This window comes from Equus quagga, chromosome 2, assembly GCF_021613505.1.
Source record: "Equus quagga isolate Etosha38 chromosome 2, UCLA_HA_Equagga_1.0, whole genome shotgun sequence".
In the NCBI taxonomy this organism is placed as follows: domain Eukaryota; kingdom Metazoa; phylum Chordata; class Mammalia; order Perissodactyla; family Equidae; genus Equus; species Equus quagga.
In genome coordinates this window covers 104,599,117-104,742,065 of record NC_060268.1, presented here as the reverse complement: position 1 = coordinate 104,742,065, position 142,949 = coordinate 104,599,117, and the positions used below count along the sequence as shown (strand labels likewise).

General features: G+C 48.3%; 4 protein-coding genes and 1 long non-coding RNA gene across 6 annotated transcripts in view; 1 reads left to right on the top strand and 4 right to left on the bottom strand.

Annotated features, from left to right (window-relative positions):
• Window positions 1-2,444: 2,444 nt before the first annotated feature.
• Window positions 2,445-19,802, bottom strand: C2H10orf53 (chromosome 2 C10orf53 homolog). Its single transcript, XM_046651759.1, has 3 exons — window positions 19,706-19,802; window positions 3,748-3,867; window positions 2,445-2,791 (listed from the first exon to the last, which is right to left on the bottom strand). Exons 1-3 carry the CDS (start codon window positions 19,800-19,802, stop codon window positions 2,727-2,729), a joined length of 282 nt encoding a protein of 93 aa, XP_046507715.1. The 3' UTR covers window positions 2,445-2,726.
• A 9,436-nt stretch (window positions 19,803-29,238) lies between these two features.
• Window positions 29,239-75,933, bottom strand: CHAT (choline O-acetyltransferase). The gene is made up of 14 exons (XM_046654992.1): window positions 75,868-75,933; window positions 72,779-72,970; window positions 71,849-71,967; window positions 70,170-70,223; window positions 66,802-66,982; window positions 64,770-64,947; window positions 45,398-45,567; window positions 42,882-42,982; window positions 41,864-41,992; window positions 39,170-39,292; window positions 35,991-36,132; window positions 35,778-35,840; window positions 31,278-31,415; window positions 29,239-29,508 (listed from the first exon to the last, which is right to left on the bottom strand). The coding sequence occupies exons 1-14, from the start codon at window positions 75,931-75,933 to the stop codon at window positions 29,239-29,241; spliced, it is 1,926 nt and encodes a 641-aa protein (XP_046510948.1).
• An 8,170-nt stretch (window positions 75,934-84,103) lies between these two features.
• Window positions 84,104-85,953, bottom strand: SLC18A3 (solute carrier family 18 member A3). Its single transcript, XM_046651779.1, has one exon. The coding sequence runs from the start codon at window positions 85,688-85,690 to the stop codon at window positions 84,104-84,106; it is 1,587 nt and encodes a 528-aa protein (XP_046507735.1). The 5' UTR covers window positions 85,691-85,953.
• Window positions 85,954-137,767: 51,814 nt separating this feature from the next.
• On the bottom strand, window positions 137,768-142,222 carry LOC124235847 (uncharacterized). Its single transcript, XR_006887585.1, has 3 exons — window positions 142,101-142,222; window positions 139,093-139,192; window positions 137,768-138,351 (listed from the first exon to the last, which is right to left on the bottom strand). It is a non-coding gene; the product is annotated as an uncharacterized LOC124235847 (long non-coding RNA).
• A 179-nt stretch (window positions 142,223-142,401) lies between these two features.
• Window positions 142,402-142,949, top strand: part of ERCC6 (ERCC excision repair 6, chromatin remodeling factor) — a 71,937-nt gene continuing 71,389 nt past the window's right edge. Inside the window, exon 1 of one of the 2 annotated variants that reach the window (XM_046653365.1) lies at window positions 142,402-142,481. The gene's annotated coding sequence lies outside the window, so the exon portion shown is untranslated. The remainder of the gene's footprint in view (window positions 142,482-142,949) is intronic. The other variant, XM_046653364.1, reaches the window with a different exon arrangement.

The window sequence follows — 142,949 nt, the reverse complement described above, 5'->3', positions numbered from 1 at the left end:
CGAATTCTTGATTTTATTTTATTTTTTTTAAGATTGTATTTTTCCTTTTTCTCCCCAAAGCCCCCTGGTACACAGTTGTGTATTTTTGGATGTGGGTCCTTCTAGTTATGGCATGTGGGATGCCGCCTCAGTGTGGCTTGATGAGCAGTGCCATGTCCGCGCCCTGGATTCGAACTGGGGAAAATCTAGACTGCCGAAGCGGAGCGTGTGAACTTAACCACTTGGCCATGGGGCCAGCCCCTTGACTTTATTTTAAATGTTCATTTGAGAAGTAACCCCCACCGACACACACTCACACGCACACACACACACACACACACACTCATATGCAAAGAAAACATCAATTCTACCACTGAAAAATTTATCATATGGAAGAAACGATTGTCCTGTAGGCCTCTTCCTTCCACCCACCCCACCCACCTCTCCAAACCTACCACCCAGAGGTGCCCCTGTGACTTTTTCCAGTAATGCTGACGCATACATCATTTAACACTGATCTAAACTGAAACACAGCACCTCGGGCACAGGCATCTCCCGGAAGTTGCATGCACTTGGGCTTTTCTTGGAATCTGTGTGCAATCTTGTTTTACTTGTCCTTCCACTCTGGTCATGGAGGGAAGGAGAGCAGGTCCTGGTGGTGGTTGGTGAGGGAGGGCTGCTCTGACAGCACAAATACAGGCTCGGGGGGGTGTGTCAGAGGAGGGCAAGGTGGCTGCACAGAAGGCAGATGGGCAAGCTTGCAAATTTATTTCTCAGCAGAAAAAGTTTTGGTGGTGAAAGTAGGAATCACTGTTCAAGGAGGAAGAAATTGATTCAAGATAGGATGTTTAGACCGCGAGCAAATGTTTTAGTCACATGGGAATAAGGTCAATGTAAAATGTTAAGTTAAAAAGAAGATATGCAGGGGGCTGGCCCCGTGGCCGAGTGGTTAAGTTTGCACGCTCCGCTGCAGGCGGCCCAGTGTTTCGTTGGTTCGAATCCTGGGCGCAGACATGGCACTGCTCATCAAACCACGCTGAGACAGCATCCCACATGCCACAACTAGAAGGACCCACAACGAAGAATATACAACTATGTACCGGGGGGCTTTGGGGAGAAAAAGGAAAAAAATAAAATCTTAAAAAAAAAAAAAAAGATACGCAATGGCTACACACAATGTGATCCTAAATTGGTGAAATCAGTTTCTATATATATCTACCTCCATATGAGTGTTCGGACATAAATAGAAGAAACCCAAATTGAAACATACCAAATGTTATCAAATTTATACTTTATCCTTATCTGTATTTTTCCATTTTGCTATAATGAAAATGTATTTCTCGTGTAGTAAAATGTTTATATGAAAACAAAGACAGAATACGACATCTATGATAACTTAAAGTGGTCTTTGAGAAAAAGGGACTAAATCTAGGATTCCTAAAGACGTGTGAAAACCGGACACCAGGAGGAAGGATTTTTTTAGCTTCTTGTTCTCAGTAAGGACGACTAAATATTTCCGAAGAATCCTAAGTGATTCATAGTCGCTGAATGAAATCTGGTAAATGAAGCTTGGGCTGAAAATGGAAATTCCATCCCCCATTTCATCACACTCGAGAAGGAACTTGACAAGTGGTTTCATCGAGTCCCAGAGACCTTCGAAGTTCTGGGGTGCAGGGGGTTTGAGGCTGCCTGGAGCATTGGACAGGGTGGCCCCCAGGTGCAGTGCAGCGGCAGGGAGCAGGGTGGCCGCCTCCCTGAGGGGTGTGCGCTCGGACCTGGCTGGCGGCCTTGTGGAGGCTCTGAAAGCCCTTCTCTTTCAACACGGCGCCCGGAGTCTTTGGCGAAGGAATCCATCTTTCTTCTCAAAGGTATGATGCCTTCTTCCCATGACCTCACGTTTAACATCATCGGATCAATATCTGCATTTCTCCCCTCTCCTTTACTCTATAGCCAAGAATATATGCTACAGTTTGGTGCATAGGATGTGAAAGTAGAAAGAACATCGTTTGACATGGCTGAGTTTTACACCAACCGTAACTAAAACCCTTCCTTAACTCCGAGGGACTGTGTTTTCCTCCAGAGGGACAGGTGAGCCACTTGACCCTCCTGCCCTGGCCTCTTTCCAGCCCTCTTCAGAACAGTCTGTTGGAAGGCAGATTATTTTCTTGTTTTAAAGGAGAATGACTGAAGATTTGACTTTAGGTAATTATATGTTAGCATTTTAAATATTATTCCGTTCGGAGTAAGAAATAAATCCGTAGGAATAGCCAGATTCCCAAATACTGACATTAACTTTCGGTTCAGATTTTCAAAGGCCACTATTCTCCCTTCCCCAGCCCTCCCCTCTCCTGCTCATCTTTAATTTTACCTCTTTGCTTACTACGGAATGGAATCTCAGGTGCTTCTGGCAACTATGCGTTATTAGTAAGGGATGGCGCCTTGTTATTAGATTGCATTTTATTGTTTCCTTCAGCTCAACGTGTACCTGATATTGGAGGGCTCTCCCTATGGGTAGAGACTGAGAGATGCTGCAAATGATATGGTTTCATGATTTTTCTGGGCCCCGTGTCCTTGCAGCCAGGTGAGAAGTCCTATGCCGTGCAGGCTGAAGGACAGGCTGGTGTTGCCTCGTTTGGAGCGGCAGAGTCCAGCGTCGACGGCCCAGAATGGCCACTTTTGTTTGTATCACAGAACAGCCGGAGGCAGCTACTGTTCTGTTGGCTTCACACGCCTGTTCCGTGAGGACATCAGTAGGCATTTAGCACGGCTATCCTGGCCGCTGCGCACAGGGGGTCTAGGTCACCATCACCTCCTAGGGAAACAGATACAATTTTCCTTTGGTCAGCTTTACATACAATTTCTTTTTTTCTTAAAGATCGGCACCTGAGCTAACAACTGTTGCCAATCTTCTTTTTTTTTCTGCATTTTCTCCCCAAATCCCCCCAGTACATAGTTCTATATTTTAGTTGTGGGTCCTTCTAATTGTGGCATGTGGGACGCCGCCTCAGCACGGCCTCATGAGCGGTGCCATGTTGGCGCCCGGGATCCAAACCAGTGAAACCCTGGGCCGCCGAAGCGGAGCACGTGAACTTAACCACTCGGCCACGGGGCAGGCCCCAACAATTTCATGTTGTATAAGACATACATCCAGCTTCCACTAGAAGAGCATTTTCAAAGTACACAGACACGTAAATTTTTAACTAGCCGTTAGTAAAGTATTAGTGGATTGCCAAAGCTTTTGCTTCTGAACAGAGTGAGGTAGGCACAATGCCAGCCTTCCAGGCCAGAAGGTCTCCAGGGTAAAGAAATTCTTGCAACATTGCTGATAAAGCCAGGCACTGCTGGCATATCAACTCTAATTTCTTAGCAAGCCTCGATAGAATAATCAAATGGAACAAAAACCATTTTGAAGGCAAATAATAATGAAACACACATTACTACAATGCAAAAAAAAAAAAAAGGAAAAGAAAAAAACAAAACAACTTATTATCCCTAAATTTCCACCAATCCTTGGAAGTCTAGGGCTAAAACTTCATTTTTTCTGTTCCTCTTCTGTTTCCGGTGTTCTGGGAAGAGCCCTGAGCATCAAGCACCTTACTGTGTGGGGTTTAGGATGCTATCCTTCATGCACCACCAAGCACAGGGCTTCGAGTAAGAATTTAAGACTCAGAAAGAAACCCAATTTGAATGTCGGCCTGACACACTGATTACTTCAACTAGAAATTGGAGCGCCTCAGAGGAGGCAGGATGCTGGTTGGACGGGCTCACCGAACTCCAAGTCATTGATGTTGCAGTGGAATACAACTTCCTCATTCACCACGAGTTCCACCAAGTTCCGCTCTTCTATCTTCTCCAGGATGACGTGGTGTCCATCTTTGGCCAACACAACTGGAAAACATGGAGAAGGACATGAGTGACCCCATGTCACTGTTCCCATGATAGACTCCCAGTTCAGCAGACGTGCAGATGTCCTCGTGGATGACAGCAGCTGGTCTGCTGTCCAGTTGCCCATGGCTATAACTCAACCGCCCTGGGGGGCACCTACCTGGTGCTGGCCCCCACGTGCCCTCAGCTTTGCCAGGAAGCACAGACAGAGACCTGAGCAATTCAGGCTTTGGTTGTCATTTGCCCCCGCGCCATGTGATCTGTTAAAATATGAGCTTTCTTTAGAAAGAGTTTTTGAGCTTTTCTTATAGAGACAATATTCAACGTTGAAGGAGATTTGGGAAATGAGGTAACCTCTTAACCTTGCTGGTGGAAATATAAATTGGTCACCCTTCTGAATGGCAGTTTGACAACACCTGCCAAAACCCTCAAAAACTTTAAAATAAATCAGAATTAAAAAATGATTCTAATCTCTGGACAGGAAATTGTACTTGTAAGAAAGGTTTCTAAGGAAAAAAATCAGAAATACAGGCAGATTTTTGCAACAAGATGTTCCTTTCTGTAGTATTATAATAGCAAAATACTGTGAATAACTTACATGCCCAATAACAAGAGGATGGTCAAGTAAATGGTGGTAAGTCCATATGATGAGATTTTATTTGGACATTTCAAAAAATGTTTATGAATTTTTAATAGCAAGAAAAATATTTTTAATATAAGGAAAAAATCAGGGTATACATATAACATATATTAAAATATATATTCAACATTAATTAAAATATGTATACATAATAGGAAAAAAGAAGAAAATACCCAGTGGTTCTCTCTCTGTGTTGAGATTATGAGAAACTTTTTCCTTTTTATTCTTTTAGCATTTTCCAGATCTTCTATAACAATCAGAAAACAATGTTTTTGAAAAAAGCTAATGGACTAAGCTTTTATTCTCATCTCTGGAATCTGCATTTTGGTTATGCTTTTGAATTATGAATTACATTGAATTATGGCTCCTTCCCCAGAGATCGGCTACAGAAAAGTGGTTAGATTTCTTCTCTATTGTGGAAATGCGAGAGTAGATGGATTTAGGAGAAATGACAGGCATTGAACAGCCCGGGAGCTCGATTTTCTCCAACATGTTTGTCCCCAGTTTTCTCGCTATGTTCACCCCGTCACATTGGCGTTGGAGCTGGTGACGGAAGTCACCACCTTTGGCAGCCTTCACACGCCAGTGAGGATTTTGGTTAGGCTGGAAAGTGAAATCAGCTAGCGGGCATGTTTTTAAAAGTCTTAGCATTTCCATCGTCTTAGGTGGAGAAAAGCAGACAGTTATGTCAGTTAGTTGCACTTAATTACAGAGACAATTGCTCTTTCAAAATGTTGGCGTGTCCACGTCTTCCTCTTTCAATCAGTTCGAGAACATCCAGCCCCAACTGTGAACATTTTAATTGCGTGATTTTAATTTCACTTCTGGAAAGGAACTTCAGAAAGCAACTCAGCGTGGATCACCATTAACAAGAGAGCGCTCCTTGGGCACCCAGGGGCGGCCCTAATTGACCTCGCGTCAGCTAAAGCCTCTTTCTACAGAACACTCGCATCTTTTTCTTTGACATATTTATGCTGTTGTATCCTATTTAAGTGTCTTGTTCCTAAACATCTTTGGAGGAAGGCGCTCGGCTTGGACCAACGACTTGTTTAAAGGAAGCAGTCCACCCAGTTTGGAATGGCCAGCGGTTGGTCTGGGAACCATAAAGGCAGTCTATAGGCAGAGATTTCCAGGCGTCCTATACTCCCCCCAGCAGCGCCCCCTCAGGAGAGGACAGGTATAGCTGGAGAGGGCAAAGCCGCAAGTGGGTAGGTGGGAGGCAATTCGGCCCCTACGACCTTGGCTTTGCGTTATCTGAAGACGGTCCTGGGCAATGTACTTCAACTTGATAGGCAGAAATCAGGAACAAAACAGCTTCTCCACTCCTACCTTACGCCCCACCTCTGGGGGCATGGTGCTGCCTCCATCCTACTAACACCCAACACCAGCTCTCTAAGGCCCGGGGGTTCTGGAGCAAAGGAGGGCTCAGGTCCCATCTGGGGCCCATCACAGTGACCGCAGTGCAAGTGAGGAGGGGGCTTTGCTGGAGGAGCCCCAGGAACGCACGCACCCCTCAGCGTCCCACAGGTCTTTCCCTGCAGGGCTCATCTGACCCAGCCTTGTGCCCAAATAGCATCTGGGTTTGGGGTTTTTTTAGGAGAACAGCAGCACTGTTTCATGGCAAGGTGTGTCTAAGAAACAGGGTTTGATCCACTGAATAACCCACCCTGTGGAGGTGGGGTGTGCAGAATAATGGGGTTCTGCCTCATGTCTCAGCAAACGAAGCCCAGCAGGAAGAAATCCTCTTAAGAGAGCACGTCACTCTTCACTGTACCTTCTGTTCAGTCGCGAAGCCTGGGCTCTTGGGGCCTTTAAGGGCACATGCCTCTCTCATGGACCACAATCCGGCCCAAGTGCCTGGTGTTAATGGAGTTTGTCGAATCCACACGCTCCTAACGGCGCTGGGCACCTCCAATGGCTCTTGTGGATCCTGAATGACCTGATTCTCATTAAAGCGAAAAGCCCCTTCAGAGTTTCCATCGTCTGTTCACCCTCAGGACACCTGTCCCCTTCTCATCGGTGGAGGATGCGTTGAGCCCTGCTGTAGGGCAGCCAGCGCAGGCTTAAGGGATCAAACTCAGAGAAGCCCCAGAATTCCTGCAGCTCATCCAAATGCCACCTCTCTCCACGGAGGACCCATTTTTTTCCTATGAGCTGCTATGGGGTTGTCTATTCAAAGAAAGGTCAGATAAATAAACTCCTTGCAACAAAGTCTTTGCAAAGGCAGCGGCTCGACTCCAGCATAAATCAACCAGAAGCTGTAAGACCACCTGCAGCATGCCTGCCTCTTTGAAGTGGCACCTCATTCTTCAAGGGGGATCTGGGGAAGCGGAAGGGACACAGAGGACCATCCCTCTTCCCAGTGCTGGCGGGACTGTGCACCGTCTGTGAATGATTTAAAGGCTGCTGGGGAGGAAGTCAAGGCAAACAGACAGACAGGCATCTCCCCTCGTCCGCTGGGCACAGACGCAATGCCGACAACCACTAATGTGCGCAGCTAACCGAGAGCTAGTGACGGAGGAAGGCACCCCGAGCAGCTTCGCTCAATAAAGGCGGATTCTCCTTTTATGGACCATTTTCAATTCCTTCTAGTTCCTTTTAGCCAGTCATTTGGCAGACTTACGTACAGCAGGCGAGGAGAAACCACGGCCAGGGAAAACGACTTCGACCTTTCTGTTAAGCATTAGTTGGTTTAGCTTCGTCAGTATTGAGGCCAGAGGAGAGACATTTTTGCTGAGCTATTATAATTCGTGGGTAATAAAGAACACAACTTTTCAGACCGCTTAAGGCGTAGCAAGTTCAGGAAAGACCAGGCACAGTTCCAAAACCAGCAGGCCTTCGGGAAATAATAAAGGGCTATAATTTTTAAAGAAATACCCAGAATTCAGATGCAGATTTTACAGATGAAGGCCTGCTGTGCACCTCTCGTGCTTGCTGTGGCGGCCTCCTCTGGTCTAAAGCGGTGGGTGGAGTGTGGGACAGAGATGGGGAGATGATGCTCCCTGATTTGCTTCCCTGGCACTTGTGATCGGCCCTCCGCAAATGTTGGCTGCCGGAATTACAGGCATTATCATTCAGGGATATACAAAGCTGACAACAATCAGCCACCTGCTGACACCTTGCAACACTCAAGTCTCCTTCAACCATATGAGTTCTCCCCTTGATCTTCCCCAAATAGCCCCACCCCGATCTGTGCCCTTTGCTTCCTCATCTCTCCCCACTCCTTTTCCTCCTGCAGTCAGAATTTTCAGCCCAGCTTCTCCTAAACCTGTGCTTTCGGAGGTGAACAACCATCAGCACACTCAATGGCTCGCTCCGTTCTCCCCGGCCCTCCCAGCAGGTTGACGCTCTGCCCTATCTCCTTTCTCGCTCCTTTAAAGTACTTCTGCTGGCAAAAGAAATATATTTTAAACTCTAAAATTTTATCAGATTATAAATGGAATGCAGACCCACAATTTTTTAAAAAACTGTAAAAATTCCCGCAAAGTTAAAGGACAGAATTTTAAAAGTCACCCGTAATTCCTCCCCCCTCCCTCCCTTTGTCTTTTTCAACAGAAGTGGGATCATAGTGTACGTGGAATTCAGGAGCATGCTTTAGTCCCTGAACACTGTGTTGTGGCGATCCAGCCCTGTCAATATACAGAGATCTACTACATTGCATTTCACGCGATGCATGTACCGTAATTTATTCAGCCATTCCTTTTTCTGGTTGTTTCGAATGTTTCACTGTCACCAGAAACACTGCAGAAAACATTCATGGGCGTGCCTCCCTGAACATTTGTGAATATATTTCATATATATATATACATATGGGAGAACCGAAATAACTGGATTGTGCAATGTGTGGTTAAATTTTAAGACACTGCCAAGTTGCCCTCAAAAGTGGCTGTGCCAATTTACCCTCCTAATACAAGTCTTCAAGAATGCTCTTTTCTATATCCTTTACCAACCATAAATTCATCTTTTTCTAGAGATAACTCCTGCTTAACAGTTTGGTGCCCAAGAACCATTTTCTTCTTGAAATTCTCCTCTCACCTGCCTCCTGTGCCTCCAGCTTCTCTCTGACCTCTGTGCCCCTCGGAGGGGCCCCTGCCAATTCCTGCGGTCTGCCCAGTTCTGTCTTTTCTTGCTTCCTCCACAGTCTCACGTCCTGTGGTCCCAGCATTCAGCTCCATGTGGCTTCATTTTAACTAATATTTATGGATCTTTAAGGCATGCCAGGCACAACTCCAGACACTGGGACGCGGCAGAGAACAGAAGAGACAAGAACCCCTGCTCCTCCGAAGCATCCATCCCAGCAGGAGAGAAGGATAACTAGGTACAAGGGTGAAATACGTGTTATGTTAGATACCTATGAGCATTAAGAAGAAATAAGAGAGGAGGGAAGGGAGATAAAGAAGAGGGAGGCAGAGGGAAGTGTTGACATTTTTGATGGGGATGCTTAAGGAAGGCCTGTCTACGAAGGTCTGAGAAGGACCTGAAGGCTGAGAGAGAGTGAAGAACGAAGATATGCAGGAATCTGGGGAAGCGTTATTCCAGCTGGAGCATCTGCCAAGCCCCAAGGTGAACGTCAAGGTCAGTGAAGAGGCAGGTGGCTGGGGCAGAGTGAGTGATTAGAGATGGAGGAAGTGAGGTCAAAGAGGTCACTAGGAGCCTGGTAGGCCACTGTAAGCCTTTGGCTCTGCCTTGAGTGAGCTGGGAGCCGCTGGAAAGTTCTTGGAGGCACGGGTCATGCTCTGACTCAGGTTTAATGGCTTCATCTGGCTTTGGTGCTGAGAACAGACTGGAGGGGACAAGAGTGGTCACAGGGAGCTTAGTGAGGAGGCCGGGGCAGTGGTCAAGGCAGGAGATGATGCTGGCTTGGACAAAGAGGTGGAGAGTGGTTGTAGGGAGGGTAAGAAGTGGTTGAATTCCGTCAGGATGCTTTGGAGACACAGCCAACAGGATGTACTGCTAGACTAAATGAGGAGTTTGATGGAAGGAGAGGAGGGAAAGATGCCTGCAAGGCTTTTGGCCTGAGTAACTGAAAGAACGGAGCTGCTATGAACCGAGATGGAAAGAACGCAGGAGGGGTGGGTGTGGGAGTGAGTGTCAAGAGGCTGGTTTAGACATTTTGGACGTATTAGTCTGAGATGCCAACTAAACATCACAATGACAATGGAAGGTCCTGATTAGAGATATAAGATGGGACTCATCTGCATATAGATGTCATTTAAGGTCATAATTACTTCTGACTCAAATTTGCCTTTGTTGTTCTCCTCAACTCCAGGATGTAATTTCTAACCTTGATATTTCTCAATAAAATTCATTTTCTCCCACTTCTTCTCTAATCTCTTCCTTCAGAATTAGCCTCTTAAGGCACATCCTTGATCTCATCATTCCTTAGCTCAAGAAACTTCACTGGCTCCCTATTGCCAAGGGTAAAATGGGCCTGACTCTCTTGCAGCACACCATCCTCTAGCCAGACCCAACTGCTTGCTGCTCCCAACACGCCCCCAGCTACTTCCCCTCTGCCTCCTAGTGACCCTTTCCCCTAGAATAATAACTGATGCTTGCTAAGCACCTACTATGTGCAAGTATAGTGCGCATGACTCTACATGCATTTTTTCATTGGATTCTCACATCAGTATAGATAGGGATTTTCTCCCATTTTACTATTAAGTAAACTGAGGCTCAGAAAGGTAAAATAACTTGACCTTGACTTTGGCCACACAGCTACTAAATGATGGAGACCATTAAAACTAGATCGATTGGACTTCAGGGCCCTCGTGCTCAGTATCTGCTCATGCCGTCTCTCCACCAACAGTGCCAAGAACGTACGCAGGAGACAAGTGACCAAGGAGAGGTGACAGGATTTGTGTACAAACCAGGCAGTGAGTTTTTCCCCTCCAATACTTGTAAATTGTACATTATAACAAAATGCTCATTTATGTATCCTGCTTTAATATAATTCTTGGTATGTAAATGATCTAATTTCACTCTATACAATCACGCTGATTGTGGCAGCAGTAAGAAACTCAAATAAAAAGTATCTTCAAACATCAGCAAAACGGTGGAGTACTCTTCCGTAGAAAGGTTGAAAAAACAACCAGAAACTGTCAGAACTAACTTTGTCAGAACTTTGGAAAATAATCAAAGGTGGCAACAAGTGAATGCTGAGTCAAGGAAAAGACAACTTTAAAATGGTAAGAACGCTTTGTGGCATCTTTTTTTGCCCTTGTCCCACCTCCTCCCTGGCTTGGTGGCAGTCTTGAAGATAGCCGCCCTTGTTTCCAGTGTGGGACCCTGGTTCTTGTTTCCAGAGGGAGAACAGCAGACCTTATTTGCAAATCCTTGTGTTGGTCTGTTCTAACCTGTCTGGGGGCTACATACAGGATTGACACAAGGCGCTTGTCTTTCTTTCACCAAACTTGGAACTCACACGGGCTGGAAAAGCCGTGGGCAGTGCTTGAAAACACTATAAGACGAATGAAAAATCTGTAGCTGTCTGGGCAAAAGACTGTTGAGACATACGATGAGCCTCACAAAGCCTGGGAGGAAAAGTCGGGGAGAGAGTTTCTTTGGGAAATTAGAGCATTTAAAAGTGCCTGCATGTACTGGGGGATTTAGAAGGCCAAGTGCATGCCCAGAGCAGGATGCAAGCTCAGAGAAGACTCAGAAAGATCCCCAGCTTTCACCACTGGTTCATCTATAGACTCAGTGAAAGCAGGAACGAAGGGCCGAGGCAGAATTGTAAATAGCCTGGATGAGTGTTAAAGGAGTGTCTCAACATACAGCAAATACATAAAGAATGGGAGAGACTTTTTGTTTTATTTTTTTGTTTGTTTTAAAGCTCCTGCCCTTCAAGGAATCTCTGTTGAAACAGGCTGAACACAAGCTAAGCCTTCAACAATTAAGAATAGCAAACCCTGGGGAATGGGGAGAATCTGACTTCCAGAGTTACCGCATTCTAATAGTCAAATATGCAGTTTTCAACAAAAAAATTTTAAAGTATACAAAGAAACAGGAAAGTAACAGAAATTTAAAGGGGAAAAAATAAATTGATAAAAACTGTCTCTGAGGAAACCCAGACATTAAACTTACTTTTATTTTATTTTTTTTAGGAAGATTAGCCCTGAGCTAACTAATGCCAATCCTCCTCTTTTTGCTGAGGAAGACTGGCCCTGAGCTAACATCCATGCCCATCTTCCTCTACTTTATACATGGGATGCCTACTACAGCATGGCTTGCCAAGCGGTGCCATGTCCGCACCCAGGATCGGAACCAGTGAACCCCGGGCTGCCGAGAAGTGGAACATGCGAACTTAACCACTGCACCACCAGGCCGGCCCTGGACTTACTTTAAATCAACTATCTTAAATGTGCTCAAAGAGCAAAAAGAAATCATGGACAAAAACTAAAGGAAGCCAGGAAAATGATGGATGAACCAAATGAGAATAACCATAAAGAGAGAAATTCTGAAAAGGAACCAAATAGAAATTCTGGAGTTGAAAAATACAATAACAGAAATGGAAAATTCCCTAGAGAGGTTCATCAGTGGATTTGAGCATGCAGAGGAAGGACTTAGTTAACTTAAAGACAGGACAATTGAAATGGTTGAGTCTGAGGAACAGAAAGAACAAAGGATGAAGAAAAGTGAACAGAGCCTAAGGAACCTGTGGGACACCATTAAATGTACAAACAAACAGATAATGGGGATCCCAGAAGGAGAAAAAAGGAATGGTGGAAAGAATATTTGAAGGAATAATGGTTGAAAATCTTCCAAATTTGATGAAATATACATGAAAATACACATCCAAGAAGCTCAACTAACTCCAAGAAGGATTAACTCAAAGAGATCCACACTGAGACACATTATAGTCAAATTGTCAAGAGACAAAGACAAAGAATCAATCTTGAAAGGAGCAAAAAAGAAATGACTTGTCATGTACAGGCATTCTCAATAAGATTAACAGCTAAATGATTTCTCATCAGAAACCATAGAGACCAGAAAGCAGTGGGATGGTATATTTAGAATACTGAAGGAAGAAAACTTGTATTGGTCAGAGTTCCCCAGAGAAATAGAACCAGCAAGTTATATATATCGACAGAGACAGAAAGAAAGAGGTGGAGTGGAGAGAAAGAGGGATTTATTTTAAGGAATTGGCTCATATGCTTGTGAGGGCTGGTAAGTCTGAAGTCTGTAGGACTGGAAATTCAGGCAAGAGTTGATGTTGCAGACTTTTCTCTTAATTGATTGGAAGAGGCCCACCCACAATATGGAGGGTCATCTGCTTTACTCAAAGTCTGCTGATTGTAAATGTTAATCACACCTAAAAAATACCTTCACAGCAACATCTAGACTAGTGGTTGATCAAACAACTGGGCACCAAAACCCAGTTGAGAGTTGACACAAAAACTAACCATCACAACCGTCAACCAAGAATTTTATGTATATCAAAACTACCCTTCAAGAATGAAGGAAAAATTAAGACATTTCCAGATAAAGAAAAGCTGACAGAATTTGTCGCTAATAGACCTGCCCTACAGGAAATGCTAAAGGAAGTTCTTCACGCTAAAATGAGAGAAGACTAGAGAGTAACATGAAGCCATATAAAGAACTAAAGGACACGGATAAAGGTAGCTACAGAGGTAATCATAAAAGCAGTTTTGGTGTGCTTTTGGTTTGTAACTCTTCTTTTTTCCCTATATGATTTAAAAGGCAAAGGAACAATACAATATTATAAATCTATGTTAATGTGCACACAATGTATAAAGATGTAATCTATGGCAAGAATAATATAAAGGGAGCGGGGCAGAGGTGCATAGGATCAGATTGTTTGTATACGAGTGAAAACTAAGTTGATATTCCTTAAACTAGGTTGTTATAAGTTTAGAATGTTTACTGTAATCCCCAAGGTAACCATTAAGAAAATAATGTAAAATATACTGAGAAGAAAAGGAGAAGGGAATCAAAATGGTACATGACAAAAAAATCAACTAAATTTTTTAAAAGTCAGTAATGGAGGAATTGAAGAATAAAAATAAAATAAGACATACAGGCAATAAAATAAGACATACAGGCAACAAACAGCTAAATGGCGGAAGTAAGTCTTTCCTTATCAGTAATTACTTTAAGTGTGAAATGGATTAAACTCTCTGATTAAAAGGCAGATTTTGGCATAATGGATTAAAAAGCACAATCTATCTCTATGCTGTCTACTAGAGACTCACTCTAGATACAAAGACACAACGTGGTTGAAAGTGAAAAAATGGAAAAAAAATATTCCAAGCAAATAATAACCAAAAGAGAGCCAGCTTATCTATATGATTATCAGACAAACTAGATTTTAAGTCAAAAAGTTTACAAGAGCCAAAGAAGGACATTCTATATCAAAAAGAGTTTCAATTCATCAAGAAGAATAGCAATTACAAATATATACACACCTAACAAGAGCGCTCCAAAATTTATAAAGAAAAAATTGACACACTTGAAGGGAGAAATAGTGTTACAATAATTGCTGGAGACTATGACACATCACTTTCAGTAACGGATAGAACGGTCTAGACAGACTATCAATAAAGAAATAGACGACGTGAACAGCACTTTAAAACCAAATAGACCAAACATATGTAAACAGAACTTTCCAGCCAAAGGCAGAGTATATATTCTTCCCAAGTGTGCATGGAACATTCTCCAGAATAGACCATATTTTAGGCCACAAAAGAAGTCTAAATAAATTTTATTTAATTTCTTTTTTTTTTTTTTAAGGAAGATTAGCCCTAGGCTAATATCTGCTGCCAATCCTCCTCTTTTTGCTGAGGAAGACTGGCCCTGAGCTAACATCCATGCCCACCTTCCTCTATTTTGTATGTGGGACGCCTGCCACAGCATGGCTTGACAAGTGGTGTTAGGTCTGCACTCAGGATCTGAACTGGTGAACCCCAGGCTGCCGAAGCGGAGCACGCAAACTTATCCACTGTGCCACTGGGCCAGCCCCTAAATAAATTTTAAAAGAATGAAATATTATAAAGTATCTTTTTTGCTCACAATGGAATGATACTAGAAATCAGTAACAGAAGGAAATCTGGAAAAATCTATAAATATTTGGAAATTAAACAACCAAAGAAGAAATCACAAGGGAAATTAGAAAATATCTTGAGAGGAAGAAAAAGAAAAACAATATATTAAAACTAACAGGATGCAGTGAAAGCAGTGCTCAGAGAGAAATTTATAGCTGCAAATGCCTACATTAAAAAAAAACAATGATCTAACCGTATAGCTTAAGGAACTAGAAAAATGAGAGCCAACCAAACTCAAAGCTAGAAGAAAAAAATAATAAAAATTAGAGTGGAGCCAAAATAGAAAACAATATAGAAAATCAACAAAACTAAAAGTTAGCTCTTTGAAAAGATCAACAAAATTGACAAAACTTTAGCTATATTGACTAAGAACAAAAGAGAAGAGACTCAACTAACCAAAACAATAAATGAAAGAGGGGACATCACAACTGACTTTACCAAAATAAAAAGGAATATAAAAGAATACTATTAACAACTATACACCAACGAATTGGATAACCTAGATGAAATGGACAAATTCCTAGAAATACACAATCTATCGAAACAGACTCAAGAAAAAGTAGAAAATCTGAACAGACCTATAACTAGTAAGGAGATTGAATCAGTACTCAAAAACCTCCCAAGAAAGAAAAGCCCAGGACCAGACGGCTTCACTGGTGAATTTTACCGAATGCTTAAAGAGGAATTAACACTAATCCTTCTCAAATTGTTCCAAAAACTGAAGAGAAGGGCACACTTCCAAATTCATTCTACAAGGCCAGCATTATCCTGATCCCAAAGCCAGACAAAAACACTATAGGAAAAGAAAACTACTGGCCAATATCCCTTATGGATAGCAATGCAACACAAAACTAGCAAACTGAACTCAGTAGTTAGCATAGTAAAAGGATTATACATCTTGACTAAGCAGGATTTATCTCAGGAATGCAAAGTGGCCCAACAGATAAAAATCAATAAAAATAGTACACCTCATTAATGGAACGAAGGAAACAAAAACACATAATAATCATCTCAACTGACTCAGAAAAAGCATTTCACAAAATGCAACACTGTTTCATGATAAAAACTCTCAACAAACTGGGACTAGAAGGGAACTTTCTCAACATGATAAAGGCCATCTATGAAACATCCACAGATAATGTCCTACTCAATGGAGAAAGGCTGCAGTATTTTCCCTAAAATCAGGTACAACACAAGGATGCCTGCTTTTGCCACTTCTATCAACACAGTATTGGAAGTTCTAGCCAGAGAAATTAGGCAAGAAAAGGAAACAAAATGCATCCAAATTGGAAAGGAAAAAGTAAAACTAGCTCTATTCACAGATGGCATGAGCTTATATCTAGAAAAGCTTAGAGTCCACAAAAATGCTGTTTGAGCTGAGAAACGAAATCAGCAGAGTGGAAGGATACAAAATCAACACACGAAAATCAGTTGTATTTCTATACACTGGCAATAAACAATCTGCAAAGGAAATTAAGAAAACAATTCCAATTAGAATAGCATCTAAAAGAACAAAGCTCCTTTAACTAAGGAGGTGGAAGTCTTGTTCACTGAAAACTACAAAAATTACTAAAAGAAATTAAAGAACACCTAAATAAATGGAAAGACATCCCATGCACATGGATTGAAAGACTTTATATTGTTAAGATGACAATATTTTCCAAAGCATTGTACAGAGTCAATACAATCTCTATCAAAACTCCAATGGTGTTTTTTGCAGAATTGGAAAAACTCATCCTAAAACTCACAGGAATTTCAAGGGACCCAGAATAGCCCAAACAATCTTGAGAAAAAACAAAGTTGAAGGAGCTACACTTCCTGATTTCAAAACTTACTCAAAGCTATTGTAAGCAAAACAGTGTGGGACTGTTATAAGGATAAACATATAGACCAATGGAATAGAATTGAGAGTCTAGAAATAAATCACTGTATCTGTGGTCAACTGATTTTTGACAAGAAAGCCAGGACCATTCAATGGGTAAAGAACAGTCTCTAACAAAGAGTACTGGGAAAACCGGATATCTAGGTGAATATCTTTTGAAGGAAGCTGGACCTTTATCTTACACCATATATAAAAATTAACTCAAAATGAACCAAAGATCTAAATTTAGGAACTATAAAACTCTCAGAAGAAAACATAGGGGCAAATCTGCATGACCTTAGATTTGGCGATGCTTTCTTAAACACCAATGCACAGACAACCAAAGGAAAAACAGAAAAATTGAACTTGGTTAAAATAAAAAACTTTTGTGCGCCAGAGGACGCTATGAAGAAAGTGAAAAAATAACCTACAGGGGAGAAAATATTTGCAAATCATATATCTGACAAGAGTCTATCCAGACTATATAAAGAACTCTTCCAACTCAACAACAAAAATTATAATCCAATTAAATAATGGGCAAGAGACTTGAATAGACATTTCCTCAAAGAAGACACACAAATGGGCAATAAGCACATGAAAAATGCTCAACATCATTAGTCATTAGAGAAGTGCAAATAAAAATCACAATGAGGGGCAGACCCCGTGGCCCAGTGGTTGAGTTCGTGCGCTCCACTTTGGCGGCGCAGGGTTTCGCTGGTTCGGATCCTGGGTGCAGACATGGCGCTGCTCATCAGGCCACGCTGAGGTGGCGTCCCACATGCCACAACTAGAAGGACCCACAACTAAAATATACAACTATGTGCTGGGCGGACTTGGGGAGAAAAAGCAGAAAAAAAGAAAGATTTAAAAACCACAATGAGATTCCATTTCACACCTGCTAGGATGGCTATAACTTAAAAAAAAAAAGAAAGAAAAGAACAACTGTTGGCAAGAATGTGAAGAAACTGGAACCCTCATACACTGCTGGTAGGAATGTAAAACGGGGCAGCTGCTGAGGAAAACGGTTTGGTATCCCCTTAAAAAGTTTAACATAGAATTACCTCATGACCTAGCAATTCCACTCCTAGATATATGCCTCCCCAAAACTGAAGACAGACTCAGATACTTGTACACCCGTGTTGATAGCAGCATTATTCACAATAACCAAAAGATGGAAACAACCAAAGTGCCCATCAACAGATGAATGGATAGGCAAAATGCGGTGTATGCACACAGTAGAATATTATTTGGCCATAAAATGTAATGGAGCACTAGTACATGCTACAACATGGGTGAACCTTGAAAATATTATGCTAAGGGAAATAAGCCAGGCACAAAAGGACAAATACTGTATGATTTTACTTACATAAAATGTCTAGAATGGGCAAATTCAGAGAGAGAGAAAGTAGGTATAGCTTAGCAGAAGCTGGGGGGAGGGAGCAATGCAGAGTTGCTGCCCACTGGATATAGAGTTTCTGTTTGGGGTACTGAAAAAATTTGGAAATAGGAGTGGTGATGGTTGCACAACATTCTGAGTCTCATTCATGTCACTGAATTGTACACTTAAAAATGGCTAAAATGGCAAATTTTGTTATATATATTTTACCACCACAAAAAAATAGTACAAAAAAAAAAAAAAAAGAAAAAGAAATAGCTGAACTGATGGAAAATGCGAGATTGGGTTGGGGAGGAGGAGCTCGGAGCCCCTAGGACTGGAGCAAAGAAAAAAAGGTCTGCAGAAGTCAAAAGCCTAGAGACAGAGGAAATGACAAGGCTCCGAGAACTCTTGAAAGTAGCTTCCCCTCCACCAGCCTAAGATCCACCTTATTTTAAAGAAATGCTGTAGCTGCTTAGTCTCATCATTTAGTGAACAAAAACCAGAGGTGGGTTGTGAGGTGACGGGCTGGTGAGTGGGGCTCATCAAAAGGCGGAAGAAGCAAAAAGTCAGTTATTTAGGCAGTGTCCCCAGCCAAGACCACAAACCATTCAAGCATTGCCAAGTAACACAGAGCTGTTTACAACAGACATTTCTCCATCAACTGTTCTCTCAGAGAAAGCAGCTTTCTCTGCCGATGGAAATCCTCCCCTCTCCAAACCGGAATTCAAACGCCACCTCCTCCAGGAGGCCTTCCCTGATTGTTGAAGTTTAATAAATGCAAAATGGAGCATGTTTTGTGGTCCATCTTCAGTGTTCTCAGTTTTAGCGTAGAGCACTTCCAACCAACAGCACTTCGCTCAAGCCAGACATTGACTGGATCCCGAAGACATCCTCTTGACCCTTGCCTCCCATCTCCATCCTCTCCGGGAGTACCATTGCCTTTCCTTAAAGTGCCACCACCCCTTTATGGCTATCCTGGTCCCAGCTACTATCATCTCGCCCCTGGACCATCTCAAAGCTCACTGGCTTGTCTCCCTGCTTCCGCTCTTGGCCCCGTCTGTTATCTGTTCTTGCAGCAGCCAGTTTCATCCCCCTGCCTAGAACTTTTCTGTGGCCCTGCAGGATCTGGCCCTGTCTACCTCTCCAGCCACGTCTTCCATCAGTTTAACAAATATACCGTTTGCTCATGCTTCCTGCCTTTGCAAATATTAGTCCCTCTGCCTGGCATGCTCTTTCTTCTCTTTAACTGATTAGTTTCTCTTTACTCTTTAAAGCTCAACTCAAATGTAATTCCAGCAAATAAACCTTTCCAGATCTCTCCTCTCTCCCCTCCAATTATGACCAGTGGGAACTCCCACTCTGAATCCGTTCCTCTGTCCCAGGCTTGGCACAACTGTCGACTGTAGTCAGCAATGAGAAGGTCACTTCAAGGACGTGTATCTTTGTTCACCATGGTGTCTCCAGTACCTAGAAGAGTGTCCAATACATATTAGGTACTCAATAAAGGTTTGTTGCATGAATGAATGATCAAGGGATAGACTCTCCGCCATATGACCTTGGGAAAAAATCACTTAATATTCCCGATCCTCAGTTTCCCAATGTGGAAAGCAGGGTATGTAGTCCTTTCTATCAAAGTAATTTGTCTAAACTGCCTGGCACCCATTGGGCTCACAGTGCATGTTTGTTCCCACTCTTATGTTGAAGCGGTGAAAGCCAGAAGAAGCAAAATCATCCCTGGGTGGTGGGGGCTCAGGGAAGACTTTCCAGAGGAGGTGGCACTTGGTCTGGGGCTGAGGAAGCAAGGAAGTCCAGGCAGAGGGCACAGTCTGCACGGATGCTCAGAGGCTGGGGTGCACCTGGGTGCACGCAGCTGAGTGGTCCTCCTGGGCTCGGCTGCTCACCTTGCAGGCCCTCCAGCCGGAAGGTGCGGTGCTCCACGGACAGGCCGACTGCGCTGTAGGGCCCATAGCGCAGGATGACCTGCGCATTCTTGGGCATGGCCGGGCCGCCTGCCGGCGCTGCGGCGCAACACACACTGCTAGGCAACTGCCCGCCAGGTCCTTGAAAAGGGGCGTGGCCACGCGCGGGTGGGCGGGGCCAGGGCGGGTGGAGGCGGAGCTGGAGGATCCTGGCTCTCTGGTCCTTTGCCCGCTGGTGGGATGTCAAAAGGTGTGTTGGTGGCCTGGTGGTCGGAGGCAACTTGCTTTTAAGACCCTCATAGCCAGGTAAACATGGGATTTCAACCTGGTATGGCAAGTGTTAATGACAAATAACCACAGCCAATGTTTACAGCCAGTTACAGAAAGTACGTGTCAGGCCACGTGCTGAGTGCTTTCTGTGTATTATATCATTTAATCATTTTTCCATCTTTATGAAGTACGTTGTATTTTGTGTTTACAAAACTGAGGCGCAACCTTCCCAGGCTAGTCAGGGGTGTAGCAGGAATCGAAACTCTTGTAAGGTGTCTATGCATAGATTTCTTTTTATTTATCTTGCCTGGGATTTGAGATTCTTGAAAGTGTGATTTTAAATCCTTCATCTGTTTTTGGAAAAATTCAAGCCATTACCTCGTCATGTATTGCTTCTGTCCCGTTTTCTCACTTTTCAGGGACTCCAGTTAAACATATAATAGACCGTCTCTGTATTCTTTCTCTCTCTTCTCTTCTGTGTTTTTCTCTCTTTTCTTTCTTCCATGCTTCTTTCCGGGTTGTATGTATGTATGTGTATGTGTGTATTCCTTCCTTTACTCATTCATTTTTACCTGTCGTCTAGTTTACTGATTTTCTTTGCGGTCATGTCTTAGCTGCGATTGATACCATCAATCTGGTTGGTCATTTCAGTTATTTATTTTTCGATTCTAGAATTTTAGTTTGGTCCCTTTTCAAATCTGCTCTGCCACTTTTTACAGTTTTCGGTTTCTTGCCAAGTTTTTTAGGAGTCTTTATCTTCTTGATCATAGTAAAGATACTTATTTTATAGTCTGTGTTTGAGAATTCCACTGTCTGGAGACCTCATGTGTCTGTTTCTGTTGTTATTTCTGCTGGTTTCCATTCATTTAGTCGTGTCTCCTGGAACGCTTGCTTTATTTTAACTGTGTACTACCCATTATATGAGAAAAATTATTTGTAGGAAAATTCGAGGCCAGGGCTGTTGTTATCTTCCTCTAGAGAGGACATTTTTTGTTTTTGTTTCTTGCCGTGTCCTGGTAGCACCAGCAACCTGGGATCATCTTAATACAATTTCGAAGCTTGAGATTTTCTGAGCCATCCAGATGGCTTGAAACTGGCTGCAGTCCATGTGGAGGCTGGTTTATTTATATTTTATCCTCATTCCTGTGGTGCACTCCTTTAGCATCCTAGCGCAAAGAGGGTGTGGCTTACCAGGGTTCCCTCTTGGTGGTGCTGGACTCCAATTTTTGTATGTCTGACTCCTCAAAGACTCAAAAATTGCATCTCATCTTCCAGGTTGCCTATTCAAGATCACTAGATAGCCCCAGAGGAAAAGCATTTCCGGCACTATGCTATTTACCCTCATCCTCTCCCTGGTCTTGATCCAGTTAGCTCTTTTATGATGTCCAAGAAGATTTAAGGAAACATATATGCCAGATTTTTAAAGACGTCTTCTGTAGGAAGCTTAGTCTGAATTAACTAGTCTGTCATTATCAGCAGCAGAAGTTACCCTGTTGTGAGTTTCACGGGTGTTGCATTGAATCTAGACATCAGTTTGGGAAAAGCTGACGTCTTTCTGAGGCCTTCCTTCCTATTCGTGGTCTTGAAATGTTTCTCATTTATTTAGATCTTCTTCAATGTCTTTCAATACAGTTTATAATTATCTGCAGATAGGTCTTCGTGTCTTTTGTTAGATTTCTTGCTAGGTTCTGTTGTAAATCCTGTATTTTGTGTTGTGATTTTTATTGTTTGTTGCTGGTGTATGAAATGAAATTGACCTTTATGTAATGATCTTATTTAAGCTACCCTGACCTTTTAAAATGATTTCTATCAATTTATTTGTAAATTTTGGGGGGTTTTCTATATAGACAATCACATTGTCTACAAATAATGACGGTTTTATTTCCTTTATTAAGCCTTCCTAATTTTTTTCTCATCGTATTGCACAGGCTAGAACCTCTACTGCAATGACGAATAGAAATGGTAAGAGTGCATATCCTCTCTTTATCCTGATTTTAAAGGGAAGGGAACATTTCCAACATTTCCCTATTTAGGTTGATATATAGTAAGTTTTTTGTAGATGTTTTTTGTCATCTAAGTTCTTTTCTAATTCATTTTACCATGATTTTTATTTAAAAAATTATAAATGACAAATTTTTATGAATGTGTTTTAATAATCTATCCGAATGGTCTTATTATTTTTATTCTTTAAGCTGTTGATGAGTAAATGACATTTAGATATCTTCTAATATTAAACTACCTTGCATTCTTGGATAAAGCTGATTTGGTCATGAGTGTATTACCTTTTTTATATGCTATTAGAATTTGTTGGCTAACATTTCGTTTAGGATTTCTGGCTATGTATGCATGAGTGAAATGAGTCTTCAGTTTTTCTTTATTGTGTGTCCTAGTCTGCTTTGGATATTAAAGTTGTACAAGCTTCAGAGAATAAATAAGGGAGTATAGAAGAAGAAGGAATATCCCCTTATTTATTTTGTATACAAGTGAAACGATCGCTTCTTTGAACGTTTGGTAGAACACGTCTATAAAATTTTATGTTCCCCCCTTGCCTTGTTTTCCTGAGTGGGAAGATTTTAAAGTACTGTTTCAGTTTGTTTAAGATTTAGAAGACTCTACAGAAATTATGTTTCTTCCTGCATCAATTTTAGTAAATTATATTTTTCTAAGAATTTTTCTATTTTTATCTAAGTTTTCAAATTTATTGGCGTAAAGTAGTTGCTGTATTCTCCTGTTACCTTTTTAATGTCTACTTTATTGTAGATATGCCAACTTTTATTTGTAATATTATTTATTTCTGACTTTCTCTTTTTATTTTATTGGTTTTACCAGAGACTTGTCTATTTTGTTAGTCTTTCCAAAGAACCAACTTTTGCTTTGTTTGGCTTCTTTATTGTTTTTTATTTTCTTCTTCATTGATAGTTGTTTTTATCCATATTACTTTCTTTGAGTTTACTGTTGGGTTCTTTTTGTTACTTTTTAGAGTTACACTTAGTTCATCAGTATTCAGTCTTTCTTCTTTTCTGATATAAGTATTTTAAGCTATAAATTTTCCCCGAAGCATGACTTTTGCTGTATCTCAGAGGTTTTGATATAAGATATCTTTATTGTCATTCTGCTGTAAGGATTTTTACATTTCCATTATTATTTCTTCTTTGACTCATGAGTTTTAGATGACGTGTTTCTTCAATTCTGGAATATTCCTAGCCATTTTCTCTTTGAATAGCGCTTTCCCCTGCCCGTCCTGAATTCTCTTTAATCTCTCCTTCCTGAACTCTTACATGTATCTCCTTTGTATTTTTATTTCTTTACAATGTTAAACATATCTGTTTTATAGCTTCTCTCTGTCATCTATTCTCTCCAGCCTTTCTGATGTTAATTCTCCTGTCTACTTGCTGCTTTCCCTCCTGTGAGCCATTTCTTGTGCTGTTTGTAGTTTTTGACTGTGAGCTCATCTTGAATGGAGTCTTTTCCCTCTGTGGGAGCTTGGTGTGTCCAGGGTTGTGGAAAGTGGCTTTGTATTTGATTCTGCTTGAGGCCCTTTGGATTTCACTGATCCAGGCAATTATTTATTTTTTAAAACATTATTGGCTTGGAATTCCTGCTTTACAGATAAGTTGTATAAATTCAGATTCCACATCCACATACGGCACAAGTTTATAGTTTAATTTCTCATGGATGTCTTTTTCCACCATCTACAGCCATGAGTGTTGGCACAGTTCCTTGATGCTCCCCTGGGCTGATAGGAGGGGTTTTCTAGTCCTTTTCACAGGGTTGGGACACCCCTTTGAGGTCCCGGTTTTGTGCGAGGAGGTTAGCTGCATCTCCCACCTCACATGGCAGAGGTTACGTCCTCTCACCTTGCAGGGGTGGTAAACCCCACTGTCAGCCAGAGTCTGTGTCTGATCTGATAAACCTTTAGCTCCCACTCCCTGCTCTGTTTTGGACAACTTTCTTTTTTTCTGGAATGTGAGGATTTATTTCTTTTGAACTTGACTATATATTTAAAAGAATTTCCTCTTTTGTGTATGTTTTAATAGGGGTATCAGCTTGGCCTGGCATTTTGCTGCTCCTGAATATAAGAAATAGAGACCAAGGACAGAACCCTGGGGACTGGTGACATATGTGGGACAGAAATAGGAAGTGAAATCCCACAAGATGGAGGAAGCAGTAGGAAAAGAACAAGGAGAGAGTTGGTCCTTAGGAAACAAGGGAGAACAGAGCTTTTAGAAAGGTCTTCTTGTGTGATGTGAGGCCAGCTTTTCCCAGGGGTGGCATATCATTCATCCTACAGACTTAAGAGGCCTCTTTGAAAGGGAAACATAAAAGCAGGGAGATCAGCTGAATTTTCTTTCTTTCTTTCTTTTTTTTTTTGGTGAGGAAGATTGGCCCTGAGCTAACATTTCTTACCAATCTTCCTCTTTTTGCTCGAGGAAGATTGTGCCTGAGCTCATATCTGTGCTTGTTTCCCTCTATTTTGTATGTGGGACACCACCACAGCATGGCTTGATGAGTGGTGTGTAGGTCCATGCCTGGGATCTGAACCCAGGAACCCGAGGCCACTGAAGCAGAGTGCGTGAGCTCAACCACTATGCCACCAGACCAGCCCTGAGATTGGCTGAATTTTAAAGGGAACCCAAGGCACTCATTCTCCCCCCACCCCAAGCAGAACTTCTTGGGTGTAATTTGGAAACTTCTGGTCACTCTTGTGAACTTAGGAGGGACCCATCCCTGCATTTTTACCTGAATGTACCAGCACCCACCCCACAGGACCTTCAGAGACAGCAAGGAGCAGGCGGCATTATTGTGTAAGTAGGGGATTGGGGTGCCTGTCCATATTCTTCTCTGTTGTCTACATCTGGTTATTTTGGGGCCATGTGTGATATATGGGGTAAATAAGAGCAAACCCACATTACTTTGATCCTGTTCCTTCCTATCCTCTCCATTCCTCCTGGAAAAGTCTCAGCCATTATCTTTTTGCATAATGCCTTTTCCGCATCCCAGTCATACAAATTCGTACAATTTAAGGGTCCTTTTAGGGTCTGATTGGAAAGCATTTGGGCTTGCATTTGGAGGAATCTCAGTCCTGGTTCTGTGGATTACTGTGGCCACAGAGGGGGTCCTGCAGCTTGAATATATCTTTGTCCTGTGCAGGGTGAAGGAACCTGTGTACTCATGTACCTGTGAGCCTCCAATAAGAATGCTAGATTTTTACATCACTTCCTGGGTTTTTTTTTATTATTATTATTATTAATGTTATGATAGATTACAACCATGTGAGATTTCAGTTGTACATTATTGTTAGTCATGTTGTGGGTACACCACTTCCCCCTTTGTGCCCTCCTCCCACCCCCCCCTTTCCCTGGTAACCACCTATCAGTTCTCCTTGTCAATATATTAACTTCCACCTATGAGTGGAGTCATATAGAGTTCGTCTTTCTCTGATTGGCTTATTTCACTTAACATAATACCCTCGAGGTCCATCCACGTTGCTGCGAATGGGCCAATTTTGTCTTTTTTATGGCTGAGTAGTATTCCATTGTGTATATATACACCATATCTTCTTTATCCAATCATCAGTTTCTGGGCATGTAGGTTGGTTCCACGTCTTGGCTATTGTAAATAATGCTGCGATGAACATAGGGGTGCAAGGGACTCTTGGGATTTCTGATTTCAGGTTCTTAGGATAGATACCCAATAATGGGATGGCTGGGTCATAGGGTATTTCTATTTTTAACTTTTTGAGAAATCTCCATACTGTTTTCCATAGTGGCTGTACCAGTTTGCATTCCCACCAACAGTGTATGAGGGTTCCTTTTTCTCCACAACCTCTCCAACATTTGTCGCTCTTGGTTTTGGATGTTTTTGCCAATCTAACGGGGGTAAGGTGACTTCCTGGGTTTTTAAATAATGACCATCTTACGTCACCTCACCACAACCCTGGAAGTGCGTAGCGCTGATGTCAACATCCCCATTTTACAGATGAGGAAACTGAGAGCTAGCGAGGGGAAGTGACGTCCCCAAAGTCCACAGCAAGTTGGAGATAGAGCTAGGTTTATGGTCTAGGCATCCCATCTCCGAGCCTGGAGCTTCCCTTCCACTCCATTCTGCCTACACATGTTGTGCAGGCTTAGGCGGAGATGCCCATCTGTACACCCAGGTTTCCACCAACCTAACCACAAACACCCTGTGAAGGCTCTGTGCCCCTCACCCCACCCCATGGAGGCATGCCACACACTAGGGGAGACGAAGTTCCTTCCTCCTTTTCACCCCTGGCCCCTGTATCTTTCAGACATTTGTCGCTGCTGCTGACAGACCTCAAACAAAGCGAAGAAATTGTTGACCCACCTCACGGAATTTACAACAAAATGTTTATAGCATTTCTGGGTAGAAACAATGGCCAGCTCCATCTTTCTTGGCATGACTTTTTATTGATTACAGACTCACAGTCTTGAAATCATCTGAATATAGTGCTTTCAATATATGGTTCTTTGGTCATACATATATTTCTTTAAAGCACAAAACTATAACTTAAAATTGAAAGGCTATAAATATACATGTACATATTGCCATAAATCTAGAACTATCTTATAAAAATAGAACTCAAATATCAACTTTATATATTTTGGCAACTTAGCAGTATTGTAAGGTGGCCACATACATTTTTATTATGCATCACTGTCCCAAAATGACTGTCTCCAGGTTTCATTTTTCATCTCTCTGGGGACGCGTGGAACAGTCTCCTTTCCCGGGGTCCCCACAGAGATGCCTAGAGCCGTGGCTCAGTGTTGCCTTTGCATAAAGACTCAGTGCACCCACCTGTTCTTGGAGCGGGAAGACCAGCTTCCAGCCCCTTCCTCGGAGAGAGGAAGTGTTCCGTCCTGCCAAACGTCCACCATCCACATTCTCAATGCCCTCACAGTGCGTGCTTGATATCTGAGTATACAGGGTCAGTTCCTGTCCCTATGCTCAGAGGATGGCAGAGGGGAGTTTGGTTCTGTCAAATCAGTGTAAAATGTTTGAAACAAAAGTCACCTAAACAATGCCTGCTGGAGTAACCCCATCCCGACAGTGGGCACCCTGCCCACCTGCTCGTGTAAGGCCCTTGACACGCGTGAGCCACCATCCTCACAGCCTCGCAATGTCCGTGCATTCCTGCCCCCATTTGACAATGGAAGGAATTGAGTCTCTGGGCATTAAAGTCTCTTGGCCAAGGTCAGCAGGGCTGCCCAACCCCAAAACCAGAGCTCTCTGCCTGCCCGGAAATCCATGGAGGGAACCCAGCAGACAATTCGGATCTGCACTGTAGTCACTCAGGAGAAGAGATGAGTGGCATTGGGTCAACTTACAGCAGGTGGACAGCAGTTCCCCAGACATCCCTAGGACTCTCGGGCTGCCACTTCTCAAGGGGAGCAGGAAGATGGATGTCTGAGGGAAGAAGCATGGACCCACAGACCAATGACTTGCAAGGGCAGCATCAGAATCTCCCAGATCCTTCAGTAGAAATCCTCAGTCTAAAACCAGGGCTCAAGAGGTCACTGCCTGGGGCTGTTTATGTTTTCAAAGAGCTGAGCAAAGGTCGAAATGCCCTCCCCATGTCAGCCCCACCTGCTTCAATATGGGTCAAAGTGCGAGAGCCTGCACAGAAGGGACCCATGCAGGGTCCCCGGGCCAGAGTGGAGTGCTCAGAATGACCCAGAGCACAGCAGAATTGCGGGGGGTGGGGGGTGGTTGGGGTTGCAAGTGATGCTTTTTCAGGACCCTCCCCACCCGCCACAGGGAGCACAGCAGAACTCAGAACTCCAGTGATGGGAGCTGTGCTCTGCGTCTCCTCCAGGCAGAGGCAGGTGCCTCCGCTGTTTGCAGCTTAGATTTTTCTGGTTGCTTTCCCATTTCCTCACCATTTTAGATTCCCCATAAAAATATGCCCCAATGGGAAGTGCCTTTCACATCTTTTCAATGATCACAGCCTCTTGGGACAATCTCAACTCCGGCTCTGTGAACTGTCTGCCCCTCCGTCGGGGGCAGCTGTGGACGTGGCCATTCTCTCCCCCCAGCCCGGCTCTCCGCCGGCTGTCCCCTCAGCTGCCAAGGCCAGCAGAGAGCCCTGCTCTGGGCTCCTCCACGTGGATTTTAGTCAGAATCCCTGGCTAATGACATCCTCCACATAAAGGAACCCACCTGTCCAAGGACATCCTGCTTGGATCACTGAGATCATTTTCTGAAATTGATGTCACAATGGTTTCCTTGAAAGCCTCTCTTAAGAAGGAACAAAACAAAACAAATCAACAACAGCAGAAAAGCCCGAAGCAACCCTCTCTCTCTCTCTTCTTTAAAACGCAGATCACCTGTCGGGGTGTGTTTCGTGTGAAGGGGAGTGTGAAAGCAACCAGAAAAAACGCAAGTGGCAGGGTCCCTGGGGAAGTGGACTGGTCCTCCCTCCGTCCCTCTTGCTTGCCGGGGGCTGTGCTCTTTATTCCTCCTGGATTGTCCCTGATGCCCCCCGGGAAAGCAGAGAGCGGCCACAACTCCAGGGCACTGGCAGATGATTTTCTTTCCCTTTCAGAATAGCCAGACCAGATTTTCTGAACTCAATGGAAGGCTGCCCCTGGGAGGCAAAAAGAGAAACATGTTTGTGGGCCCAGGTCACTCTATTTTAAAGGAACTGGGGCTGCGTGTGTGTAGGGGACGGGGTGCTTATGGATCTGCGTGGCGCAGAGCAGGCTATCCTGAATGCCGTGATCAGACTGCTTTGAATCTAAAAACAAAGCCCCCTACTCCTCCCCAAAGAAAAGAGGAATGACCTGGAGCTAGCCTCTTTCTTCCTGATTCATTTAGGTACATTGCTCGTAACAAGGTGACTCATTCTCTCACTGGGCAGAAACATCACCGGGACACGCCAGGTCCTGCTGGGTAAAGCAAACACTGACATTAAGCTTCTGAGGCCACGGAGGGAGGTCAGCCTGGACTCCCCCACCTCACCCAGGCACCTCCGAGCCAGGCTGGTCCCATTTCCCAGTGCACAGGCCAGAGGGCACCTTGATAAATAATGATGATTCCCGTGCATAATGAGGGCCACTTTCCTCCCAAGACTCCAGCTTTGTGGGGTGCCTCAGTGCGGTATGTGTTTTGGGCCCTGAAGACAAGGGAGCTACAGAAAGCTGGGGTGACGGTAGGGAGCAGGGGTTCGGCAGGGTCAGGCAGCTATGGAATGCTGGATTTTGGGAGGTGAACCCTAGTGGCGGGAGTCAAGGGTGGTGCCCCTGGCTGGGCCTTGTTGCCTTCTCTTTTGTGGCCAGTGGCTTGCCCGCGGCAGACGGTGGCAGACTGCAGAGGGCTCTCATGTCCATGAGGCTCTGTTCCACAGCTTTCGCAAACTTAGCCGAAGAGGTCTCTTTGCAGCCGTGAAAGCTGGAGATGCAGAAAAGGATGCTGTCCGGCTGGGGGTTGTAGCAGGCCCCGTACCCGTTGGACACCACAGGACCGTAGCAGCAAAACATCTCCATGGTCGTGGGCACCTGGAGGAGAGGACAGGTCAGAAGCTGCTTGTTCTGAAATGCCACTGGAGAGCCTGCTGGAGTGCAGGGCGTTCCGGCAACCCCGGGGGCCTTGACGGGCTATTCGCTTCTCTGACTATTTTCCACCTGGGCATTTGACTGAATTAACCAAATCAACGATTGCTTCAGCATGGATGGGCACAGCCAGAGTCGTAAAAACAACCCTGTCTCACGGCACACCATCAGAAGAAGGGAGGCCATAAGCCACTCCCTGGTGTGACATCTGCTCGACTTGTGGCGTCTGAAGCTCCCAGGGTGGCCTGGGGCTGGGGCTCAGGCTGAGTCTCTCCTTCACCTGGGGGCTGTTGGAGGCACCGAGGCAATCAGGGTAATTTACTAAATGGCACCCGGGTGGCACCCAACAGTTAGATGTCTTCCCAGAGGGAGTAATTTATGAACTGGAGGAAGTCTGGCCCGTCTTTTCTGTCGATTTCCCCCACATCCTTAATTACTGTCAGTATCGCCTGGCTGGTCTGATCTTCTCTCCGCAGCCTGGCCATGCACAATTACCCAGCACTGGGCCTTTCAGAGATTGCCATCAACTGGAATTTTAGTTAGGTACCTAGTATGTTTTGAATCAGAGCGCTGAAATTTTGTAATCTGGATCCCAAACCAAGAAAATGTGTTTCTGAAGGCATTGAAGCCATAAATGTTCATTAAAAAAAAAACAAAAAAAAAAGCCAAACCACCACACCCTGAATTAATTTTATTAGCTGGGCTCAGGGGGAAAAGAGAACACATTCTTGGGCAGGTGCCTGTGTGGGTTTGTTTTAAACCACAGGCTTCCGGTGATGTGTACTCGGCCCGTCAGAAATGACACTGGCCGTTTTAATGGGGTAGAACAAACCATTAGTCTTGTTAATAGAGTCACCTCATTGTCAGATAAATTTGCCGTGCAACAGCCGAGGGCCATAAAGCCATTCCAAAGCGCTTTTTGCCCATGGATGGTTTCCTGAAGAATTTATGTTGTTGTGTTCTGCCCTCGTTTATTCACATCTGCAAGCTCACTGCCCTAATGACAAAATCAAATTACTGAGTGGGCTTTCATCCTCAAACACAACTTTCTCCGTCTCTTTTATTGCCCACGTCCAGTCTTTCACAGATGAGGTGGGGTTGTAGTAAATTGATGTTGGCGGGGAGGGGGTGGTATTTTCTCTCCCAAACTCCTGTCTTTCCCTAATGGATTTCATTCTGTCGTTGTGACAGTGGCCTTCCAACCGGGCGAGCCTGCAGCACTGGGTGGAGACACTGGACTGACAGCTCATCGCCTGCTGTGGGTCCTGTGGCCCTTTACAAGAATCCTGTGACCTGTTTGGAGGGCCCTGTCCATGCCAGGCACTGGGCTGAGCTTTCTAGAAACCTATATCGTCGCATCTAGTTGAGCCAGGACTTCACTCAGCCTCTCTCAGGCTTCAGGGCCTGTGGGCACCCCGGTGGAACACCACCTCTCAGGTGACAGATTGAAAGGTAGTGAGCATAGTGGTTAGGGGACAAGAATGGGTGCCTTCTTATCCTGTCCACCTCTGCTAAGGTGGTGTCCATGGGTACTCCCATTTACAAGATGGGGGAACCAGCCTCCTTGCATGTAGGGCATTTTGCTAAAGGTCGCGCAGCTCATAAGAAACAGAGCCAGGACTTGCCTGACTCCAACCTGTAGTCCCTGAGCTCATTAGAAAGTCCTCTGGTTACACTAAGTGGCCTCTCAGGTGACGGCCACACTAGGGCTGTACCTGGCTGGTGGAGAGGATGAACCGATTGCTCATCAGGTATGTTTCATCCGTGAACATCTCGGGCAGCTCCTCGCACAGGTCTCGGGCCAGCTCCCGCAGCCCCAGCAGGTGGTTGTCAATGGCCATCCCTGTGATGGCCTAGGTGGTCACGACAAAGAACAGGAAATGAGGTGTGGGCTCCCACGCGCCTCCTTCCCTCCTCTCTAGCCCTCAGTGCTAATGGCGACTCCAGTGGCCACGGATCACACTTACCCAGTGCTTGCTGCAGACAATGTGTGTGGGTGGCCACCCAGGACTGACCACTTTACTATGTGGCCCCTGCTCCCTGGGCCCTTGCACATTTCTACATGCCCAGGAGGGGTCCAGGGCAGGTTGGATTCTAACATGAGGATGCCTGAGTTAAAGGTCAGTGAGTCTGAGGGCAGGAGTCTGCGGAGGACAGGTGCTGGGCCCCGGGACCCTTGGGTCCCGTCCGAGCATGGGGAGGGGTGCCCTGGGCTGTCACGGGGCAGACCTTCACCACAACCAACACTTTGTCCTCCAGTGGGAGCCCAAGGAATAAGAGACAGAGAATATTAAGAACTGTTTCTGAAGCGAAATAGCGAAGGCTGCCATTTCATGGGCCCAGAATCACTCAAACTGGATTCATAATCTAAGAAATCGTTTAGAGAGAAACTGGACATCTTAGCAGAGGCTCAGCAGACGTTTTCAAGGAGAAAGCTTGTTGAATGCGGAAAGGTTTTTTCTTTTTAATACAAGACATTTGAACTCTTATTAAAGGATAAGATAACAGCAGTGGGGACTCCAGAGTTTCTGTGTGGGAGGAGCTCAGGGGTGGTGGTGGTGTGGCCGGAAGTGGGGCGGTGGGGCCAGGCACTCATTCTCCATCTTTCCCACTTGAGGCTGCGTGTGTAGTGTGCACACTGGTTTTGCTTGGATTGCCTGTTTATTTGGGGCGATTTTGGGGGCTGACGGAGACATGGGGGGGCCACCTCTAGCCTATAGTAATAATCTCTGGGTCAACATCAGGGTAATTACGAGAAACTCTTGGGGGGTGGGGTTCACAGTTACATAAGATGGCCACTGAGCTGTTAAAACCTCCCGTCACAATGAACTTTGTTCAGGTTTACAAGGCACGTTTTAGGATTTGACAGCCATTCTCTTTCAGCTGAGAATGAATGCATAAAAATGACTCAGAGGTCCCAGTCTCTCCAAATACACCTAATTATAGGCTGAAAAGACAAGTTATACAACCACAGCTCACTTTAGACGTGCCCCGTTAGGACAGAGGGCAAGAACTCTGAGCCTGTCTAGGAAGCAGGGTGCCCTTTAAACTTCTCCAGTTCCCTCTGTTTCATCGCTGATTCGTGTAGATCTGTAGCAGCAGCTTCTCCGTGCAGCAGCCAACCCACCCCTGTTCTCACCATCTCTGAACTCACTGTAGCGACTGGGGTGGATTCAGCAGACCGTTTGGATGACAGCCATGAGTAGTAACGAGTAAAATGACTCATCATTCAGCCTTTCATTCATTCAGGGAATCTTCATTGAGTGCCTACTGTGTGCCTGGTGCTGCTAAGGGCTGGAGCGACGACAGAGAACAAAGTCCTAGAGGTGGCCCCTATGGTGCCCTATGTGGGTGGGAGGCGGGTAGTAACCAGCCGTACAGATAAACTCGTGGTCGTAAACTGAGGTCAGCGCTATGCAGGAAAAGCATGTGGTGCTGTGACAGCATGTGACGGGGGATCTGGACCGCATTTGATCCTTTGCTGAAATTTCCTTTCTCCACTATCACTACCAAATAGACTTGCCAGATATCTGGAGTTTCCTTGCTTCTTGCCCCTGTCGCTTATCCCTCCCAGCCAACCAGGCACCACGTCTACCACAAAGCATTTTTATAGCTCTCCTCTCCCCATCCTCCATCTCTTTCATTTAGTTCTCATCAACTTAAAATAGTCAACACAACAGAACCCTATGGCAATGCTTTAGAGGATGTTTTCCTAAATTTTTCATAAAAATTTAAATGATCAAAGTCACATATTTGTATAGTTTAAAAACCCAAATAAGCCAAAGGTTTATGTCACTTTGCCAGCACCGATTCCCGCTCTGCAGAGGCAGCCCCATGGGAACCTTCTGGTTAATGGCTTTCTTAGTTCTAACTGCCATGCTCAGACAGCCAGCACTGCATTTCTCAGATTTACCAGGATCTTCTTATGACACAAGATGAAACTTTGGCTCTTTTTACACCCCCCCTCCCCGCTCCCTAAGAGCTACTTTTTTTTTCTTGTTTACTTTATTTTATTTTCCAAGAGCTACATTTTAACTCTTTGCTGTTTGATCAACATTGTGTTTCCATGATTATAATCATTCAAGTATTCACAGCTGAGCGAAGCTGACTTTCATAGTGGATTGTGATTAGATTTCCTTTCTCATTCAACTTTTGGTTTTCCCTAGAATTGACTATTTTTAAATGGTTAAATTAGGATTTTTCCACTTGCTTAGCATTCTATATCTCTATAAATAATTGATTTCTAAACCCTCAGCCAGAAGTGTAAACTTCCCTTAATACACTAAAATGTATCAGGTAATTTATCAGTTCATTCCTCCTCTCACTTCCTGCTCCTCTGTGGACCCGGGCCTCCCTAGGTCTGCTGAACAGCTGTCAACTTGGGATCTCCGTTTGCTATCATCCTCTTTCTCCACCTTTCTTGTCTTGGATCATCTTCTTCTTTTTTTTTTTTTTTTTTGAGGAAGATTAGCCCTGAGCTAACTACTGCCAGTCCTCTTCTTTTTGCTGAGGAAGCCTGGCCCTGAGCTAATATCCGTGCCCATCTTCCTCTCCTTTATATGTGGCACACCTACCACAGCATGGCGTGCCAAGCGGTGCCATGTCCACACTAGGGATCTGAACCGGCAAACCCCGGGCTACCGAGAAGTGGAACATGTGAACTTAACCCCTGTGCCACCAGGCAGGCCCCTCTTGTCTTGGATCTTGTGATTTTTGGAGGCTCTGACTTCCTCTTTTATTTTTTATTCCCCTATTTTAACAGTTTACATCCTCCAATGGATTTGTAAGAAAGAGCTCAGTACGAAAAAAGTTTGAGAACTTGTCTATCTGAAAATGTCTTTATTCTCATCCCAGCTTGCCCTAAATATTATATAGGCTCCTACTTACTGTTGCTGTCTCTTGGCAGACCACGCCCTGCTCCACCCAGTGTTTCTACCTGGTCACCAGAGGAAGCTTTGTGACAGAGAAATCCGACATCAGAAGTTCTCTTGCTCCTCTGTCCTTTGCACGCTGCACAGGCTGAACTGCTTGCGTTTCCTCCAGTGTGTCTTTCTCTTTTGAGACTCTTTGCCTTTGCACATGCTGTTCCCTTCGGAGGCCATCCTTCCCTTCTATGCCTACCTCACAAGCACCTCTTCACCCGTCAAGTCTGATATCAAGCACTACTTCTTCTGGGAAGTCTTCCTGGATTTCCCAAGCAGGGGAATGAGCTTGCTCCTCTGTGCTGTCTACTCCTTCCTGAGGGCTCTTTTCATATAGGATGGGATTTATCAACCAAAGACCTCTAATTCCAACCACACGGTAAACTCTCTAAGGACGGGGCTTATGGGCTGCATTTTTTATTTCCTAGCCCCCAGCGCCTTGCCTGGCATAAAGCAGGAAAATATCCATTGAATACATAAGAGTGAGCTTGATTTTACCCCAAAATAAGCACTTCTGATGAATTAGGGACCTAGCCACTGAATTAGAGAAAAGTTTACACTGGCTGGTGCTAAAACGCAGAGGTGTGTTAACACTTGCCTTCAAGTATATAGAGTGAAATTCTTTGAGCTCCTTTTCATAGGTTATATGATCCTTCAAAGACTATATTAGAATGATTTGCAATTAATATATGGATCACCAGCCCAAGTACTACCTCATTCTCTGTCATTTGTATGCAAATGATGGCTTTGCAGTGCTAGAAAATAAATGATTCCCTAAACAATGGAAATATTTCTCTTACAATTTTGATTTCACTATTAATTTTCAGCGAAGGCTTTTTATTCACAGGCAATACAAATAAATACACAGAAAAGAAGAAGGCAAAACCAGCCTTGGGTGGGAATAAATATTGCCTCACCTGCGATTGTGCAAGGTGTGCAAGTCACCACAGGTGGCCAGGCCGGGCGCCATCCCCTCACCTTTGACCACTCTTGTTGTATAAACTGTAAAGTGCTGTACATATTGGGTGCTATTATTATCAGTATTGTTTTTTCAAAGGCCATTCACTGTATTCTTGTAAAAGTTCATGTAAAAAGCAGGAGTAGTGTGTTACCTGGGTTCTAAAAATAAGAAAAAGGAGGCTCTGAGAGGCAGGGTGATGTTCCCAAGTCGCTGGGCAGGTGGTGGCCCAGGTCTCACCCACGGACTGTGCTGGGGCCCTGCTCTTGCAGACCGTGCTCTGGGCTCAGCCCACAGTCATGAGCTCAAGTGAGAGGTGCCAACAGGTCACTCACCATGACGGTGTACTCAGTCTGGGCTCGGATGGCATCCCTCAGGAGCAGCAGCTTCTCCGAATCCTGAGAACAGACCAGAGATGCAGCACACGGGGCTGCAAGGGGCTGCTCATTGACAAAGAAGCCAAGGGAGCCGGTTGTCAGGGAGCCAGCCAGACGGGCAGCTCACAGACGGGCAGCTCACAGCCGAGACCCAGATGGAGGAGGACTTACCAGCACGGCAGCCTTGCGGTCAGTGACGGCTTTCACGAAGCTCAGTGCCTCTGGAGTCGCCGATCGGATGTTGTCCACCCGTCCCTCCTGAAATCGACGGATGGACGCACTCTCGTAGGTGGGCACCAGTCTCCTGTGGAGCCTGCGTAGGATGGAGGATGGATGGCAAATGGTGATGCATTCTCAGGGAATCATAAACGCGGGAAGAAAAATAGCTTCAGCACGCTTTATTGTTGCAGTCCTGTCTTGACTTAGGACAGTATTTCATTTTAATGTTAATAGAATTCTAGGGGAGATTTCCCAGAGACGAATGTTGGGGCGTCTCTAATATGAAGAGATATGTACACTTTCCTACACTGGTGATGCTGCGTGGATAGAAAATAAAGAAGTGACTGGTAGCTTTTTAAAAAAAATCCCAACCCGGTGGAAAATCTAGAATTTTCTGTGAGACCCAATGAGCATTTGATGAATAGCACAGAATGGAAGAGTTGTGTAATTAATCATTCGCATCCCTGAGAGAATCCTGTTTTATTTAAAACAATTCAAGTATGACCTACGGATGGAAGCAGGAATGGGGCCCTCCACGGTCATGGGGGTAAACCACTGCACGGGCGCCCTGTCCAGAGGCAGCTGGACTTCCAACAGACCCGTGGGTCCCCTGGCTGTGCCTCTTCTCCCTGATATCTGTGACCAGAGCAGGACTGGCTGCTCCCTCCACCAGCCAGGGAAAGTCTCTTTCTTAACCATGTGAACTGAGTGAGCACCCCTACGTTTGCACATCTGGCTGGCACACACCTTTCTCACCAGTCAGTAAAGTCCTTGGTGTTGGGGGTGGGGCAGGGGAAAGACAGAACTCAGAGAACGGCAGTGACAGCCCAAAGACACACAGCAAGTCGTGGCCGCGAATCTTGGCCTTTTCAGGGCGTGCCTCTCCCACACTGGGGGAGCTCCGGGAGGAGGAAAGCCAAGTCTGACTCGGCACAGGGCTTGGAAGTGTATTGCTTGGGGAGTAAGTGGATAAACTTCCTGTACGCTTATTTCTCATTTTCCCAAGGCTCTGGCAGGGAGCTCATTCACCATATCTCGATGGCTCCTGGAGGCAAGCACCACGCTGAGCACAAAAGTAGACGCCATTACGGGCTGGTTACTGATGAACCCCAACATGAGCAGTTTCCAGGTTTCTGCTGAATCTAGGAGCAGATTTTTAAAAAATTCGTCATGGCTTAGACTCTGAAGAATGTTCTCCATGGGAAGCAGATCCGATTTTGGCTCCGATTTTGGCTATTTAATGAGCCCAGGAGCCTCTGGCCATGTCCAGGGACAGCAAAGATCTCTGGAGGGGAGAGGGGGTGCTCTGTGCAGGGTCCACTTGCCCCCCTTGGCTTTGGATCTGAAGCTCTGAAGTGCTCACTGAGCAGTGTCTCCACTTGTGGCTCCAGCAGGACCCTGACCTCCTGGCCCATTTCAGCCACATGCCATCTGAGTGTCAGAATGGCACTGACCGCCGTTTCAGACTCTAGGGTCTGCCACAGCTCAATGCCAGCGAGGTCTTGGTGACCCTGCGATGAGCACACACCCCATGTCGGGGGACATCAGCCTCCTGCAAGGAGTCCTGACGGGATGGACACTCAGAGTGGTTGCACTCCGTTCCATGGGCGTTACGGTCCCTAGGGGAACACTGGGATCTGGGATGCTGTGCCCTCACAGGTGCTGCCTGCTCGTTAGTAAGACCCCCTCACCCCAGCTTTATTGCAAAGCCCCCCCCCCCCCCGAGATGTTGTAAACCAAAAGCAGATGCTGGCGGGGTTGTGCTATTGACTGCCCATGCCAGTTTATGAGCTGTCGCTTCTGGAACTCTGGAACCAACAGGAGCCAGCCTGTCTTGAGGAAGATCTGCTTTGTATTTGCATTTTAGCCTCCTACAAAAGGCTAGTCGTACTCCCTACCCTGCCTTCAACCTTCATCCCCTACTCTTCACCCCTCCCCCAACACAGCCACCACTACAGAGATTTTTCTAAACCATAGACCTGACCGTGCCACCCCCGGCTAAAAGTCCTGTAGTGTCTTCTCATGTCAGTGACTCAGTCCCTCATGCCTACTCTGTGCCAGGCACGCGAGGCACCCAGAGTGTCATGCTTGGGGAAGACAGTCTAGAAAACAAAGTAAGTCAACAAATCAATGGACAAAGCAGTTCACATGAATGACCACTAGCACGAAAGAAAAAGAGAAGGCAATGTGGCATGATGGAGAACTGGGGGTCAAGGGGCCGGGGGCTGCTTTTGATAAGGGGGTCAAGAAAGGCCTCTGAGGGCTAACACCTAAGCAGTGGAGGAGCTGGCATGTGGAGTGGTGGGGACCAGCGGGTGGACAGAGGCACAGCCAGAGCAAAGGTCTGGAGGCTGAAAGAGCCTGGGGGGAGGGCTCCTGACGAGGCCAGTTCCCAGGGAGACTTTCTAAGCCTGGACTTTGTTCTAAGCGTGGTGGGGACTCCTGGGAGGGTTCGAAGTGGTAAGTGATAGAACGTGATTTGCATATTTCAAAGTTCACACTTCTCGAAGATGGGATTATAGTGGTAAGAGTGGAAGCAGAGACCCCTGGGGAGCAAATGCTGCAGTTGACCAAGCACGAGACGACGGGGACTTGGGAGGGGCCGATGGTGGTGGACACGGAAGACAGAGGATGGCTCTGAGAGACATTTGGAGAACTGACATGGGGCGTGGGGGATGAAAGACAGGGATGAATCAAGGATGAGTCCAAAATCTTTGACTTCACCCACTGGGAGGATGCCAGTTCCATTTTTTAATCAAGGCCTGGAAGACTGGGGAGGACAGGTCACAGCTATAGGGGACCAGATGGCCTGGAGGAGATCAGGAGGGAGAGCAGCCTCCTCAACTGGATGTCCCCATCGTCTGCCTGGACCTCGTCAGCCTGGCATTCCTGCTCTGTGTCCCTGGGCCATTGCCACATCCTTCCTTCTCTCTTCTGAGGTTGGATTCACACTTCAAAACCCAGTTCAGGCAGCATCTCCTTCCATGCAGCCTGCCCTGGTCATCCTCCCATCCTCTAGGCCCACAGGAAGCCATCCCTCCCTCCAGGATGTTTCTGGACTCTAGAATCTAGAGCAGCTCATCAGTCAGCCCACCTGGCACAGAGTCCTTCTGTCAGCAGACAGTGCTCACCTGTAGAAGGCCAGCTGGAGGGCCACCTGGATGAAGGCATCGGGGCTGCATTTCTGCTTCTTAATGAAGGTTTTCCCGTAGTTGTCAAACTTAGAAACAGTGAAGTCGAGATTCTTTACTATGCTGTGGAAGAAAAGGATAAGATGCTGTCATTGCCTGCAAAATAGAATGCATGCACCACAGAGTCCGACCAAGTCTCTCCAGCCTGGTCTATGTCCCAGTGCTCCAGAAGTCCACATCGTCCCTGCCCTCCGGGAACGTCTTGGGGTGTCAGAGACAAGCCTTGACGTATGGAAGTGGCAGAGGGCATGCCGGACCAGGGCTACTCTGAGCTGAAGGTAAGGCTTGGCCGGGCAGGGTGGTGGCCCTGCTCTGGGGGGTGCGGGTGCGGGGCTTGGCTGCAGGGAGGGACAAGGGGGCATGAGAGACATTTGCATGAATAGGAAGGTCCCTGCCCACAAACAAAGTCCTAGAAGCCACTGCCCACGGAAGCAGGCGCTAACGAGGCCATTTACTCGACCTGCTTGGGAAGGTGTGTCTGGCATCCCTATGGATTCTTGGGCATCCTGGCCATCCTGCCAGATGCGGCAAACCCCTCTGCCTAGGGAAAAGCCTGTTTCTCAGATGGCTGCAAGCCGTGTCTTCTCGCTGAGGCTCATCCTTGTCGTATTGCAGGGAGAAAGGCCTGGAGCCTGGCCGCTGGTCACCGTCATCACAGCAAAGGGGACTGAAAACCTCTTTTACCCAGAAACTCCTGCTGAGCCTCCCATGATATGCCCAGGGCTTGCTGCCTACGAATCATTGTCAGAGCAACAGGAGGATTCCCCGTCTACACTGAGATCCTTGCTTACTGCTCTCCCCCCAGCAATACCGCCCAGTTTTCTTCTTCATAATGAGTTTGGGGTCCAGGCTGACACCCGCTGGAGCCACATCTGGCAAGGTCCACACCATCTGTCCAGGAGCTGCGTGTGAGCGCAGACCCCTGAGTGGGCACTGTGGTCCCCCACCCACAGGACGCATACACTCCCTCCCTGCCCCTCCTTGAAGTTTTCCTCCAGCCTCATGTGAGCTCAGCTCTCAGTGGTGCTGTGTCAGGGTCTGGGGACCCAGGGGACTCACCGCTCAGTGCAGCCTGTTGACCCACTGTCCCCGGACAGGCTCAGCTCATGGTCACCACAGCCACCTGGAAAGCTCTTGCCCAGCTCTGCCTACTCAGACCCTACCTGCTTCCATGGGCAGCTCAAGACCACTGAGCCTCCTCGTGCTTCCCCAGCCAAGCCTCGTCTGCCTCTCCCCCTCTTTAAAGAGGACCTCAGGGTCACATGGGGCCTGTTGGCATCTCTGAAGCTGAGTGGGCACCTTCCTCCACCCGGGGCTCAGCAGCCCACCCACTCACTCTCCTAGCGGCCTGCTTATCAGCTCAAGATATCAGCCCCGTTATGATATGTAGCCCCGTAGATGAGTGCCCTTGGCCTCTCACACTCCCCCCACAGCAGTCACCCTCCACAGTAGCTCTCAGTGGACCCACCCCACCCTCCGAGCCTGGCCACCCTCTGTCCGCTCACCTGCGCTGTTCTCACAGTCTCCTCACTGGCTCCCAAGACCCCCTACACAAAATCCTCCGGGGGCTCCTCACCATGGGGGGACGGCTGCTGGGTCCCCTAACATGAGGACAGCAAAACTCTGCCCAGTGTGGCCCAACTTCCCTTCAGTGCCCTGATTCTGGCCATTCTCTCACTCGCTGGTCTCCAAACCAGCCTGGATCCTTCATGAACCTGTACGAGCTGGAACAAGCTATCTTTCTGCCTCTTCCCCAGCTGCCTGCACCACGAGCTCTTATCCATCCTTCAAGGCCTCTCTTTGTAAAGCCCTCTCTCAATGTCCTGGCAGAATTCAGCTCCTGTGTCCTCTGTGGGGTCAGGTCTGCATGCCTTGCTCTCATCTTGGCACTTACTGCATCACATCTGTTTTGGCCCAGGGGTCCACTTCCTCCACTAATGTGTAGAGGGAAGGCCCCATGGCACATCCATTTGTGTGTCCTCAGAGCCTTGCCATGGGCCTGGCACACACTAGAGCTTTGCATATGGTTAATGAATGAATGAATGAATGAATGAATGAACTCATGCTCACTTACTGAATGAGGGAGTGAACAACCAGGGTCCAGATCTAGTTGCCAGCCCATGGCTCTCACCACACTTTGCCACTGCACCAGTGCTGGTCCACCCAAGGGGCCCACACCTGTCCCTGGCCCTCCTACCTGGTCCCGTTAGGGCCTGAGCTGCCCCCTCCCCTTGGGGAAAGAGGCCTTCTTGTCACGTTGCACTGTAAATTCAACCAAATGGAAATAGCTTGGATTCAAATGACCTATTCAAACCAGCTGTTTATTACTCCCTGAAAGCAGGGGCTGGTTCCCCCCTTGACTCTGCTCAGTCAGGTGAAACCGTGAAAAAAAATAGCTGCACGTTTGCATTTTATGGAAATGATGGATACTTCGGCAAGGTTATTTCCTGAGAGTTATAACTCCCCTCTAGTTTGACTCCATTTCCATGAGGGGGTGGGGGCGGGCGAGGGGAGGCAGAGGAGCTGGAGTCTTCAGAAGCTTCCAGCTGCCTCATCAGTGGGCGCAGGGGGGTTGGGGTGGGCACGGGGGGACCCCGGAGCAGCACCCCAAAGGAGATTTGGGCTTATCCTTACCGTTGAAGTCTTTCTGCTGAGGAGGCTAAGAGGCCTTGAATTTCTGGGGAGCACTTCCACCTCAGCCTCCTGGGGGCAGGGAGCTCGCTGATGGAGTCAGCTCGGACCAGCTTCTTGCTGCTCTGCATCCTGCAGGCACAAAGAGGAGACCTCCTGTGGCCCTAAGAGCTGGAGGGCTGGGGGCAGTGTTTTTCTTTGCCCTCTGCAGTCATCTTAGCTGTTGCAGATTCAGTGGGTATGAGCTGCCCCCTGACCCACTGCACAGATGAAGAGACTGAGGCTCAGAGTGGCCACCCGTTAGTCAGTGGCAGAGCCAGGATTCCATCCAGTTCCACCTGACTCCAAAGCCCAATATTTCTTTTCACGTTTTCCCGTTTGACTATGTTACACCCCTAACACTTATATGACACCTGAAGAGAAATTAAGAAGCAAATTGTGTTGTTCTGTCTATGGGGGCTGGTTTGGGGTTTTCAGTGATTCTAAAGAGTTCCTAAATCATGGAAGAGATTTAGAACCTAGATTCAGAGAGAAGATTCTAGAAGGAGAGAATGAGCAAAATCGTGAATGGAGGAAGGAACCTGGTATGTCGAAGGGACAGAGAAGCACTCAGTCTGGCCAGCTTGGGAGCAAGGGAGAGAGACCCAGCCCCAGGGGATGGAAAGAGATGCAGCTCAGAGACCTCCCCTCTGTGCTGGTCAACGGTTGGCCCAGCCCTGACTCGGGGTGAGCAATAGGTATCGATCTGGGCTTCCCTGGACCAAAGCAGCCATTCCTTTCTAGCCGAGAATTCTTTGCCCACCTCTGCCCGCCTGCCCCAAACCTGTTGCCCCTTCTATCCATGGTCAACAAAGCGTCTGATGGTTTTGAAATCCATCTTTTGCTAACACGCTTTCCAGACTATTGCACCCCCCCCCCCCCCGGTGGCCACCCAAAGTTTCCTTGGCCTGGCTTGGTGGCCACTTGGGAGTCATCTTTGCCTCCGGTGGTTGCTCCGGAGGGACCCCGCCCCCAGACTCACATGTGCCTGAGCAGATGCTCTGTGCACTGCACCAGGACGATGCCGTCAAACGGGGAGTGCTCACACACCACGCCGCAGGTGCCGTCTCGGCCCACCACAAACTGCAATAAGCAAGAGAGAGGTGAGCCGGCCCCTCGGAGGGTCAGCATTTCAGACCAGCCTCCTGGCTCCAGGCCGGGTGCCCTGGCCTCTCAGGAGGACCTCTCCTCCGAGGACACCAAAGCACATCATCTCCTGAAAAGAATGTTGTCAGTGATTGCCACGGCCTGAGAATATGGGGGCCTCAAGATGGCTCTAGACTGTGGGACCACCTTCCCACAAATGCTCTTGGCAGTGAAGGTGGAGCCCAGAGGACCCCAGCTGAAGCAGCCCCATGATTCCGGAGTGCCCATGCCGATGTTGGGCACACCTGGCAGGTCATGGGTGAGCTCCTTCGGCTTGTTAGCCCTTCACAGTGCATCAGGCCGCCGTCCTGTACTGCTTTGTGTCATTAGGACTCTGACGGATGCAACCACTGATTTTATTCCCAGGATCTAGACCAGTCCACCCCAAAGTAGGTGTTCAATAAGTTTGTTGAATGAGTGAATAAAAGACGACAGTTCAATTTGGATGGTGTGCAGATTCCCGGGGAGAATTAGAATATCCCTTGATGGGAGTGAAGGAAAGATCCACTGAGGATGCCCCGTTAACTGCCACCTGGGCTTCAAGTCAGGGACCGGGATTCCGGTTCTGCCGTTGCCACTTGCCAGCTGGGAGAGCTCTGACAAGACGCTTCGACTCTCTGGCTTCAGTTGACTCTCATTTAAATTGGATCCAATGAGGCCCAGCTCACAGAATTGATACGAGCATTGGAGAGAAGGTATAGGAAAGATCTGCAGAAGCCATAAAGATGACTTACGATTTTTTTAATGACTTTACAAAGGCTGTGTTCAGCTGACTTGGGAAAGGGACATGCCCAGTATGTACAAGAGTACTGGGAGCTAGTAATGAGAAGACTGAGATGCGATTCTTCAGATGTCACCCAAATAAAGTGGGGCTGCCTTGTAGCCCATCCCTGCACAGAATCGCACCCAGCAGATGCAGGCGCACCACCCAGAAACAAACAAACAGCAAGCTCTCGAAACCTTTATGAAACCTTCTCCAGGCACCGTAACACAGGGCACACGCCTGAGCTGGCTCTCAGCGTGCCTTGCCTGCTTTCTCACATAATGTGTCTGTTGTCTGAATCTTTACTCTCACTCTTCAAACAAACTTCCGACAGGGTTTCTCTAAACCTCCACCCTGGCAGGCTCTTTTGTCTCACCCCTCCGTGTCCCCCGCCTTTCCATCCTGAGACTAGCTCTCAATCCTTTCAATTCAGGTCCATGGAGCCTGCTGGCTTCTCAGCTTATCTGATCACCCATCCTGCCTGCAAAAAGAGCCCAGAGGTGCATACAGTCACCCACCTGAGGGGGAGGGGAGGGCTGTGCCCATCCACGTGTTCATGCTTTTCTGTCCCTGCCACTAAAAGGAGGAGAGGGAAACAGTGGGTTTTAAAAACCGCTACCAAGGCTTCCTATGTTTCAGGTCCTGTACATCCATTACATCATTTCATTCCCACAGCTGCTCTGTGAAAGATTACAAGCCATTAGCACCAGTGGTGGAGGCTGAAACAGCCAGCGCAGCAGCAAGAGAACTCATCAGAAATAGCAGAATCAATATGCAAACCAATAAAAAGGATAACCTGCAGAACGTAGGGGCCAGAGAAGAGAAAAATGCGATGTTGCCTAGAAATGCTTATTAGTGTGAGTGATGCTAGCCCCAGGCACAGAGATTGTTGGCTGCTGTTTAATATGGACATTGTGAAACTGTAGCGGCTTTAAAAACAAACAAGATTAGATCCAGGACTGGCATGCTGGGGCAAAAAGGATGGAGGGACGGGGACGGACGGCTCAACTTTGACTTCATCCCCAACTGCATGAGTACTTTTCTGCAGCCGAAAATGAATGTCTTGTTTCTGGCCTGATGTCACGTGAATGAAAAATATGTGCATTGCTTTGCTTCGTTTTACGACTTTTCTTCTGTGGAGATGCTGGGCTGTCCCATTTCTCAGGGGTGGAAGGAGGTGTGTCGAAATGGCCAGGCCAGGGTGACGGAAGTTCAGAAAGGCTGACATGTCTGGGCATCAGACGTGATTCTTGCTGAACGTGTGGAGGACTTGTTCAGTGGGAGCCCCTGGCATGCCCCCACCTTTCTGTGTGTGGCGGGAGATGGGGAGTGAGCCCCAGGTCTGACCCGGAGGCCCCCCAGGCCTGGCACAGGCTGCAGGAAGGTTACGGAACCTGACTTGGGTTTGGCCACTTGCTCCTGAGAAGAGTTCTGGCCGGTCCAGGGGCTGACCCCAATGGCACATCTCTAGCCCCTCAGCTCTGTCAGCCCCAGATGCAGCATCCTGAGCAGCAGAGGCCAGTGAGTGAGCCTGCTGGACATGAGCACGTGCCAGCTCAGGTCACAGGCCATGCCGTGGGGACACTCACCTGCAGAGACTTGTCATACCAGCGGTTCGCCCCATTCTTGCTGCAGCCTCCGCCATGAAGGAGCTGGAGAGCCCTGTTGGTGTCGCTGAGCTCTGCGCCTCCCGGGGCATCCAGGCACACCAGGCAGACGCTGCGCTCAATCATGTCCAGCGAGTCCCGGTTGGTGGAGTCTGCAGGGCAGGCAAGCAAGGCTTAGCACCTGCCCTGCCCTGCACCTGGGATCCACTCCGCAGAGCCCCACACACCACATAGATGCCTACACGTAGGACATCCCCATCCTGAGCCCATCCTGACCCCTCCAGCCACCCCAGTGGCTGTGAAGTCAGCCAGACTGCCCTGAGCTTCTGTGCTAACCCCAGGGGCCAGCTCACCCTCAGGGTCCCTGCAAGAGGCCCGCCCTCCCGCTGCGGCCAGTTCTGCCCCCAGATGTGTGGTCACTGGTCCTGTCTGCCAGGATGAAGGGGGCTCGTACAGGGCCTTCTGCACGCACATGAGGGACATGAGACCCTCAGGCCAGCCTATGTGGGGGAGGAGCTCCTGTTCCCCATCCAACAGCACCCCCCCCTCTGGCACCCAAGAGCTACGTCTGGCACATAGGCATGTTTATTTGTCCTGAACTATAATTTTCAAACATCGTTTGCCAACATTTTAAAATTAGTCAGTTTCACATGAAAATCTGCAGTATGAGAATAAGAGGGTTGTGCCCCCCATCCCCCCGCCGCCCCAGCAGTTATTCTGATGCAGAGGGTAGATGGAAGGGTCAGGCTGCCCCGAACCTGTAGCCAGACGAGCCCACTGGGGCTGCTCCAGGCCCGTGGAATCCATGAGGACAAAGAGGCTAAAAGCTACAGAATTGTGCAGGAGATGTGTTACTAAGGGAGCTTGAGTTCTTCACAGGGAGCACTGGCCATGGGGTTCCTCCCCAAATAGAGGCGGGCTGGCCCTGTGGGCTGCCCCAGGCAGCTTCCTCCACCAGCACGGGGAGGCCCACGCAGCCAGCCCAGCGGGACCTCATCATGGCCGCCCTGGTGCAGCTGTGTTTCCCGTCTGCCAGTCAGGAGTTTACTGGGCGATTATGTTCTTTCTCTGCCATTCCATACATGGCGTGGGCATCACGACTCAATGGTGAAGGCTGTGCATTGCCCAGAGATCCAGACTTCTGGGCTGGATGCTGTAACAGGATGAAGGGCAGGGTTACCAACCCCGCCCCCAAGTTCCAGGGTATTCTCTGCATGGGAAGATGGGCTGTGTGGTGTTTGGAGGCAAAGGGGCATTGTGTGGCAGAGATCGCTAGTTGCGTGTCACAATAGTCGTTCCCCCTTTAGTCATAGAACACCTGGCTTTTAGCTTGGCACAGGGACAACTGGAACTAAAACCACCTTGCCCAGCCTCCCTTACAGCTACGGTCTAAATTCTGCCAACAAGATCTAGAAACATTATATGACAGTGTTTTCCTGGAAAACTCCTTAAAGATAATTAACATTTGCTCTTTGCCCTTCTGCCCACTTTCCTCCATCCTGCTGCCTGGAACACAGGTGTGATGGCCGGAGCTCTAGTTTCCATTTTAGACCATGAGGATGAGGGCTACACTCTTGCCATGAGATGGAGGAACCCCTAGCCACCAGGTATCAGCTCTGGCCGCCTCACCTCTGGTATACATGAAAGAGAGAGAAACTTCTATTTTCTTTAAGCCACTATTATTTTGGGTTTTCTGTCACATGTAGCCAAATCTAATCCTCGCCAGGACCGTCTGGGGGTGGCAGGTTCACGCCCTCACACTGCAGGAATTAGCTGGAGCTGAGAGGCTGCATCCTTGCTCTGCCACAGTCCTCTCTCATTTATTCAGCCCCTTGGCCCCTGCAATTATCTAAATTCCAGGTCCCTGTTCAGAGGGCTACTCTTGTCATCACATAGACACATTCGGGGCTGAGGATCCCTCTGAGATGACAGTTGAGCCCTCCCCCCCACCACTGTGCTCCCACTTGTCCCAGCATCAAGGCAGGCACTTGGGTGTCCTTGGTCCTGAGTGCTGGCCCTTCTCTTTCCTGTCCTCAGCTCTGTGCCCCTTGATTCTGAGCCTGGGACACAGCCCTCTGCTTGTGCAGCCACATGCACCCCTCAGCTCCTGTCCCTTCCCCTCCCCACTGGGATCCCAGTGACTGTTGAATCCAAACTCCTCCTTTCAGAGCCTGTAGTTCTAGAGGCTTCTGTTCTTCCCGAGCATCAAGCCAAGACTTGGGCCACCGTCTCTCACGTCTGTCTGGAATCTGCCTTCTGAAGTCCAGGGAATGTGTGGGAGCAGGCTCAGGATCGCCCGCAGCCTCTGTTCGCCAGCCGGGTCCTACCCGTGGGTTGGAACCAGGCACAGCAGCACCTTCCCCAGTCAGTGGGAGGCTGAGTCCACGCAGGGCCTGATGCTGCCATGGGGAACCACATCAGGAGCTCCCCCATCCTTCCTTCTGTCCAGCAAGGGACCTGGGTGGCCCTTGGTGATGTCCCATCCGCTCGCCCTGGCCTCTCTGGGCTGCACCCTTGCTTGGGCACATGGCTAGTTCCCTCTCCTGGTGCAGTCAGCCTGGAGTGGGGCGATCCCTAAGACCCTCCCACCCCAGGTCTCCTCGACACCTGCTGAGCTCACGGATGCTAAAACCACCTGTGCTGTACGTTGCTCTGTCAGGTGGCTTCTCCAGCTTCCCGAGAGGTGTCCACACGTCCTCACGTGAAAGGACTCACCCAGCGCCTTCCTCCCACTTCTTGCAAATCCTCGGGGAAGGAGGTGTCTCTCACAGCAGGCCTTCTACTCTGGGAAGGAGGGGGACCAGCGAGCCAGCCCATTCTGGGGTTATCCGTTCCCCTTCCTGTCTAGAATTAGGGTTAGGAGAGCAGTGTACTTTTAGGACCACTCTGGACTGTCCTGTGGGGCCGGGATGACTCATCGCCTTCGGAACGGCCTCTTGGGCTTTCCTGGCTGATCAACTTCAGGGCTTTGGGCCACGTTCTGAGGATTGAAAGGTGAATGAGACCCAGTCGCGGCCCTGGGGAAATTCCCCTTCCTTCTGCTCCTTAAGTGTGGTGCAGTCACCGCGCCACCCTCTTCAACCTGAAACGGCTCCTACTGCCCACGAGGTAGGATCCAAACTTCTAAACATGGCCCTCTGGGCTCCACGGCTCACCTCCGGGGTCACCTTCCCTGAGTCCCTGCCTGGAGCTCCCGCCAGCCTCCTGCTACTCCCTGGACACTTGTGCACATTCGTCTCCTCACCTTAGCACAGGCTGTCCCCTAGAACGGGGCCCTTCTCCTGCTCTTCTTATCAACGCCCTGCTCGTAAAATTATCCCAAGCTCCCTAATCCTCTAATGGTGCTGGCTCTGCCCCCGGCACGGGTGGGAGCAGCCCAGATGGAGCCTCTGCCCTCCAGCCTCCTCACACCCGGAGCATGCCAGCTCAGCCACCTGCTCAGTGCAGACGAGGAGCCGCTGCTCTGTCCACCAGGACGACCTAACATAGCACCCGAACCCAGGGGTGGACTGGCCCCTCCTACACACACTGCCTCCTACTGCAGAGGGCGTGACCCCACCAGTGTCCCCAGAGCCCATGCTTCAAGCAGTCACTGCCAGTCCAGCTCCCAGAGCCCTGATCTGGTCCCCTCCCCCATGCCCGTGAGCTCGCAGAGGGTGGGACCTGGGTCTCCAGCCCAAGTGGGCACAGGAAAGGGTCTACGGCTGGCAATGGACTTGAGTGTGCATGGACAGGCGAGGCTGAGCTCTGTGTGCACAGCTCAGAAAGGGAGCCCAGATGGCTAATAGGAAAGGTCTGCGACCCCTCAAGTGTCAGAGAACCACTACCTTCAGGGCATGGAGCTTCATGGGATGGGAGGGTGAAGGGTGGGGAGGAGATGGACACAGGGAAGGGATCTCTTACTCTCTGCAGGGCTCTCAGCCCTGGCGCTCTCTCCTCCGGTAGGAGTCCCTGCCAATTGCCATGGTGCCCCGCCCTCCACTGTGTGCTCTTCTGGGGGGTCCTTTGGGCTCCCAGGCTGGCCAGTGACTTCAAAGCACGGGGAGGCCTTGGCCAGGCCTGGGTCAGATTCAAATAGGCAGAGAGGAAGGGAGAAGCACGTCAGGAGGAAGATAACAGTGTGGGGAAAGGCTCTGAGAGCTGGGGAGTAGAAACCTAAGCTTGCGGGTGGAGTTTGTGGGTGAGCAGACCCCCCCAGGCTGCAGTTTGACCCCAGCTTCCGGGTGCAGGCATGCAGGATCTAGGCCAGGCTGGAAGAACACAGTGAAGGGATGCTTTTCGCTAACCTTTGTCGGGCTCCCACTCAGATTGTGCTAGGCATCCATCTCGGCACTCCTATTGATGAATATGAGATAGGCATTAATATCATCCCCATTCACGGGGGGAGCAGAGAAGCTAAATGTCTTGCCTGAGGTAATCCCATAAATGGAGGGAGCTGGACTTGATCCCAGGCAGCCGACCACAATGCCCAGACGGGGAGCAGATCAACAAGGGCCGTGAATGGCAGGCTCGGGAATGTGGCCTTCATCTAGCCACACCAGAGAGCCACTGAAGGACCATGGGTAGAGGTTGATATGGTCAGAGCAGAGTCTAGGATGTCTAGCAGCTTAAGGAGGATGTGGGCCTGGAGCCTGGCCAAGGGGCCATGGGCAGCCCCAATGCTGCACACCTTGGCCCTGTTGAGCTCACCTCGGTGAGCTGTGAGAGCCCAGGCTTGGTATCTGCCTACACCAAGCTTTCCTTAGAAACAGCCCCAAGGCCAGTGTGGAGCGAGAAAGCCGCAGCTCCCCAGGAAGCCCACAGCAGGCCTGTCCAGCCAGGAGGCTAGGGAGCAGGCCTGATGCAACCTCTGGGCAAGAAAGTAGAAGATTGACACTCTCCTTCCCAGCTGGGCAACTCGAGGCTGGCAGCAAAAAAGGACAGCTCCCCGGGCATCAGGCCCCAGCCACCTCCAGGCAGGAGAGAGGGACCCCTGAGGAGGGGCTGAGCCATCACCGCCGCATGCAGGTCATGCAAGGCCCCGCAGCTCTGCACCAACCAACAGGAACCAGGACCTGACTCATTAGACACAGTGAAATGGGAGCAGGACAGCAGAGCTGGGTGCCAGGTGGCCTTGCAAATGAACGCCCTGCGTATGAGTAGCTGATCGGTCAGATGCTGACAAGTTTATCGTGTAAGGCAGAAAATGAACTACACCCGAACTCATCCACCATGACTCCGGCCCAAATGTAATAGAAACTCGGGGCGGTGGGCTGCAGGCACGCGGCGGGAGCCGTTTGTCTTGTGACATCCTCATCGAGCACACGGAGGCTCATTTAATGGGGTAAATCCATCTTCCTCAAGGAGCCCCTGCTTAATAGTGAGAAGTCGGAGTTGAGTAATAGGAGGAGCTGGCCCTGCCACCCACGCCTGGGGAGTTGGCAGCTTCGATGATGCAGAAATTCCAGAGGCCACGAGGCCTTGGAGGCCCCAGGAGCTTCTGTTAGAGGTGGAAAGCTTACACACTGTGACTAAGATGAACAAAGACGAAATGAATGCAGCACTTCTGCCTTTGGAGGGCTGCAGAACTCTCCGGAGCTGCTCTCCCACACATTCACCAGTGCACGCGCATGCACACACACACACACACACACAGCCCTCTCTAGGACACTTGCCCTCTCTGATCTATTCCCTGGGAAGATGCCTAGTCAGATTTCTACTGTCCTGCCTCACATGGTCCAGGCAGATGGAGGCACCGGGCTCCTTCTCTGAGGCTGAGAGCTTCTAAACCTTTGTCAGTCCCATCTGAGCATCTTTCCTCCCCATAAGAAGGGTCATATTTTCTTTTGGGAGGAAAATCTGCCATCATGCACATATTCTCTATTCTATGGCATACAGGGTAATCTTTATGCGCCCAGTCCCCAGAGGCTATGAGAATTCCAACACGAGCATTTCTTGCCCAGTGAAATTTGGTCTTGCAAATCAGAACTGCTTTGACTTGAGTTACAAAAGCCTCTTTGAAGAGGCCAAGAGAGAGGGACTTCTGCTTCCGGGAAGATCAAGTGGACCTTTCCCTATTCCTCCCACTGAAAGCCCTGGGCACTACATTTTAAAAAAATGTAGGAAGACTCTGAAAGATGGAGAGAGGAGGGCAGAGCAGCTAGGGACCTCAGAACCCAGGGAACAACGTGATGGTGGGTCCCTTGGCTGTTACGGACTGAATTGTATCCTCTCCCCACCAAATTCTTCTGTCGAAGCCCTAATCCCCAGTGTGATTACATTTAGAGACAGGGCGTTTAAAGAGGTAATTAAGGTTAAAGGAGATCATACGGTGGGACCCTATGGGACCCTAAACCGAGAAGACGGTTGTCCTTATAAGAGGAGGAAAAGACACCAGGGAAGCATGTGCACAGAGAAGAGACCGTGTGAGGATATAGTGAGACGGCAGTCATCTCCAAGCCGGGCAGAAAGACCTCAGGAGAAACCAACCCTGCCGACACCTTGATCTTGGACTTCTAGCCTCCTGAGCCATGAGAAATAAATTGCTGTTGTTTGATCCACTCAGTCTGTGTATTTGTTATGGTAGCCCTAACACCGGCTTTTCTGTTTGACCTAAAATATCCCAACAACATGAAAACACAAACAAGTGGACCAAAAAAAGCCCAGCAAAAGCCTACTCTCTTTAAAAGGACCAGGTAAGGGGTAGACTAGCAAGACAGAAAACTTTTAGGTAACAACCCCCCACCGCATGCCAGACAAGGCTGAGTGTGGAGTCTGTAATGAAGCATCTCAACCTCTGGTGGTATCAGAGAAGGCATGGTCTCAGATGGAAGCTGGGACTTCCATCTCCATCCACCAACCACCATCCAAGCTGCTCCCCTTACAGTAGAGACCAGGGAGGAGCCTGAATTCCCAACCCCCACCACCAGGAACTAGGAGTCCCATCACTCCTGCGGTCATTACAGGCCACACAAATAACCCGGGCTTCTCCCCGCACCTGGCTGTAACAAGGCAGTGCCCGCCTGCTTCCTCTGCTGGAGCAACGTCAGAGGAAGCCCATTAAAACAGGAGCTTTAAATAAGATCCAGGGTCTCATATCTAATACATCCAGGTTTCAATAGACAATCACATGTCATGCCAAGAACCAGAGAAAGCTCAACTTGAGGAAAAAACACAATCAGTAGAATCTGAGATAACACAGATGCTCGAATTACATGACAAATATTTTTACATCAGTCATCACAAATATGCTTCCACAACCAACTAGGGACACATTTGAAACAAACGAAAAAAAGGGGAAAGTCTTGACTAAGAAATAAAAGATATAAAGAAAAGCAAATGAAAGTGTTAGAACTGAAAAATATAATAGCCAATATAAAAAGCTCAGTGGATGGGCTTGACAGCAGAATGTAGGGGGCAGAGAAAAGAATTAGTGAACTTGAAGATAAAACCATAGAAATTAGCCAGTCTAAACAGAGACAAAGCAGACTAAGAAAAAGAGAACAGAGCCTAAGGGATCCGTGGAACAAAAAATATAACAATCATGTCGCTGGAGTCCTAGAAGGAGAGGAAAAAGAGCAGGGCAGGGAAGAACTCAGAGAAATAATGGCTGAAAACTTCCCAAATTTGGCAAAAGACACAAACCTAAAGATTCAAGAAGCTCAGTTAATCCCAAGCAGGATAAAGTCAAAGAAATCCACACTAAGACGTATCATAGTCAAACTTCTGAAAACTGAAGACAAAGAAAAAAATCTTGAAAGCAGAGAGAGAGAGAAATGACACTTTACCTTTAGGGGAAAAAACAATGCAAATTATAGCATATTTCTCTCCAGAAACCATGAAGGCTGGTAGGAAGTGGCACAACCTTTTTCAAGCACTGAAAGAAATGAATTATCAACACAGAATTCTATGTCTAGCAAAAATATCCTTCAGGAATGAGGGAGAAAATAAAAACATTCTCAGATGAGGAAAAATTAAGAGAATTTGTCCCCAGCAGAGCTACCCTAAAAGGATGCCTAGAGGAATTTCTCTCACAAAGAAAGGAAATTGTATAAAAAAAGGAACATTGGAACATCAAAAGGAAGAAAGAACAACAGAAAGAGTAAAAATCTTAGTAAATAATTTTTCATTTTCTTTTTGAGTTTTTAAAATTATATTTCACAGTTGAAGCAAAAATTATAACACTGCCTAATATGGTTCTAAATTTATATTAGAGGAAATATTTAAGATGATTATATTATAAATGGAGGAGAGTAAAGGGATGTAAAAGGTGGTAAACTTTCTACATTTCACGAGAACTGGCAAAATTTCAACACCAATAGATTGTGATATATTATGTATATATAAGGTAATGCCTATAGAATCCACTAGAAAAAGCTATACAAATGGATACACTAAAAAACACTACAGATAAATCAAAACGGAATTCTAAAAAATGTTCAAGTAACCCACAGGAAGGCAGGAAAAAGAAAGCAAGAACTGAAAAACAGAGCAAACAAAACATAAAATGGCAGAGTTAAACCCAAGCATATTAATAATTACACTGATAGAAATTGACAGAGTAGATTAAAAATCATGTCCCAGCTATATGCTATCTACAAGAAACTCACATCAAATATAACGATATAGGTTGGTTGAAAGTCAAGGAAAAGAAAAAGATATATCAAGCAAACATTAATCAAAAGAAAACAAGAGTGGCTATATTAATATCGGGTTAAGTTAACTTCAGAGCAAAGAGAAGTATCAGAGACACTGAGGGATGTTACATCCGCCAAGAATATATAGCAATCCTAAATATGTATCAAATATACCACAAAATAAATGAAGCAAAAACTGACAGAACTGAAGGGAGAAATAGACAAATCCACAATCATATTTGGAGACTTCAACACCCCTTTCTCGATAATTGATACAACAACTAGACAGAAAGTCAGTAGGGATACAGAAGAACTCAACACCATCAATCAACAGGACTGACATTTATAGAGCATTCCACCCAAAACCGCAGAATACACACCCTTTTCCAGTGCCCTGAGAACACACATGCCAAGGGTGACCATCGTGTCCGAGGCCGTGAAACATCCTCAACAGATTGAAAAGAATTGAAATCATACAAAATGTGTTCTCTGACCACTGGAATCAAAGTAAAAATAAATAAGAGAAAAAGTTCCAAACAGTTGATAACTAAATGACACTCTTCCAAATAATCCAGGAGTCAAGAGGGAGTCTTAAGAGAAATTTTTTAAAAAGCATTGAAATTAATGAAAATGTACATATGCCCTATCAAAATTTGGGAGACACAGCTAAAGCACCATTGAGAGGGAAATGTATAGCACACATGCTGACATCAGAAAAGAGAAGTCTCAAATGAATGATATAAGTTCTCACTTCAAGGATCTAGAAAAAGAAGAGCAAAATAAACCCAAAGCAAGCAGAAGGAAGGAAATAACAAAGAACAGAAATCAATGAAATTAAAATAGAAGAAAAAAGAAAATCAATGAAAAGAAAGCTGGTCCCTTTAAAAGATCAATCAAATCTCTAGCAAGACTAACAAAGAAAAACAAAAGGGAGAAAAGACACAATATCAAGGATGAAATAGGGCAATCACTACCGAGCCTGCAGACATCAAAAGGACAATGAGGAAATACTATGAACAACTCTACAGACAAGAATTTGACAACTTAGATGAAATGGACCAATCCTTTGAAAAGTATAAACTATCACAATGAACCAAATACGAAATAGATAATTTGGATAGTCCTGTTAACTGTTAGAGAAATTGAATTTGTAAGTTTAAAACTCCAGAAAAAAGAAATCTCCAGGCCCAGATGGTTTCACTGGGAAATTCTACCAAACATTTAAGGAAGAAATAACACCAATGTACACAATTTCTTCCAGATCATATAAAAGGAGGAGACACTTCTCAATTCATTTTATGAACCCAGTGTTACCCTGACACTGTAACAAGCTAAAGACAGTACAAAAAACAAAACAAAACAAAAACACAAAAACCAACCATTTATAGACCAATAACTCTCATGAATGTACATACAAAAAAATAGAACAATAGTGGCCAGCCCACTGGTGTAGTGGTTAAGTTTACACACTCTGCTTCAGCAGCCCAGGGTTCACGGGTTTGGATCCTGGGTTTGGACCTATATACCACTCATTAAGCCATGCTGTGGTGGCGTCCACAAAATAGGCATACAAAATAGAGGAAGACTGGCACAGATGCTAGTTCAGCGACAATCTTTCTCAAGCAAAGAGAGTAAGATTGGCAACAGATGTTAGCTCAGGGCCAATCTTCCTCACCAAAAAAAAAAAAAATACATATATATGTGTGTGTGTATATATATATATACACAGAGAGAGAGAACAATATATAAGCAAATAGAACTAAGCAACTTATAAAAATTATACACCATGACTAAGTGGGGCTTCCTTTATGGATGCAAGGCTGGTTCGATGTTTGAAAATTAATCAATGTAATCCACCTTATTAACAGGGTAAAGGTGCACATATGTATGGTGACAGACAAAAATTAGACTTCTGGTGGTGAGCACAATGAAGTCTGTTCAGAAATTGATAAACAATAATGTACACCCGAAATTACACAATGTCATAAACCATTATGATTGCAATAAAATTACTGGAAATAAAAAAGAAAAACCACCTCATGAGAGCAATTGATGCAGTAAAAATATCTGACAAGATTCACCATCTATTCATGATAAAAATCTCAAAAAACTGGGAATAGAAGGGAACTTCCTCAACTTCATAAAGAAAATCTACAAAAAAGGTTATAGCTAACATCATACTTAAAGGTGAAAGACTGCATGCTGTCTGCCCAAGATTAGGAACAAGAAAGGATACCCACTCTTACCACTGCTCTTTAATGTAGTACTGGAAGTCCTGGCCAGTGCAATAAGGCAAGAAAGGGAATAAAAGGGATACAGATCAGAAAGAAAAAGCAACTGTCCCTGTTTTCACACAACATGATTGCTTATGTAGAAAATTCTAAGGAATCTACAAAAACAACGATAAAACCAAAACCTCCTAGAACTCATAAATGAGTTCAACAGTTCATAGGATAAGAGATAAACATACAAAAATCAATTGTGTTTCTGTATACCCGAAATGTATGCAAACACCAAAATTAAAAATGCAATACCATTACAATCATGCAAAACAAATTAAATACTTCAGTGTAAATCTAATAAAGCTGTAAGGATTTGCGTGCTGAAACTACAAAACACTAATGAAAGGAAGCAAAGATCTAAGCAAATGGGGAGATATACCATGTTCGCGCATCAGAAGACAACACAGTGAAGGTGTCAGCTCTCCACAGACTGATGCACAAGTTTAACACGGCTCCCGTCAAAATCCCAGCATGACTTTTTGTAAATATGGACAAGATCGTTCTAAAATCTGTGTGGAAAGGCAAAGGAACTAGACTAGCTAAAAGAATTTAGAAAAAAGAATAAAGTTGGCGAAATCAGTATATCCAATTTCAAGACTTATTATACAGCTACATAACCAAGAATGTGTAGTACTGGCAGAGAGACGAGCATATAGATCAACGGAAGAGAATAGAAAACCTCACAATAGACCCACATTAATATGCCCAACTGATTTTGACAAAGAAGCAAAAGTAATTCAATGGAGGAAGGATGGCCTTCTCCACGATTGTTGCTGGAGCAATGGGACATCCATAGGCCAAAAACCAAACCAACTCGAATATAAATCTCACATCTCATAAAACTTAATTCAAAATAGATCAACTTAAATATATAATGTAATACGTATTATAAAATTTTTAGAAAAAACATAGGAGAAAATATTTGGGATCTAGGGCTAGGCAAAGAATTCTTAGACTTGACACCCAATGCACGATCTATAAAAGGAAACATTTATAAATTGGACTTGATCAAAACTAACCACAGTTACTCAGTGAAACAGCCTGCTAAGAAGAGGAAAAGATAAGCTACAGATTAGGAGAAAATATAAAACCATATATCTAATAAGGGCTAGAAAAGAATATATAAACAACTTTCAGAACTCACAGGAAAAAAAAAAAGAAAAAGAAAAAACCCAAATCCAAACAATCCAATTAGAAAATGAGCAAAAGACACGAAATGATATTTCACTAAAGAGGATATATGAATTAGCACATAAAAAGATATTCATCATCATTTGTCATTGGAGAAACGTAAATTAAAACTGCAATAAATAACTACACACCTGTCAGAGTGGCTAAATGAAAAATCATGACAACACCAAATGCTGGCGAGGATGCAGAGAAACTGGGTCACTTATGCATTGCTGGTGAGAATGGAAAACGGTGCAGCTGCTCTGGAAAACATTTTAGCAGCTCCTTAAAAAATAAACATGTGGCTATCATATGACCTAGAAATTTCATTCCTGGGCATTTTTCCTGAAATGAAAACTTATGATCACACAAAAGCCTATACATATATGTTCATAGCGGCTTTATTTGTAATAGCCAGAAAGTAGAAACAACTCAGTGTCCTTCAGTGGGTGAATGGTTACATTACACATTATGATACATCCACACCACAGACTACATAAATAAAAAAGAATGAACTGTTGACACAGGCAACAGCTTGGATGACTCTCCAGAGAATCATCCTGAGTGAAAAAAAGCCAATCTCAGAAGGTTACATACCATATGATTCCATTTATATAACATTCTTGAAACAGTAACACAGAAATGAAGAATGGATTAGTGGTTGCCACGGGTTGAGGAAGGGTGGGGCTGGGAGGGAAGTGGGCGTGGCTATAAAGGGCGACGCCTGGAATCCTTGTGGGGACGAGAATGTCTGTATCTTGACTGCATCAATGTTAATATCTGGATTGTGATATTGCACTATGGTTTTGCAAGATGTGGGCATTGGGAAAAAAGGGTACAAGTGACATTCTTTCTTACAAGTGCGTGTGCATCTGCAATTATCCCAAAGTACGTTTAACTTAATTAAAAAAAAAAAAAAGAACCCAAGAGCCAAGAATTGCTCTTTCCTCTGGGTTCTAACCACTCTTCCCACAAAGTCAGATTTAAAGAGCTATCGTATTTTCAGAATTAGGGGAGAGGTGGCGAGTGGAGGAGGGCAGGAGACACACAAAAACGCCTTCCAGCTACCTCGTACCCATATATCATTGCGCTGCCCGTGAGATGGAACCTGAGCACCAGAAAGACCACGACCAGGGAGGAATGAAAGAGGAGACATGTCTGGGGTGTGCACACAGAGTGTGGGGTATGTGGGAGCCTGGGGAAGGAAAAGAGCATCCGGGTGCAAACAAAAGGCTAGGGTTCTACACGAGGACTACAGGCCACTCAGCCTGAGGTCACAGGCCACTGTCACTGAACCACATGGACAGTGCCCTGTCAACAGGGGCCCATTTTCACTTCACCAAATTTTTCCAGAGAGGTTGTGGGCCTTGGGCTAAACATCCTCAGAGTGTTTCCCCAAATCTCATAAGAGTTATCATTTAGAGAACACCCTCTATGCGCCAGGCACCAGACGACACGCTTTGCAGCCCCTCTGCAGCCCACCAGTCATATCCACAGGATGGGGCTCCATCTCCATATTCTAGCCCACGCAGCCAGGCTCCAGGGGACAGCAAGGAGGGGCAGGTCAAGCCCAGCCCTCTTGCCCTGGACCACGTGCCTTTCCCTGTCTGGATGCTCTGGTCCATAAAAGCCTTCTTGCCTCCACTGTGGGACGGAGGCGGGGAGGCATTGGCCCCAGTGCCCCCACCCCCACACCCCAAGAAAACAGCCTTCAGCCTGAGAGCCTAGGAGGTATTTCTGGGCCAATTAAATCAGAGAGGCTGTTATTGCTAATGTGTAATTGGTTTTAAAATCAGCAGACTTGCCTATCCCTGGATGACAATATTTAAATAGCAAAATGCCCCATCCCGAGTGGTTCTTGTAAACCATGACCAAAGCCTTGTGCAGATGCAGGCACCTTCTGTCAGCTCCCTCCTTGAAAGCAGTGGCTCAGCTCTAATTGGTTGCTGGGGATAAATATTTACGGGACTGTGTAAACGGAGGCATCTGCCTCTAAAGTCTGTTTGCAGGATCTCCACGGCAGTACCCAGGAAAGCCAGCAGGCTGGGAGGGGGCAGCTCTCTGAGCTGGCCATCCTTTTCTTCAAATTGACAAGCGCTGTAGTCTTCCAGACTCAGGGCTGAATGTCTAATTAAATTTCCAGGCCAGGATAACGGTGTTGGCTCCTCCTGGGTTCAGGAAGGCCACAGCTCCGTGGCCTGGTGGAGAGGGAGGTCCTGAGAGCATGCACGTGCCCCTCCCGAGGCCCCGAATCCCATCCCTGCTTCCTGGGCCCTCGGGAGACAGATGCCTCCGGGTCAGTCCCAGCTCCAACACTGGCCACCTGAAGGGTGGGGACTACGTCAACCTGTGGCAGACACAGCCTCCTCTGTTCTGTAGGGATGACATCCCCACCTCACGTTACAGACACACACACCCACGCGCACACACTGTAACGACAACTTAAAGCAACAAGGGACAGAAAGTGCCCAGGACAGGGCCCAGCATCAAGGGGACCTCCATGTACAGTAGCTGCTAATATCTGAATAAGTGGGTCCCCATCTGAGCTGCGCATGAGGGTGCTTTAAAAGTACACATTCCTTGGCGTCACTCCTGTCCCACTGGAAAATCGATGGGAGTCAGGAATCCGGGTTTTTTTAAGGAGCTCTCCAGATGATCCTCATGTCGCCGGTCAGCCCCAGTCGCACTGACCTTAACCCTCCTGGGCTTAGCCTCAAGTCCCACTGGCCACAGGAAGCCCTCCTGGGCTATGACAGGCAGAGGGGTGAGGCCCCCAAATTCCCTCAGGGCTCCTGTTGGAGACATTCCTTTGGTTTTATCCCGTCCACACTCGTCCTAACAATTCTGCTTATTCAGGTCTCCCCAGCAAGACTGCAGGCCTCTGGGGGGCAGTGATGGTCCTGCCGGGTCTCGTAGCCCTTGTTTCCCCAGGAGGGCACTCGGCATTGGCTGCGGATGATCAGGATGCTGATAGAGACGGCAATACCCACACTCATCCTGTACCGTGTCCTCACTGAGCTCTGTGTCAGAAGTGCGTGTGAGGGGCTATGGGGTGTGGGGACACAGGGCACAGAGGAAGGACATGGGCTTTTCGGCAGACAGTTGGCTCCACTGCTCATGGAGTGTGCCACACGGACAGTTACTGGACCTCCATGAGCTCCACTCTCTCAGTGTCACAGCAGAGGGCCAGGCTGGGGAGCCTGGGAGCTCACAGAGGAAGCCGTCCTGGTTGGGGGGCAGGGTGGAGGCTCAGGGACCGTCTCTCAATGGAGAGAGGGTTGACGAAGTCAATCACCCCACTGGGCCTCAGTGGACCCTATGAGAATTCAGGGGTGGATTTTGTCTGAGCTCAGGGACCTCAGTCCAGGCCTCCGCCAGGACAAGAGAAGCTCAGCCTGGCCGAGGTCTATCACCGGACAGCACCTGACTGGGCCCAGTGCCCATGGGCATTGTTTCTTTGCCCAGGTCCCAGGAGGGGAGAACTTGGGACTTCAGCTGAGATGCCCTGAAAAGCTCAACCCATCCCACAATGTTAATTGTGACACTGTTGTGGTCCAGAAAGACCCCCCCCCCCCCACCCAACAACAAGCCCCCACAACCACAGCCAGGCAGCCACGCCTGGAAGCAGGAGAAAGTAGTTTCCCAGAAGTTAAGGATTTGGGAGCACTGTTTGCAATGATGGCCACCCTTCCTGGGTCTCTGGCTGGCACTCCCATGCCCTGTTGCTCTGGTATCCCCTGTGCGGACTCAGCCCTCATCCCCTCGCCTTTCCTCTTTCCTGAATCCTTCATGATGCCTGACAAGTGGCAGCCAGTCCCCCTGCATCCTTGACTTCTTCTGAAAGTGTTCCATTCACCTTATGCCTCAACTGGAAGGTGGCATCCCCAGAGGGGAGTGCTTCCCTGTGCCCTCTCACAGGAGACTGTTCTTTTCCGACACACTCACATACCCCAGGGCCAGGTAGGGTAGGTGGCTTCCTTCTCACTGTTCTCGCTCCTACATGATTCCTCTTTCCTCTTTCCTTTTGGAGCCACAGCTGGTAGACCTTTACCCCCCATCCGCATCATCCTCCTTGTTGCTGTGCTCCACCGACCTCCTCACAACTCCATGGGCCCAGGTTTCTGTTTTCCCTGAACCAGCGAAAGTCCTCTTATTCTCTGGGTCCCGTCTCCTTTTGCCTCTGAAAGAATCCCACCCCCCTATTTGCCTCCTCTGTCCTCACTGATAATTCCTGGATTATGACCATGCACTCGTCTACATACAGCCATGCATTTGCCTCTCCTGCTAAAAAGACTTCTGTCGACCCCCATTCTCTTCCAGCAACTCCTCCATTTTTCTGCTCCTTTTAATGCCAAAATGTCTGAAAAGAGTCATCCACACTTACTGATTCTACTCATTGACCGTCTCCTCAACAATCTCTGCCTGCTGTTGGGTCACCTCCATCAGCACACGACCATTCTTTCTTCCTACCACTCCAGTCTGACCTTTGTGAAAGTCACCTACGACTTAGGGTGGCCATGCCCACAGTTTCATCTTTGTCTTGCTCTTCCTTGAGCTCTCGGAAGCATTCTGCATGGTTGGCCTCTCCCTCCATCCCTCTTGGATCTCTGTGACTCATCTTGTGTTCTCTCGACTTCACGGGCTGCTCTTTCTCAATCCCCTTTGCGTCTTTCTCTACCTGACCTCAGAGGCCCCGTTCTTCTGTTTTGAGATGATCTCACCCAGGTCCATGACTTTAGATGCCACTTATGTGCTGATGGCACTCAAATTTATATCTCTGTACTGACTTCTCCCTTCAGCTCCAGACACATAGATCTAACTTGATGTCTCCACTTACATGACTCAAGGCATCTCACATCTAAGGTACTTGGGAGGGACTTCTCCATCCTGTACCCACTTCCCCAACCTAGCTCCCATCTCAATGAATGGTACCACCATCTACTCAGTTGCTCAAATAAAAAGCCTGGGAATCTTTCTTGCTTCTCATTTCCTTCCTATCACTTCAACTTTGAAATATATCTAGACCCCACCCCTGTCTTTCCATCTCCACTCTCCACTCTAGCCCAGGTTACCATAATCTTTCAATTCTACTCTGAAATAGTTTTCTAAGGAGTTTCCTGTTCCAGGAAGGAGGGCTCTGTGAAGGCTTGGTTTCCTGCTGTGCAGACGACACAGTCAGTGCTAACTGGATTAATAGGATTTCCAAAGGGAAGGCGCGTGTGCCCTCTCCTTTCTGTCGCGCTTCCCTTGGAAACAGCGCTTCCATTCAGAAAGCCAGATCAAGTGCCATTAACAAATTAATTCCGATTAGTGAAGCCTAAGCACTCAGACCTCAAGGCAATCCCGGCCAGTCCTGCGGGGACACGGCTTGGGCCTGGCCTGCTAATAAAGTGGAAACCGTACTGGAAGCAGAGGCGGTGATTTTGATGCCTGCCTCTGTCCCTGGAGGGGAGAAGAGTGGGATTTGATTACACCGTGGTCTCCTGAGGGAGTGAACTCACTTTCAAACGCTGAGTTATTACTTCCCCAACTTGGCGATTGGCTTTGTGAGAACAGGTCAGCTCTCACACCTCCCCGTGGCCTGTGCAGCCCCCGATTTAGGACAGAGCATTCTGCAGGTGCCCAATAATTGATTGAAAGGATCATTAACTGGTAAGTGGGAAATAAATCTGGGGCTCTGTATCATCAGTCACCCTTCATTCTCTCATTTAACAAATGTAATTGGGCACCTACTGTGTTTGGCACAGCAGATTCAGAAATAAACCCAGCAGACAAAGCCGGGGTTCTCCCGGACCTTATGGACTGGGGGAGCCAGCAACCAGCATGAATCAAGCAAAGGAAAAGCTGACTTCAGAGAGTGAGAAATGCGATCAAGATGAGAAAACCGGTCAAGGTGACAGAGTGTATGTGTGTGTGTGTGTGTGTGTGTGTGTGTGGCGGGAGGGCTGGGTGCTCAAGGAGGGCCTGGGGCTAGCGGAGTTCTGGCTGATGCAAGGAGCCAGCCAGCTCTGGGGGAAGAACTTTCTAGGGAGAGGGACCAGAAAATGCAGGTGCCTGTTGCCAGAGAGCCGGGCCCCACCCCCCTCCCATTCTCCCGGTACGTCCAGCACGGCCATCTTCGCTGGCCAGGCAGCTCTCCTCTCCTCGCAGTACCGGGTGGGGCAGACACACCCCTGCTGGGCAGTCGGCTTTGCCTGCAGTCAGTCTGCCCACCTGGATGCTGTCCCTCCCTCCCACCCCTCTCACTCATGTCCCAGGGCTTTGCTCAATCCCCACCTCTTGCAACAAAGCCTTTCAAAAGCCTCCCATTAAGAGGGCTCCCTCCCCAGTCTGAAACCCTGGAGTGCTTATTTGGCACCTGCTGGCTGTATCTCCTCACATGGGGATACACTGCATTACCGGGTGTTTGAATCTCCTCCCCACGCCCTCTCTCCGCTTGTTCCTATTGAGCGGGCTACTCAGGGCAGGGGCTTCATCCTCTCCATGTCTCACACTGCCCAGGCTCAGCCCAGGGCCTCGGTTTACAGACACGTAGGGTGTCTAATGGCCGCCCAGCCAGATGGAAGCCCGAGGGCAGATGGAGGCAGGCTCACGAGAGACTCGCCTCTCATCCCAGCATCTCTAACATAGCCAAGAAAGGAAGGCACTCCATCTGGTTCCTGGGACCAGGGCTAGCTTTGGATTCGAAAAGTAATTTCCAGAAGGATGATTTAAAAAATTGAAGACTCTTCCCGGCTTTCTTATGGAAATGCTTAGAAACTTTCATAAAAGCAGTAGCCAGCCAGAAGAATAAGGTCAGCTTGAAGAGGAAAAGTTCTAGGACCAAGAAACTGCACAGAAGAGGCGGACAACCACCCTCCCACAGGTGAGCTCCACCCCGAATCCCCATCTGACAGCTCTCCCCAAGACTCAGACCCCTACAATGAGTGCCGTCTGCACCCCGCAGTAAAACACAATTGCTTCACTGTGGCCAGCCTTCCTCCAGCTCGAAACCTTTCCTCCCTCCATGTTCCCAGACATCCCAGGATTCCAGTGCTGGTCAGCCTCACCCAGACAACTAGAATATTGTCAGAGGAAACACAAGGGTGCGAAAAGTGCCTTCAGCGTCCAGGCACCTGGGCTGACAGCAGGACTTCCCGTCGCCATTGGTCCCAAGTTGGGGGGAGGCCTGAGCTCCCCATGCCATGGCAAATGGGGATGAAGCATGGTGCCTGGCCCTGGAGGAAGGAGAGCCAGCGGGCATGAGGATGAGATGAGCGTGGAGACGTGCTGGGCACTGCTGCTAACCTTTCACGAGGACCGTCCTGGCCTCAGCCCACTCGCTCCTCCCGTCTGACGTCAGCAGGCCGATTGGAGGCAAGCGTTCATCCTCGTTGGAAGCCATTTTGACTATTTTTCTCAACTGAGTGAACAGATCCCCCTCACTGAGACGGCGGAAATTAATGACAACATCCAAGACAAAGAACTGTGGGGGAAACAGGTCAAACGTCACTCATGGTGGGCGGCCTGAGGCGTCAGGCCTCCACCGAGCCCTCATGCGTGAGCACGGATGGGAGATGCTCGGGCCCAAGCTTCCCAAGTATGTGATGGTTCCGAACAGTCACAATTTGGGGACCAACCCAGTGCTATTGAGTGTGCTGGACTCCAAGCTGCTCCAACTCAAAGAAGGCCATTAACTAAACTTAGCTAAAAGAAAATTTGTTCCTGTGGTCCCTAGTTCTCATGAAACCATTGTATTTGTGGGGAATTGAGTATAAATTGGTACAACTCCGTTGGAGAGCAGTATCTATCAAAACTAAAAATGTGCATACCCTACGATTCAGCCATTACTCTTAAAAATACACACTTTAGCCCAAGGCTTAGAGCAACATATACCCACATGCCCCAGAAGAGTTGCAAAGTAACATGCGTGTCAGCCTTGTTTGCAACAGCAAAATGGGAGACAGAGCCTGAACGTTCTCCAGTAGGGGAACTGCTAAGTGACATGTAATGTTCGGTGTATGTCTACCCAGCAGTTAAAGGAATGGACTAGCTCTCAATACAGCCACGGGGATAGATCTCAAACACACTGGTGAGTGGAGAAAAAAAGAACTCAGCAAATAACATGCAGGGGAGGATTAAAATGGAAAAACAATGCACAAAATGCTCTATGCATATGTGCATGCATACGCATGTGTCCCTGCGTGTGCCTTGTATGTAGGGCCTGTGAGCTGTCATTCAGCAGCTTTGACGCTAGAACCTCGGGCTTCATAAAGGGTCTTATTCCTAGACCTTTCTCAGCAGATTGACCTCAGTACCTGGTCCCACGCCCTGAGCAGCATACATGTGGCCTGGTCCAGAGAAGGAGCCCTGAGAGCATTTCTGGAAGGGATGGATGCTGTGGCATGTGGGGGCTGGGAAATGCTCAGTTTGACTCTTGAATGAAGTGGGAGGAGGGTTCTCATTTTGTGGCCAGCCGGGGTGTCAAGTGGGCTTCAAACCTGGGAACAACCACCCTCGGCTGGCAGGCTTTCCCTAAGCTCCCAACTTTGACTGGAAGTGTGAGCTGAGCCCAAGAAGAAAACACGACAGAACAAATACCAGGGGAGAACCTGGGATGGGCGTCAAACTTGGGTTTTAGCAAAAGTCAAAACAAAACAGCTTTTGTCAGATGAAATATTTGTGTGAAGCCTCAATATATAGAATATAAAGTCTTCTGGGCATTGGCAAAGGGTCAGGAGCCCTCATGTTCAGCCTGTCCCGTGGGCCCCCAGGGGCTCTTGTTGGCTCCCTGGAACCCAGTCTGAAGACCTGAGCTACAGCAGAGGGAGTGTGCACTTGTGGCATTGGCCAGTCCTAGGCATCCTTCCCACCCTGGGACAAGCCTCTTAACTTGTCTAAGTCTCATTCCTCATCTGCCAAATGCAGAGTCCAAGGCGCCCTCTGTAGGGTTACCAGAGGATCAGATACGATGAACATGTGTTAGTGTCAAGGCCACGGCCTGAATGTGGAGGTCCATAAAGCTTTCTGTCTGGGTGACTGCATGTGGAGCGGCTAAGGTCTCATTAACGACCTTCAGTCCGTCCAGGAACTTCTTTCATCCTAACCTGGCTGGTCAGGGCTAAAATGAGAGCCCAGCAAAAGCATTTTGAATTGATAACTCTCATTCTTAAAAGGCAACCAGTGGAGAGAAATGGGACTGACTGGGAGTCAGGAGACCCCATTCTGAGGCCAGTCTGCCCCCGTGCACCATGTTTCTCCTGGAGAGGCTAGGCACTGGATGAGCACGCATGCGCCCCTCCCCCAGCCCAAGAGGCTGCTGCAGCAAGGGGCCCCTTACCTGGTTGCAGCAGGCCACGATGACATGCTCGGGCTCGGGCATGACACTGCTCTTCTGGGCCACCAGTGTGTCCTGGGTGTGGCCGGGGAGCCGGTAGGAGGAGAAGAGCCCGTAGTATTGCTTCATACAGAGGGGCTGTCCTGACAGCTGGCCCTTGGCGCAGTCGGTGGGGATGGAGTGGCTGGAGGGGGACAGCGGGGTGGCGGAGGCAGGCCATAAGAGGATGGAGGGAGCAGGGAGTCAGGACTGGTCCTACTGAAACTTGCTTTGGGAAAGCAGGGCACAAAATCCAAAACTGTATTACGCAGGCAGTCAAAGAGCTCTGTACCCCACTTTTTAGAGTAGTGGTGCGCCCCCTTTCCACGGCCCATGGAGACCCTCAGGGTGTCCTCCAGCCATCAGTCTCCCTCCCCCCGCCTCCTGCACTGCGTGTGCAGAGCTTGCCATTGCAGCCCTCAGTGCCTTTGCTTGTGCTCATCTCTGCTTGGTGTGTGCCTTCACCCCTGCACTCAACTCAGTTGTTTAGAAAACTCCTTCCACTCTTTCAAGAGCCTACTCCTTCATCACCTCTTCTAGAAGCCTCCTCTGAGTTCAAGGCAGAAAGTTCTCTTTCTCTGGTGGTCTCAGCATGCCTTGTGTCCTCCCTCTCCCCCTCCTTCCACTCCTCCTCCTCCTCCTGTTTCTCTTCCTCCTCCTCCTCCATATTCTTCCTCCTCTTCTTCCCCTTTCTCCCTCTCTCTCTCTTTCCCTCCCTCCTTCCTCCCTCTCTTCCATCCACCCTTTCAGCCAGCATATACTATTGAGCGCTCCTCTGTGCCAGGCACCCTTATGGGACCTGAGGATACACCGGCAAATGGGACAGGAGTTTCCTGATCGAATGGGGCACAGGTCCTGGGATGTGTGGGTGGCACACAGACAACAAGCAGCAAACTGGTAAACGGGAGGGTTTCAGGTAGGGAGCAGGGCAATGACACCATGACTGGCAGAGGAGGAGGAGTGGCCAGGGACAAGGTCACTGAGGACCAGACACGTGAGCTGAGTCCTGAGGGTAAGAGGCATCCATGAGAAGAGCTGGCTGGGGCAGGCAGGGTGGGCCGGGTGGGGTGTCCACGGCCCTGCTGTTCAAAGTGTGGGTGTCGGACGGAGCTGTGCTGACCGGCCCATGACAAGGTGAGCGTGGGAATCCAAGGGAGCTTTGAGAAACTTCTGTGGCAGTTTGATGAGGAAATTTATGTCTGTTGAATTTAGTCATAAAACAAGTGGTCTCATATTTTGTACCTTTATGCCAATTTTCTACTAATTCATTTTTGTAGTGTTTTACAAACATTTTACCAAATTAAAAGATACATTGGTCCTTCACCCCAGATGGTGTGAGGAGCAGCTGCTCAAGGCAGAAAGGACCCGGGGGGCTGCAGCTGAGTAAAGAGAAGGCGCGTGGGAGGGTGGGCCCTGCTGGCAGTGGTAAGACAGTGTCATTGGATTCTTGGTGCAGTGAAAGCCCGTGGAAGGTGACAGCATCAGGGGCATGATTTGACTTGTTTTGCATTTGTGGTGACCCCAGTTATGTGTGGAGAATGGGTCCCAAGGGGTCACAGGAGGAACAACGAGGGAGCTTCGAGCTGACGGGCAGGTGATATGGGCCAAGGGAAGGGACGTGGCAGGGGGGAGAAGGGAGGCACAGGGGCGGGTTCTGGAGGGAAAGCGACACCCCTGAGCAGGGATTAGATGAGGTGCCAAGGGAGAAAGAAGAACCATGGGCCACTTCTAGGATTTACCAACCAGGGGTGTGTTGGCATTTACTGAACTGGTAAACAAGGTGAGGGGCAAGCCAGGGGGTGGGGGGGGGCATCCAAAGGTCCCCTGGGCATGACCCAGTTTGCAATGACTGGGAGACACCCAGGGGGGACGTCTGGGGGCTGGATAACCGAGTGTGGGGCTTAGAGGAAGGGACAAAGCTATGTTTTGTCTGTTTCTGCGTCTGACTTGCTGAAGAGTCTGAGAATCTTTTAAAGACAAGGATGGGGCCTGATTTCTCTTCATCTTCTGAGCATCAATACATTGCAAAGTGAGCAAATGAACGAACGAGTGAATTAAGGGTCCAAAACAGGCACTCGGGCAAATGTTCCAGCCTTACAAGGTTTATGATCTTAAGATGTGGGAACCCTCGCATGGATGTGTATGGTATGAGTGTCCGAGTGAGTGTGCACACACACATGCACATATGTGCACACACATGAGAGTCTGCAGTCTAGACCGTCAGCGATGGAAGGGTACAAGGTCACCAGCCCCACTGGACGAGGCCCAGGCCCTTCCTCCTCTACTGTCCCGCCTGGGGTATTTGTAAAGCATGAGGCTCTTTGAAACCAGAGACTGGGCTGAGACTGGGACTATAGCTCAGAGTGATTACTCTCACCCAAGGTCAACGCATCCTGTGTGCTGGGTGTCTGCATTCAGACTCAACTCTGCTCACCCCAGGGCCTGAGCCCAGAGCCACTCTCCAGAGGGAACAGCCCCACCCTGGAGGGGCTGCAGGTCTGAGGCGGGCTCTGCTCCAAGGCTGGGTAAGACACAGTGGAATCAAGTTGAAAAGAGAGTAAAGTTCACCCCTGTGCCTTCCTTGCTCTGCCACCTTCTGGCTGTGCGACCACAGATAAGCCACTTAACCTCTCTGAGCCTCAGCTTCCTCTTCTGTGCAACAAACACTGCTTTGGGCCTCTCTCTCATTCCAGCGTCTGATGCCCTGATATCTTCTGACTCTGGGGACCCTTAGTCCTCCAGATCCTCTCACTCTCCTGCTGCTCCTGGGCCAGCAGAGGGACTTTCCTCCTAAAACCAGTGATTACCCACGGTCCTTACGCAGCTCCCTCCGTCTGTCGGGACACCCTCTGTCCACTGAGACAGCTTACCGAGTGCTGGAGCACAGTGGGGTTGAGGAAACAGGCTCAGAGTGGGGGGACCATGCCCTTCTGGCAGCAGGCAGCAAGGCCGAACTCAGCCTCACCTCATTCCAACAACTCTTCCTTCCCCACTTGCTGCCATGTTCTCCAGATTCATCTCACGATTTCACAGTGCGTGTGCACATATGAGGTAAGGGGGAGGGGGGCATTTTAAAGACAGCAAGGGAGGACAGCACTGACCCCAGAAAGAGGAACCAGCGATGGTTGGGCCAGCTGGGGTAAAGCTCCCTCTGATGCTGGGGGAGGGGAGCGATGTCACTTGCTCTGTGACAGAAGCTGGGAACACAGAACTGGAAAAAGATGAGGTCCCTGCCCTCAGGAGTCTCCTTGTGTAGTATAGGAAGGAGACAGATGAATCAGCAGGCTGTGCCAGAAGCAGGCACTACCCTGCTCAGGCTGGGCCCAGCCTACCTGTCCAGCAGGGCCTTGTAGTCGAGCACACCGGAGATGAGGTTGGCTGCAAACCTGTGGAGACAGAGAGGCTTTAGCCACTCCTCAGGGGCCCAGGGGCCCAGGGGTTCTCCCTCCCTCCTTCCCCCCTCCCAACCCCAAATTCAGTGACCACTCACCAGATGCCAGGCTCCAGGGGTCACCCTAATGAAATGGGATTCCTGCTTCCCCCAACCCCCACCCATGCTGTCAGTCCTTCCTGAGCCTTGAGTTAAAAACGGCCCTGTGGGGGCCAGTCCGGTGGTGTAGCGGTTAAGTGCGCACATTCCGCTTCAGCAGCCTGGGGTTATCCGGTTCGGATCCCGGGTGCGGACATGGCACCACTTGGCAAGCCATGCTGTGGTAGGCATCCCACGTATAAAGGAGAGGAAGATGGGCATGGATGTTAGCTCAGGGCCAGGCTTCCTCAGCAAAAAAGAGGAGGATTGGCAGCAGATGTTAGCTCAGGGCTAATCTTCCTCAAAAAAAAAAAAAAAAAAAGGTCCTGTGGAGAGAACTGGGGGGAGGAGAGGAAACTGGAAGGTGAATGAGGAGGAGGAGGGAGAGGAAGCCAGGAGAGGCCACAGAGCCAGCAGGGGTGGAATCCTTCCTAGGAAAGCCTGTGCTGGGACAGGACTGGGCTGGAACCCTGGGATTCTGGGAAACCCAGTCTCCTGGGAAAAGTCAATAATTTGGTCCCCTTAGAGCTAATGAAAAGGAAAGCAGGTCCTCCAGGTGGGGGAAAAGGCACCAGAGAACTGTGCCTCCGGTGGTGTCATCTCAGCTGTCCGTGGATGATGAGCTCTGGCTTAATTGCATCAGGAGGAAAATGCCTCCTCGGATGCAATTTTGAGAACTGTTTTCAGAAGTCATTCATCCATCTGCACACTTCCTTCTGCCCTAGGGAGACCCAGGCTGCAGGGGAAGGCGGAAGGCTGCCCTGGGCCAGCGGGTCAGTTGGCTGGTCTCGGGGAGGAAGGAGGGGCTGGGGCTGCAGAACAGAGCTGAGCCCTGCTCATAGGCCAAAGCGGGCTCTGCCTCTCATTTCTCCTCCCTCTGAACCGTCCTCACGCTGTGCCACATTAGGTCTGAGACCCAGGTTTGGCTCAGGGAGACCCTCCCTCTCCGCCCCTCCCCTGCGTAAACGGCCCCTCCACCGTCATCCGTGGGCCCAGAGCCGTTCCAGCGGCTCAGTGAGCTCTAAAATGGCAGCAGATGGCAGAGGCTCGGCCGCAGTGGCTGATTTCCACCCCCTCAGAGCCTCTGCTTAGAGCTGGCGGCTGGAGGGCCGCAGAGGCAAAGCGTCCATCCCAGCAAGTCCCAGCCTCCAGTCCTAGCGAGATGGGAGGGTGAGCACTTCCTCCCAGGCCTCAGCCAGGTCAAGACTGCCGTGGGGATGCCTGGGGGCCTGTGACCTCCATTAGTGCCCACCTCACCCTGAATAAACACATTTGAGGAAGACTTGTGTCTGTTACTCCCCTGCAGCATCTCCTAACCTCCCTCCTGACGCTGTGGCCGGGATGGTTGCTGTCTCAGGGCCATTTGGCCTCAGAAAGCTCAGCTAAGGCAGGAGCTTCAGCTTTTCCTTCCCTGTGCTGGGGCCAGGACCCCTCCCCCAGGCAGACTCCCAAGCCGGGAGCCCGGGAGCACGGCGGCCTCACCTTAGCTGGTCATTGGTGTCCTGGAAGTGCTGCCGGGCAAAGATCACCGCTGGGCTGGAGTTGACAGGCAGGGCCAGGCGGTTACCGAGGTACATGTCGTTCAGCCAGTACTCAGACACCTGCCGGGAGGTGGGAAAGGACAGCATCATCCACAACACCACTCACACTCCTCCAACAGGGGCACCTTGTCTCTGGAGCCCACAGTCTCATCCTGGCAGCCCCGAAGGACAATCAGGACCCTTCACTGGCTCGTGCACCACTGTCATTCATTCATTCCACAAACTATCACTGAGCCCCAGTTACGTGCTAGGGCCGTGCACTCTGCAGCCCACTGTGCCTGTCCTCCACCTTTGCCCCAGGCTTTCTCCTTTGTTCCATCCCAGCTTCCCATCCAGGTTGTTCGGGGCTTTGCCCATGTCCCCTGCCTGTCCCCAGGAGTGCCCCGTTCTGCCTTTCACCGCTCTCTGCTTCCCTCACCTCACCTCTATCCTCCACTGCCCCCACCCCTGTCTCCTGTCTGTCCCCCATCCTTGTCCTTGTCTGTCCCCATTCCTGTCTCCTGTCTGTCCTTCCTCCTTGTCCTTGTCTGTCCCCCATTCCTGTATCCTGTCTGTCCCCCATGCTTGTCTGTCCTCCATCCCTGTCCCCCGCCTGTCTCCCCCTCTGTACCCTGTCTCTCTCCATCACCCCATCTCTATCACCATCTGTCCTCTCTCTGTCCTCGTCCCTATCTCCCATCCCACCTCTTGTCTGTCCCTCACTCTTGCCCCTGCTGTCCTTTGGTTTCTCCCACATCCCTGCCCCCATCTACTCTATCTTTGTCACCTATGTGCCCCTCATCCAAATCCTTCTGTCTCCATGTCAGTTTGTGCCCCCGCCCCGTGGGTCCCCCTGTCTGCCCCCAGTCTGCCCCCTCCCAGCAACTCTTACCCAATTGGCTGTCTTCTCCTGCCGTTCCAGGAGCTTCTGCTGCAGGGTCTCACCAAGGCCACCAGGGGCCCCGAACTGCTGCACGATGGCCTGGCTCCTCCTGAACTGCTCCTCAGGCACCAGGTGCTGCACGCACCGCAGGTAGGTGGCCAGGGTCTGCTGCAGTGGGGGCACTGGCAGTTTGGGCAGCTCCTGAGAGAGAAGGTCCACAGACACTTGTTGTGCCTGTCCTTATGTGTGGCCCATGCCTGTCCGCAATCTGACGGCAGTGTCTGTCTCTGTCTGCCTCTATCCTTGTTCCCTATCCTGGGACTCACCTGTTTCCGGGGACCAGCTGAGCAGAACTGTGACACTTCTGTTTGCTTTCTCCCATGCCCCTGCTCTGCCTCCAGAAGGGGACAAAGTGCAGAGGAAAAGACCTTGATGTTGGTGCCAGGCAGACCTGGGTTCCCGCCCTGACCCTGCTGCTGACCAGCTGTGTGATCTTAAGCAAACCACCCCTAACCCTGTGCCTCAATTTCCCCCTTGTAAAATGGGGTAATAACTTGTAACTCTCATAGGATCAAAGAGATCATGGATGTGAACATGCATATAAACCATAAAGAATGGGGCTAACGTGAAATAGTCTTGTTATTGACATTGGCTGCTGGTCACTCTTAATTTAGGAATTGTTTCCAGCTGGGTGTCCAGAACCCAATTGATCTCTGGACCCAAAGGCTATGACTCGGATGGAAAGATTCAGACAGGTGAAAGATGGAGGGAGGCATAGTTCCTTGCGTGCCCTAATGACCAGAATTCTGCAAAGTGTGTCCTGGGAAGGTGACACACGCCCTGGGCTCCTCAGTAAGTCCCTCCCAGGTATAAAACCCAGGAAGGGGCATTTGGTCCACATGGGTATGGGGTGGAAGGGGGAGTGGAGTGGAAGTTCTTCCTCTCCTAATCTCTCCGAGCCTCACCTTCCTCATCCATCGGACGTAAATAACAATTCTTTCTTGAGAAGGGCACAGAGAGAATTAAGCAAGAGAAACAACTGGCCCCAAATGGGCACATCATAAAGTGTCATGACGTTACTCTCCTTATCCCTCTAGAGGGATTCTTAAGAGGAAACCCATAAGCTCTGGGGTCTCCCCAAGTGTGGCGAGAGCCTGAGTAGAAGGCCCCTCCACTGTCCTCTCTGCCTGGGCCCTCTGCTGCCCACTTTACCAGCTCTTTACCCAGGGATCTCACGTGTATGTGAAACAATGTTATGGCTTAGCCTGGCAGGGATTGTTGTCCAATTTACAGATGGGGAAACTGAGGCCCAGAGAGTGGAGGGACTAGTCCAAGGTCACCCAGCAATTTGGTGGCAGAGCTGGGACCTGAAATCAGTCTTAACCCAACATCCACTCTGCTCCTTCCTCCTTGGTCAGTCTCTCCCGCTCCCTGTTGCATCCTCTCCCTTTCCTTCTCACTCATTTAGCTGGTCACAATTGGAAATCCAGACTGTTCATATTATTGCTTCACTTGTACAAAGCTGGCAGAGAGTGGGCTGCCTTCTTTCAGGGGGTCCTCCTCTGTGCGGTGGGGCGGGCAGGGAATTTCTACCCCAGGTGGGCTGCAGAGTGAGCCGGCCTTTTGAAAGCTTGCCTCTGCTCTACGTCTGCTGCTGCACAGGCTGGAGCCCCCACGGTAGCCCTGGGCAGCCATGGACCGTGTGAGTGTAAGCTGATGAATGAACGGGAGTCCTCTGCCTGCCAGAGCCTGTCTCTAGAGTTCGCTGCCCTAGGGGGAGGAACAAGGATATCAGTGCCAACTATGGGCTGCCTCTGCCCCTGGGGAACACTCAGGGATGGATCTGGGCAACATGCCAGGCTGCTCAGCCCACTCCCAGAGAGCCAGGTCCAGGCTCCCAACCCAGCCGCTCTGGTTCTCTCTTCTTTCTCTTGGGGTCTGGGGGTCTGTGTGATGGGTAATGGAGAAAGCACCTACAGAAAGCCCAGGCTAAGCTGGTGGTCTGGCCAAGAGTGCCAGCAGGTCTGGCTGGAACCCCTGCTAGAAATGAGCCACCCTTCTCTGGGGCTCTGGCAGTGCCCTGGGACTCAGCCTGGGTCACAGGAATCAGTGACGAGTTAAAAAGAATGAGGCAAGAATCTCTGACAAGATGTCTCCAGGCTCCTCCCAGACTCTCATAGGCTTCTGGCCCATACCCCAGGCCAGAGGCAGGGACTTGTACTAGTGAGGTCTTTGGACCTTGGGCTCTCAGGTCAATACACGTTTCCTGGACAGGTGAGACATTCTTGTGAGGCAGGCCCTGGGCCAGACTCAGGGATGATGGAGAGACAAGGCTGCTCTGAGGGCAGCTACAGTCCAAAGGGAGGGATGTGCCATGGAGCAGAGGCAACGACAGAGGTTTGTCAGCTACAGAGGGTGGGACAATGTGGTGAGCAACTTCATGAGGAGAAGCCAGGAGGTTCTGATTAGGGTTTCAAGCGAAGGCCTGGGCGGGGAGGAGGGTAAGAAAGTGTCAAGAAGACAAGTGCGGCAGAGGAGCCAACATGCGCAACAACCTGGAGATCAGATGTGTTGCTCTGTCACTCCAGAAGGTGAGTCTGGGTGTGGAGGGAGGACACCTGCTCAAGGAGAGGTGGCATTGTCTCAAGCCAGTGGAGAAGATGGTGCCTAAGCCTTCCCGGCTGAACTAGGGACAGCAGCTGGGGCTGGGATGTGACAAGGCTTAGAGCAGGGAATTCGGCCACACCTTAAGGCAACTCCAGTGGGCTCAAGGCCATTGAAAGTGGAACTTGTAGGGGGAAGCGTTGGGAGAAAAGAGAGAACCTGGCCCAGGTCAAGCGCTCTCCCTGGCCTTGAGGGTTAGGAAGTGTGGCTGTCTGCACTCCTTCTGCACCCCTGAAGCCACTCCCAGCCCCTCCAGACCCTCCCGTGCTCCTCAGCAGGCTCAGGATAGGGCTGCAGCCTGGGCCTCATGACCAGGAGAGTGTAGGGCTGGGGCCAGGTAAATGCTGGGGGACAGTGCCCTAGGACTGTTCTGGAAGCAGGGCATGTATGTGGGGAGAGCAGGGATGAGAGAGAAAGCTCTAAAAGTCACTCACAGGCTCTTCCTCACTGCTGGGAGTTTTGGCTGCCATCTTCTGGGGCGCTTTTTCCAGGATGGGCATCTTGGGGACTCCTGGCTGGAGAAGCGGAGGTGCAGACCTGGGGACCAAGAAGCAGGGAGGCATCAACACAACAGCCACATGGACCCACCATGGACCCTTCACCTCTCCAGTATGACCCCACCCTGTAAGGGGGCCAGGGCTAGACAGCAGTGTATGCAGGCCTCATTATAGGCCTGGCCCCAATCTCCTGACCTCCAGACCAGCCCCTCTGGCCACGGTGTCCTTTCTGAGCCCCCAAATAGGAGAGGATGGGGCCAGAAGTGAGCCTCCAGCTGGTATCTGCTGTCACGAAGGCCCAACTGACCTGCCCAGGGCAGCATGAGAGGGAGCAGGGCTGGGCTTGCCCACTCCAGACCCATGAGGGATGGTTGGCAGAGCACTGGCTTTGTTATTGCCCAAGATCCAATAGATACGTGCTTTGCAGATTAAAATCTCTCTTTCCCAAGAACCCAGGAGGGCCATCCAGCCCTCCTCCAGCATTGTGGGTCACTCTGTGGGAGCCCCTACTCTGCTCTCTCCCCATGGGGATTGCAGGGGAATTTGCGGGGCTCAACCACTGGGAATCTGCCTGTGATGGAGAAGGGGAGAGGGGCATGCAACAACCAGTGCACAGATCTTGGCTGACTGAGTTCATACCTGCAGTGCCCATGTAATAATCCCAATCAGCAGCTTTGCTCACCTGCAGAACTGAGCCGGGGGCGCACTCTGACCAGGGAACTAGGCAGGGTACAGACCTGCCTGATTCAGATCCTCAAGCGAGGAGTTTTGCTGACCCTAGAGCCCAGTTCACCCACGCCCAGGCAAGGAGCTGAATCCCAGCCCCAACCACGGTGGGGAGTATCTTCTGGCCCCATCTGACCAGAAGGGCTGGTGACAACTCCTGGAAGCAGTGTGGTCCAGTGGCTTTTGTGCCAAGAAGTGGGTGGGCAGAGGTGATTCCCCGAGAGCAAAGCCAGTACTGGGCATGGAGCCTTCCCATGCTACACACAGGCAGGGGGATTAATTCCTAGCGAAATCTGAGGGTAGCTCCCCACCTCTCCTAACTGGAGAACCTGTTTAGAAAATTGAGAGTAGCCTGCAGTGGCCCTCCTCCTCCCACCCAGGCAAGGGACTTGTGACATAGCCCCACCTGCTGTGGAGAGTGTCTTTCAGCCTCATCGGACCAGAAGGGCTGGTGACAACTGGAAGCTGTACAGCCCAGCAGGAATCAAGCTGAGAGGTGGGCTGGCAGAGCTGAAAGTGTGCAGAGCAAAGCCAGTACTCTGTTCGGTCAGGGAACTTGAAGTGCAAAACAATGAGCCGTATGGGCCCTGGGTCCCACCCTGTTGCAGGGAAGATCATTCATTGTCCCATCTGCTGCTGTGTGTAGTACCCAGTCTCAATCATCTAGTGAGTGTGACCAGAGAATCCAAGCAAATACAGAACCCACCCTACAGCCTCACCTGGGTAGGGCACCAAGTCAGCAGTCCTATCTAACTGTTCTCAGTTGGTGGCACACACCCCCAACACCATCCTCAGAGCTCAAACCATTGCCTTGCCTCCAGAATAGACCATAATAGCAGGCCCCACCTGCCCAAGGATGTTACTAGCAGACACATTCAGAAACCCAAACTGAGCTGACTGGTGAAGAACTGTTTCTGTCAAAGCAAACCTGTCAAGTCTGGGAGAGGAGTCCAATTACTCAAATGTGCAGATACCAGTGTAAAGAATCAAGCATCACAAAAAATCTGGTACATATGATGTCACCAAAGGAAACTAATAAAGCTCCAATAACTGACCTGAAAGAAATGGAGATCTATGAACAGTCAGACAAAGAATTTGGAATAATCCTCTTAGTGAAGTTTAGTGAACTACAAGAAAACACAAATAGACAACTAAACCAAATTAGGAAAACAATGCAAGAGCAAAACAAGAAGTTCAGCAAAGAAATAGCAGCCATCCAAAAAAAAAAAAAAAACCCAAACAGAAATCCTAGAGTTAAAAAATACAATAACTGGGGGCTGGCCCGGGGCTGAGAGGTTAAATTTCTGCATGCTCCACTTAAGTGGCTTGGGTTTGCAGATTCTGATCCTGGGTGTGGACCTACTCCACTCAACAGCCATGCTGTGGATGTATCCCACATACGAAAAATAGAGGAAGATGGGCACAGATGTTAGCTCAGGGCAAATCTTCCTCAAGCGAATAAAGAGGAAGACTGGCAATGGATGTTAGCTCAGCGTGAATCTTCCTCAGCAAACAACAACAACAATAACAACTGAACTGAAGAATTCAACAAGAGTTTCAAAAGTAGACAGGGCCATGCGGAAGAAAGAATCAGCAACCTAGAGAATAGGACATTGGAAATTACCAAGTCAGAGGAGCAAAAAGAAAAACAATGAAAAAGACTGAAGAAAGGATTCCTCGGGAACTATGGGACACAATGAAAAGAAACAATATTTGCATTGTGGGAATTCCAGAAGGAGAAGAGAAAGAGCAAAGGACAGCAAATATGTTTAAAGTAATAATGGCTGAAAACTTCCCAAACCTCGGGAGAGTAATGGACATCCAGATCCATGAGACCCAAAAGTTACCAAATAGGTTAAATCCAAACAGAGCTACACTGAGACGCAATATAATTAAATCGTCAAAAGTCAAAGACGAAGAAAGAATTGTAAGAGCATCAAGAGAATAGAGGGAAGTTACATGCAAGGGAAAACCCATGAGATTATTGGCGAATTTCTCAACAGAAACTTCACTACAGGAGAGAATGAAAAGACATATTCAAAATATTGAAAGAAAATAACTGTCAACCAAGAATTCTACATCCAGTGAGGATGTCCTTCAGAAAGGAAGGAGGGATAAAGACTTTCCTGAACAAACAAAAGCTGAGGGAGTTCATCACCACCAGACTTGCCTTACAAGAAATGCTAAAGGGAGTTGTTTGAGTGGAAGTAAAAGAACACTAATTAACATCATAAAAACATAAAAAGACATAAAATTGACTTCCTATTAGGGAAGATAAAGATAGCTCTCTTCCCTCCAGTTGTTTAAATCAATATTCAACATTCACATAACTGTATTTCTATGTCACCATCACTTATTTTTACCAAATTTTCCATCAAAATTATAGAACATTTTATGCAAATCCAAATATAACACACACACACACCCCCCACACACACACCTTTCCTTGGAGATTTCCCTCTGGAGTCACTTCATCTTTCTGCTCCAGTCTAGACTGGGTGTTCTCCAGTTCTGAAAAGTTGTCATTCTGGCTCTTTCTTATTCTATTCTCCTGGGTGGAGTTCCTCTGTTCTATGTCTGGTAGCCAGAATTTTACTCCTTGCTGCTTATATGCCCTTATTTGGTACAAGCTGCACAGCTTTCTATAGGTTCCAGAGGAAGAGGGTATGGGATTTTGTGTGTCTGAAAAGGCCTTTATTTTATTCCCCACTTCATAATTCTGACTGGGTCAACATTTCTAAGTGAGGTACAACTCAATAGATTGCTACTGAAAAGCACGATGCTTTTTTGCCTCTCAAATCTTGTATATAAATCATTTTCTTTCCCATTGAAGAAAGGAAGAATGAAGTCCTTTACTATTTTCTCTTTATTCATCATTCTCTGAAATTTTGCAATAATGTGACCCGGAGTAGGTTTATTTTCATTTACTGTTCTTAACACCAGGTAAGAATTCTTAAATTTTTTTCTTCACTTCTGGAAAACTTTCTTCTCTTAATATTATTTAAGAAATACATCCCTCTTTCCCTTTGTTCTCTCTTCAGGAACTCCGGACAGATTGAACCGTCTGGATTGTTATTCCTATTTTCTTATCCATTCTCATCTGTTTCCCATTTCTTTTTCTTTTCAGTTTTCTGGAAGATTCTTCTCAATTTTACTTCCAATACTTTTATTTACTTTTTATTTCTGCTGTTGTTTTGGATCTTTCAACAGTATTTGCCAAAGTACAAACGTGCACAAATCATTAATGACAGCTCAAAGAATCATCACAAAGTGAAGACAGCATGTTATCAGCACCCAAGTCAAGAAACAAAATGTCCCTCATGTCATTTTATGCCCCCCTTTCTATCACTATCCCTTCCCTAATTCCCAAAGGTAATCACCATCCTGACGTCTGAAAGTACAGATTAACTTTTTTTTAAAAAAAAATTCATATTAGATTTCTGGTGCTCTCACTACATACACACCCACACCCACAAAAGTAACTATGTAAGGAGATGCTTATACTAATTAGCTTCACTGTAGTAGCATCTTACTATATATATGTATATAAAAACATCATGTTAAATATCTTAAATATATACTGGTATTTAAAAAAGAGGAATAAAAATATTTTTATACCAAAAAAACCCACCTCTGTTTCCCACTAGACTGTGAGCTTCTCCAGGGCAAGACCATACTTGCTGTGTTCAGCGCTTCATCTCTGGGACCTAGCCTGGTGCCTGGCATGGAGGAGGACTCCAGAGCTGAGTACAAGGAACGAATGCAGGAATGCAGGAAGGAACACAAGGTCCTTGAGGTTCTGGGCTCCAGGAGGCACTCTGCACTCATTGGGAGCCTGGCCTATGGTCAAGGCAGGGAGGACCCTGCTGGACAGGCTGTAACTTAGGCAGTCTCTAGTCTGCAGGCTCCCAGCATAAGTGGCGTGGGAATGCTGAGGGAGGTGATACAGGGAACCTGGGCAGCCCAGGCCCCTAAGGACCCCCTGACTCAGCCTGGAGAGAGATGTATTAATTTTGAAGGAGTAGCAAAGGTGAGGCAGGCCAAGAGAGGCAAAGACCAGTTTTGAAGGCCAGTGGGGCCCAGTCTCTAACCTCAGAGATCCCCCTTAGTGTAAGCCTGCAGAGGCACACACACCTGCTTTCCACTCTCCCATCCTCTCTTCTCTCCCAAGAGCCTAAAGCTGATGCTCAGCCCATTCCACCACCCCCTCCCACCCCCACGCCTAAACTGGCACAGCCCAAGTCGGGGCTGGGCGCGAGGAGTAGTTGATCCAGTGACAGAACATTCAAAAAGATAGATGGACCCGGCTCAGGGGTGGAGGAGCCTGGGGCTGCCTGGCAGCGCTGGGCGGAGAATGTAGAGTCCTCGCACGCACCGCGCCGGAGCACTCCGGACTAGGCGGTCCCCAGATCCGCCAGCGGCGTGGAGCATAGGGACTGCCCCTACCCACTGCACAGCGGAAGCGGCAGCGTCCAGGTGAGGGGAGGGTCCACCCCAGTGCGGGAGGGTTTGTGGGGCCTACGAGAGCAAGGTCAGGTTGGTAAAGGCCCTGACAGCCGATGCCTCCTCTTGCTCTGGCCCTCCCCCTGACAGCATCACAGTGGGAAGACACTAGCGAAGCCTCGGAGACCGCACGTCTCGGAGAGGCGCAACAGATCGAACCAGAATCGTTTCGTGGGGGCCAAAGGGGAGGACCTGGTCATGGCCGGCTAGATGCTCTTCCTCCTCGGGCTTTGGGCCAGCGCCTAGAGGCTGTATGTGTGCATGTGTCTTTCCGTCCGTCTGCTTGGTGCCCTCCAATCCATGCTCCCGCCTGCCTCCCTTCCGAAGGCTGCCCGGAGGGGTCTCTGCTCTGCCCTGGAGGCCCAACCCCAGCCCAGCGCCGGCACCACAGGCTGTCTGCGCGCCCCAGGGACTCCCTGCGACCCAGCTCACACTTGTCGCCCCCGCCTGCTCCCCACTTCCCGCCTCTGCGCGCTGGCACTTCAAGGGGGTCGGGGTGAGACCTGTGGACCCTCCGACTGGGCACAGAAAGTGCAGACCCTGGCACATAGTAGATGAGGGTCCGGGAGAAGTGTGGATGCGCACGCGGAGCCCTGCTGATCAAGCCTCTCCAAGTCCTTTCCCCCTAACTTCTCATCGTCCAGCTCCCGGTCCCCCCGCCCCCACTCTGGGTGGGGAAGCACCAGAGCCAAGGAATCCTGCAGTCTCCTGGTGGTCCCCCGACGGCCGCTGCCGTTCAGGACTCGGAGGACTCCGCGAGTCCAGGGGCGTCTCGGCCCCGGCGCGGTCCCTGGACGGAGCCTCGCTCTGCAGCCCTCGGCTCCCCACGCTGCGCTCCGGCAGCCCAGCCCTTCTCACCTGCTCTCCTCTGCTCCGCCGCCTCCGCCGCCGCGGCACCGCACCCAGCAGGACTGCGGGCCCGAGTGTGAGCGGGAAGGGATCGCCCGACGCGTCAGCAGTGCGGGGGTGGGGGCTGCCGCCTCTGTCGGTGGTGGAGCCTCCGACGTCGCCTGTCCCCGCGGACTCGCGACTGGCTGAGGGCGAGCCGGCCTCGGCTGTTCTCTCCTTCCTCCTGTTCCTCCTCCCTCCCGTCTCTCCTTTTTCCTCCCTCTCCCAGCCCCACCCTTGTGTCTCTCCCTGTCCGTCCTCTGTCTCTCCGCCCCCCACCACCACCTCCCGGCCCCCCGCCCCTGCTCGGACGGCTTCCCGGATGAGCTCGTGCGAGGGAGGCAGAATCCAGGCCTGAGAAGGGGGTGCAGGACGTTGCCCCGCCTGTGCCCACTGTCCCCAGCCCAGCCTTCCCCGGTCCCCGCACTCCCCCAGCCCCATTATCCTAGCTCCGGCTAGCAGCGCAGAACCCAGGGGAGGGCTGCGTCTGGGGAAATCTGTGCCCTCCCCACCGTCTAGGCCAGGCTCCAACCCTACTACAACTTCTTTCACAATAATAATGATGATGATGATAATAATAATAAACCTGTTTGTTGATCACTGCAGGTTCTCCCTCCTTTTCTATCCCCACCCCATCCCTGCTGGCACTATGCTGGGAGGGGCATACGGACCTGGGGATGCTTAGAGACACGCAGTCACAGGCAGACACTCGACTCTCCCTCCAGACAAAGCATCCCCCCCTCCACCCCACACAGGAAAACACAAAGACAGACCCACAAAGACAGACCCTGCCCAGACAACACACACACAGTAGACAAGCAGACCGAGAGCAGACGTGCACACACTGGCAGTGCAGACCCCCACAGGCGTTGTCTAATACACAGGCGTACCCCAATACCGCGAGCTCTCCTCGCTGAGTCCGAGGACTCTGCGGCCATCATCTAGCCGAGGGCTTCAGGACAGAGAGTGGAGCACAAACGAGGGCCTGGGGCTCCTGGGACCCACACTCAAGGTGGGGAGACTTCTCTGACAGCCCTGAGCGGCTGCTTTCACTCAGAGATCCAGTCGGGACTCAGACCCGCACGGCCTGGGACACAGCAGACACACCCACAACTGTTCCCCTACTCCTCGTAGGCTAGAACCTGGTTCTCTAAAACGAACACACACACGTCACACACGCCCGTTTCCAGAGATGGGGCCCTGAAAGATGGGGCCGGTTTTCCTTCCGCTGCCCGAAACAGCTCAGCCTCTACTCCTTTTTGGAGCCTGGACGGGACAGGATGCCCGGCTCGAAGGGAAGCCCAGGCCGGCGCCTCCAGGCTCTGTGGCGATTCAGGGCGTGTCCTGAAGGGGCGGGGCCCAGCGCGCCCGGCGGGAGCGGGTCCTCAGGCTCCCCCGGGCGGCGCCCTGGGGCGCTGCGCTGGGCCTCGGAGGGCGGGGCTGTTGCAGGCCGAGGGGGGCGTGTGTGCACCAGGGTGTCCGTGGGTGAGAGTCCCTGTCGGACTTGCTTCTCTCGTAGCTCCTTCTCCAAGTAGCAAAAGAGCCACAGGCTTCCCGGGTGCCCACCGAGCTGAGACCTGGACTGAGGCTAGATCCGGCTCACCCTCCCCTCGGGCTGGCCCTGTGCCAAGCTGCCCACCCCCAATAGTAAAGAGACTCGGTCTCAGATAGACATGGTTTATTGATTCAAGCCGGAGGCACCGCGGTGCGGCCGGCCAAGTTGGCACTGGGAGGTACGAAGGAAAGATAGACAGACAGACGCATGGCTTTACACAGGGGAGCCCCGAGGTGGCGGCCCACGGTCCCCTTCATCTCTGTCAGGAGCGCATCGCTTCGCGTGCCTCTGTGCTCCACGCCCCCTTGGACCAAAAGGAGAGGGACACAGAAAGGGTCATGGAGAGGGGATCCCCGCAGGGGAAGTCAAGACAGGGGAGGGGCTGGGGTATTCGCTGGAGGGGGCGGGCCCTGAGCCTGAGCTGGCCAGTGAGCTCACAGAGCAGCCACCTTGACCGAGGGGTGGGGAGTGGGTGGGTGGCCCGGAGGAGGAGCGGGGCTGCTAGCTGCGGGTGTAATAGTCGTAGTCGTCCTCACACTCCTCAAAGGGGCCACGCGGGCTGCAAGGCGCGCCGTCTGGGTCGGACACAGGGCGCTCACGCAGGCGCACGGCATCGTACAGACCCTGCGGTGGCTCATCCAGCAGCACATCGCGCTCGGAGCGGGAGCGCGTCAGGAGGCCCACGTTGCGCAGCAGCAGCAGGACGGGCGCGTAGAGCAGGTTGGCCAGGCCCATACCAAGGCTCAGCTGCGCAAAGCCAAGGGAGTGTACAATGTGGCCCGCCACTATGGGCCCGAGCGCATAGGCCACGGAATACGAGATGTCGGCGATGGCATAGACGCTGCCGTAGACCGAGACGTGGCGCACGTCCACCAGGAAGGCGAGCGTGGGCAGCAGCGCCGTGTCCACCAGCGCAATGCCGAAGCAGAGGCCGCAGAGCGAGATCGCTAGCGGTGCAAAGGACCGGCAGGCGGGCACTACGCACGAGCTGGCGCCGATCACTGCCAGCCCCAGTGCGCCGTAAAGCCACTGCAGGTGTGGGTAGCGCGCCGCCAGTCTCACGGTGAGGTAGACGCCTAGCACGTGTGGCACGAAGGCCGGCAGCCAGGCCATGCCCACCTCCCACTCGGACGCTGCCATCGTGCGCTTCATCCACGTGGCGATGGTGGGCTCCAGGAAGGCGAGGGGGATGTTGCAGGTGGTGAGCGCGCCAGCCACCACGGCGATGTAGGGGTCCAGCATGAGGCGGTGGATGGGCGTGCCCACAGGGAGGTTGGCTCGCGCTCGCGCCGCGGCCGAGAAGGGCTTGGCCACCGCCAGCAGCAACACAGCGTCGAACAGCGAAACGGCGGCGAGCACCAGAAAGGGCCCTTGCTTGCCTGCGAACTGGTGGAGGAGGCCCCCGAAGGGTGGCGCCACCAGGCTTCCGAAGCTGATGAAGGCCAGCGCCACGCCCAGCGCGCGACTGCGCTCGGGCTCTTCGGGATACTTGTCCGCGATCATGGCAATGCCGGACGTGTCCGCGAAGGCCGAGCCCAGGCCCTGCAGGCTGCGGGCGGCGAAAAGCGTGGCGTAGTCCTCTGCGAAGGCAAACATCACGGTGGAGGCGAACATGACGCCCAGGCCGATGAGCAGCGGCACGTCGTAGCCCATGCGGTCGATGAAGGGCCCGCTCAGGGGGTTCACAAGCAGTTGCAGGATGGCCTTGGAGGCAAAGAGCACCCCGATCTTCACGTCCTCGCTCTCAGTGGGGACGTGGGGCTGCGGGGCAGACCGGGTCGGCCGCGCGGCCGTCGGGGACTCTGAGGTGTTGACCATGTCGGCACTAGTATTGGCCGGAGTGGGCGGCGGCAGGATGGGCACCCGCACTTCGGTGGTCGGGTTGGGGCTCCCGTGCATGTGGGCGACATAGTAGGGCACGATGGGCACGATGACCATGTACAGCATGTTGTCCAGGAAAAGCGCGACACACACGATGACCAGCACCAGGCGCCGCTGCCGCCGGGGCTCTTGCAGCGCCGCGCCTACCGCCTCCGACAGCTTGGTGGCTGCCGTCCGGGCCTGGCCCGCCGGCGCCGCCGCTTCCATGGCGCCTGCCCGGCCGCTCTTCCGAGGACGCCTCCGCCGGGGCCGGGCGCCGGCGCCTGCAGTGCAAAGAAGAGAGCACAGAACTTCGGGGTCGCGGTCGGCGCCGCGCGACGGCCCCCGCGCCTCAGGTGGCTGCAGGGCTCATGGCCCTGCGCCGGGGGAAAGGGAAGGACCGCCGCTGCTCGGAGCCGAGGCCCGCACCCGCCGCCGCCGGGCTCAGGGGCGGTCAGGGCAGGCGGGCTCGCCGAGGGGCCGGGGCCGGATGAGCGCACCGCGCCTCCCGCGCGCCCGCAGCCGCCCCCGCAGCGCTGAGAGGCCGCCCGCGCGGGCCGAGGGGCATGCTGCTGCCGCCCGCCCGCCGGCTCGCTGGCCCCGCCGCCGCTCTCCCCTCCCCTCGCGTCGGCTCTTGCCTCCTCCTCCGCCGCCTACTCTTTTTTTCCTTTACACTCGGGGCTGTGACGCTGCGAGTCTCGGCCCCCGAGTGGTGCCCAGGCCACTTGCGTCGCTCATGCTAATACGACGTCGGCGGGGCGGGGGCCGGGGGCGGGGCGCGGCCGGGAGGGGGTCCCCTCCCCAGATGCGCCAAAGCTGGAAGCCCCAGGAAGGGGTCTTGGTGCGGAAAGAGTCCTGGCCAAGCCCCTGAAAATGGGTGTACCGCGCGAGGAGCGGGTTCTCCGCCTCCCCAGTTCTAGGACCCGCGGGGTCCGCGCCCGCTCCTCTCCCCTCGGAAGGGGGCGCGCAGCGGCCGCTTCTCCTCCGGCCCCGTGGGAGAGGGGGGCGCCGGGGGCTCCAGATCTCCGTCTCAGCCTGGATTTCGGCGCATAGCAGGCAGGGAGCCCCCGAGGTGAGCCGCGGCTGGATCCATCCGTTCTCGAAGCTGGAAAGTGGGGTGGTGACTGGAGGGGCGCCGGGTATGGATCCCCCAACCCTTTCCCTGGCCACGCCCCCTGGCCCCTTCCACCCCGGGGAAGGGAGGGGGAGGCGCAGAAACTGGTGGACCCGGTTCCGACAGACCGGCCCTTCTGGAGAATGTCATAGCAGAGAATTCCAGACTATGAGCATCTGGGGATGAGGGGAGAAGTCGCCTCGCCCCCACCCAAGGCCCCAAATATCAGCCCTGCCACTCCCATCCTCCCGCACTGCCTCGCCACCCTTTCCCAGCCAGTACTCCCCCTTTCCGTTTTAACTGTCCGGGTCCCCCAGCTCCGCCTCTTCTTCCATCCCTCCTCATACCCGCGCCCGCCGCTCTCCCTCCCCCCACCCCCCAACTCTAACTCCTCCCAGGCCCTCTGCGCCCTAGACCGAGCCCTCCCTCCGCTCCTGCGAGGCCCCGCCCCCTTCCCTCCCCCACCTCCCAATCTCCAGAGCGGCTTTCAAGTCCCGGGTGGATCTGGGAGTGATGTGGCTGGGGTCTTCTCTTGGAAGTATAAGAACCCGCGTGGGCGCCGCGCCCCTCCCGAGTCAGGACGCGGCAGCTTTACTCCCATCAGAGGCTCGAGGGAGGCTCACCTTCCTGGAGGGCGGGCCCCGCTCTCAGCAGACAAGCTGAGCCGCCCTAATGCCTCCCCTAAAGAGCGTTGGCCCTAGATGGCACACTGAGTCCGTGTTCCAGGCCGCGGGCTGGCCGGAGAGAGGCTGAGGCAGCGGAGGTTGGGAGACTTGTGTTGTTGAGATGACAGTTTGTCTCTCTTCCAGAGTCAGAGAGGATTCTTCCCATCTTTCTAGCCTCAAAGGCAAGCCAGCATTAGATCCAGCTGCTTCCCCTACCTGCTGCCCATCCCAAGGAGGCACCGTGATGCCGGGCGAGGAACTTGGGCTTTAGAGACAAACCACTGAGATGGCTCCTGGCTCTGACGCTCACTAGTTAGAGTGCCTCCTGGAAATTACTTGGCATGTCTATCCCTCAGTTTCTTTATCTGTAAAATGGGATGATAGTACCTACTGCTGAGAGCGCCTGGCATATAGTAAGAGCAATGTAAGTGCTTGCTGTAGTTATTATCATCTGTAAAATGGGCTACTGTCTTCATTTCCCAGTTGTGGGTCTTGCGAAGAACAGATAAAAAGTACAAGGCACCCTGGCTTCCTGACTAGTCCCTCTGGTTAGGTGGGTATTGTGATTCCAGGCTCTGTGCTGGTTGGTGGAGGGCCTGGAGGGCATCAGAAAGTTGGCTTCTGTCCCTGAAATGGCCGTGGGGAGAAGTGATAGAGACCAGGGCATCAGGGTGAGAGACAGCGGTCTTGCCACCTATTGCCCAGTCTCTCCCCCACCCAGGCACCCAGGGGTGGAAGAGAAACTCTTCCACTAAAAGAGCTGCCTATGCTGCTCTGCAGTGGCCGACTGCCCTGTGCCTGAGGGAGGAGAAGAGCCCCAGGATGGGGACAGGCCGGGCTCTGTGGCTCTTGGGCAAGTCATAGCCTCTTTCTGGGCTCCAGTCTTGGTCTCTGTTAAGTAAGGGATTAGGGGAGAGAGCTCCCTTGCTGCAGCTCTGAGGGGAAATGGGTCCTGCAGAGGGCTCTGGGGTGAGAGAATGATTTTAAATTTTATTTGAAGGGCTTTAGTCAGTACACACACTCTCCATCTCCTCGAAGTCTCTTTGCAGCTGGCTTCACACATTTATGTCACCTGCGTGTCTCTCCAGTCATTTGAGTTTGAGACCTCTGGCCTCTTCTGACTCTCCCATTATAAGGCTTTTAAAGGGACAGTCTTCCAGCTTGCTGAACGTTTTTATTTATGCATATATTGTTTTCCCTGACCAAGATAAGTGGGGGTTTAAAGCAGAAGCTTTGTGTCTGGGGGCTGAAGAACAGTGGGATCTTAGAGAAGAGGAACTCTCCCAGGGCCTTTATGGTGCAGACCCGGTCTCCCAACCCTCTGGCCACAGGATTCATGGCTGTTCCTGAGCATGAAGGCAAGGTATCTCTGGGCTCCTCCCTAACTCTCCAGTCCTCCGTTCATTCCCCCATGGCAGGAAACAGACTCACTTATTAAGCACTTCACTGTGCCAGGGGTGTTGTGTGTGCTGTTTTATTTAACCCTCACTCAGTCCTGTTGCAGTGTAGGTGCTATTGCCCCTGTCTTACTGACGAGGAAGAGGGGCGTGGAGAAGCTGGGTCACTTGCCCAAGATCCCAGCAGTAGAGCCTGGATTTAAATGCAGGCTGTGAGACCCGTCTTGTGGTCCTCACACTCCCTCCCTGTCCCTTGTGCCTCGTTGTGCTTCTGCTGCTCCATCTGCAAGGTGGCCACACCCTGGCAGTGTTGGGGAGAGAGGCAGCTGAAGATCCACGGCAGGAGGAAGGTCCTGGGCTGGCTCCCTACGGAGGCCCTAGGGACGCTGAACTTGCTCACCCTCCAACTTCCAGCTCAGAAGGCAACACTCCTCCTTTCCCGTCCATCAGCAGACCCAAGGACTAGGGTGCAGGAATTATAGGGAGGTGAGGACCCTTTTCCTCGGCACAAGGCAAGGACCCGAGCCTTGGTGGGAGGTGGAAACAACCTCCGTTCTTGCTCTGGAGCGCGGGGAGCTGTCCAGGGTGCTGTTCCCGGTTCTGCCACTTGCCAACCAGCCTCCCACAAGGGCACCGCCCCTCCATCTTCCTGCACCAGTGGCTTCCTCTTTACCAGAACTCTTGGTAAAGTCCTTTCCGGAGACTCCTCTATCTGGGTGCAAATTACAGGCAAAAGGAAACTTCCCATCCAATCCTATCAGAGAAAATGGAAGCATTTTTTTTTCTCTCCTTTCTCAACCAGATGTATGAACTGTTGCTACAGAGTACATATCTCGTACTAAATGTAAGTTGAATAAATAAAGGAAGAAATTTATTTATTAGACACATCGACAGGTTTATAATGTGCCAGGCACCATTCTAAGCATTTAACAAACATTAACTCATTTAATCCTCTTACCGACCTTCATATTACCCTTTTACAGGCAAGGACACTGAGATACAGTAATTTATCCACAGTCAGAGAACTCACAAGTGGTGGAGATAGAATTAAAATGCAGGTTTTCTAGCTCCGGCATCCAGCTCTCAGCCACCATGCCATCCTGTTCCGGGATGAATGAAGATTATGAGACCACTTATTTGAAAGTATCTAACTCAATGCCTAACACTTAGGAGGAGCTTAATTATTATTGTTCTGTGTGGATAGAGACAGAATGGTGATTTCTGGCTGGCAATCTTTCTTCTCAATTTATCCATTGAATAGACTTGTGGCCTCAGTCTGCTAGAACAAGGTGCTTTCCCTGCTGGACTAGTGCCATAGTGGAGCTTACTGGAGCTCACTGAATCTTGGTATACGGCAACTTGGGGAGGGGGTGGAAAGATAGCCATTGTGCACTTGTGCTTGTGTCTAGTGTTTGTGTGTGTTCTTGAGGGAGTTGTGAGGGGCGCTGCTCTGGAGGAAGTCATCAGCCCATCTTGGCCTCTTATCTGAGAAAGTCATGCGCCCAGTCAATTCCAGGGCCTTGCCATTTGTTGCCTCATGGAGGCAGCTGGTCCCAAAGATGTGAAACGGCCTTATTTCTGTGGAGAAGCAGGTTGATGGTGGTGGTGGTGGCGTGTGGGCGGGGCACTTGCTCTTGATTTATTATTTCTTTGTCTCCCTGGAAGCACTTAAGTGCAGGCTTCGTTCCAATGTAGCTCCTGAGCCTCCTTGGATTCCAATACTGGGGGAGGAGGTGCAGCTTACCCTGTCCTCACTGCCCCCTCCCTTGTGTGCTTCCTCAGGAGGGCCTCAGGGCCTCAGCATCACTTAATTAATTTAGGCTTCCCCAGCCACATATTCTCAGATTCAAAGGAACAGAGCGGCCCCTGTCAGCCTTTCCCGGAAGCCTGTGAGTCTGGTGGCTGCAAGCCAGGAGGACTACGTGCCTGCCTGCCCGCCCTTGGCCAGCCTGTCCTCAGAGGCCAGACCTGCCTTGTGCACAACATAATGCAACTCCAGTGGGAACAGAAGGGGGCTGCAGCTCCTGTACTGTGGGGAGGCCTCAGAGCCTCTCTCTGCAGCTCCTAGAGAAGGGACTACCCCCACCTGCTTTCCTTCTGACTCCCTACTCTCCCTGTGAATCATTGGGTGGAAGCAGGGCCTCAAAATCCCCTTGGTTTCTGCTCCATCCACTCCCTTCCCATCCCAGTCCAATGAGTGTTTCGGGTTCATCTCCCTCCTCCTTTGAGACCACCCCTGCCTCCAGTTCAGACCCCAGATCTTCCCCCAGCACTGGGGCAGTCACAATTTGTCCCTTGCCTCCTTGCCTCCTGGCCAAGACACTCCTGCATGGGTACCAAACTTCTTTTCTCTGTGAAGTTTCAGGCAAGTTCCCAGGCAAGACCTCGCAGGGCCCCGTGCTGCCTGGAACTAGAGTCCAGTTTCTTCTCCCAGCCTTGTAGCTCTCCACAATGTGTCCCTGCCTTTCCTGTCCTCCTCATCTTCCCTAATGTGCCCCAGGAGCTCCCACCTCTGCATCTTTGAACCTGACGTTCTCTCGGTCCATGCCCAGCCTTGCCTCTCCTTGGTTGCCATAAATGCTTCTTTGATTCCTGAAATATTGTGAACAACCTTCCTTTCACCCTGCCATGAATCCCATTGCATTTTCTACTCCTCTTCAGGAATTTATCCCATGGAATTGGTCCTGTTCCCCACCGCCCCCCACCAGCCTGAGAGCTCCTTGAAGGTAAGATCAGCATCTGTGTGTCTAATAACATGTTCTTTCTTGTTATGCATTCTGCAGAGCACCGGCCATAACACTTTGCATAGGAACTGATGTGTCAGTGGTTTTTAAATCTATCTCTACACTTATTAAGATGAAAATTACTCATGTAAGTAATACATAAATAGAAGTTGCTCATAAAGATGCTCAAGGAACGAGAGCATTATAAATGTTCCTTCCTGGCCCCCAGTCTTGGTCCCCTCTGCTACCTCTCAAATACTGCCACTGCTGCTGTTTTTATGTGTATTTTCCAAGCCCTTTCTAAACCCTTTCTGCGGTATCTATGAATCTATATAAAATGTAACATAAACAGCCCCTATGTTTAAATAAGTATATTTTAACATAAATGTATCATATTTATGTAACATAAATGTATCGAACACTTAACATAATTGTTGTTATATATGTATCATTCTGCAGCTCTCTCCTTTTCTACTCAACAATATATCCGCTCTAGTCTGTACAGAGATAGCTCTATTTTCTTAGCTGCTGCATAGCATTTTTTGTTATGAAAACACTTCAGTGTTTGCAGCCATTTCCATATGATGGACATTTGAGTTATTTCCAATTTTTAGGTGTGACAATGTTGCAATGAATCTCCTTGTGCTTGTGTGGAAGTGCTCCCCCGGGAGCAACAACTTGGTCAACCCCAGCGATCTGTGTGCATTTTAAATTACCAGAGGGGAAGGGGGTAGGCAGGAGGTGAAAGGGGTAAAGGGGGCACAGGCGTATGGTGACAAGTGGCAACTAGACTTTTGGTGGTGAACACAATGTAGGCTATACAGAAGTTGAAATATAGTGATGTACACCTGAAATTTATATGATGTTAAAAACCAATGTTACTTCAATAAAAAAAAATAAAGAGAAAAAAAAGAAATTTCCAAATTGCCCCCTAAAGTGGCTGCATAAGTGCATATGCCCACAAAGCAACGTACAAGAGGACACAATTCCCAGCACCCCCGCCAACACTTGCTCTTGTCTCTCTTTGTCAGTCTGGCGGGAGAAAAATGTTATTCATTTTTGTCTTAATTATATAATTGTTTTAATTGGCTGAGTACCTTTTCACATGTTTAAAGGCCATTTGTATTCTCTTTTTTTGTAAATTGCCTGTTACTTTCTTCCCCCATTTTTTCTATTGGAGTGTCTTTTTCTTCCTGAGTTGTTGCAATAGAATATCATCATTAAATAGAATAATCTCGTTAAATAAGATATCTTTGCCCTGGACATGCCCATTGTGGCTGAAAACTGTTGTTACTTCTTCACTACCAGAATTTGTGATTTATACTGATTGGGCAGGATAAATTAGAGTGGATGTGAAGTCATCACAGCAATTAAAACCCTTTAGAGCCTCTTCATCATCAGTGGGAGAGAGTCCAAATTCTTTAGCTCGATATAATCCATATACCTATATAATCCATCTATCTCTATGGTCTTGATATGATGCCCAGATTTGATTCCTGTTTCCAGCACCTTCTACCTGTCTAACCTCGAGTGAATTTACTTCAATGCTCTGGGTCTAGGTTCCATCATTTTAAAAATGTACAGAGCTGTCCCTCCTCTGCAAGTTTCTAACTCTCTGATCTTGTCAAGGTTACTTAACCTCTCCAAATCTTACTTATGCAACTATAAAGTGGGTGCATTGACAATGCCTCACAGGGTTTGGTATTGATGGAATGAGATTCCTTGTGAAGTAAGTTGATGCTGTTGTTAATTATACCCCCTCCTGTCTACCTAGATGACTTCTACTCACCTTTTATGATCAATCTGAGCCTCTTTGTCCCACCTCCCAAATAAAACTGATCTCTCCTTCCTGTGTGCCCAGACCATGCTTCTGTCACTGTACTTGCCACATGTATTATGAGGACACATTCACATGTCTGTTTGCTCTACCAGGATGTGTGTCCTTGCAGGAAGGGTCTGAAGTGGCCAGATTGCGCTCAGCCCCTGGTACCCAACACCCCCAATAGATGACTCTGCAATGGAAAAATAAGCTTATTTGTCACTCTTGAAAAGAATTGAGCTTCCTCATTGTGCCAGGATTCTGTTGAGCCTAGGAATGGCCAGAGGGACACTTAGCGGAAAGCTGGAGTGTTTCTGCAAAATACCCCAGATACACCCTGGGGAGAGCCAGGAAACAGATCTGCTCTAAGTCTCCCTGATGCTGCAGCCTCATTGAAGAGCTCCCCTGATTGACTAGTGGGGTAGGCAAAAAGATATTTAAGGGAAACTGCATTCTACAGTCCTGGTTGGCTCTGTTGGGAAAATGAAGATAGATGAAGGCTGCCAGCCATCTCTCCTGGTTTTGGAGGCTTGTCTTGATGTGAAAAGTGAGCACTGATCAGTCGGAGTCACTTCCATTTTCAGACTTGAAAAGTGTAGGTTTAGGGCAGGAAGTCTTGGAGGCCAGCGCAGAGAGAGGGCAGAGAACCTCCCTAGAAGGACGCCCCATTGGGCTGCTGCGTGCTTCTTAAATCAGTGTATCCCCAGCACCCAGCACACTCTCTGTGCATAGGAAGGCTCAGTGGAAATCCAAGGGAGGGGCTTATTTTGGAGCGAATTGTTCTGAATGGGTACGTAGTGACAGGCTTCACTGAGAACCGGGGAAACCCTCTTTGTTTGGGTGATGTGACCACAGGTTCAAGACCCTCTGTCTTGAAGCCTCCGAAAACAGATTCCCTCTCAGAGGGGCCCCAGGTGCCGATGGTGGAGATGCAGGTAAGAGGCCCCATCTGGTGAGAGGGCCAGCCCAGCAGAGCCTGCATACTGGCCTCGCTACCCTGAGCCTCCAAGTCATTGTGGGCGGTCTAACTTGTAAACATGGGCCCAGAGAGGGCAATGGCAATGCAGAGTCGGCCCAGTTTCCCTGACTTGTGTCTGAGTGGCTGGAAGTTGGTCCTTTTCCAGGCTGCCTGCCAGCACCTTCTCCAGACGTGTCCATGACGTAAGAGAGAGAGGTCATCAAGAAGTCCTAGTGTGACCCCTGGCCAGTGGAAGGCTTTTATTGTTATTAGCTTTCAATCTCATAACACCCCTGTGAGCTGTCCTCATCTGAGCCCCATTTTATAAATTGGCAGTGCAGGGGGTTGAGTAATGTGCCAAGGTCACATAGCTGCCTGACTCATGCCCATGGGTTTATCCTTTTGGCCATGTGGCCTCTATGCTTTGGGGGCCTGTAGAATTATTTTGTGGCCTTCAAAGCCCCACTCTTTCCCCCAAAATTGTGTGCAGGGTCACGGCCTCCATCCTTTTCCAGGTGTTGGGGACCATCCAGCCCCACGTACAGAATCTGTATCTGTCTCCTTCTCCAGACATCCTGATCTCTGTCCCTGTTATCTCATGCTAGGACCATTACAGTAGCCTCTTGGCAGATCCCCTTGCCTTCTGTGTTGCCACCAGCTCCTGGCCCCTCAAACTTCTCTCACAATCTTTTTAAAACATAAATCTTCCCCATAGTAGGCACTCAGTAGATAGTTGTTAAATTGGTCATCCTCCTGATTTAAATTTCCATTGCCAAGGGTCAAGGTCGGAAGCTAACCATGACTTTCAAGGCCCTTGTTGTGTGACCCCAGCTCCTCCTCATGCTGCTCTTTCTAGTTATATCTGCCACACGTGCATACCTGCCTTCCCAGGATGTGTGGGTCCTGCCACGTCCAGTCCCACTGTTATCCTTTTCTCTGTCCCAACAGAATGGGTTACTCACCACAGAGAGCATCCTGGCCCATGTGCACATCCCTCCACCCTAGCACCACCGGGGTGAGTCCCACATGGCTTCTCCCCACCTTGGCCTGTGTGTAATCCATCTAATATCTCCCAAGCCCACAATGGGGTCTCACAGGTAGAAAACCATCTGGGAATGGTTTGTGCCACACACATACACACAGATGTGTGTACCGGCCCCTCTGAAGTGAGGCACACTCTCGTTTCCACTGTATTTATGTAAAAGCTGGTCACAACCCACTAACTTGGTTTTACAGCCAACAAATGGTTGGTGACCTGCAGCTCAAGAAGCTTGGCACTGGCTCTCTCATTCCCCATGACAACCTCGTCGTGGTGATCTTTATCTCTCCCATTTATATCTGATGAAACTGAGATACGCAGAGATGAAGTGGCTCACTCCGGGTTGCACAGCTAGGAAGCAACGAAGCCAGGGTTTGAACCCAGGTAGGTGGCCCCAGAGCCCATGCTCTGAACCCACAAATGTGGCTCTGATGGTTGATGGGGGCTCGAGGGGCTGGGTGACTCGGTAGGACAGGAGGCCATAGTGAGCGCCCTGCAGCTCCCAGCTCCCTACACACCTGTGGGAAGTGGCCAGCAGAGAAGGAAGAGCTGGAGCATTCACCCTCCCCTCCAGGGACGAGCTGCAGCTGTGGGTGACTTTGCCCAGAACACTGCTCTTTCCCCTTAAGGGGAGAGGGGCAGCTAGCTTGTACCGAAGTGAGGGACATCAGGGTCCTTTCCTCATCTGGGGCCTGTGCTCAGGGACGAGGTGAGGAGCGGGCAGAGCAGGGGTGTCGGGGAGGGCTGGCGGGTGCATGGATGGGGCAGGGGAGCGGAGAGCAAAGTGCAAGGCAGGGACACCCCTAATCCTGCCCGTGACTGTGCACCGGTAACAGCCAGTGCTTCTCAAACGTCGGCTGTGACCCTCTCAGATCTGTCACCTCCTTGCCCCCAGCACCTGGCACCATGCCTGGCACATGTGGAATGAACAAATAAAAAGTGGCTCTTTTTGGAGGCATTTGCCTGGAGGAAAGTGACTGTAGTTCTCACTCTTTCTTGTTGAGGTAGGAAGATGTTAAGATCTGTCTGGAGAACTTTGGGGGACAGCCCTGTGGACTCATGGCAGGAGGAGGCGCTGAGATGAGGTCCCCCTGAGAGAGAAAGTCTGGGCCGGCAAGTTGGGGATTCTGAGCCCCAAACTCCTGGTGATGTCGTGGGAGGTCCTAGAGAAAAAGCCTACATCTGGATGGAAAGACCTGGCCCCTTGGGGCACAGGCTGGTGGCCCAGGACACCCCTGACTGACCCTAACTCCTGCCACTGGCCACAGAAGTCAAGTTCTACAGTAAGGCCCGACGCAGGGGTGTCTGGACGTGTGAAGCAGGTGTGGCCTCCCTCTCTCCACAGGTGTGTGGGGACTGGGCAGCTGGGGGTGGCGGCTGCGGGGAAGACCAGCAGGGCACTCCCACCTCATTGAAAATGTGATCAGCTTTGAGTACCAAGAAGACCAACCAAAGCATTGTTTGCCTGGGTAATTAAGATGCTATTAATTAAATTTCACTTAAAGCTAGTTTCAAACTAATTCTTGATGACACACGCGCACACCCTTCAGAAGGAATGCGCCTGTCTCCTCTGGGCTGTGAGGCCCCAGCAGGCTGCTTCACCCTCAGCAGGCTCCAGGCCTGGCCAGGCTGGCACAGAGGGGGCCGTCTGGGGGTTTGTAAATGAATGAGTGACAGGTGGACAGGTGCCATTCCCTCGCTTGAACTTCTTGGCTGCCATCAGGTAGCAGACTGCATGACCTGGAATGTTCCTCTTGTCTGACCCCAGATATCAAGCAAATTCCAGCCTCCCTTGTTCAGTGTTTAGTCTGCACAGTTGATGGGCTCAGAAAGCCTCTGTCCTTCCCCAAGTGACGGGAAGGAAGGAGGACAGCGGGGCCAGGCCCTGCCCTTCTCAGCCCTTCTCAGCCCTCCCTTGTGACAGGTGGGACCCACCGAGCACTCCTGGGGGCTTAGAAGGGCCCAGGCTGAACCCCACATGGAGGAGCACCAGATAAGACCCTCTACCTGGGGTGGGAGTGACAGACTGGCCCAAGCTGTCCTCCCGTCCCCATCTGATAGGCCCTAGTTCCAATCCCAGTAGGAGGGATGGTGAGAGGCACTGGGCCCAGAATCAGTCCTGGGTGTTTTCGAGAGAGAAAATAAGAGGACTCTTTCCTGGGAAGAGGTGGAGCCTGGCTGGGCTGTCCCAGGCCAGAGGGGTGGCAGGTGGGGTGGGAGGATAGGTGCACCCTCACGGATGCCGTGGCGGGAGGAGAAGAGGGAGGTGCTCCGGGTGGGAGGCCAGGCCAGGCCAGGTATGGGGTGGGGTGCTGGAGGGCAGAGCCCTGGGACTGGAGGGGCAGTGTGCCAGGGCCCGGGGAGCCAATTGCCTTTCCATGGCTAATTGAAGGGGACAATATACAGATTCCCATGTTTGGGATTTTCCTTGAGAATACAGTCCCAGATGTGGAATGACTGGTCTGAACGGTAGGACCATTTTTACATCTCTTAACACAAAGCCAATAGGCTTTCTAAAAGCATGATCTGATTCCATTTCCACTAACTATAAGGGTGCTTCTTTCCTCCCTGACAGCATAGCCAGTGCTATCATCTTAAAAAACTAACAAGCTAATAGGGGAACCATGCCACCTTGGCTAATTACTGCCCTCTGGGGATTAGACGTCAGTGTTGTGCCCTCCCGGTGGCCTCCAGGCACTCTGGTCTAGACTCCACCCCCACACCTCTCAGCAGGGCCTGGGCATGCCTACTCCACCCACCTCAGGCCCTTTGCACATGCTCTCCCCTCTGCCTGGGAAGTAATCCATCTGCATGTCTCGTTCCCACATCTCCCTCCCATCTGCACTTGTCAGTGAAGCCCTCCCAGACCACCTTGCTTAAAACTGCAGCCCAGCACTTCTTATCCCTCCTGGCTGCTTTGTTTTTTCCAGTGTGCATGGTCCCATATGTGTAGTTCATAGATTAGATTTATTGTCTGTCTCCCCTGCCTGGAATGGATGCCCCATGAAGGCACGTGAAAATGGGGACAAGGTGGGGGTGCAGAGTTGAATGTCAGCTGGAAGGTGGGGAGGAGCCAGCCACCCTGGGGCCCAGCACTGGCTGCTGGGCTGGAATGAAGGGAGGGACTGAGGACGCTGCCCAGAGGATGGGAAGCATGGGGATGGGGCTGCCTCCTGGTGTCTGAGCACATGCTGCTCTTGGTGGAGGGTTGGAAGGGGAGGGAGAATGTCGCCCACCACTGCCCCCGACAGTGTGTTAACGCAGGGGAGGCCTCTGGGCTGTTCTCTGTCTCAGCTACAGTTTGGGTGACAATGCATGACTTGCAGCAAAGGTGAACACATGGTCCCTCTGATGGGGGGTCCTGAGGGGTCCCAGGGAGGGGGCCCTGGAGGTGGCAGGGGCTGGCAATCCCAGGCCCTCGAGGGGCTGTTGAATTAACCCAGAGGGAGGGTGGGAAAGAGATGGCGTCCCTGGGGAAAGCCAGAACTCAGGAAAGCCGGGAGATGGAGAGGGTGTTTGAGGGCAGGGGGTCATGTGGAGGGTCATCTGCAGAACCGGGTGGGGAACGGAAGGTGAGCTGAGCTGATGATGGCGATGTTGAGAAGGGAAACAGGAGGGGAGAGGGTTAATGGCATCGCCCACTGCTGGGCCTGTGAATGTGCAACCCAGTGACCTGAGCCATGACGTCAGCCTGGGGAGACTGACCTCTGACCCCCACTGGCCTTCCAGACCTCGCTTCAGCTTGCCCAGGGTCTCAATAAAGCCATCACTCCCCAGAGTCTTAATAAAGCCCTCAGTGAGATTGTCCCCACAGCCCCTCTGCCTGGGGGATCTGTGCCCTTCTTTGCTGGGGCCTGTGGTTCTCACCCCCTGATTCCTGAGCTCTTCCAACCCAGCTCAAGATGAGGGGCTGGAGGGCCAAGTCAGCAGAGAGCCAGCCACAGCCCCTTAGAGACTAGCTGGTCAGGGCCTGGCCCCAGCGGAACTGAAAGCTGCGGGGTGTGGCTCTGTCTTGGTGAAAATCAGGGACCACACCTCGTGGGTGGAGACCACCACCCACAGCCGGCCCCAGGCTCTCTGGAAGGGAGCTGATCATCCCAGCTTCACTCACTTAGCAAGGCTGGGTCCTCCAGCAGCCACGCGAGAGGTGAAAGGGGCACAGAGAGCCTCTAAATGGCTCATTGAGGAGGCCCGGAAATCAAAGGCAGCTACCAGGAGCTGCCGAGCCTCCAGGCCTCGCAGGGTCTGAGTCACCCAGGCATCAGGTTCCATGGACCTGGACAAGTGGGTCCTACCGCTGAAGGATGGGAGACATGGGTGACCCACTGAATCCCGTGTGGGTCCTCCCTTCTAGTTGGGTCTTCAGCATCAGAAGTGGAGTGAGAGATCTAGGGGTGGGAAGGAGAAAGCTGCCAAGCAGAGTTGGTTTGGCTTTGCTCCTGAATTTGGAAGGCCAGGCCGAGGGCTCGAAGCGAGATGAAGGACGGGACCAGGGGTTGTCCTGGTGGAGGGGAGGACCACATCTGCGAACAAGTCTGTCCTGAGAAGAGGGGCTCACCCTGTGAGGACAGCTGCCAAATTGGCAATGCCCAGAGGAGGCATCGGGGTTGGGGAAAGGGCAGAGGGCCCAGGAGCCCTGAGGAAGGAGGCGAGAGCTGGGGAATGGCACGTGGGGAGGGAAGAAGGGCACTAAGAGCATGCAGCTGCAAGCCCAATGGCTGGCGTTACTGAGCACTTGCCACGTGCTCCACATGGGGCACCTTTCCACAGCACCACGTGTAATCCCCACCCCCAGCCTTTGAGCTAGCCTCCAAAGACCCACAAATCCTTGTCTGAAACCCTGGGGCCTCATGGTTTTTCGAATTGAAAATCTTGTGTATTTCAGGAAAATAAGATAACGGGTATCCTGTATCTTTTATCATTTCCCAGCAGGCTCTGGGGGAGCACCCCATAATCAAATACGTCAATATTTTCTGCAGAGACATGTACAAATATTCAGCGTCCACAGAGACCATAAAAAGACTCCTGTCGGTTCAGGCAGATTTTGCCAGCAGAGGAGTTAGTTCAAGACAGGTTTTGCAGCCAATGAGTTGTAAAAAGTCTTTTGGCTTTTAGTGCTTTTTAGATGTTGAAGTTGCAAGTTAGGGATCGTGGGTCTGTATTTGTCCCAAACTGAGGATCTGAGAGGTTAAGTGATGAGCAAAGACGGCACAGCTCGGAAGAGGCAGAGCTGGGGCTGTGGGGCAGGCCTTCTGGTTCCAACCACAGGCTCTACTGTGCAGCGCTGGAGGGGCACCTACGGTTGTTACGACACCTCATCCGTAAGAGCCACAAGGACATGGTGCTGAGAAACTGCTCTCTAAAATCACAGGTGGCCAGAAACCTGGCTGCTTGGAATCCTGAGTGAGAAGTGGACACCTCAGTCATCAAGGGAGGACCCGAGCCAGGGGCTTACTGTGACTCAGAGAACCGGTCCCCATCGCCAACCCTGCAGAGCTCCAGCTAAGGGGTTTTCGGACACAGCATCCCACACCATCTTCCCTTTGTACTTTCTAAGGAAATGGGACCCCGGGTCTACCTCTCCGTGCAGCCCCTTTGCTGTGCCATAACCGTGTCAAACACTGCTTCATCTAAATTTGTTCCTATACCTGCCCTTGCCACAGATCCTACAGTAGCCCTATCACTCCTCTGGTAGGACGCCCCCAGGTCCCTGGGTGTGCAAGTTAAGAACCCTAATTTTATTGGGCTGTGATAGTGCATCCCCAGTGGTCTTTATCAGAGGGGCTTTGTCATCACTGATTAACATGAACACCTCACATTCAAGTCGCAAAGCCCTTTCACAATGTGGTTTCACTTAATCCCTGCTAAACACTGGTGAAGTAGGAGTTCCTAGTAGCCCCAATTTACAGATGGAGAAGAGGCTCGTGCTGGTCATCGTGGTGCATAACATCTCACGGGTAGTGAGCGCTGGAGCCAAGATGCAAAGCCAGGTCTGCTGAACAGCAACTAGGCTCTTCCCTCCTCTTGGGGCCTCCCGAGAATGCCTCTAAGAGTGATGGTTTCAGCTGGTCACAGCTGTGAGTGACCTGGGGCATGGATCCCCTCTGCTGTGGCCCTCAGGGGGCTGGCCATTGCCTGGGCTTCCCATAAACATCTATATTTCCAATTTCTTTTGAAAAGCAAGAAAGTCCGATGACTCACAGCCTCTTTTCCACCTGGCAACAGTTCACCGAGCCAAATGGTAGCTCCCCATTTAGACAGGGCATGCCGTCACCAGCTTCCCACAGGCCTCATCCAGGTACTGCACCAATTTCTTTGAGTCTCCAGCATCCTGAAGGCATTTGTACCTGTAACCTCTGCTCCACATCTCTGACAAAATGGGCAACAATCTCTGCTTACATGCTGCCAGGCACAGGAGGCTCACTACTTCCTGAGGGAAGGGAAGACTGTATCCACGTGCTGAGAGCTACAGGACCAGGTGCTACGCACTGTGCTTGACATTGACATGCTTGATAGTTTAGTGAACCTGTGAGAAACGTAGTTTTAGCTCCATTTTACAGATGTACAAATTGGGGCTTGATGAGGCTTGTGCAGGTGCAAACCCTGCAGAAAGTGGTGGAGCTGACACTGGAATAGGTCCCTCTTGTTCTGCAGCCCATGCTCTTTCAGGGGCTGCCCCCAGACCTTGTCCCAAGGCTCTGCGGGCAACATCGTCTTCATCTAAACACCTCCCCCCAGTCATTGCGGGAGGGACACCCTCATGAAGCATGACTGTGGGCTCTGCACAGGCTCTCAGGAGGAACCAGGGCAGGACTGGTGGATCATGAGGGCCAGGTATGGATTTTCCCTCTCATTTACCAGTTGGGTAATTATGGCAAGAGAGCACTCCATGGTGTATAACATGTGACCTCCAGTGTCAGGACTGGGGAGAGGCCAGGACTCAGGAAGGCAGATCCTGCTCTCTGGGGCTGATCACTGGGTTCCCTTCCAAGAGGAGACCTGAGACAAATCGAAAAGTGCTGCCTGCAGGTGAGAAGTGTGAGGAGCATGAAGGCAGGAGAGAGGTGTTAGGCTGGAGATGGGGCAGCTACAGTGCCCAGGACAGGAGGACAATGGGATGAGGGTGGCCAGCCTGGGAGCTGTCCTTGTGGACACAAGGCTCTGACCCGCCCATCCCCGTTTCAGAGCTGGAGACAAGCTTTCAACCCCAAGTCTGACATAGAGTCAGCTGCATTTTCTTTCTCTCAAAAACAAGCAGTTTAGTGGCTAGGCAGAAGCTGTTTAGCAAAATAAAGAAACGCGTAATCAACTCCTACATTAGTGCCTGCTGACTATGGAGAAAACTGACCTGTGCTTGGTTGCAGCGTCTCCCGAGTGGCCACCCAAACCATCTGGAGGGCTTGTGAAAATGCAGGGTACTGGGCTCCATCACCAGCAGTTTCCGATCCAGTGGGTTTGGGATTTGTTTTTCTAACAAGTTCCCAGCAGGGTTTTGCCCCTGTCTGAAATTATCTTATACCTTCCCAGAAACAGGCTGCTGGCCCAGAGACCACACTTTGATGCCCGCTGGCCTGGATGAGTCCATCACTGGTCTTTGCTGCCACTGTCTGGTCACTCTTGAGAATGACATGCTCTCCCTCTGATGGATCAATTATTCGTCCATCCATCGGGCTGTTCATTTTAATTTTTATTTCACTGAAAGTATCTTCAGTGGGATAAATTATTTTCCTTGTAAATTTCTCAATGAAGATTTTATTTACCCATTGGGCTTTAAAAATCCGTATCAAATTTCATCAATATAACTTCTACCTCTGTGATTTTTCTTTAGAGGTCCTTGTCGCTATTATTAGTTTATCCATTTCTTCAGCCAATGAAAATTTTTATTTAAGCTGTTTTACCTATTGGATTGTGTGTTGACTTTTTAACAAATTTCTTTTTTTTCCCCCCTGGCAACTTGGTCAAAAAGGCACTGGAGTTAAAATGACAGGGTCAAAATGTTCTGCTGTGTCTGGGTCACACGAGGATTATGAACTGACCTCTTTCTAAGGAGAACTAAGAAATCTGAAATCGTGAGAGTTGGGAGACCTGGGTTTGAATTCACCATCTGCCACTTGCTGGTGTGATCTTGGGCAAGTTACTGATTTTCCGTTTCCTGAGGATTCAGTGAGACAACATCTGTAAAGCCCTTGGCACGTAGTAGGTGTTTCAGGGCCTGCAAGGACCTAGGCTGCATCCCCTCTCCCGGCTAGACTGTACTGTGATGCTTCGTTCTCCCTGAAATGGAAGTAGCAGACCACCCTGAGATGGAGCGTAGTCTGTGGGTCTCACTCCTCCTTTGAGCCCAGTTGTTTACAGGACCATGCAACATCCTGGCATTATCTTCAGGGACAAGAGATCCCCAAGGTCCTGGACTGTGGAGCGTCCACAGTCCACTGATGGGCTGGCTTGCAATGGGCTGGGGTGGGGGGACCTGGTGGGTTTTCCCATAGCCTCAGTCAAGCCCCTCTGAGGACGACTGGGCAACTGTTTCAGCAAAAACTGTGAATGTTCTGTCACCTTCTCTGGGGCAAAATTGTGTGTCCACAGTGACAGCTAGAACACATTTCCCCTTTCTTGTTTGGGGCATAAGGAGACAAGTCCCCCCCCCCCAATTTATTTATTAGGACATATATCAGAAGACTAAGCAAGCAGGATTTTTAAATGACTTATGTATGTTTTTATTATATATAATTCATTTAAACTGGTCCTTAAACAAAAGAAGTAGGATTTTTAAAGCAAGGTGCTTTCAAACATCTGCTTGAGACAAGATACATGTCTTCTTCCCTCGGAGCAGCTTCGTAGGCCGCTATTCTTTCACAACACACATAGGGGTTTTGGGGTGCCTTGCTGAGGGATGAGGGGGCGGGCTATTGTCCATCTGTCCCCAGGAGAGAAGGAATCACCTCCCAGCTGTTCTCGGCAGCACCAGCCCCATCCTGACGTTTTCCCGGGGTCCCTCATAGCAGGAAGCATCGCTATTTTATTCAGGATTGGGGAACTGCTCACCGATACTGAATGCTGAAATATGTAATGATTGACGTTTGACTTGGGTTTGCCTAATTTCTGTCTCCCCAGGTTCTTCAATTTCCGGCAGGGAGCGCATCTTCTTCTGAAGGTATTTCAGATGGGGGTGAGGAGCAGGGTCCTGTGCTATGTTAAACAACGTTAGGCAGGTTTGGGTTTGGGGAGTTGTTATTATTGTTGTGTTGTATTTTACTGCAGAACTTCTTGGAAACGTTAATGAGTGTATCCAGTGCCTCCCAAACTTATCTGATCCCTCGGCATTTTTACTCCTGTTGAGCATCATTTTAAGGGATTAAATGTTGGAGAGCACTGATGTATTAAATGATTTGGGATTGGAAGCAGACAGCAAGCTGGCTCATCTCAATGAGGATTTGCTCTGGGACCTTTCTGTGTTTCAGTTTCTTAAAGGGGACCTGACATTTTCTGCTTTGACCCATGACCATGGGACCCTGGGGAAGGTCTGACCCTGCAGGAGAAGGTCAGAAGTTAGGTCTCAGAGGACAAATGTGCTTGATGGATGTATTAGTCAGGGGTCTCCAGACATATAGAAGCGATAGGATGTGTATATATTTAGAGAGAGAAAGAGAGATTAATTTTGAGGAATTGGCTCAGCTCTTGTGATTGTGGTGGTGTGGCTTAGTACCTTCTGCCTTGAGAAGGTCGGCTGGAAGTCTGAAATCTGCAGAGCAGGCTGGCAGGCTGGAGACTGAGGGAAGAGTTCATGCTGTAGCCTGAGTCTGAAGGCTGGAGGCAGAATTCCTTCTTCCCTGGGGGACCTCAATTCTTTCTTCTGAAGGCTTTCGAGTAATTGATGAGGCCCACCCACATTACCTAGGGTCATCTGCTTTACTCAAAGTCTACTTATTTAAATGTTAATCTCATCTTAAAGACACCTTCATAGCAACATCTCGACAGCTGTTTGACCAAACATCTGGGCACATAGCCTAGTCAAGTTGACACATAAAATTAACCATCACAATGGACCATGAGGAAGTGGGTCTTCCAAATATGGTGGTCAGGTTGGGGCAAGGAAGCAGGGCTGTATTTGTCTTTGCCTGAAAGTATCTTTCACCTTCACTAACACTATGGAATATCTTTCTCTGCCCCTCTGGAGTGGGGTTTGGCCATATGACTTGCTTTGGCTGATGGAACTGTGATCAGAGGCTTTCGTGTGCTTGTGTGATGTGGGTTAGAATCTTGTGCTTCTGCCCTCTGCCTTGAGAAGGTCATGCCCCAGCGGTGCTGGACCCAGTCTGGAACCACTCCAGCCAGTCCCAGCTGAGCCACAGCGGTCCACCACCCGGAGAGAGAGAGAAATGCTTTCTGCTGTAAGCTGCTGAGCTGGAGTTGTTTGTGTGCAGAATAGCTGTGGTGGGAGATGGCAGTGCAAACCGTTACTGTCCTCTGGTCCTTGGAGATATTACAGGAAGCACTCTTCCTCACTGATCAGAGAGCCCTCGGTCTCATGTCGGATCTACCGTGGTCCAGATCCTGGCCACGCCACTCAGAAGCTGTGGGATGGGCATTTGAATGGGGGTTGTTCTTTGGGCCCCCAGGAAGCTGCACTGTGGGAGAATCAGGGTCAGTTTGCCCGAGAAAAGAGATGTAAACTGAGTCCAGAACTGGCGTGGCCCAGAGGCCTGTGCTAAAGCCCCTACTACACACAGGTATGTGTGTGTGTGTGTCCACGTTCAATTACTCACACTCATGACGTACACACAAACAGGCACGCACACACACACATTAAGGCTGGCAGTTTTCTTCTGGAATCCATTATGGCATCCACCCGCCCTTTGCCCATCACTAGGCCATCTTACGAGAGCCTCTGCAATGGAGCCATCCCTGGTCCTAGTCCTGTATGATTATGGGCTGATGTCTTAGAGGGGATGATAAGCTTGCCATATTGGCTTTACTGTCCTGTCCCTGTGCTTGGCTGATACCCTCAGTTCCCTGGGTCCTCCCTGCATGTCCTGTGGGGACTGTGCCACCAACAAGGCCAGGCAGCAGCCGGCCCAGACTCGCCCACTCCCCGGCTCTGGCTGAGGTCCAACCGTCAGTGACGCTGTCCCTCCTCAAGTGCAGGCCCTGGAGGAACACCTGTAATAAAAGCCCATGCTGACCAATGTGTAGGGGCCAGAGGGCATTTACAGGACCAGTTCCCCAGATCTGCAGAAATGATGAAACCAGTCAGGAGTCAGGAAATTTACGCCTGTATATCATGTAAACAACATAATGCAGCCCCAGATTCTGCTTCTAGAGTTGCTGGGGGAGTGATATGCTGAGCTGCCGATGGCCAAATTTGAGGACAGAGGGGGAGCTTCTGGGAGGTGTGGAGAGATGAAGAGCAGCCCCGGGCTACGTCTACTAGGACCTGATTCCCAGCTGATGTGTGTGCACATCCTGTTGTAACATTTAATTCTCCAGTCTTAGGATATGCTATTGCTCTTGCCTGAGTGAAGGGTGGTTGGGACTGTTTCCTTGGTGTTTGGAATAGGAGTAAAATAACCCCACATGTTCTGGAGGTGGGGAGAGATGAAATGCAAAGGTGGGGAATCAATCCTTAACAGCCCGGCAGCAGCAAGGAGAGGAAATCCACACAATAGACTGGAGACTCCTCTCTGGGTCCTCAAATGGACCTAAGGAGAAATCAGAGTTAATAAGACGCAGAGAAGAGGGCAATGACTTCTCAGGAGGAGGAACAGCCCATGTGAGTGGGAGTCTGCCTTTCAGAGTCACCCAGAGTTGGGCAGGGCTGGAGTGTGATGGTTGGGTGGTAAGAGAGGGTGGAGGGGAGGCCTGTGCATCCATCACACCTCGCTGGCTCTCAGCCTGGACTGGAGCTCATCACCAAGGCTTGGAGGGTGGCATTGCAAGCAGAGGGAACAGCATGAGTTAAGGATGAGTTAGAGTCTATGTTGACTGTAATAGAGATTTGAATTTGCTTCTTATTTTATTTTACTTCTTTTGGGTGCTCTGAGTTTTCTTCACCTTGCTTGAAATAGCTGTGTTAACTTTGTTCATCCATTGACTCATCTACCTATCCCTCTTTCTGTCTGTCTGTCCATGTTGGGTCCATTTCTCTGCTGGGTGATGGTAACAGAGGAAAGTAGCTATGGCCCCTGCTCTCCAGGTTCCAGACCCAATAGCCTTTCCTCATGTGTCTTCGTGATGAATTGCTCACCCTACCCTCTCTGGTCCATGAAATCATATTCACCTTCAAGGCTCATCTTTCAATGACTCCCTCCTCTGTGAAGCTCCCCCAGATGGTGGCAGGCAGAATCAGTGACTCTCCATGCTGCTGCCTGGGACACAAGCCAGTTGAATGAATGGATGGATCGGCCAGAGGAGGTCACTTCCTGGTTATTTCACTTAGTTGACCCATTGATTTGCTGTTAGGTCATGAAAGTCAAGGAAATGTGGGGAAAGAAGCAAAAATGAAGTCTTGGCAGCAATTGAATCTCCTTTTGCAGCTCAGAGCTGAGACCAGCTACCAGCCTCCCAGATTCTAGGATGCCTCCCTGCCTGCCCCACCCCACCCCACTCTGACAGGCTCCAGGAAAGCTTCAGAAGTGCATAACTCCAGGGACAGTGGGGGACACTCATGTGGAGTCAGGAAGACCTGGTTCCATCTGCCCTGTCCCTGTCTTTCCTTCCAGGGCACGTCCTGCCTCTGCCCACTGACATCTGCCTCTACTACCTATCCTGTGCTCTACTGCAATAGGCAGAAGTGCAATCCAACTGAGACACACAAGAAATATGAATGTTCTTTATTCTGATGCCAGTCCCCACGCTGCACAAGTGAGGGAATCCTAACCTTAGCCAACACAGATTCTCCCCCTTTCCCTTATGGCTGAGATTGAAATTTGGGGAAGAAAGGGCTTCTGGTCCTTGGTGTCAATTACCCATGCAGGTCCTGGGGTGGGGAGAGGAGCATCCTTCGTCCCTGTTGCGTGGTCCCTGTTTGCTGCCTGCCTTTCTCCTCTGTAATGCTGTTGGCTCTCAGGAATCATTCTGTTGAGAGGCTGCCCAACATCCCCTCTGCTTAGACACCCAATGCAGCCATTCCCTCTAGGACCGTCCCTGATGCTTCTCCTAGGTCTTTACCGGGAGGCAGGCATAGCTCGTCTCTGCTCACAGACCCCAGAGACTTACCTGGATTCTGATGCCTCCTTCAGTCTTAGTCTGGGGACGACCTGCAGAACCACTCTTTGAAATCCACCCAAATCTACACTCTCGTTGTTTCCCTCAACCTCCCCCCCACCACCAATAGCCTAGGGAATGGTTTTCCAATTGGTGGGAGGCTAAGGTGACAGAGTAAGGAGGGTGGTATGCTTACTCTTATTCATCATGTTTTTCTCCCAAATCTATGGTCTGTGTCGTTGAAGGGCCTTCTTAGCTTTTGAAATTCAAAGCCAGGAAAGGGCCCATTTTTATAACCTGCTCATGGCTGTCCCTCCTTCTGTGGCGGGTCTGTGAGCACACAATGGGAGGGGACTGGGCAAGGTGACGCAGGATCAGTCGGGGAAGAACGTTGTCCTCCTTACTGCCTCACAGCACCTGGACTTCCTAGACCCCAGGGACTCTCACTACACCACCTCGTGGCTGCTCAACCCATGGCTGTTGCCGTGAGCGTGAACCACCCAGTGCTATTCCACCCCTGGAACTACAACCCCCTTCTTCCCCTCTCTGACCAGGAACTCCAATTTCCTAGGCAAACTTACTCCTTTCTTGTTTCACCTGCTTTTCACTCACTTAGGCCTATACTCCTCCCTTTTCTGCCAGTGTATCAGTTGCTCCCTTAGCTTGGAGCCCTTCCATGGTGGCTGAGGTGGATCAGGGAGGCCTGCACTGGGGTTTGGATCCCAAGATGAAGCTGGAGTGGGGCACCCTATCTATGGGGACCAAAATAGGAAATACCGGGGGAGAGCTGGGGGAACCACCAACTCTGGCTCACATCCTTAGCAATCTTGTATTAGTCAGGCAAAAGTTGCTCTAAGAGGTCATTCAACAATCATGTGGCTCAAAGAACAGAGAAATTTCTCTCTCGCACCAAGGTCCCAAAGAAATGCTACAAGTCAGCAGGAGGCTCTGCTCCACATGGTCATTCAGAGATCTAAGTTCCATTCACCTTTTTCCTCCATCATCCCACAGGTAAGTGGTTCTCAACTTTGACTTCATATTAAAATCACCAGGAAAAATGTGAAGAAAAAAAAATCCAGGTGCCCAAGTCTCATTCCAGATGAATTAAATCTGCATCTCTGGATGTGGGACCTAGGTGTCAGTATTTGTTCGAGCTCCCGTGGTGTCAAACATGACACGATCATGTTTGAGAATCATTGCTTAGGGGATGATCCAAGATCAACATTTCTCAGACTTGACCGTGTGTCAGAATTACTTGCAGGGCTTAGGAAACACAGATTGCTTGGCCCCACTGTCAGAGTTTCTAATCCTGTCTGATATACACCCCAAATTTAATTTCTAACAAATTCTCAGGTGATGCTGATGCTGCTGATCTGGAACCGCACTTTGAGAACCACTGCCCTAGTTTCACTGTCGAAGCTGGGCCCCTGCCCGCTCTGGGTTGCAGTCTTTGGGAAGGGGAAAACAGAGACACCTCCCTGATTGCAAGGCTGCAGTCATTTTTCAGCCGTTATTCTCCAGACCCCTGTTGGGCTCTTAAGCAGATGGTTCTCCCCAGAAGGAGACCACTAATGAACCTCCACAATCGCCCAGTAGGAGAAAACACTGGCAATTAGACATCTGGCTTCCAGGAGTCACCTTTACCAGATGGCCAGGCATTTTGTGCTTTCTGTTAATTATCTCTCCCTCTTGGTTCAAGCCAGTCTAGCCATTGGTGGCAGCGGGTGCAAAGCCAGGAAACAGTGCAGGAGAGGACTATATTCTTCGCACATACCCCATCTTCCAGGCTTCCTGGAAGTTCCTCGTCTGGAACAGGTAGGGACTGGGGTAGAAGGCAGATTGGGTGAATTTATAAATATGATTATTACACTGGGATGAAATGGAGTTATTTCTATTACACTGGATTAGATAATAACAAGAGTGTATGTGCTTACCATCTAAGTATAACTGGAAAAGTTATTAGGTCCATCTAGGATTTTACCTAAGAGTTAAAAATAAATAGCCTACAGAGCAGGTTTAAAGGTAGATGAGGGGCCAGCCCAGTGGTGCAGCAGTTCAGTGCACACATTCCACTTTGGTGGTCTGGGGTTCACTGGTTCGGATCCTGAGTGCAGACATGGCACTGCTTGGCAAGCCATGCTGTGGCAGGCGTCCCACATATAAAGTAGAGGAAGATGGGTATGGATGTTAGCTCAGGGCCAGTCTTCCTCAGCAAAAAGAGGGGGATTGGCAGCAGATGTTAACTCAGGGCTAATCTTCCTCAAAAAAAAAAAGGTAGATGTGAAAAGGTATAAAGTTAGTTTCTGCTTAAATTCTATGAATCCAGTTCATTAAAATAACTGATCATGTGACAAAGTGAAAATGGTGGAGTAGGCAGTTCCAAGGTGCCATCCCTCCACAGAAATGTTGAAAAAAGAAGTAAAACTGCCAGAATCAACTTTATCAGAAGTGAAAAATAGTCAAAGGTTCACAACCATGAAAATGCCGAATCAAGAAAAAAGTAACTTGGGGCTGGCCTGCTGGTGTAGTGGTTGGGTTTGCATGCTCCGCTTCAGTCGCCCAGGGTTCACGGATTTGGATCCAAGGTGTGGACCTGTGCACCACTTATTGGGCCATGCTGTGGTGGTGTCCCATATACAAGATGGAGGAGGATTGGCACTGATGTTGGCTCAGGGTGAGTCTTCCTCAAGGGAAAAGAGGAAGTTTGGGGGCTGGCCCAGTGGTGCATCTGTTAAGTTCGCACATTCCACTTCAGTGACCTGGGGTTTGCTGGTTCGGATCCTGGATGTGAACCTATGCACCACTTGTCAAACCATGCTGTGGCAGGCGTCCCACATATAAAGAAGAGGAAGATGGGCACGGATGTTAGCTCAGGGCTAGTCTTCCCCAGCAAAAAGAGGAGGATTGGCAGCAAATGCTAGTTCAGAGCTAATCTTCCTCAAAAAAAAAAAAAAGAAAAAGAAAAAGAAAGAGGAAAATGGGCCACAGATGTTAACTCAGAGCCAATCTTCCTACACCCCTAAAAAAGGAAAAGAAAACAGTAACTTAAAAATGATAGAAAACATCTTGCCATGTGTTTATTTGCCCTTACCACACCTCCACCCCAGCTCGGCAGCCATCTTCAAGATGGCAACCTGCATTCCCAGTGTGGAACTCTGGTCCCTGGTTCCAGAGGAAGCAGAGCAGATCCTATTCTAAAATAATTGTGATTTTTCGGTTCTAACTTGTCTGAGAGTTACCTGAAAAACGGTCTCAAGGTGCTTGCCTTTGTTTCACCTAACCTGGAACTCACTCAGCGTGGACAGGCAGTGGGCATTCCTTGATGACATTGTAAAGCAAATGACCAACTCACTTCTGCCTGGGGCAAACGCTTACAGTTCAGGCTGAGAATAGAGAACCCAAAGCCTGGGAACAAAAGCTAGGGGAAGAATGTTTTAGGATATTAGGGCATTCAAAAGTTCCCATGAGTGCTGAGGACTGAAGAAAGCCACATGTACACCCAGGGCAGAAGGCATGCTCAGAGAAGACCTGAGAAGACCTTAAGCTTTCACCCCTCACTGATCTCTAGGATCAGTGGAAGCGGAAAGTGGAGGTTAAGGTGGAATTGTTAACAGCCTATCTAAGTGTTGAAGACTGCCCCGACACAGCCAATCTGAAGAGACTAGGAGAATCATTTTTCTTTTCTTCTCTTTCTTTTATTTCTCTCTCCTTCTCTCTTCTCTGTCTTCTGGTGCTAAAGGAAATCTCTGTGAAAACACCAGCTGAACACAAGCTAAAGGAACAGAGACTTCAGAGACCACACATGACAAGGAAAACAGATTTTATAAAAAAAATAGTTTGGAAAAGTCACTAAACAAACTAACAGGTACAGCCCACAGCAAGCAACACAAACAAACCCTGTGGAGGGGAGAGGAATCTGATTTTCAGAGTTACCACATTATAATCCTCAAAATGCCCACTTTTAAAGAAAAAATTATGAGGCAGGCAAAGAAACGAAAAATTATGACACATTCACAGAAGAAATGAATAGAAACTGTCCCTGAGTAAGCACAGCTTTGGACTTACTAGGCAAAGACTTTAAATCAAGTGTCTAAACTACGCTCAAAGAGTTAGAGGAAACCAAAGAATTGATACTTTGACAGATACAGAATGTTAATAAAGAGACATAAATTATAAAAAAGAAACCAAGCAGAAATTCTAGATCTGAAAAGTACAATAACTAAAATGAAAAATTCATGAGAGTTTCAATAGCAGATTTCAGCAAGCAGAAGAAAGAATCAGTGAACTTGAAGATAGGGCATTTGAAATTATACAGAAAGAAGAAAGAGTGGAGAAAAAGAAATACAGCCTAGGGGAATGATGGGAAACCATCAAGCATATCACCATATGCATGAGAGTCCAAGAAGGAGAAGAAAGGAAGAGGTAGGAAGATATTGAAAAATAATGACCAAAAACTTCCCAAATTTGATTTTAAAAACCCACAAATTTATACATCTAAGAAGCTCAACAAACTCCAAGAAGAATAAACACAAAGAGATCCATAAGACACATTATACATCAGGGCATTCATTGCTGAAAGCCAAAGACAAGAGAATCTTGAAAGCAGGGAGAGAAGTGGCTTGTCACATACAAAGGACCCTCAGTAAGATTAACAGCCAAATTCTCTTCAGAAACTGTGGAGGCCAGAGGCTGTGGAATGATGTGTTTAAAGTGCTGAGAGAAACAAAACTGTCAACCAAAAATTCTGTATCCAGAAAAACTATCCTTCAAAATTAAGGGAGAAATTTTAAGACATTCTCAGATAAATAAAATATGATGAAGTTTTTCCCTCATAGACCTGCCCTACAAGAAAAGTTAAATGAAGTATGTCAGACTGAAATGAGAGGGCACTAGACAGTAAATAGTTCAAAGCCATATGAAGAAATAAGGAACTCTAGCAAAGGAAACTACATAGGCAAATATAAAAGTCAATATTGTTGTGTTTTGGGTATGTAATTCCTCTTTTGGTTTAATATATGATTGAAAGGACAAATGCATAAAACAATAATTATAAATGGGCACCCAGTGTACAAAGATGCAATTTGTGACAATAACAACATAAAAGTGGTGAATGGCTGTATAGGAGCAAAGTTTTTTGTATGCTATTGAAGCTAACTTGATATTGGTTCAAGTTATATTGTTATAAATGTAGGATGTTAACAGTAATCTCTACTATAACCACTAAGAAAATATTTATAAAAACATACAGTAAAGGAAATGAGAAGAGAGTCAAGGAGGTACACTACAAAGGCAGTAATTGAGGGAATGAGGAACAAAAAAGGTATAAGACATACAGAAAAATAGAAAAATGGCAAGAGTAAGTCCTTTCTTATCAGTAATTACATGGAAATTGTTTAAACTCTTGAAACAAAAGACAGAGATAGGCGGAATGAATTTTAAAAAATGATCCAACCATAAACTGTCCATAAGAAACTACCTCTAGATCCTAAGACATGAATAGGTTGAAAGTAGAAGGATGGAAAATGATATCCCATTGAAATAGTAATCAAGAGTGCTGAGGGGGCTATAGTAGTATCAGAAAAAAAATAGTCCTTAACTCAAAAATTGTTACAAGACACAGAAAAAGTCACTATACATTGATAAAATGTTCAACTCATCAAGAAGATATAATAATTAGAAACATATGCACACTTATAAACAGAGACCCCCCCACCCCAAAATGCAGCAAACATTGACAGAATTGAAGGAAGAAATAGAAAATTCTACAACAATAGTTGGAGACTTTGAATACCTACTTTTAACAATGGATAGAACATCAATAAGGAAATAGAGGGCTAAAAAATACTATAAACCAACTAGACCTAGCAGACATATATAGAACACTCTATCCAGCAGCTGCAGAATACATACTCTTCTCAAATGCCTATGGAACATTCTCCAGAATAGACCATATGCTAGGCTACAATGCAATTCCCCAAAATTTTTCAAAGTTTGAAATCATACAAAGTATCTTCTCTGATCACAATGGAATAAAGCTATAAATCAACAGAAGAAGGAAAACGGGAAAACTCACAAATACATAGAAACAAAACAACACACTCATAAACAACAAATATGTTAAAAAAATTACAAGGAAATTAGAAAATACTCAGAGATGAATGAACACAAAAACACAACATACCAAAACTTATGACATGCAGCAAAAACAGTGCTCAGAGGGAAATTTATAACTATAAACACCTACATTAAAAAATAAAAAAGATCTCAAACCAACAACTTAACCGTACAGCTTAAGGAGCTAGAAAAATGAGAGTAAACCAAACCCAAAGCTAGCAGAAGTGAGGAAATAATAAAGACAGAGCAGAGATAAGTGAAATAGAGAAATAGAAAAATAATAGAGAGAATTAACAAAACAAAAAGTTGGTTATGGAAAACGACAAAACTGACAAACATTTGACTAGACTAAGAAAAAAGAGAAAAGATGCAAATAACTAAAGTAAGCAATGAGAGTGGGTACACTACTATCACTTTACAGGAGTAAAAAGTACTGTAAGAGAATACGGTGAACAATTGTACCCCAACAAATTAGATAACCTAGATCAAAGGGAAACATTCCTAGAAACATACAAATTACCAAAACTACTTAAGAAGTCCTTATAACAGCAACCTAGATAACTCAACAGACCTATAACAAGAAAAGAGATTGACTCAGTATTCTAAAACCTCCCAACTAAGAAAAGCCCAGGGCCAGATGGTTTCACTGGTGAATTCTATCAGATATTTAAAGAAAATTGACACCAACCCTTCTCAAAGTCTTGTCAAAAAAATAGAAGAGGAATGAATACCTCCTAACTCATTCAATAGGCCATTTCTACTCTGATATCAAAGCCACACAAAGACATGGCAAGAAAAGAAACATACAGACCAATATCCTTTATAAATATAAATACAAAAATCCTCAACAAAATGCAGCCAGCAAAACACAACAGCATATTAAAAGGCGTATACAACATGACCACATAGAATTTACACAGGAATGCAAGAATAGTTTAACATAAGAAAATCGATCAGTGTAATATACAACATTAAGAGAATGAAGGAAAAAAACTCCACACGATCATCTCAATTTGACGCAGTAAAAGCATTTCACAAAACCTGAACTCTTTAATGATAAAACATTTGGAAAACTAGGAATAGAAGGGAACTTCCTCAAAACATAAAGGGTATTTACAAAAAATCTACAGCTAACATCCTACTCAATAGTGAAAAACTGAAGTTTCCCCCCTAAGATCAGAAACAACACAAGGACGCCTGCTTTTACCAATGCATTTCAACATTGTTCTGGTATTTCTAGCTAAAGCAACTAGGCAAGAAAAAGAAATAAATTGCATCCAAATTGGAAAGGAAGAAGTAAAACTACATCTATTCATAGATGACATGATCTTATGTATAGAAAATTCCAAAGAATCCATTAAAAAAAATCCCTACTAGAGCTAAAAATCAAATGCAGCAAAGCTGCAGGGTGCAAGATCAACACACAAAAGTCAATTGTGTTTTTAAACACCAGCAATGAACAACATGAAAAGTTAAGAAAACAATTCCATTTACAATAGTATCAAAAAGAACAAAATACCTAGAAATTAATTTAACCAAGGAGGTGCAAGACTTGTACACTGAAAACTACAAAATACTTCTGAAATGAATTAAAGAAGACCTACGTAAATGGAGAGACATCCCATGTTAAAGGGTTGGAGGACTTAATATCATCAAGATGGCAACACCACCCAAAGCTATCTGCACATTCAGTGTGATCCCTACCAAATTCCAATGGCCTTTCTGCAGAAATGAAAAACCCTATCTTCAATTCATATGGAAATAAAGGGGCCCTCAATAGTCAAAATAATCTTGAAAAAGTAGAACAAAATTTGAGGACTCACACTTCCTGATTTCAAAACTTACCACAAAGCGATAGTAATCAAGAGCGTGGTAATGTCATAAGAGTAGATATATAGACCAATGGAATAGAATTGAAAGTCCTATGAATAAAGCCATACATTTATACACAATTGATTTTCTGCAAGGGTGCCAAGACTATTCGATGGGTGAAGAATAGTTTTTCCAATAAATGGTGCTGGAACAACTGGATATCTACATGCAAAAGAATTAAGTTTAATCTTTACCTCATACCATATACAAAAATTAACTGAAAATGGATCAAAGACCTGTATGTAAGAGCCAAAATTATAAAACTCTTAGAAGAAAACATAGGGGTAAATGTTCATGGTCTTAGATTTGGCTTTGGTTTCTTAAATATGTCACCAAAAACAAAAGCAACAAAAGAAAAAATAGGTAAATTGCACTTCATCAAAATTAAAAACTTTTGTGCTTTAAAGGACACAATCAAGAATGTGAAAAGGCAACCCACAGAAGGAGAGAAAATATTTGCAAACCATATCTTTGGTAAGGATCTAGTATCCAGAATATGTAAAGATCTTTTACAATTCAATAACAAAAGACAAATGACCCAGTTTAAAAATGAGCAAAGGACTTGAATGCACATTTCTCCAAAAAATATACACAAATGGCCAACAAGCACATAAAAAGGTGTTCAACAACATCTGCCATGAGGGAAATGCAAAAAACTATGAGATACAACTTCACACCCATTAGGATGACTACAATTTTTAAACAACTAGAAAATAATGAACATTGGTGAGGGTGTGGAGAAATTGGAACACATATATGTTGCTGGCAAGAATGTAAAATGCTGCACCTCTGTGGAAAATAGTTTGATGGTTTCTCAAAAAGTTAAATACAGAATTACCACATGACCTAGAAACTCCACTCTTAGGTATATACCCAAGAGAATTGAAAACAAGTACTCAAACAAATATTTGTACACAAATGTTCATAGCAGCACTAGTCACAATAGCTAAAATGTGGAAACACTCCAAATGTCCATCAATGGATGAATGGATAAACAAACTGTGGTATATCAACACAGTGGAATATTATTCAGCCATAAAAAGGAAAGAAGTACTGATACATGTTAGAATGTGGATAAACCTTGAAAGCATTATGCTAAGTGAGATAAGCCAGACACAAAAGTTCACATATTTTATGATTTTATTTATAGGAAATATTCAGAATAGGTAAATTCATAAAGACAGAAGGCAGATTGGCAGTTGTCAGTGGCTGGAGAAGGAGAGAATAGAGAGTGATAGTTTAATGAGAATGAGATTTTCTTTTGGGGTGATGAAAATATTTTGGCATTTTATAGAGGTGATGGTTAGGCAATATTGTGAATGTCCTAAATGCTACTTTAAAATGGTTAATTTTGTGTTATGTGTGAATTGCACCTTAATTAAAGAAATTTTAAAATTTTGGGCATATATGTTCTAAAAGATCCACCTTTTTGCCGTGTATAGGGTTGTATTAGTTAGGATAGGATATGCTCAGTGCAGTGACAAACAAACGCAAAATCTCAGTGTCTGAATGCATAAAATTTATTTCTCGGTCCTGCAAACTCCACCGCAAGACAGGTGGCTCTCTAGGGCAACCTCTTTCTAAACTGAAGGTCAGATATGCAGCCTGGCTTCATCTTGCAGGTATACCACCTCAGTGTGCGGCCTCTGGGGTTACCAAACACTATGGCAGAAGATGAAGGGGCTGAAGGGTTAGATAGGGGTTTTCATTGTTTCAGCTAGGAGTGACCTTAGTTGTTTCTGCTTATAGCACTGCCCAGCTGCAAGGGTGCTGGCAAGTGTGATATATCACAGATAATCTGTGAACATTAAATATGTAGGCCACTAGGATAGACAGTAGGGGCTAAGCAAGAGTGAGACAGGCATTTTAATTAGGAGCCTATAGCAGAAATCCAGACAAGATATGATGGTTGTACCAGGGTAGTAGTGATGGATACAGAGAAGAGATTAGATTCAATCTAAGTTTTCAAAGTAGAGCGTAGTTAGTTGTTGGAGTGGTATTGAAGAGGACTTCTTGGGTTTTAGCCCAAGACCTTGGAAGAAGGGTGGTTGCTTTTGTTGAGATGGGGATGCCTGAGAGAAGGACTAGTCGTGTATGTGAGCACCATTTTAAGGAGTTAGAAAAGGAAGACCAAATTAAATCCAAAGAAGAATGAGTACTTTGCTGTGGAGCACTCTATAAATGTCCAACAGATCAAGTTGGTTGAGAATGTTCACGTCTGCTGTATCTTTGCTGATTTTCTGTGTGCTTGTCCTGTCAATTATTGAGGGAAGAGTATTGAAATTTTTGAGTATAATGTGAATTTGTCTATTTCTCATTATAGTTCTGTCAGTGTTATTTCATCTATTTTTTTTTCTTTCTTTCTTTTTTGAGGGAGATTAGCCCTGAGCTAACATCCACTGACCCCCTCATCTTTATGAAATCATCTTCTTCATCCCTGATATATTCTTTGTGCTGAAATCTTCTTTGTCTGATATTGATATAGCCACTATAGCTTTCTTTTGACTAGTATTAGCATGGTATATATTTTCTTCCACCCTGATATTTAATCTATTTTGGTCTTTATATTTAAAGAGTATTTCTTTTAGGCAGTGTGTAGTTTTGGTGTTGCTTTTTTATCCAGTCTGACAATCTCTGCCTTTTAATTGAATGTTTAAACCACGTAGATTTAATGTGATTTTTTGATATGGTTAAGTTCAAGTCTGTCATCTTATTATTTGTTTTCTATGTAGCCCATCTGTTCTTTGCTCCCTTTTAACTCTTTTCATGCCTTCTTTGGATTGAATCTTTTCTAATATTCAATTTTATCTGCTCTGTTGGCCTATTATCTCTTTGTTTTGTTATTTTAGTAGTTGCTCTAAGATTTACAGTATATTTCTTTAACGTATCACAGTCTATTTTCAAGTGATATTAAACCATCTCACATACAGCAGTGGTTTTCGAATGGGGGCAATTTTGTCCTTCAGAGAACAGTCAGCAAGGTCTAGGGACTAGGAGCTTTTAACAGATAAAGGACAGGGACGCTGCTAAAGATCCTACAATGCGCAGAACAGTCTCTCACAATAAAAAATTAACCAGTCAAAAATATCAATAGCAGTTGAGAAACACTGACATATAGTGCAAGACCCTTAGAATACTTACTCTCTTAGGCTTTATGCTATTGTTGTCACAAATTTTACTTTTACATAAGTTATAAATATTAAATACATTGCTATCATTTTTGTTTAAACTATATGATCTTTTAAATAAACTTAAATAATTTAAAAAAAAAGTCTTATACACTTACCTGTGTAGCTACCATTTCTGGTATTCTTTGTTTCTTTGTATAGATCCGGATTTATATCTGGTATTATTTTACTTCTGTTTGAAGGATTTCCTTTAACATTTCTTGTATTGCAGGTCTGGTCATGATGAATTCTTTCAGCTTTCATATGTCAGAAAGTCATTATTTCATCTTTGTTTTTGAACGATATTTTTGTTGGGTATAGAGCTCTAGAATGATTTCTTTTCTATCAGTACTTTAAAGACGTTACTCCACTGTGTTCCGGCTTGCATTGTTTCTGAAGAAATATCTGCAGTCATGTTTATCTTTGTTCCTCTTTATATAACACGTCATTTTCCTCCAGCTGCTTTTAAGATTTTTCTCTTTATCTCTAGTTTTGATCAATTTGATTATGATATGCCTTGGTGTAGTTTTCTTCATGTTTCTTGTGCTCGGGGTTTGTTAAGCTTCATGGATCCGTAGCTTCATAATTTTCATCAAGTTTGGAAATTTTTCAGCCATTATTTCTCAAATATTTTCTGCCCATCCCCTTCAGGGCCTCCAATCACACACATATTAGGCTGCTTAAAGTTATCCTGCAACTCACTGATGTTCTTTACATTTTTAAAGTTCTTTTTTTCTCTCTTTGTTTCATTTTGGATAGTTTGTATTACAATGTTTACAGGTTCACTAATCTTTTCTTCTGTGATGTCTGTCATTAATCCCATGCAGGATATTTTTCATTTTATACATTGTAGTTTTCATCTCAGGAATTTAACTTGTGTCTTTTTTATAACTTTCTTAACCTCATTATGGATCATGGTTTCCCACTTCTTTGAATGCCTGGTAATCTTTGATTGGATGTGAGACACTGTGAGTTCACCTTGTTGGGTGCTGAGTAATTTTTATTATGAGTCTTCTTGAGCATTGTCCTGGGGTGCAGTTAATTTACTTGGAGACAGTTTGATCCTTTAAGTTTTGATTTATGATTTGTTTGGTGGATCTGGAGCAGTGCCCAGTCTGGGGTTAATTATTTTACATTATTGAGGCAAGACTTCCCTGAGTACTTCTATCATGAATTATGAGGTTTTCCAGTCTGCCTGGTAGGAACAGGCACTATTCCAACCACTGTGTGAGCACTTGGCATTGTTCTCTCTAATAGTCTTGGATGGCTCTTTTCCCAGGCCTGGGTAATTTCCTTACACAAACATGCTGGTCAATACTCTGCTAAGTACTCAAGAGGGACTCCCTGTAAGTCTCTGTAGTTCTCTCTCCTGTCTGGCACTCTGTCCTCAGAATTCTAGCTGTTTTTGTTGCCCTAGACTCTCAGCTCCATGTTCTTGAATCAGAGTCTTCTGGTTCTGTTTGGGTTCTCTGTGTACTGTGTGCTGGAAACTCTCTCAAGGTGGTAAACTGAGGCAATTGCAGGGCTATTCTCAACTGTCTTCCATTGCTCAGGAATCCCTGTATTTCATTGCCTGGTGTCCAATGTGTTGAAACCCATTGTTTCATATATTTTGACTAGATGGAAGGTGAATATAGTCCTTGCTATTCCCTCTCAAAATCTGCTTTTGTTTTATTCTGAATTTCTCATTATTTCTGACTTCTCAGCGTTAAGCACAGGACCTGAAACAGAGGAAGTGATCAATAAATGCTCATTGGATGGGCAGGTGGGTGGTTGGGTTGTGTGTTGTCTATAGGCTAGTGAATGATTGTATGAGAGAGAGAGGGAGAGAGACACAAAAAGAGAGATAGAGAGATTTAGGGAGAAATATATGATACAGCAGTATTTCACATAGAAATCTGATTTTTCAAAAAAGTTAATTTATCCCCATATTTGGTCATCTATCTCTGACTCTCTTTTGTGCATTTTCTCTCTCTCTCTCTCTCTCTCTCACACACACACACACACACACACATAAAGAGTCAAGCACTTAGAGCTCATGGTTGTTGTGAAGCTTTTCTTATGGCTTGTTCAAGACATGGAGAAACTATAGAGATGTTTGTAAATGACTGGGCTGCTTTCCCTTTTGAGATAATGGTTTCATACTGTATACTCTTTCATAAAAAGCTCAATAGTTACTCAAATCTCTGTTGACCCAACTACTGTATGATAACCCATTTTATCAATCAGTGTGCAGCCAGGACTAACTAGATAATGTTTGGTCCCAGTGTCTTAATGAGGTTTAGAACAATCCTTTACTCTTTCTTTGGCAAAACTTCTTTTCTGCCTCCTTGGTGAAAATTCTGGTTCTCAGGCATGATGTTTATAAACTCTTCATACCTCTTTCCATCCTCCTCTCCCATTTGATTCTTCTGGGTCCATTCCATTAAAAGTTTTTGTTACCCAAAGATCACTACAATTTCCATTGGATTTCGTGAGGGAAATAGGGCTGCAATTGCTCTTCCACTGGCAATTTGGAACAGAGTGGTCCACAGTCACACACAGGACCCTCATGAGAGTAGTAGGCCCTGGTGGCAGACAACAATAGGCATCTTACTATTATTAGTCATGGTGCAGTTATTCATGGCATGGCCCATAGGGGCTTTTTGTGTACACTACTTCATTCAGTCCTTGAAGCAGTCCTATGAAGTGGGCAGTATAAACACAGTGGACCACTACTTGCTTCTTGAAATATTCCCTTTCTTGGCTTTCACGACATTCTCTTTTTCCCAATTTTTCTCCTACCCCAGTTTCTCAGTCTCCTTCGCTGGTTTTTCATGCTTGACCTCTAAATGCTAGAGGCTCCAGAGCTTGGTCCATCTTCTCTATTTACATGTTGCCTCAAGGTGCTCTCCTATGATTTCATGACTTCACATCCCATCATGTACTGAAGACTTCCAAACTTATGTTTCTACCCCAGACCTCTCTCCTCAATGCTAGGCTCACATATCCGACTGCATACTTGGAATTTCTACTTAGATGTCTAAGAGGTCTCTCAGACAAAACCCGGCTAAAACATTCCTCCTGTTTCCTCTCCACTTGCACATATCTGCTTCTCTCCCAGGCTTCCCCATCTCAGTAAATGGCACCACCACCCTACGGTGGCATAAGTAAAAGATCTTGAATCATCCCTAATTCCTCCTTTCCTCAACCCTCACATCAAACCTATTGGCAAGAGCTGTCAAGTTTCCCAAGGCATATTCCAAACCTGCGCCTGCTCTATCTCCACTACTTCCATCCTAATCTCTCTTGGACAGTCGCAGAAGCTGTCTAATAGTCACCTGCCTCTACTACACCCACCTCCACTTCCTGCCACTGCCACCGACTACTTATCCCAAGGCAGGCATACAAGTAAAGTTCTAAAAACTGAAATCTGGTATCATTCTCCTACTGAAAACCACCCAGTGGTTTCCTGTTGCAACTAGAATAAAATTCAAGCAGGGAGGACCCTGCAGCTCACAACGCCCGGCATGACCCAGCCTCTGCCCACATCTTGGACTCATATCACCCCCACTTCCTCTTGCTCCCTCCACTCCCCGCCCTTCTGCTCTTTGAATATGTGGAATTCACTCTGACCTCAGCGACATTCCCGCTCTCCTCTCCCTCCCTTTAGATCTGCCCGCAGCTGGCTTCTTCTTGGTTATCGGGCCTCATCTCGAAGATTATCTCCTCAGAGCGGCCTTTCCTGACCACTCAGTCCCCCGGTTGTCCAGCCACAGTCTGTCTGTCACGTGGACTTCCTGTATGGCATTTTCCACTGGCATTTATTTACTTGCTTACTCCTTTATTGCTTGTCTTTCTTTCTCTACTTAACGTAAGCTCCAGGAGAGTGGAGATTGTCTCTGTTATTTGCTGCTGTCTCCTCAGTGCTTAGAACAGTGCAGGTACACAGTAGGAACAGTAAATATTATTGAAGGAGTGAAAAATGAGGAAACCAAGGCTCTGAGACATTAACTCAAGACACCAGGCCAGGCGAGTTCCTGCTTTGCTCTAAAGCTCGTGCCCTTTCGTATACTCAGTGTCTGCCGTGACAAACAGTCCCAGAAACCTGCTCTCAAGTTGAATGTGTGGACAAGGAGTGTGCACATGGCCCAAGAAAGAGGGCCAGATCTGATGCCCTTGCCAAGGACTTCCGGGACCTGCCACTGGAGGGAGGGGGGCTGTGTGCCCAGAGAATTGAATACTACAGTGAGTCTTATGGAGTAAGCCAAGCAGCCAGCTGCATGCGACAGGACTGGCAATTTTGGTGTGCAGAGGGCTGGAGAGCTCTGGGTGTAGGTGGGATCCCAGTGCCGGTGCGACGTGGTATGGTCTCTGTAGGAAGGAAGCTGCTCCCACAGAACCCAGCTGTGCACAGCGGAGGGGCCTGGCTGTTCCTCCAGGGGGATCTAACCACAGAGGAGCTCTCCAGGGCTCTTGAGGCATGCTGTCCACCAACTAGATGGAATCAGTCAACAGAGGGAAGGTGGGTTTCAGCTTTTCGGATGTTTAAAGAAAGCTTTCAAAGCCAGAAGCACCAGGGGAGCCTATGGTCAAGAGGCCGTGGTCCGGCTTGCCATGTAATCATGATTCCCTGAGGAAGAGATTTGGCATTTTGATGGCTAAGGGTGGCAGGGGTGGGACATCTGAGGTACTGAGTAAAATGGGCCATCTTCTAAAAGGGACTGTGATTTATGAGGATAGCACATGGCCCTCAGCCTAGTCTTGATTGAGTCTGGGGATAACTGGTATGGAAGGGGAGGGACATGAAGAGCTTTTCAGGCTCAAGACAAGTAAAGGCTGTGTGTGAGTGGACGCAGATGCATAGCAGAAAGGAGGGGCTAATTCTAGGTAGGGGCTGGCCCGCAGGATCTGGTGACAAATGGGAGTGGAGAACTGACAGCACAGGTGGACACAAGGCCACTCCAAACACTCTTCTCTGGGGCCTGGAAACTTCTGAAGGTCCTGCCCCATGGAGGTCCTGTGCTGGCCGTGCTGTGTGCCCCTCCTTTCCCCAGTCTTCCAGAAGCTGGTGCTGCATCCCAGAAAGTCCTGGTGGATGGTTGATTTGGACAGAAACACAGCCTCCCTGGGAGCCTCGTTGAACAGAAGAAAGGGGGTTCCTGAGGGGAGAAGGCTCATGAGCCCCCACACCTTCATTTTTCTCCACCCCAGCACCCCACCCCAAATCTGCACAGAAACAGACCCACAGTAGGTCAATAAAACGCAGCCATTTTTCTATCACTTCATCTCTGCTAGGCATAACGCGCTCAAGAGCTGCCCACAGCCGTGCCCTTGGGCAGTCTCTCTTTGCTTCTTCTGAGTGCACAGATCCAACAGGCCACAACCTTGTGTTTTTTGAGTTTTATGATGTTAAAGATGACTCATTAGGTCGACGCTAGCTTCACTGATTAATCTTACTTATGCACGTGTCTTATTTCTCCCTGCAGGTTTGCTGGGAGCATTTATTTCTGCTACACTAGGAACAAACTCCCAGGCAGTTCCCTGGAGCATTGCATATTGCAGACTCCATCTCTTTGGCCCTCCACATTAATTTCCTTCAAATGACACCAAGGGGCCAATATGTTGCACACACACCTTTGCTGCGATGAAAGTTTTCCTTTCATTTCTAATCATTTGTGTAAAAAGCCCGGGTTTGGGTTTGTTTAGACCTTCTGGGCAGGGAATTGGTCTCCTTCAAACCATTTCCAAATTGCATGCACCTTGGATCTTGCTGAGCCCGGCATTTTCTCCCCTGGACCAAAGGCCTCAATTCCTTTATCAGTCAGAAAACAACACGCACCACACGGGTTCCAAATCCCAACCCGCATCTCCAATAAGCGCTTAACGTTTTTTAAATTAAAGCTGTGATTCCAAGGCATTAATTGTTGGAGAGGGTTTGCATTCTCTTCTTGAATATTGTTCTGTTATGTTGAGATTTTCCCTGGGACCTTTGCTGATTTCTGTATCTCTACCCCTTGATCCTTACCTGTATCATTTCTGTATTGATTCAGGCTAGAACAGCCAGCTCTAAATAAAATACCACATTTCTTGAGCAGGAAATATGAAACAGTGTAACTTTATGATAAATACTACCACTGGACTCCACAATAGTTATTCTGGTGTGCGAGACAGGCCAAGCTGATAGGAGGCAGATAACCAGCAGGTGGAGTTAAACAGAAGGAAAGGAAACATAACTAAACGTGGGGGGCTGCACTGAGGGTGAGAATGAAGGAGGAGTGGGGGGGAGTCAGCAATGCCTCCCCTGGTCTGGAGGTCCCAGAGGCCACCTCTCAGCATGGGTCAGGTCCCAGGGAGCTGCGGGGACAGGCCTGTTCCCAGCCCACTCCTGGGGATTCCAGTTCTGGTGGTCTGAAGGAGGCCTGGGAATCTGTGTTTAACAAGCTCATCCATGATGCTGATGCAGGGGTGCCTCAGACCATACTTTGAGAACCACCATTGCAAGCTAAGAAGACTGTGCTAGACCCGGGAGGCAGAAGGAAACTCTTCGCATGTGCCAGCCTCCCATCCATTTCAGAAACACCGAACTGAGTCGCATCTGAGGCCCTGTGTTAGGCAGGGAGGAGACGAGGTACAGCAGGTTCATTCTCTCTGTGCCTCAGGCTCTGTTAAGATTGGAACACACTCAGGTCTCATGACGCAGTGTGATCCAAGCTCACACTGATAGAGTATCATGCTCTATTTAAAAATATTATTTATGGAGCATGGGAGAAGTGAACAAACAAGTGCCATGCTTATCTGCTCTATGTTTCTTAGAGGTTAACCTCTAGTCTTTAAATAATTGAGGTGTCAGTGGCAGAGTGGGATGTGGTCTGGAGCTTTCGGCAGGTCCCTACAGGGGATTTGCAATGCAGGCCTTTGGTATTTTGGAGGAAAGCCAGGCTATCCTGTGTGGATAACCACTCTCCTTTTGAGAAACAGCTCTTGATCTGTTACTGGGTCTTAGTGGAGACCGAACATTTAACCACAGGCCAACAAGTTACCATGCGACCTGAGCTGAGCACTATGCACTGAGTGTTGTCTAACCTACCAAGCCAGGAAGTTGGGTGTGCACAGAAACATTCCAGCGTTGAATGGAAGTGGTACATATGTGATCGGGCCTGAGCAAGTGAGTACAGTGAAGAAGTGGCCCAAAAGCCCATGGTCCCCACTCCCGTTACACTGCCTTCTCTCTCCCTCTCTGCACCTGTGGCCTCAGGAGGAGTTCCTTATGGTTAGTTGACAGAGGAAGAGAAGACTCGGGACTGGTTTACAGATGGTTCTGCACAACATGGATGCCCCACCCGGAAGTGGACAGCAGCAGCCCTACAGCCCCTTTTGGGGACATCTCTGAAGGACAGTGGTGAAAGGAAATCCTCCCAGTGGGCAGAACTTGAAGCAGTGTGTCTGGTCGTTCACTTTGCTTGGAAGGAGAAACAGCCAGACATACGATTAGGTCCTGACTCATGAGCTGTAGCTGATGGTGTGGCTGGATGGTTGGGGACTTGGAATATGTTCGGAAAATAGGTGCAAAGGGATTTCGGGAACGGATATATAGATAGACCTCTCTGAATGTGCAAAAAAGGTGAAGATATTTGCATTCCATGTGAATGCTCACCCAAGGGTGACCTCAGCAGAGGAGGACTTTAATAATCAAGTGGATAGGATGACTTGCTCTGTGGATAACAGTCAGCCTTTTTCCCAGCCACCTCTGTCATAACCCAATGGGCCTGTGTACAACAGCCATAGTGGCAGGGACGGAAGTCATGCATGGGCTCAGCAATGTAGACTTCCACTCCGCAAGGCTGACCTGGCAATGGCCACCACTGAGTGCCCAATCTGCCAGCAGGAGAGACCAACCCTGAGGCCCCAATATGCACCATTCTTTCGGGTTATCAGTCAGCTACCTCGGGGCAGGTTGATGACATTGGATTGCTTCCATGATGGAATGGGCAGCATTTTGTCCTTACTGAAATAGACACTTAATCTGAATATGGATTTGGTTTCCCTGCATGCAATGCTTCTGCCAAAACTGCCATCCGTGGACTTACAGAATGCCTTATCCACTGTCATGGTATTCCACACAGCTTCTGATCAAGGAGCTCACAGAACAGCAACAGAAGTGTGGCAATGGGCTCGTGCTCATGGACTTCACTGGTCTTACCAGATTTTCCACCATTCTGAAGCAGTTGGCTTGATGGAATAGTGGAATGACCTTTTCAAATCTCAGTTACAGTGCCAGCTAGGTGACAACATGTTTCAGGGCTGGGGCAAGGTTCTCCAGAAGGCCATATACGCTCTGAATCAGTCCAATATATAGTGCTGTTTCTCTGATAGCCAGGATTCGCTGGTCCAGGAGTCAAGGGATGGAAATGGGAGTGGCACCACTCACTATTATTCCTAGTGACCCACTAGCAAACTTTTTGCCTCCTGTTCCTGCAACTTTATGTTCTGCTGGTCTAGAGGTCTTGGTTGCAGAGGAAGGAACGCTTCCCCTGAAAGACACAATAATGATTCTATTGTTCTGGAAGTTAAGACTGTCACCTGACCAATTTGGGCTCCCCATGCCTCTGAATCAACAGGCAAATATGAGACTTATGGTGTTGGTTGGGATGATTGAGCCTGACCACCCAGGGGAAATTGGATTACTAGTCCATAATGGAGGTAAGGAAGAGCATGTGTGGAATACAGGAGACCCCTCAGGGTGTCTCTTAGTATGAGAACTGTAATTGTTAGGAGTATTTCCTCCTTCTTTTGCTATGGATATATTTGTATGTACAACAGCTTGCCTCGTTGACTGAATCTTGGACTCAATGCTGGCCTACATCTAATGCGATTCAGATGCTGGGGCTGTACTGGCATGATACAAAGAATAGAATCCAAAGGCTAGGGAAGTTGGAACGTTGGACTGGATTTATCATGTCAACCTGTACATCTAGCCCCCACCTACATTTCAGAGGAAGGCCAGAGACACTCTCTTCACTAAGAAATTGAGAAACAAATTAGTGACCAGAGTACCTGCACCCTTGAACAGCTCTGTGGTTGCTTTCTCCCATAGGTCAGATATGACTCTAGGGGATGCTGACTTTGAGATGGGCTCGCTGGTTTCAAAAGAGGTGAGATCTCAGAATAGTAGAGGCCAAGAGACAGCACTTAGTTGTCAAAGACACATGTACTGTAAAGGGCAGCATGGATGTACAGGCAATCAGAATGCCTTGACTCACAGAGATCATTGGCAGTGGCCAATTTATCACAATGTTCCTAAGAATGAAATAGATGGACAGTCTACTACAGTGTTGCTTGATCTATATAACAAGAAAGCCTCTAGGTCTGGTAGCCAAAGATCTGACTTGAGTCATGGCCTCTCCCCTTGTTTCTAGATACAAGGCAATTCACACACTCAGGGCCCCTTGAATAAAGAGACCCCTTCTGGAAAACCCTGTATCATCGCCACAAGTATACACTGCAAATCTTACTCTAAGCCTTCTCCAAAGGCACCTAGAGCTGTATACTAGCGTGACTGTGTATCTGGGAAAGGAAATTCCCATACCTCTCCAAGATTACTAGATACTGACTCTGGGGACCCAAATTCCTGGGGACCCAAAATGCCACAGTGTCCCACCAGTCAGAGTGGGAATTTATGGTGGTCAAGTGATAGATGGAATCTTAGCTGAAGTCTGAGTCACAGTGGGCCCTGTTGGTCCATGGACCAACTCTGGGGTTATTTCCCCAGTTCTTGAATGTATAATTGGAGTAGACAAACTTAGCAACTGGTGGAATACCCACATGGAATCTCTGATCTATCAGGTGAGGACCATGATGACAGGAAAGGCTAAGGATTAACTTCCACTTTCTCCAAGATAGTAAGCCAGAAGCAATACTACATCCCTGCAAGAATTGCAGAGATTAGTGCTACCATAAGAGACTTAGGATGTGATAGCTATCACGGCCCCATGTAAGTCACCAGTATTGTGCAGAAGGCAGAAGGATCTTTAAGAATGACTGTGGACTATTGTAAACTTAATCAAATGGTGACTCCAATTTTAGCTACTGTCTCAGATGTATAGCTTTACTAGAAAAAATAAACACAGCTCCTGGCATTTGGTATGTACCTGGCTAGTATCTTTTTCCCTACCAATTTATAAGGATCACCAGAATCCATTTGCTTTTACCTGGCATTATCAACAGTATACCTCCACAATCTTGCCTCAGAGCTATGCCAATCTCCTGCTGTCTGCATATTATAGTCCACAGAGATCTTAATCATCTTGACATTTGATAAAACATCACAGTGGTCCGCTACATTGACGGACCATATCATGCTGATCAGATCTGATAAGCAGGAAGTAGCAAGTCCTTTAGATGCCTTAGTAAGATATATGCAAACAAGAGGGTGGGAGATAAAACCATTCCTGGTACCAAGTCTGTATCAGTTGGGTTCAGTCAGGAGTGAGAAATAACATTAATTTGAATATAGTCAGTTTAAACAATTAACTATCATAGGAAAATGGAATAATAAGGAACTGGGTAGTAAAAAATAAAGATAACTCTAAAGAACACAGGAAGAGCAGATATAAGGAACAGCCACTATTCTAGGGCTGAGGTAGAGGATGCAGGAAATGGTCCCCTAGGGCTGGGAAGGCATGTGTTGTTGCAGGTCCTTCCTTCGGGGACCCAGTCTCTCCTTCAGTCAATAGGTTTCAGGTCTGCAAATTGGCTCAAATCCAGAACCTGGGCAAAGGATTATGTTATGAACTGAAAGTTTGTGTCCCCACACAATCCACATAGTGAAGCTCTAACCCCCAATGTGACGGTGCTTGGAGATAGAGCCTTTGGGAAGTAGTTTCATTTAGATGAGGTCATGAGGGTGGGGCCTCATGATGGGATCAGTGCCATTATAAGAAGAGACACAAAGAGTTGCTCTCTCTTTCCCCACATACGCACAAAGAAGAGGTCATGTGAGCACTTAGCCAGATGGCAGCCATGTAGAAGCCAAGAGAAGAGGCCTTGGAATGAAACCTGCCTTGCCTGCACCTTGATCTTGGACTTGCCAACCTCCGCAATGGTGAGAAATAAATTTGTGTTCTGTTAAGCCGCTCAGTCAACGGTATTTTGTTATGGCAGCCTAAGCGGACTGAGACAGATTTTGAGTTTTATTGGAGCGGCTGCCCTCTGCCTTCGCTCGTCCATCCTGGCTTCCTTTTAAATGTACAGATTGAGCAATACCTTCGTTGACTGCCCACCTCTCTTGTTCTTAGGAATTCCATGTTCTATTGTTTCATCTCCATCTCTCTCTATAAGTCAGGCTCCTAGCCACATATCCCAGCTCTTGTTGGTCAGTGTTGGTTGGGTCTTAACGATCCTTTCCTCCCTTAGTTGGCTTACCACTCGTCTGGCCAGGTTTTGTTGTGATTTGACACTAGTTTTCAGTCTGGTGATTAGTAGAGGAGGTGGGGGCGGGTCCCGAGGAGGTATGTGTTGCCTCGCAAAGTAGAGACTTCTCTCTGTCTTCAAGCAAAGTGGGGCGGGGGGGCCTGGCCTTTAATAAGGAGGAGGGGCTACTTCTGAAGACCTAGAGATTTCAGAGGGTTGTGGTTTCATAGTTCTCAAATGCATCAACCCAGACATCCCCATCCTGTCTCAGGGTTCCACTCCTTCTCGTCCCTGGCTCTGACCTTGGCATGGCAGACTTGGGGTTGAGAATTCAACTTTCCTTGGAGTTCCACTGTCTTATAGTTAACACCTGGGTCTCGTCTCAGCTCTTTCTGCAAAAGATGAGAATCTCTTTCTATGTTGCCAAGAAGGCTGTCTGACTTTCACGCCATGCCTTTAATTGATGATTGATCACCCTCAGCCTGTCACTGTCTTTCTTTCAAGTATCAACGGCACTCAGTAAGAGTCAACCAATTTCATTGTCTTTATGATCATTACTTCTCTTGAACTCTTCAGAATCCCGAGACATTACACCTGTAATATCCTTCTACTGCTGTCCCATTGCAGTGCATGACTGGTGTAAGTTTTAAAAATTGCACCGTGTCAGTATGCTGGGGGCTATCCACCCCACCTAACACAGCTATGGGGTCCTCATTGTCAGCCAGTTGGTGATACAACCCTAAAACCCTACTTCAGAATCTGCATCTTTGAACCCCTCCTGACTCCAACTGCTTTAGGTCACGAGCCCCGGGAAAGGGACTCTCAGGCAGAGGAGTTTATTGGTAACAGCACAGTGTGGAAGTGAGCGAAGCAGGACTGGGCAGAGGGAGAAAGTTCCACTGGAAGGCAGTTGCAAGGAAAGTGGAACTAATCCTTTCAGAGCTCTGGAGCAGGGCTGGCCCTTCACAGATGCTTTGAATCGAGGCACGGAGGCTGCTCTTCGTACCCAACACTGACCAGTCATTAGAGGCTGGGTAACTTTAGACAAGGCAGCTGGCTCCCATTAGTTGCGGACAATTTCGTGGAAGGACGCACAAACCCAGCCAGTGGTTGTTTTCCCAGTCCCCAAGGTATAATTGGAAGGCATATACTAGATAGTGGACGGAATTCCCACAGTTGTCCCTTGGCCTGTGGGGTCAGAGCTATTACAATAGCTCCTGAAACTGCTCCCCTCATCTCCACCCAATACAGTAGATCAAAGGTAGTATTGCATCCTAAGGCCATGGCAGAAGTCAGGGCCCCTGACTCAGTCTGGAGGGCTATCCCTGCTCCAGGGATCCCTGAGGGATGAGCCAAGGCCTGTGTTGAAAGGACACTGCAGTCCACCTTTTCCCTCTGCTGGATCTTGCCCCCCACAAATCTCCTGCATGCAAATCTCTGCCTTAGCGCCTGTTTCCTGTGGGACCTGACCTAGGACACTGCCAGTGACGGAGCACTGAGAGGAGCTGCTTGTCAAATTGCATCTGTTGTGAAATCCTGTTTACACGAGGCAGTAGAGAGGTACTGGTTAGAGCGCAGTTTCTGGGGTCCAGCTGCCTGAGGACCAATCCAGGCTCTGCAGGGTGACCTGCAGGGGAAAGTTGTCCAGCTTCTCTGGGCCTCAGTGAATCCGCTTTAAAATGGGGACGAGAACTGGGCTTATCTCATAAGAGTACAAGGACCTGTCTCATAAGTACATATGAGTACTTAAGTACTCCTGAGTGTTGTGAGGATTAAATAAGTTACTCTGTGTAAAGCATTTTGCACAGTACTAACCCAGGGCAAGACTTCAATTAAAATTAGTTGTAATTCTTGTGTCAAATTATTTACCTCCATATTGCATAGATATCTAAAGGATGTGAACCAGAGTTGACAGTGGTTGTTTGTCAGTGTTGGGATTTCTGGGTTTTTCTTACTACTTTTTGGTGGTAATTTTCTGTAACAAGGCTGTGCCATCATTATACAGAGAGAGAAAATTTTAAATATATAGAGAAAAAACATTTAAAGGGAACTAACCACTGCTACTTGTATCTTATCAATGTGGTGGATACCAGGCTGCTTCTCAGCCCCACTTGGACCTCCCATCTTACCGGGCCTCTGGTCTCTGTCTGTGCCCCTGAGCTGCACCTTCTCCTCTCTGTCAGGCCTTGGCTTCAGCTCCTCACAGATCACCCTCCAAATACCTGGCCCTGTTGTCCTCAGGAAAATAGTGCCTGTCTGTATTCATTTTCTGCTTCTGCACAACAAATTACCATAGATCCAGCAGCTTAAAATACCACACACTTATTAGCTCCCGGTTCTGTAGGTCAGAAGTCTGGCACAGCGTGACTGGGAGAGAGCATGACCCCATTCAGAGTATCACAGGCTGAAATCAAGGAGTCGGCAGGACCGAGTTCCTGTCTGGAGGCTCTGGGCAACCCCCTGCTTCCATGTGCATTCTTATTGTTGGCCGAACTCAGTTCCAGGGGGTTGTAGAACCACAGTCCGTTTCCTCACTGAAAGTCCGCTGGGGGCAGCTCTCAGCTCCTAGAGGCCGCCTGCATCCCTTGCCACGTGGCCCCCTCCATCTTCAATGTAGCAGCGACACATTGGGAATCTCTGACTTTCCCTTCTGCCACCAGCCAAAGAAAACTCCCTGCTTTTAAAGGGTTCAGGTGATTCCATTAGACCCATGTAGAAATCTCCCTATTTAAATGTCCACTGTGTCATATAAGGTAACCTGGTCACAGGAGTAAAATCCATCATACTAGGGGCCCCGGAGACTCTGCAGGCCATGTCCAGAAGTGGGGGAGGGAGGATCATGGGAACATGGGGGTCATCTTGGAATCCTGCCTACCACACTGCCCCAGTGTCCAGCCCAGGTCCAGAACCCCTACCCTCATGGCCCCAACCCCTGGACATAAAAGTGAGTTGAAAAGTAAGGAAAGCCAAGAAAGGAACACTCTTGGGCTTCCTCAAGAATTACAGGAGCTGGAGTGGGTGTGGGGTATGTGGGACAGAGAGCTAGAGAAAGAACTGAGCAGCCAGCTGGATGGAGAGATCAGACGTGGGACCACTTGCCCAGGCTGAAAAGCTGTTCCAGAGGCCCAGAAATGCCTTCTGGAAGTCCCTTGGAACTTGAATCAGAACTGATAGATGGTGGGGTCAGGGAATAGGAGGAGCAGTGGGAAGGCACATTCTCCAAAATTCTCTCAACCATTTTCACATTCACATGCTGGCATGAACACTGGTTCTCAAACTCATCTGATCCAGGGCACCCATTCTGTAACAAATACATCTTAACACCCGCTACATACACACACACACACACACACACACACACACACACACACACAGTTTTTTGAAATCAGTATAATGCCTTTGCTGAATAAAATAAAAGAGACATAATTTGTAATGAAACAATCCTCATTTCAACATGTGAATGCTTGGGCAGGCTGACACTTGGACACAAAATGAATAGAAAGATGCTCGGGCGTATATGTGGAATCAACTTGAAAGTGACAAATGACAGCACAGACTGACTCAGCGTTATGCCAGAGACGTGGAGACGAGGAGTGGTGTTGCCATTGGGGATGCGACTTTTAAAATGCTGCCAAAGTCTCAGCTTACCTCACTCACACGGTAGTTGCATAGCTGGAAAATTCCTTAGTAAGACTGTGCCAAAAGGACTTTATGTCACATGGAGTTCAGGTCTAACTCAAATAATTATAAGCAAGTTTTTTACCTACACAAACGTCTGGGAAAGCATTTGAAAGTCAAGTAGAATGTAGCATAATTCTCCCTTTTGTGTCCTCCACACTGACAATGTCAGAATTCCAGGTCCCCACCCACTAAATGCCTATAGTGTGCCTTCATCATTGTGTCCACTGCTCCCCTCCATGAGGACCACAACATTAAGCAGTGCCCCGTGAAGGCACGCCAAGGAGACGCAGAGAATGGGCATCCTGAGTGCTACCGTTTTTTTCCCATCTTTGTAAAAGCCAGAAGACTGGAACAGTTCCTGCGGAATTAGTTAATAAGACACACCAAAATGGGGATTCCACCAACTTGCAAATTGCATCTCGGTGGAGGAACTCTCTGAGGTCTCGTTTCTGCTGGCCCTACACTTCTGCTAAAACATATCACTCGCTGTGTGACACTTTCATTATTTACTGCTCCAAGGCTCAGAGAGCAAAGTGCCAGGCTGGTCTCCACTCACTCATTCATTAGTTTAAATTAAACCCTCTAATTTTATTTATGCTGCCACAAACTGATTAACAATTTGCCAGCAAAGAGCAGGAAGTCTTAAAAAGCATCCTGAGGAATCTGTGGGTCTCTAAACACAGACCTCACAGAAATGAGGTGGGCTGTGGACAGGGGATTCCGCTAGGCTGGAGGAGGCAAGCTTTTGAAGCTTCACCACTTCGTGCAACCTCGGAACAGCCGATGGCTCTGAGACTGGCTGTCCCCCAGGGGCTGATGCATTGACAGGCAGCAGCCATCTCTCTTTATATGCAGTGCCTGACAGTCCTCATGGCTGTGGGAGAGGGGACATGGCTGGGCTGGGAGTGACATCCTGTGTTTCCGGAGGGAAAAGGGGGAGGTTGTGGGGGCAGCAGAGATCTTTTCCCCAATCAGTAGGGGAAATGGACACTGACCCAGCCAGTTACAAAGCAGTCTGGTGAGCGCTGTGCTGGAGTTAAGAACAGACAGCAAGGAGGATTTCCTGCAGCCTGAAGGGGAGTGTTGGGAAGGCTCTAGGAAAGGGCTGGAATTTGAGCTAAATCACGGAGAACTTGTAGACCACCACCACACTGCCGATCCGAAGAGGAGGACGACATGAGCAAAGACTCAGATATTTATTCCTCCTCTTCCCAAGGGCCAGGCGCATTGCTAGGACAAAGTATTAGGGAAAGAAAAATGAATGAGAGAATGTAACAGGCTGAATGGGGAGTTTTAATCCCACAACGTTCAAACGTGATTTCCCCCTCTAACAAGCACTACTATCAACTTTGCTTTTTCAGGTTCTTTTTCTGTTCATGAAAGTGGGGAGGAAATGAAACTTGGTCTCCTGCCAAACAATATTACCCAGGTCACATCTGATAAGTTTGGCCAGTATTCTAATTTGGGGTTAAAACATCTGTGGCCTTTCAGGTAAATATGCAGCTCATTTGAGTGTTAGGACCCTCTGCCCAGGTCTTCAGAAGCAGTGAGCTGCTGGCAGGGGAAAGCCTGTCCCCCCTCCCAGCCTCTCCTCCCTGCCCCAGGTGTCTGTGCCCGTGCGTGGCAGAGCGCTGGGACGAGTGAGGAAGGGTACCACTTAAGAACCACCTGCTCTGGGTGGAAGAGGAGTGGCTCTCTTTCTGCTGGCTCATTTCTGCATCTCCTCTGAATGCCAGTGATCTGTATAGCCTTTGGAGTCCCGTGGACCCGCTTGCTCCACAGGTGACAGTGCAGTGACCTGCTGGCTGCCTGTGCCTTTGTGCAAATTGTAGGTCCTCTCTGGACCATGAGCCCTCAGAAAGAAGCCATCCTGTCGTCCACACCTCTGGCACCGAGCATTGCGCCATCCTTCTGGATCACCGTCCACATCAGTTAGCTTTTGCTGCATAAAGTACTCCAAAACATACTGCTTAATACCACCAATATTTATTAGTTCTCACAATTCCATGGGTCAGCTAGGAATTTCTCTGGTCTGGATCAGCTCCACTGACCCCTGAGGTCAGCTGAAGGCTCAGTTCTCAGTTAGGGCGGGATGGTCTAGGATGGCCTCACTCACAAGTCTTGAGTTGACCTGATGCCCACCGGGCTTATTTGCTTGGCGGCTGTCACAAGATTTCCAAGAGAAACAACAGTTCAAGCCCTAAGGCACTAGAGCTCTTAAAAAATTGCTTTATTGAGATATAATTCACCTACCATAAAATTCACTTTTAAAGTGTAAAATTCAGTGGTGTTTATTTTTGTCTCTATGCATTTGCCTATTCTGGACCTCTCATATAAATGGAACCATACAACATGGTTTTTCATGCCTGGCTTCTTTCAAACAGCATGATATTTTCAAGGTTCATCCATGTGGTGGCATGTGTCAGTCCTTCACTCTTTCTGTGGCTGACTAATTTTCCATTGTATAGATGTACGACATTTTGTCTATCCATTCATCAGTTGATATACTTTTGGATCTTTCCACCTTTTGGCTATTACAAATAACAATGCAATGAACCCTTTGTGTACCATTTTTTTGTGTGGGCCTATTTTTTCCATTCTCTTGATTATACATCTAGGAGTGGAACTGCTGGGTCATATGGTAACTCTGTGTTTAATTTCTGAGGAATTGCCAAACTACTTTCAAATTATTTTAAGTGGCTGCAGCATTTTACATTACCACCAGCAACATATGAGGGTTCCAATTTCTCCACATCCTCCCAACATTTGTTATTTTCCATTTTCTGATCGTAGCCATGTAGCGGGTGTGAAGGGGTGTCTCACTATGATTTTGATCTGCATTTCCCTAAAGACTAATGATGTTGAGCATCTTTTCACGTGCTTGTGGCCACTGATATATATTTTTTGGAGAAATGTTTATTCAAGTCCTTTGCTCATTTTTAAATTGGTTTGTTCTTTTTGTTATTCAACAGTTGGAAGAGTTCTTCATATGTTCTGGATACCAGGCCCTTACCAGATACATGATTTGCAAATATTTTCTCCCTTTCTGTGGCTGGTCTTTTCACTTTCTAGATAGCGTCCTTTGATGCACAAAAGTTTTCAATTTTGATGATATGCAATTGATCTTTTTTGTTGTTGTTGCCTGTGCTTTTGGTGTCATATCTAAGAAACCGATGCCAAATCTCAGGTCATGAAGATTTACCCCTAAGTTTTCTTCTAAGAGCTTCATAGTTTTAGCATTACTTTTGGGTCTTTGATCCATTTGGGGTTAATTTCTGTATATGGTGGGAGGTAGATTCCAACTTCATTCTTTTGCCTGTGAATATCTAGTTTCCCAGCACAATTTGTTGAAGAGACTTTTCTTTCCCCAAGCACTGGTCTTGGCACTGGTATTGAAAATCAACTGAGCACAGAGGTGTGGGTTTATTTCTGGACTCTCAATTCCATCCCACTGATCCATAAGACTATCCTTATGCCAAAATAATATTTTTAAAATGTAAGTTTCATTATGTTACTTCCTTATTTAAAACCCCCCAAAGGATTTGATTTCCTTAGAAGAAAATCTAAATTCCATGCCTAGCTTGCAGAGCTCTAGATACCCGGCCCCTGCCTACCCCAGCTTCAGCCGCAGTGGGTCAATTTCTAGTCTTTAAATTTGCCAAGTTTGTGCTTGTCTTACCCTCTTTGCACTACTGCTTCCCGCCGAGAATCCTCTTCTGCCTGATCCCCACCTCACAGTCTTCTTCCTGTCATTCAGATTACAGCCGGAATGTCTCCTGTTCAGATACCACCTCACACCCACTAGGGAGGCATCCCGCTCACTCTCTAACATGTTGTCCTATTTTATTTTCCTAAACAGAATTTATTACTTTATATTTTAATTTGTTTAACGCATTTTTTTATTTTCTCCCTCTGCTAGAGTATAAGTCCTATGAGAGCAGGGACCTTGTCTGCTCTGTTCACCTGTGTCCTCCACAGGCAACAGAGCACCCGGCTCGGAGTAGGCACTCAGTAAAATGCATCTGTTGAAACGAAATCACCCAGATCTAGTAGTTGGTGCTCTGCTTCCTCTAGTGGCCACTGGTTGAACAGCATCCCCTGAGAGTCTGCGGCTCAAAGGGAGCTGGACCAACAGAGAACAAGCAAATGAAGCTGCCTCACAGTGTAGAGCATATTAAGACAGCATGAGTCCACTTTCTTTCTATGAGTTTTATCTGAAATTGGATATCCTGTAAACATGTCCAAGTCCGCAGGTTATTCTTACTATTGCTAAATTCTTCTTTATGTTCATACTCTCAGTTTCCACTGATATGAAGACTAGACCAACAATAACTTTCTTCTCAGGTGTTCAGAATCATGAGGATTCCCTTCAAAATCTCCTTAATGTACAACTGCACATGTTAGTTACAATGCTGGTGAGTAACAGGAACATTACACTGAAACAGGGGAGCCTAATAAAATCAGGGCACACTGAGATGAACCCGTACCTTCTACAGTGTGAGCAGAACTTGCTCATGCGGATCTGTTCTGTTCTTTTTAAATCAGCTGTGGAGAGCAAGGTGTTTGCTGGAGATTACCGAAATGACCCTAAAAGATTATGAAAAAAAGCAATGGCCAAAATTAATCACGGAGGGGTTTGAGAAAAAGTCAGGGCAAAGAGAAAGTTGGACAGGATATATGAAACAATGAAGTTAAGAGAGATAAAGCCACAGAATGCCATGGTGGAGGTGTGAACAAAAAGTAAGGGGACTGTTCCTCATCCCCACCGCACACACATGCACACACAGATACATATACATTCGTATTTCAATGGAATTATATGATTTTATACATTCATTGATTTTAAAATTATTTGCTCATTTATTCAACGTATATTTAACATTAGTCTTTCTAGTGGTTGCCAACATAATTCTAAATAATATGATTTGACCTCTATTTTCAGATTTATCAATTTTGCACAGTATTCAATGCCCTCCCAAGATATTGCTACTATTTCTTTCATTAGTTTTTTCCATGTTTATGGAGAATGGAGAATAAAGGTGGTGCATTGTCATTACCCTGAAAGTTTGAAAACTGAGGCTCAACTTAGCCCTTCTGCTTCACAAGGGCAGGAGGAGAGTTTCCTGCACTGAACACTAAATAGAAAGGCACAAGGACAATTCTGGTCATATTCAATTAAGTTAGTATGTGTAAAGCACTCAAAACAAAACCTAGCCCCCAGTGAGGGCTATATAAGTGCTTGTTAAATAAAATGTGTTAAAATCTAAAGCAATAAGTGCTACACTAGAGATACTGGAAATATTGCTTTAGGCGTGCAGCAGAGATGCAATGCCTAACTCTGTTTAGAGGGCCAAGGAAAGCTTCAGAGAAAAGAAACTCTGGGCTGAGTTTGGAACGGATGAGAGAATTCCACGCAGAGACGCATGTGCAAAGTCACACAGGCCTGAGAAGAACAAGCAGGCGTATGCTGGAAACAGATCAAGGTCCCCCTCCCACCAAAAGTCCTGGTTCATAGTTTGTCCATTTCTGTAGTGTGAATATTCCCTCCCGGCCAGCTTCAAGCCGCCAATGTGAGGTCACTGAAGGCTGGGCTGGCTGTGGACTGAATTGTGCTGTTCTCCTCCCGAAATTTGTATGTTGAAGCCCTAACCTCCAATGTGACTGTATAGTAGTCCTCCCCCTTAACCATGGGGGATACGTTCCAAGATCCTCAGCGGATGCCTCAAACCATGAATAGTACCAACCCTACATATACCATGCTTTTTCCTATATATCATACCCATGATAAAGTTTAATTTATAAATCAGGCACAGTAAGAGATCAACAATAAGTTCTCTTTGGCAATCCGAATTGCCCGCAACACTACTCTTGTGCTAAATAGTGGCCCCAAAGCACAAGAGATGGGCACAGGTTTCATCAAAATCTGAGTTATCGCTGCTAATTGACCTTATTACTCACTACTCTGAGTCTAAAGAGGTCAGAGGAAACTTGGCTTAGAGGAAGTATGTAGATCCTTTAATAAACTGAACACAAATTCATGTAAAAAGCTTTACTGAATTAACAGTGACTTTCTATCATTATGCCTTGTCTAAATTAAAGGGATACTACAAGGATAATTACTATTGTGTGGGGTACGGTGTGAGGCTCCAGACCCACTCTCCGTCTTTCTCTACCCTGCCTTGTGCCCTAAGAGGCTGATCTATATGGACCCACATCAAAGGCTCCCTTGCCCTCTGCCTTTCAGTTGATTTTGATCAATGGGAGGATGTGGAGGTCAGGGTATTTATTTCCCCAGCTCCCTCCTGCTGAGTGACCTTGGGTTGGTGCATTTCTCTGGTGAAGCAGTCTTTTCCATTCAGCTATTCTGCGTCTTCCCATCACCCCTCCAGGCCTACCGATTGTGTGTTAGTTTGCTAGGGCTGACATAACAAAGTAACAAACAATGTAACAAAGACTGAGGGCTTGAATAACAAATTTGTTTTCTCTCTGTTCTGGAGGATGGAAGTCTGGGATCAAGGTAGTGGCACGGTTGGTTTCTTCTGAGGCCTCTCTTCTTGACAGGATAGGTGGCTATTTTCTCCCTGTATCTTGACAGGGTCTTTCTTCTGCGCATGTCCATATCCTAACCTCCTCTTCTCCAAATAGTCACGTTCTGAGGTACTAGGGGTTAGGATTTCAAACAAATTTGGGGGGATGCAATCCAGCCCCTAATAGATGGGAACTGCTCCTGGCCTCTTGCCAGCCCCAGGGGTACCAGGCCATCCTGAGTTGTTTTCCTAAACTCTGCCTACATCTTTGAAAAGTTATCAATTCTCCTCAACTAACTAGTCGGAGTGTATCATCTGCTTCCTGTCCAAATTCTGACTGATACATAGGGGCTCTCCAAAACAGTACACACTAAAAAGGGGACCTCATTCTCAAAATAGTAAGGAAACCCTATATATCTCGGGGAAACTGCTTTCAGATTTAAGCAGGAAAACTATCTTACCAATGCCTTTCTAGGCTCAACGTTTTATTCGAGAGATAACTAAATTCTTTCTTTTTAAGAAACAAGTCACATTTTTATGTGGAATGACATATTTAGATTGGCGCTAACAGGAGAGAGACGGTGGTATTACCGAGCATTACCAAGTACGCTTCCCAACCCCCTTTTCCTATTTGACTTCAGGCTTCAAAACGAAGAAGGCCCTTCCCTACCCAGGCCCCAAAGATCCTTCCAGCATTCACCACCACTCCCAGAGGAGTGGGACAATCCACTCTCTGCCAGCACTGGAATCCCTGTTTGTGAGGCGGAGAGAGTACAGAGAGAAAAACAGCCCTCTCCCTATTTTTACGGGCTCACAGCCGTGCCAGATGTCCAGGAGAGGACAGAACGCCGACTGTACGCGGCTGAAAAGCGCAGCGCTCAGGCCAGTTCCCTTCCCGAAGCTTACTTTCTCTTCGGGGGTTCCCGGTTAATCGGAAGCATTCACATTCGCAAGGCCTCCTCGCATACCTCTCTCTCTCTTTCCGGAAACGTGCCTTTTAATTCTTATAACCGCCTTCCTAGACAGGTATTTTTCACCAGGAGTAAAGCGCCGGCCTCAAGACACACAGCAGGCCCGCAGCCGAGACAACTCGCAAGGCCGGATCGCAGGGAGAAAGGCGGGGCTGCATCCCTCGCTCATACCACGTGGCCTCGCCCGCAGCTCCCGAGCAACTCGGCAGCCGGCGCATGCGCTGTAGGCCCCACCCGCGCGAGCCCGTCACGTCACTGTAGGGGGCGGTGCTTACGACGGGCAGAAGACGCATGCACCGCGGTCGGTCCCAGTCGGGTTCCAAGGCGGCTGGCGGCGGCGGCGTCTACGTTTCCGTACCGGCGGCTGCGCGGCCCTGGGTGAGTGTGCGGGCGGCCGGGTTGGACGTCGGCGGGGCTGTCTGGGCCCTGTTCGGGCGCCCCAGGCGGCAGCGGCTTCTGGCTGTCATGGGGGCGCCCTCCGCGCGGGCGGCCGGGACCGGCCCTCGGCCGGGCGCGCTCCTTCGGGCCGGCCCACCTGCGGCCGGAAGTGACGGCGCGGCGCCCGCTCACCTGGGTGGGCGCGGGGCCCGGCGTCTGCTTCTCGGCTGTGTCAGCATCAGCCCGGCCCTGTTTGATCTCTATTCCAGTACTGGAGTTATTTGCAAGAGAGAATCGAGGTAAAAACAAGTCAGGCGTTTGGGTATGGATGTAGGCGAGTGGGAGGAGGAGTACGCGGATTTAGCTGTAACAATGTTTCCCATGTAGCATCCGTCTTCACCGCTGTCACCCTGTTCCAGGCTGCAGTCAGTGTTCGCCTGGACGTCTCCCTCCCGTCATCTCCTGGTT

Coding starts and splice junctions, on each gene's coding strand:
- C2H10orf53 (XM_046651759.1), bottom strand. CDS start 19,802: ATGCCCAAGAATGCGCAGGTCATCCTGCGCTATGGGCCCTACAGCGCA. Junction 3,868..19,705: donor CCGGCTGGAGGGCCTGCAAG/GTGAGCAGCCGA, acceptor CATGTTTTCCAG/TTGTGTTGGCCAAAGATGGA. Junction 2,792..3,747: donor CATCAATGACTTGGAGTTCG/GTGAGCCCGTCC, acceptor CTGTTTCCCTAG/GAGGTGATGGTGACCTAGAC.
- CHAT (XM_046654992.1), bottom strand. CDS start 75,933: ATGCCCATCCTGGAAAAAGCGCCCCAGAAGATGGCAGCCAAAACTCCC. Junction 64,948..66,801: donor TCGTGGCCTGCTGCAACCAG/GTAAGGGGCCCC, acceptor TTTCCCCCACAG/TTCTTTGTCTTGGATGTTGT. Junction 29,509..31,277: donor TCATCCTCTCCACCAGCCAG/GTACAGCCCTAG, acceptor CCTCTCCTCCAG/GTGCCCACGACCATGGAGAT.
- SLC18A3 (XM_046651779.1), bottom strand. CDS start 85,690: ATGGAAGCGGCGGCGCCGGCGGGCCAGGCCCGGACGGCAGCCACCAAG.